A 141,895-nucleotide genomic window follows, 5' to 3' on the forward strand; every position below is an offset into this window, starting at 1 on the left:
TTCATGGGAACAGGGACCTTCTGTACTGCTTTTGCTCCAATTCCTAGAACAGTGCCTGGCACACAGGAAGCCCTCTGAATATATGTTCCGTGAATGATTTGCCAAAGGCAATGGGTGCAAATAAATGCAGATCCAGGAGATTTCCACGGTCATCCGCTTCACGTCCTGGAGCTGAAACCCCCAGAGTGATACTGACACTTCACGGGGCTCCTTTCGTCCTCCCGCCTAGTGGCGAAGTCAAGACTCAGCCCACGCCGAGCCGGGACGAAGGACAGGAGTCCCTCTCTATGGTCTTACTCCCCAGACCCCTCCTCCCTAGCCCCCTGCGTGCCTCTATGGTTCTTCCTGTCATTAGTCGGGAGGGGGCGCTGTGCGCAGGCGCGCGGTGACGCCTCAGCAAGGCCGGAAGGAGGGCAGCGGCGGCGGCGGCGACTAGGCTGTCGCGGCCGCTCCTGCTGACTGGAACCCGCGGCTTCAGAAGCCCCAGAGCCTGCCTCGCGAGCCGGCGAGTCGAGTGGCGAGTAAGTATCGGCCGCGACTCTTCGGCCGGCTCTGTGGGGCGAGTGGCGTCTTCCCCGGGCGCCTCCATTAAGCCGGGGGTGGGGGCGGGGGCTCGACCGTGAAGGGCCCGGGGGGGCGCGAGCCTGGCCGGGCGGCTGCCCCGACGCGAGCGAGCCCAGGGCCGGCTCCGGGCAGCGCCGAGCGGCCGGAGCAGCGGGGCCGGCGGCCAGGCAAGAGCGACAAAGGCACGGGTGGCCGGCGGACCCTCCGCAGGTCCCGTTACTTCGGGAAGTTTCGCGGGCCGGTCGGTGGGTCCGCCGCGCGAGGACTCGAAAGCGCCGAAAGACTCGAGTTTCCTCGGCAGCACCTCCCGGGAAGCGGTGGCCGAGGAGCCGAGCGCGGCCCCGAGCGCGCGCGGGGCGCAGCGCCGTGACTTTGAACTCCGACGCCCGGAGGTGGGGGTGGGGGTGGAGCTGCGGGCTCTCAGACCCTCGCGGCTCACCTCTGGAGGGGGTCTTCTCTAGAAGGCGGCCGCTCGCTGCTGCCCACCCTCGTGAGGACTCCCCGAACCCCGGGCAGCGCAGGGAACGCGAACCCCCCCGCCCCAGTGTGCCCGGAGTGCTGGGCGGCGAACGAAGGCGCTGTTCCCGCGTGGGTTGTGGCTCGAATGCCGCGTGGGGCGATTGTCGAAAACTTTGGGCCGCTCCGGTCTCGTGACCCAGCTCGCTGAGAGCCTTGAGGGGTCTCCGCGACGTCCGCAGGGCAGGGTGCCGACCTCAGCGAGTGGAGCGCTGTGATCAGTCGGGGTGCGTCGTGAGGAGCGCCTGGAGGGGGCTGGTCCTAAGCTTTTTGATACCACGAGAAGATGACTTGCGCTGCTGGGAGTGGGCATGGCCGCATTCAGAACGCTGGCCTCAGGAAGACCGCGGAGAAACAGCCTTGCTCCGTTAGTTTTTTTTTTTTTTTTTTTTGCAGAAGTCGTTTATAGTAGCTGGGAGTAGGAAGTGGCTGGATTTAAGGAAATAGCTTGAGAGCCTGGGGCCAGACTTTCGGAGCTCCCTGTTAACGTAAATAGAGCCTTTATAGTTTCCTCCTGAAGGCAGGCAGCAACTGCAGAAAGAGAAGAAGCCTTGCAGCCCGTTTGGAGAAGTGTAATGAAGGAAGTTGAGCTATGAGTCTGGAAGACTGAAAGTTTATGAAATAGGGTGGATGAGAGAGCCTGTGCTCATGTTAATGAGTATTTAGTGTTCTAGGCTGTGGTAAGAGCTTTACAGACGTCATAATTTTCTTTAGCTAGACACTGTTCTAAGGATTTTCCGTATATTAACTCTGAATCCTCGATAACGTGGCTTTTGTCGTCCCGTATTTTCAAGAGGGAGAAAATGAGGTGCTGAAAAAATAACTTACCTTGTAAGGGTCTAAGCTGGGACTCGAACCCATTTGGCTCCAGAGTTCATACTCCTAATTATCCTGCTATACCTGTGAATATTCAAGAAGTTCTGGCGTATTTACTTTTGCCAGGCTGTGTGCTGTGTCCTGAGGCTTTGGAAACGAATTACACAAGGGTCCTACCTTCTTGAGGCTTTACTGGTGGCTCAGACAGTAAAGAATCTGCCTGCAATGCAGGAGACTGGGTTTCGATCCCTGGGTAAGAAAGATTCCCCTGGAGAAGGAAATGGCAGCCCACTCAAGCGTTCTTGCCTGGAGAATCCCATTAACAGAGGAGCCTGATGGGCTACAGTCCATGGGGTCGCAAAGAGTCGCATATGACTGAGCAACTAACACTTTTTCAGTTCCCTACCCTCTTGGAACTCTTTTTAGCAAAGGAGGTGGATGTTAAGCATAGCTTCCTAAATGTTTTATTGTGGTAGTACTTGGAAGGGGTAAGAGACAGATGAACAGACACTGGGGGTAGTCTGGAAAGGTTTTTCTCTGAGAAGTGAAATTTTAAGATGAGGAACTGAAGAATAAATAGAGTTAATTTGGTCAAAGAGAGGCAGAGAGAAGAGCCTGAAATTTCATGGCACTTTCTAGGACCTGAGCTGTGGTTTGTGCAGAATGGTGAATAGGGAAAGAAGTTTGAGGTGGGGCTGGCTGTGTCAGCAAGGTCATGTGAGGCAGGGTTTCATTGGCCATGGTAAGGGTTTTGGTTCTGCCATGAAGAGATTTGTGGTTTAAAAAACAAAAACAAAACTCCGTGCTATATGAAAATTCATTGGGGGGTACAACTTGTAGACAGTATTGGGATAGAAGGGGCAGGATGTCATGAGTTAACGGAGGATTCAACTGTAAAAATATTGTTGAAAACATTGATTTCTTCCTTGTGGATTGAGGATATGCTTGCTTATCCATCCCAGTTTCCGAACCAATTTTCAGTTGACAATTGGAGGAAAAAACTTAATGTTGTATGTTAAGCTCGTTAGCCTACCCACTGAAAATTTTGAATAATTTCTGGTTTAAAACCTTTCGTGTTGTAAAAAGATACTGAGAACAGAATTTTTAGAGCTCTTTGAAACCACCTGAACTCCAGACTAATTGTTTGCATATCATCTCTGATTATGGATGCTATTTTACCTTAGTTCTTTCATTTTGTATGTATCTTGAAATTAACGTGCATTGCATTTTCTTATTCTGAACTCATCAACTTCATTGTTCTTTCTTTATAGTATCACCATCGTCCAGTCATCTGATCTCAACGTGGAGGTCAACTTTGACTCCTTGCGTCCTCTTGCCCTGATGACCAGTTACATATGAAATCCCATTGTTGCACTTTGCTGGTGGTCCGGTGGTTAAGACTCCCAGTTTCCGTTGCAGGGGGTGCAGGTTCAGTCCCTGGTTGGGGAACTAAAATATGCCATGTGCTGTGTCCTTAAAAAAAAGTCCCATTGAGTCTAACCTTTATAATCAGTATCCTACATCTTTTCCTTCCTCTGCTTGCTGTTACCTTTTACCTTTAGTTCCCACTTCACTGGCTCTTGTTTACTGGGTTTTCCTGCCTCTGGATGTCTTTTGCAGTCAGTGTCTTACACATTGCAGCTTGGTCGTTGTTCCTAAAGCACAGCTCTCTGCATTGCTTCCCATTGAGTTAGAAAATAAAAATTAGAGCTCTGCTTCACTTTTCTGTTAGCAAACCACCTCTGAGCTTAGTGACTTAATACAACAGTTTTTTTTGTTGGCAGTTTTGTGGGTCAGGAAGTTGGGAAGATTTCACCGGGGACTTTTTTTTTTTTTATTCACATGCTGTCAGCCACAGTGGCTGGGACTGGAGGATATACTTCCAGAATGACTTCTTTATTCAAATGCCTTGTCTGCGGCTGCTGGAAGACGGCCCAGCTGCCTTTCCCTCTCCATGTAATGTCAGAGCTTTCCATGTGGTCTCTCCAGTAGGGTAGTCAGACTTCTTACATGGTCACTCTGGGCTTCCAGAGCCCTTGATGGAAGTGCTACTGTCTTAAAACTAAGCATGGAACTGGCAGAGCATTCAGTTTAGCTTAAATACTGCTGTCTCCCCTTAGCCTTCCCTGACTGCCTGACCTCTCTTAACTGTAATAGTCTTTGTATTGCAGTAAAGACCATACTTTGTAGTATACTCAATTGTGTGCATATTTTCTCTCACTGATGGAAGTTCTGTGAGGCAAGATCCATGTTGGATTTTCCTTGTTATTCCCTATGAGGCATAACACAGATTCTTTAAGTGTTAAGTAAATAATACCAGTTTAGTGCAGAAAAATCAAAATTTAAGGAAGCAAAAATATAAACCTACTGCTTAGAAATAACCATTATCAACTTTTTTGTGTTAATTTGATATTGATTACATATTAGTACAGGATTACAAAGAATGGCTATCTAAATATTAAGATGAGAAACTAGTATTTGAATGAAGAGCAGTAATCATTTATAGACATTTAAAAAAAATATGCTTGGAAGTGGTTTGTGGGGGCTGGTATAACCTGGGCATGTTGGCTTCTCCCAGCCTGGCCTGGTTCTCCTTTGCCCTGCTTTCCTTAATTACCCCAAAATCAATGTTGCAAAAGTGATGGGCATATTTTTGGAGATTATTCTGGAAAGCAGCAACACCACAAAACCCCAGGACCATGCAGTATTAGGAGCATCTGAAAGGAAAAGCGGAGAAGTGATGTGAATAGAGGAATAAGAAGGAAATAGTTTGTTTAAGACAGACCTAAGGACTCTGGTCACAAGGAAGCAAAGATGCAGTTTTGACATGAGAGAACCATGGATGATTCCCATCTTTTCCTGACTTCGTTTTCCAGATTTTCTATAATGATGTAATTTTTTATTACACTACATTGTGTAATACTTTATAACTGACAAAGAGAATGAGAAACTGGTTGTTGTCACATAAGCCACGTTACTTGACTACTTAAATATGACTGTGATGAACAGCTCCAGTCTCTGGCAGAGGAAGCTATTTTCAGAGTCACTCGTTCATTCAACAGCTGTGAGACACTGAAAGTACACTTATGAATAAGACAGAGTCAAGGGCATATGGAGAAAACAAAATGTGAACTCTTTCTCATCATGTGTTGATTCATTCATACAAGGAAGAGAAGAGTTTAAAAAAAGATCGTTAGGACACGACAATTGTGGGAAGTGGAAAGGAACATAGAAGGAGTACCATCCAGATTTCTTAAACTCTTTCAATATTACCACATGAGATTCTTAAAAAAAAAAAAAAAGAATTCTCCACTGAGTAATGAATTGATGAATACATGCTAATTTTTGGTTCTAATTTGGAAGCTTTAACTGGTATATTTGACCATAAAGTATAATCATAAATGTATTTTTATAATTAAAGGCAAGAAATAATTGAACTGTTCTTTCATGAAAGGCATTTCCTATTTCTGAACTCCACTTTGGTGTCTGATCAGTAAGTAAAAAGACATGTATAGGTTCTTGTTAACTTCCAGAGGGGAAATAAAATTTCCTAAAGAAGGAAGTAAAAGTTTTATGTGAATAGTTACAGTACTAGTGAAAAGTAGCTTGGAAGAGGAGAATAAACCCCTCCCACCCCCACCCTGGTTGGGCTTTATTATCAACCCTTATTATTAACAAAACTGTACATCTGCTCTTTCCATTTCACAATAATAATAGTCATAATGTGGCCCTTACTGTGTTCCAGGTGCTGTACTAAACACTTTATATATATTTAACTCAATTTCAGAACAGCTGTATTCTCATTTCATGAAGAAAGAAGTTAGGCCTGAAAGATTAAGCAGTTTATGCATAGTCACTGATATGACTGGTTGGTGAAACCTGGGTTCATACTTAGTCTGATCTGAGCCCAGATGAGAGGACTGAATGTCAGGAAGTTAAATGACCTTTACAGAGAAGCTAGTCAGGAGTAGAAATTTCATTATCAGACTTCTCTTCTCACTGCAGCTTGGGACCACTGTACATGCCATTGATGAGGAATCTTGCTTTTAAAGCAGCACTGGTAATCTGCTTAACTACAAACTTGACAGTCTAACCAAATTAGATATAAAATAAATCACATTTTCCTTTGTTTTCCAGTGTAAAATTGAAGGAATCTAGTTGTGATAAAAAAAAGAAATAGGAAATTTGGATATTGGAATTAAGTGTTCAAAGTACTTTTTGAAAGTTGTATTGGAAAGAAAAACACTTGAATAAAGGCAGTTGAAAGTGGACACCAAAGCTCTTTCCTTTATACTGTGCCGTTTGGAAATAACATCATTATTGTTAGTTCAGATGAGATACCTAAGCTTATGCTTGGATTTATAGTTTTTAAACACTGAGATACCTTTGTCCAGTTACAGGTACCAGAAAGTTCTGTTGTAATATTTAAACACAGTCTTGCTATAAAACTGTAGTATCTTATGTTGAAAAATTCTGACATTATTTGATTGTCTCTTTATAGACATCATATTATGAGAAGACATAGTTTAGGGCCTACCTCTTTTGAAGCACGTGGTTTCTCTCAGGAAGACAAAGAACACAGATTTTCTTGAGAAGAAAAACCTTGAGTCGGTAGGTTACAGATAGAATCTTGGAACTAAAAAGGTGCTGTAGCAGTTAAAATTGTCCCCCTTTGGTTCTTACTTGATTTTCATTCTTCTGATGTCCATCAGAGTAAAGCAAGAAAATGGTTCAAAAATCAAACTACAGAAAGACTTAAATAATCCTCTCCTCTTGACCCCCAAATACTGTTTCAGAGGGGCAAGCACTCTTTTTTTCCCCTGATGGTGACTTTTTTCCTCTCTAACCTTGCCATTTACAAGAAAAGAAAAAGAGCTTATCTATGTGGCTGCACCAGGTCTTAGTTGTGGCGTGTGGGCTCTGTCAGTTGCAGCGTGTGAGCTGTAGTTCCCTGAGCAGGCATTGAATCTGGACCCCCGGCATAAGGAGCTCAAAGTCTTAGCCGCTGGACACCACCACTCTTAATAATTTTTTGGTGAATAGAATATTTTTTTAATTTTAGTGTATAATATTTCAGTCTTTGCTTTTGTGGACAACATTTTTTCTATCCTGTTTAAGATATCTTTCCATGGGGAGGGAGGCGGGACTGGGGTTCAGGAGGGGGCCCACATGTACACCCATGGATGATTCATGTCAATGTATGGCGAAAACCACCACAGTGCTGCTGCTGCTGCTAAGTCGTTTCAGTCGTGTCCGACTCTGTGCGACCCCGTAGACAGCAGCCCACCAGGCTCGCCGTCCCTGGGATTCTCCAGGCAAAAACACTGGAGTGGGTTGCCATTTCCTTCTCCAATGCATAAAAGTGAAGTCGCTCAGTCGCGACCCCATGGACTGCAGCCTACCAGGCTCCTCCATCCATTGGATTTTCCAGGCAAGAGTACTGGAGTTGGCCCACCACAATATTGTAAAGTAATTAGCCTCCAATTAAAATAAATAAATTATTATTTTTAAAAAGATATCTTTCCCAGGTCTGATTTTTGAAGGTATTTTATGTTATCTTCCAGAAAGTTTATTATTTTACCTTACCATTTAAATCAACAGTTCACATAAAAATTATTTTGTCTAAGGCATATAGATGAGGTCTAGTTCTTTGATTTTCCCTATCCTCCCAAATTACAGCTTTCCAGTACAGTGTCATACAGTTTAAAAATCGTATTTTTACATTGCTCTGCGAGGCTACTTTTGTCATAAATGTCCACATGTAACCAGATCTGTTCCATTGGTTTTATTTAGCCAATACTGCTGCTGCTGCTGCTAAGTTGCTTCAGTCGTGTCCGACTCTGTGCGACCCCATAGACGGCAGCTCACCAGGCTCCTCTGTCCCTGGGATTCTCCAGGCAAGAATAGTGGAGTGGGTTGCCATTTCCTTCTCTAATGCATGAAAGTGAAAAGTGAAAGTGAAGTCACTTAGTCGTGCCTGACTCTTAGCGACCCCATGGACTGCAGCCCACCAGGCTCCTCTGTCCATGGGATTTTCCAAGCAAGAGTACTGGAGTGGGGTGCCATTGCCTTCTCCGTTGCCAATACTACATTGCATTAATTACTATAGCTTTATAACAAGACTTAATATCTGATAGTATAAATTCTCCGTCTTTTTGTTTATGAATGCTTTGCTTTTTCTGGGGTCTTTGCTTTTTCTTGTAAGTTTTATAATCATCTAGTGCATATCCATTTAAAAAATATGAGTAAGGCTGTATTAAACTTGTACACCAATTTGGGGAGAACTGACATGTTTACATAAGATAATCAAGCATTCCAACCCATGAATGTGTATGTCTCTTCCTTTATTTACTCTTTAATTTTTCTCAGTGATGTTTTACAGTTTCTATGGAGAGACAGAATAGTTCACCATGTCACAGATAGCAGAATATCCTTGTTTTTTGTAGCTGAATATTATTCCATTTTCTTTACCCATTTATCTGTCATTGGACACTTAGGGTCGTTTCCAAGTCTTAACTATTGTAAATCGTGCTGCAGTGATCATGGCAGTGCAGATATCTTCAAAATAGTGATTTCGTTTCCTTCAGTTATACACCCAGAAGTGGGACTGCTGGACCATGTGGTAGTTCTGTTTTTAAAATTTTGAGGAACTTCCATGCTATTTTCCATAGTGTCTATTCCGATTATAATCCCACCAACGGTGTAGAGTTTTCTTTTTCCATATCCTGCTAGCATTGTTATCTCTCATCTTTTTGAATGAATGATAGTCATTCTAACAGGCAGAGGTGTTTTTGATTTGCCTTTCACTGATGTATAGTAATGTTGAGCACTTTTTAATATCTTAATTTGGGATATTGGCTTATTTGTGATTTTTGCCATTGAGATGTACGAGTTCTTTATATATTCTGGATTTTAGCACCTTATTAGGGGTTATGATTTGCAAATATTTGTCTCCCATTCAGTAGGTTGTAGTAATTGAGTTTTTAATTTTACTTTTTAGAAGATCTTTTATTTCCTTTTATTTATTTTTTTGTTGAATTTCACTTTTTAAAAATGTATATCCCATCTAGTCTTTGATCCTTTGTTCATCTTTTGTATGTTCTTTTGCAGGAATTTTTTTTTTTTAATTTTAGTTTTTCCTCTTCTGTTAACTTTAGTTATTCATTTAAAAGACTGAAAAAAATTTTTCTTTTTAGTGGTGTTTTCACTTTATAAAGACTTCCCTGGTGGCTCAGACAGTAAAGAGTCTGCCTGCAATGCGGGAGACCCGGGTTCAATTCCTGGGTTGGGAAGATCCCCTGGAGAAGGAAATGGCAGTCCACTCCAGCACTCTTGCCTGGAGAATTCCATGGATGGAGGAGCCTGATAGGCTACAGTCCATGGGGTCGCAGAGTTGGACAGGACTGAGCGACTTCACTTTCACTTTATAAGCTGAGAATGCTATCTTGACTAGATAGGTGGGAAGATACTCCTTCATTCTTAATAATTCTCTTTTTCTTTTTCACACCCTTTGGAATAGGTGGTCGCCATGTTTAGATATTAGCAAGCACATAGGTGTATGTCTGTGTTGGAAAATGGCAGAGGGAAACAGCAGTGAAGAGGTGATTCACTTAAACAATTTCCACTGCCACCGGGGACAAGGTGAGTGTGCCCGTTTTCTCTCTTTCATCATTGCTTTTTCCCTTAGTCTTGTTATATCATATTTGAAATTAATCTGTTTTGTACCATGTAGAATCCAGAAATGTTTCATTTTCAGACCTCAGAACATCAGATTTAAATGGACTCATCAGACTAGAAGTTTGTGTCAAATGGTGATACCTGCTGGCATGAGTGAAGTTTAAGAGTCTTCCATTACAAGAAGATTGAATCTTAAGAGATAGGAGGGTGGGAACAGTGGTAGTTCTCAGTTTTTGAAGGAATGGTGATCGCAGAGGAGTACAGGTCCTCTAGGGCTGTATGTTCTGATCGTACTTAAGGTGCTGCTAATGCATTTCTGGCCCCCTCATACAAGGCCTAACTTCTTTTTTTCCAGAAGACTGTGGTTTAGCCTTACAGGGAATTTTAGGACATGTATTCCTTGACTGTACAGTGTTTAAAATACGGGGAAATTCATTGATTCATAAAGGGAAGGGACCCTTCATTTCTTTAAGATTTCTAAATGCATGTGAAATTTCCTATCAGATCCTAATTCACAGTTACACCTAGGCTAAAAGGAAAACAGTTACGCTGATGAGTAGAGAAGATTATAAAGTCCATGGAAGAGGTTGTACCTTTTTTTATGTTTTGCTATTGATAGTACTTTGTATTTATGAAGACTTTTTTCCCAGCAAAAGATAAAATTTTATATATATGGCATTCAGAGCATTTAAAAATGAGCAGGGAATTCCCCGGTGGTCTAGTGGTTTAGGACTCCGTGCTTCTGCTGTAGAGGGCGCAAGTTTGGGGAACCAAGGCCCCACATGTCATGAGACACAACCAAAGAATAAATAAATAAAATTTAGAAAATTTTATTAAGCAGATAAATAGAGAAAATAAATTTGCTTAAGCTATGCAAATTATAAAAACAGAAGAAATACCAATTTTTTAAGCTATTATTGATAGCATATTCTAAGTTGGTAGTGATTATAGCCATAATGTGTTGTTGTTTAGGAAGTTTTAAATCCTAGCTATATTTGTATATATGATCAGTTCCGTATTTTCCAAACATGCATATCAAATTAATGTTGTGGGGTGTTTTTTTTCCTAAATCGGATCTTAAATATACTTGAATAGAGTTTCTTTAAGAACAACTAATTCTGGAAAACTACTAACTTTGGAGATGTATTTTTCTGTTCAACAAACTTTGTTTTGCACACATAGTGAGGATTTGTTTAGACAGAGTTGTTTTTATTAGCTGTATTAATAATTTCTATTGTGTCATCCCCTTAAGCGTGTAAGTTTTTAAATCATCTTTATTGAGGTATAATTTACATATAATAAGTGCACACATTTTAACTGTATATTTAGTTCAGTGACTTTTGAAAAATGAATATACCCATATAACCACCACCACAGTCATGATGTAGAACATATCTAGAAAGATTCCTTTATGCCGCTTTGCAGGCAGTTTTCGCCCAACTCCTGACCTGCTTTCTGTCACTATACAATTTCATATAAATGGAACCATACAGTATGTACTCTTCATACTTGAATTCTTCAGCACAGCAGTTTTTTGATTCATCCATGTTCTTGCATGTATCAGTAATTCAGTTCTTTTTAATTGCTGAATATTATTCACCTGGAAATTCTATACCCAGTGAAGGTAGACTTAAAAATGAAGGTGAAATAAAGATTAAAATTACAAGAATGAATAAAAGATACATTATGCAAATAGTAACCCTCAAAACAGAGCCTTCAGTTCAGTTCAGTCGCGTCTCACTCTTTGTGACCCCATAAACCGCAGCACGCCAGGCCTCCCTGTCCATCACCAACTCCTGGAGGCCACCCAAACCCCCCAAACCCATGTCCATTGAGTCGATGATGCCATCCAACCATCTCATCCTCTGCGTCCCCTTCTCCTCCTGCCCTCAATCTTTCCCAGCATCAGGGTCTTTTCAAATGAGTCACCTCTTCGCATCAGGTGGCCAAAGTATTGGAGTTTCAGCCTCAACATCAGTCCTTCTGTGAACACCCAGGACTGATCTCCTTTAGGATGGACTGATTGGATTTCCTTGCAGTCCAAGGGACTCTCAAAAGTCTTCTCCAACACCACAGTTCAAAAGCATCAATTCTTCGGCGCTCAGCTTTCTTTATAGTCCAACTCTCACATCCATACGTGACTGCTGGAAAAACCATAGCTTTGACTAGACGGACCTTTGTTGGCAAAGTAATGTCTCTGCTTTTTAATATGCTGTCTAGGTTGGTCATAACTTTCCTTCCAAGGAGTAAGCGTCTTTTAATTTCATTGCTGTAATCGCCATCTGCAGTGATTTTGGAGCCCAGAAAAATGAAGTCAGCCACTGTGTCCACTGTTTCCCCATCTATTTGCCATGAAGTGATGGGACCAGATGCCATGATCTTCGTTATCTGAATGTTGAGCTTTAAGCCAACTTTTCCACTCTCCTCTTTCACTTTCATCAAGAGGCTCTTTAGTTCGTCTTTACTTTCTGCCATAAGGGTGGTGTCATCTGCATATCTGAGGTTGTTGATATTTCTCCCGGCAATCTTGATTCCAGCTTGTGCTTTCCTCCAGCCCAGTGTTTCTCATGATGTACTCTGCATATAAGTTAAATAAGCAGGATGACAGTACACAGCCTTGACGTACTCTTTTCCCTATTTGGAACCAGTCTGTTGTTCCATGTCCAGTTCTCTGACCTGCATATAGGTTTCTCAAGAGGCCGGTCAGGTGGTCTGGTATGCCCATCTCTTTCAGAATTTTCCACAGTTTATTGTGATCCACACAGTCAAAGGCTTTAAATTATCAGATAACATACACAATTCAGCCAGAAGTGTCAATGAAGATAAAAGTTTTTAAAAAGTTAAAGAGTCGGGGAAGATAAAGCAATTCTAATCTCTTTGTGTGTAGTAATATGATATCAAAATATACAAAGAGAAAATTGACAGAACTGAAAGGATAACTGGACAAATCCACAGTCAAAATGGGAGATTTTTAGCATGTTTCTTTCAGTAACTGAGAGAGAGCAAACATATACAAACATTTGTATGAATATAGGACATTGGAAGAACATGATCAACAAATTTGATACAATAGACAGGAATGTTGCACCTAATATGTTTTCCAAAATTGACCATATTTTGAGGTACAAACAAGTTTCAATTTCCTACACTACTGGTGGTAGTGTAAGTCGGCATAGACAATTTAGGAAACTGTTTGACATTGTCCACTAAAATTGAGCATATGCTTTCCCTCAGCACTTCTGGAATATACCCAGCTGAAATGAGTATACCAAGATAGATATGCAAGAAAATTCAAAACAGTATTATCCAAAATAGCCAAGACTGGAACCAGCCCAAATGTTGAATGTCAACAGAAAAATAAGTAACTTATTCATACATATTCATGTAGTAGATTACATACAGAGGAAACTGCATAATGCAACATCAACATCATGGGTATATCTCAGATGTGTTACTTGCATGGAAGCCAGAAATGAGAGAATATACACTCAGAAACTGATCTGTGGAGTTAGGCTCCTAATGTGCTAGAAATGTGTTTACCAACATTGGTGACGGTCACACAGGTAGGAGCCTTTTGTATGAATCATAAACTTAGTTCTGTATGTTTATATGTGGTGTTTTGGGGAGTATCTTGTCAACCATTGGGATTCACTGTGAGATGATAGGTTTAAAACCAACTTTTTTGCTGGGTGCCCCAGGCTTGTTGTCTGTCTTTTTTTCTGGGCCAGTTCTTCCGGAGAGGAACCTACAATTTCCTGCATGTAGAATCTGAGACTGTCTGCCAGCATTCAAGGGGCCAGTTAACAGAAGGCAGCAGAGTCACTCACTATGACTGTTTCAGGGACGTGCCTTTTCTCTCTTGGCCTGGTGTCTGGTGACTCTCTGTATTGGTGACTCTTCAAAATGGACCTCCACAGGGTGGGTCTTCTGGAATGGCTGAATGAGAAACTTGGCAAATCCTCTCCACAGAATTAACAGTAGAATTAGAATTGTTTAAAATAACCATTTAAAGACTGGAAATGAACAAAGGCATACAATAATTGAGAATATTTTTCAAGGAAATCTGTGATTCTGCAACATGGATTAAGCTGCCTCTGGTGAGCTGCCCTCTGCAGACTGTGGGTTTGATCCTTCTCCACTCCTCTAGATTTCTTGCCTCTGAAAATCTGCTGTTTCCAGAATTTTGTTTAAATCTCTTGCTAGCTATCATTTCCTTTTTTCTTTGTGTCCTAAAAAGAAGGACACTTTTTGCTTTTTCACTTTTTACGAGTTCCTTTACTGTCATTTAAGTGGGGTTTCAAACTCAGTGGTGCTGGTCACTTAGTTTCATTCTGCCAGCCCTCTACAGTGCACTTCTGCAGGCCCTCAGTTCAGTCAGTTGTTAGATACATCAGTCTGCTGTATAGGTAGCATTGGACTTGAAATCAGACAACTTTACTGTGTGTGAAGTACTATAATAAATAGGCATTTTGTGTGGGTTTTCTAAGCTAATACAGCTATTTTCTGTAGGCACTATTGTTAACCTTTCTTCAATGATAAGGAAATGGATGCCTAAAGAAGTAAATAATGGCATCATGTAGCTAGTATGTGGGAGAGCTGAGATTGGGATCCAGGCAGTCTGACCTTAGATCCCATTGACTTACCTATTTTAAACTGCTGTCCTTGGCATCACCACAGCCCTGTTACAGGGATGAAATGAGATTATTGGTTTTATATTGCTATTCAAACTGTTGGGTACCATAAAAGTACATGAGGCATTAACCTTGAGAAAATTAATTGTGCTTTATGAAGAAATTATCAGTTTGTGTTATCCAGTAATTCATATCAAATGTGATCTATCTTCAAGTGAATAAAAGGAGTTAGAGACCTTGAACAGAATTATTACATCTAGATGGCTAGTTGAACTTTGGTTGTGTTTAAAAAGGAAACTAGAAAGCTTAACTTGCTTACTGTCGTAGATGCTAAATGGGTATTTGCATAAATAATACTCAAGATTTATATGTAAGATGAGCAAACTTTAATATAAAATATTAAGTGAAAATTTAACTGTTTCTGAGTGAGTTTTTTCAGACCTATCAGTTTGAATAAAACAGTGTTTTATATTCCCTTGGAGGAGTAGAGATGAGATGGGAGGCCATGATTTCACTGTTCAGTTGCCAGTCAAGAAGATTTTATCAACAGATTCCTCCAATCTAGTATAAGAAAAAGTTGATAATCTTGATCATAGTAATTGTCAGATTTTCTCTGATGATTGCCAAAATGAATTATTGGCAAAGATCAGCACAGAAAGCTCATTTTAATGCTTAGGTGCATGTGCTGCCTGAGGAGATAAGTTAACACTCCAGTAGCCATGAACTTGGCTTTAGGTTTGACCCTTTTCATGCCAAAGTTGAATTAAAGGACTGAATATGATTATGCCCACCTCCTGATAACAGTGTTCTTTCTCTCTGCCTACTTTTAGACTGGATCAATCTCAGAGATGGACCCATCACCATATCCGACTCCTCTGATGAGGAAGGGGTTCCAATGCTGGTCACCCCAGCTCCTCAGCAACATGATGAGGACCTGGATGATGATGTCATCCTGGCGGAAGTGAGTTTTCTGAAATTTACCATGATGAAATATATTTCAAATTAATAATTGATTCTTTGGACACTCAGTTTTAATAGAATAGCTGCGAGTACTCTTAGAGCAGTATTTAAATAATGTTGGAGTCACCTGTTCTCTGAAGTTTTGGTAGGATTTTCCCTGAAGGCATTTGGGCTGTTTGTTTTCATGAAGGACCATTCTTGGAAACTGTTTCAACTTCCTCTGTGGTGATCCACATGTCTGGATTTTCCGTTGCTTTTTATGGTTTTGTTCACTGATACTTTTCAGTGTTTTTTTAATGTATTTAATAGAACTAAACAAAATAGCCTGTTCTTTCTATTTACTCTACTTACTCTGAATCTATGGTTCCTCCAATTTTCCTTTTCTGTTTTAGTATACTTGTGGGATTTTTTGCCCTTTTTCTTGATTTGATGAGTTAACCATTATTTTCCCTCCTGTCTTCTCTTTGACCCAGTCCTATGAACAACTAACCACTTGTCTGTATAGGGCTTCCCCGGTGACTCAGATGGTAAAGAATCTGCAACAGATGCAGGTTTGATCCCTGGATCGGGAAGATCCCCTGGAAAAGGAAATGGCTACCCACTCCAGTATTCTTGCCTAGAGAATTCCATGGACTGTCTCTATACATTTGCCTATTCTAGACATTTTATATGAATGGAATCATATACTGTTTGGTCCTTCTTTCATTTAGCACAAGTTTTAATGGTCATCTATGATGTAGCATGAATTGGTACTTCAGTTCCTTTTTTATTGATAATGTTCCGTTGTGTGGCTGTATCACATGTTGTTTCATTGATTGATGGACATTTGAGTTGCTTCTCCTTTTTCACTATTATGAATGATGCTGCTGTGAACATTCATGTGGAAGTTTTCCTGTGGACATATGCCTATAGTTGATTATATAGGTGGGTTTTGCCTAGTGGTTCTACTTAAATTAAGAGACTAAAATTTAGTGAGTGAATTCATCTAATTTTTGTTTATTAACATGACTATTATGCTTTTTTTAGTTCTCTCATAGTGTTTAATATGCTTTACATTTTTACTGCTTTAAAAAATGATCTTTCACTATGTTCCCTGCATCTTTGAGGTTTAGTTTTTATTTATATTGGGGTCATCTGTTCTTGCTGGTGATTTGAAAGGTTTTTATCCTTAGTTTTTTTTTTTTTTTTCAGTTACTGTACTTAGTTTTATAGTTTCAGATGCTGTTCTTACATATGTCCTTACATGTTGATTTATCAGCTTTAAGTGTATCTTTCAATCCTCAGCTTCACTTATTTCCCCTCCCAACTTTTGATAGTAACTGTATTTCTACAAAACCATGATTTAAAACATGTATATTAAATAGCTAATTATTTAATCACTCCATTGTATTCTTGCATCTCTCTTTTCTTATTTCATTCACTCTGTGGTACAGATTTCATCATATGTGCCACTCGTCTACCACTTCTTTTTTCAGTAGTTAGATATCTTTGTGTAGTTTCTGTGCTGTTTGTTTTTTATTACTACTCAACTTTGAATGCGTTTGAAATTTTCCTGGACCGGCTCTTCGTTGGCATTTATGTTGGGGAAGGGCTCAGGCACTGTTCATGGCGAGCAGGAATTCTTCCTATGACAGAGGGTGTTGGGGCTGCATGGGGCAGGGAAGTGTGCTTACATGCACATGTGCACTTGTTTCTTTCTTACTGCCTAGCCGTGATTGCCACCTCCAGAGCAGCCCAGATCAAAGTTCTCTCTGTCCTGCCTCACTGACAGCCTACCTTCAGCAGGGACGTCTGTCTTCATTCAGTCTAACCTCCTCAGAAAATCCTTGGTGCCAAACAGCGTGCAGATTCCCAGTGTTTCAAACAAGGGACTGTTGCTTTTCCCTCTGCAGGCCACACCACTTGCTTTGAAGAACTCTGCCTTTCTGGAGCTTCCTCTGCCTGCCTGAAATCTGGATGTACTTCTCCCACTGCATTTATCAGCTCCTCCTCACATATATTGTGATTTGGGATCACAAATGTGTGCTGGTTTATTCAGAGATCTTCAGTTCTTTGTCTCATTCTCTGTGGACTGGGGTGACTTCAGAAAAGATCAGGGTCAGAGACATATTTATTCTGCTAAATTAAAATTTGGCATTTTACTTCTTAAATTTACAAGTAACACATAGTTGTCTTCTCTATAGAAATTGATACAATACAGAGAAAACTAGTCTCTCTTCACCAGCCCCTCCTGCCCCAGAGATTTCCCAGAGGAACTGTTGTCACCAGTTTGGCATGTATCCTTCCAAATCTTTTTCTTTGAATTCACACGTCTGTGGGTTCATGCATGTATGTATATATTCACTGTATATATACACATATATGCTTTTAGAAATGGGATGTTTATGTCTATGTTCCATTTTTTTCCAAAGAATAGAAATGTCTGTGTGTGTTTTGTAGCTTTTCTTCACTTAACATTTGTTGGTGAAGTTTCCATGTCATCACATAGAGAACCACCTCTTGGGGTGGGGGTGGGGGAGAGTCGGAGAGTGTTTTGTAAAGCAGATAAATAGTTTACTTAACTGTATGCTTAGGGACAAACTTAAGAATGTCTCTAGTGTTCTCTTTTTATGATGCAATCAGTGTGGCAGTGAATACCCTTATATATGTCCCCTTTGGATACATAAGGGTGTATAGGATTGATATTGAAAAGTGATATTGATAGATTATAAGGATATACATTTTTTTTTTAAGTAAGCAATACCAAATTCCTCTCCTAAATTCACCAGGAATGAGTGATAGGAAGTTTTCCCACATCTGTCCCACATTGAACACATCTGTGTTTAATGTTGTCTAACTAAAAAGTTGTTTGCCAGTCTTGGCAAGAGGGTAGAATCTTGTTTTAATTTGCATTTTGCTGAATTACTAATGAGATTTAGATTGTTTTCTTGTGCTTACTGACCATTTCTCACTCCTCTGCTGTGTTGTCATTCTTTCATCATTTTCTCTACTATGCAGTTAACTTTTGTTTTAGTGGTCGCAAGTGAAATTATAATTCAAACTATAAGTCAGGCTTCAATCTCTGAATGGCTGCTTTGATTCTTACAGTTACTATAGTGTGATCAGATTTCAGTATGAAGATAAATTTGAAGAATAGGTCTTATGGGGGAGGGTGTTTTTGTTTCTTACCTGTCCTACCTCAGAAGCTCAATATAATACATAAGAAAGGTATAGACACAGGAAAAAAATTGAATTGTTATTATTAAAATTTCATTTTTTCTTAGACATACAAACCTCAGACATCACGACCCAATCTCATCAAACCAGCTGCCCAATGGCAAGATCTCAAAAGATTGGGAGAAGAAAGGCCTAAAAAATCTAGAGCAGCCTTTGAATCAGATACGAATGGCTATTTTCCCGTGTATAACAGCTCATTGTTTGGTTCTGGGACACAGGATGATTCTGAGGATGACTACAGTGAATTTCTAGATCTTGGGCCTCCTGGAGTTTCTGGATTCATGAAGCCAAGTGGCCAAACAGAAAGAGAACCTAAGCCTGGACCAAGTCACAACCAAGCAACCAATGACTTCATCAACCCCAGATCAGAGCAGAAAGTCATTATCTTAAAAGAAGGTAATCTTTTTCCAGAAGCTGATCCTTTGGACACTCAGAACCAGTCATCTGAAGAGTCAGAGACAGAGCTTTTATCAAACCTCGGAGAATCATCTGATATCCTCGATGACCAGGCCATCGAAGAAGACTGCTGGTTAGACCACTCTTACTTCCAGTCTCTGAACCAGCAGCCCCGTGAGGTACCAAGCCAGGTTGTACCTCAGGAGCGGCGTCCAGAAGCAGAGCTGGGCCCACTGCTGTATCAGCATGAGCCCCGGGGGTCAGCTTTTCCAAGACCGGCGTTTGCAAGACCGGAGCCCCAGCAGGATTGGATTCCAGACCCTGCTTCTCCTCGGCCTGCCCATCCTCTGGGAGAGCTTGAAGACCAACAACTAGCAATAGATGATGAAGAACCAGGCCCAGCATTTCCGCTAGAAGAAACTCGGCAGCCCAATTTGGGAAACCTGTGGGGGCAAGAAGCTTCTGACGTAGACCAGGAACTCATTGCACTGTTGGTGAAAGAGACAGTAAGTTTTATTTTGATAAGTAAGTAATTATACACACTAAATATATTGTTTCCTTTCATTACTAAAGTGTTGTGTGTGTGGACTCATTTTCCTGATTTCCTAGATTTATAGACTAGAAGAAGAAAAGCTGAAGGTACAAAAATTAAATCAGGATTCCTTAATCTAGCCTGAACCCCCTCAGCATGCCCCTGGGCTTCTCGCCGCAGGTTGTGGGTGCCCTGGTGCTGTCATGAGTGGTCCCTACAGTTTTTAAAAAGGAATTGAGTTAACTCTAAATTCAAACCCTTCAAGCAAGTTTATAAGATGACCTAGAGCTGCACTGTCCAATATGACAGCCTCATTTGGCTGTTTAAATGTCTTAAATGAGACTTCAATTTCATTTCCAGTGGCACCAGTCAGATTTTAAGTGCTCAATAGCCACATGAGTCTGAACAGCCACCATGCTGGGAAACACAGAATAGAGCATTTCTGTCTTTATAACAAGTTGTGTTAGGTACCACTGACCAAGAAAGTGAATGCAGGGCTTTGTGGGCGGCCATCTGCCTTTGAACAGTCTTTTAATCATTCTTCCCTGGGTTTTTTTCATCTGGTCTGCTGGATCGTGTGCTGCTTAAGGGTATATATACACTAGAAAGTGCCATGTTCATCTTTAGGTGCCCTTTGCTTGGGCTGAGATGCTCAGTATTTACTGAAAGAGAGAAAAATGAATACATAGAATGAGGGCAGAGGACCAGGTGGTCTCTAGGGACCTTTTTCCATATTCTGTGTAGACAGATAAATCTGGGCACCTAGTGTGGAATTTTAAGCCAGACACAAACCTGCTTTATAGTCCTTTTCTAGCGTTCAGTCATTTCGTATACTTTTTGCTATCTGATTTTTATTGCGATTTGAAATCATTCTAGGGGTTGACATATAAATAATGTATTTATTCCTTCCTAGGAAGTAAGATTTCCTGATGTAGCAAATGGGTATGTTGAGGAAATAATTCATTTGAAGAATTACTATGATTTGAATGTGTAAGTATATTACCGTGCCTTTTTTTTTATTGCCGTAAAATGTACTTAACGTAAAAATTTGCCATTTTAATCATTTTTAGGGTTTTCTAGATGGCTCAGTGATAAAGAATCTGACTGCCAATGCAGGAGACTCAAGAAACTCGGATTTGATCCCTGGGTTGGGAAGATCCCCTGGAGGAGGGAATGGCAACCCACTCCAGTATTCTTGCCTGGAGACTCCCATGGACAGAGGAGCCTGGTCGGCTGCAATCCATGGGTCCCAGAGAGCTGGACATGACTGAGTGACTTAGCATGCACATGCACAGCCGTTTTTCAGTGTGCAGTGCAGGGGCATTAAGTGTATTTGCATTTTTGCACAGCTGTCACCGCCATCCATTTCCAGAATGTTTTCATCTTCCTAAACTGGAACTCTGTCCCCAGTCCCTCTCCTGAGCCCCTGGCAACCACTGTTTTGCTTTCTGTCTCTGTGAATTTGGCTCCTCTATAGACCTCATGTAGGTGAAATCACACAATATTTGTCCTTTTATGGCTGCCTTGTTTCAGTTAGCATTATGTCTTTTTTAATTATCCTGTTAGAAGAGTTCTAATTTTAATTGTATGCAGACTGTTTTCTGGGTCTTACAATCATGTGTGGTTATAGAATTAAGATGTTTAGTTAATTCTGAGCATTGATACAACATATGTCTTGCTGGGGCTTCCCCAGTGGCTCAGTGCGTAAAGAATCTGCCTGCGGTGCAGGAGATAAAGGAGATGCCGGCTCCATCCCCTGGAGGAGGAAATGGCAACCCACTCCAGTATTCCTGCCTGGGAAATCCTATGGACAGAGGAGCCTGGCGGGCTGTAGTCTGTGGGGTCACAAAGAGTTGGGCAAGTTTCTTTCTGCTTATACTCTTTCACCTCCTTCTAGTCTGCAAAGGTGGAACAGTTGCAAATTTATAAAGAACAATAGATATTTAATTATATTTTTGGCTATTTAATACAGATTATTTTAATTAAACAAGAGTATTCAAAGATTGTATTGTGTACCGTAGAATTCAGCAGGGGTGTGAGTGGGAGCTGGCTGCCCTGACCAAGAGTGAAGGGCCCTCTTTCTGAGATAGCAGCCCAGAGGAGGTGCTTTTTTCTGATTCATACCAAGGCACTGTTGGCGCCATTGGTAGCCCTGTCTGTCCCCTCCACTGAGGGGCAGCCACTGCTTTCAGGTTTTTAAACCAGGTTGGAATCAAGGTTTCATAATGTATTTGTTGACCTTTTTAGCTTCTTGATCTAGTATAGTTCCCTCTTAACTTTTTTTTTTTGTTACAGATTTTCCCCCCTATAATTTTTGAACATAAAAAGTAGAAAAACTGTAAAATGAATACCCAATATCCACCACCCAGTTTATTATCTGATATTCTGCTATAAGGAATATTTTGCTATTTTCCTCCACTTGCTTGTTTTTTAAATTACTGTAGACATAGAGGTTTTGTATAAGTGGTGTTTTATAAGTAGTTTTTTTTTATAATTATATAAATTAAATAATTTATAATTATTTTTCTTTTTGATAGTGGATTATCCTAAATTTGACCAATAGGAGCTCTTAAATTAATAAACTTTATTTTTAGAGCAGTTTTAAAGTCATGACAAAATTGAACAGAAATGACTACAGTTTTACAGTGAAAACTATCTCCTAGACGTCCACTAAACTAAAAAATAACTAATTTTTTTTAATGTACCTTTTTAGTTCTTGGAATGAAAACATACTTTTTTTCAGAGCAAATATAATTTTGGATTTTTAATGAAGTAATGTTAAGTAAAAAATACTTTTCATTGTTGTCTTCATGGTGTTAATGATCACCTTTAATTAAAAATTATTCTATTGAATTTTCCTCTTTGTTAATTTTTCTCCTCTTTGTTATTCTCCTTGTTCATGGTTTCACTAATGTTCTGATAAATGTTATTCTACATTATTCCATATAGTAATTTCCTTTTTTAAAATTATACTCTAGATCCTGAAACCCTAAAGTTAAAGTTTGCAATCAGGGATTATAAATAGATTGATGATGCTTGAAACATATTTCCAAATAGCTTTCCAGTGGTCTGTGCTCACTCGCTCAGTTGTGTCTGACTCTTAGTTTTAAAGTAACCCTTTGGAGAAGGCAATGGCAACCCACTCCAGTACTCTTGCCTGGAAAATCCCATGGGCGGAGGAGCCTGGTAGGCTGCAGTCCACCGGGTCACAAAGAGTCGGGCATGACTGAGCGACTTCACTTTCACTCTTCACCTTCACGCATTGGAGAAGGAAATGGCAACCCACTCCAGTGTTGTTGACTGGAGAATCCCAGGGACGGGAGAGCCTGGTGGGCTGCTGTCTGTGGGGTCTCACAGAGTCGGACACGACTGAAGTGACTTAGCAGCAGCAAAGTAACCCTTTAGAAATTTAGTATGCTTTAATGTTTCCCTCTCATTCTGTAGATGAATATATTGTTTTCTAAATACCTACAAGGTTAGTTGTCTGCAGTATCAGTAAAACGTGATCAGATTGACAGATCGTGTGACAATTCTGTCCTCCTTCCTCCTGAGTCTCACACACATCCTTTTCTCTTGGGACTTATCGACTCTGTCCCTAATGCAAAGTCTTATGAATTCCAGAGGAAAGGGAATGTTCAGTAATTGTATTGAATACTTTGAAACCTACTGTCTGATTTTTTTATATATATAATTTATTAGTTTATTTTTTATTGTACTGGGTCTTTGTTGCTGCATAGGCACTTCCTCTAGTTTGACAAGCGGAGGCTACTCTTCGTTGCAGTGCTTGGGCTTCTCATTGCAGTTACTTCTCGTTGCAGAGCACAGGCTCTCTGGTGCTCAGACTTCAGTAGTTGAGGCGCATGGACTTAGCTGCCCTATGGCACGTGCAGTCTTCCCGGACCAGGGATCACACCCGTATACCCTGCATTGGCAGGCAGATTCTTACCCACTGTACTACCAGGGAAGTCCTACTGTTTGATTTTCCTGACTCAGTTTTCCTTTTGTCCCTGGACTTTTGAGACTGAATTGTTAATTCTCATAACTAACTTAAATGTTAATGTAGGGCTGAAAGGAGGCCCAGAGCAGAGTAGAGCGGGCTGATATTTTGTGGGGCTGACTCTCCAACATTCTGTGTCCAGTCTTTGTCACCTTTAATTGTAACCAGCTGGTCATTTTAGCAGGAGAAGCCTGTTACCCAGAGAGCTTCCTGTGATAGTAACCTGCTCTCTTTAACTAGGACTTTACTCACATATGATGCAACTTAAATTGGATCAAGGCAGCAACAACTACTAAAGAACAAAAGCTAGAAATATTAGCCTGGCTTACTTAGTGGGAGTGCTTTCTCAAAACCCTTTAGCTTGTCAAGTCACATCAAGCATGGAATAATACCAGTAGGTGGGCAGATCTGAGTTCTGACAAGCCTCCCGCTGCCTTTGCCCCAGGCTGTAAATATTAATGTATTTGGTTGTAGCATATATCTGTAGAAAGGAAACTCTGTTCTTAATTATCTGTGCCACTGAATATCATTTAATTCCAGGAAAGTTGTGTTTGTGAGGGTGGAGGAGATTTTAAAATGGAAATCAATTTTGACAGTTCAAAGTGAGAGCCTCTGATACCCGACTGGTGGAATTCCACATCTTGCATCATGTTGATATAAGTTTTTCATAGTGTTGAAAATACAAAATGAATTGAGATGGTTCTCAATTTTCTTTTCTAAGAAAAGAACCTCTAAAATAGGTTTAGAAAATGCATTTAAAAAAATATAAAAATAGAAATTTTTAAAGGATGAGATTTTAAAAACTAGAAACAGGAGTTTTAATGCTTTCTTCCAAGATCATCTTGCATACACCCCATTTGAGCCACCTGGCTTCATTCATGCATGGCTGTTCTATCAAAGAAGATTCTTGTTTATTTGACCTTTTTATCCTTCCCCAAATTCCTAGTTTTTGCCCGTTTGTTGGCCTTTGATAGCCGCACTTATCTGAACATTACAAACAAGTAAGGTTGAAATGGAGGAGCTCTTCCACACCTGGTTTATAATATATCCAGGTGTGCATGAGAAAGGGATTGTTTGGAACTCCATGCCTTTCTCCACAAATACTGAGTTCTTCATGGTGACTGATTCTCAGCTACCCTTCAGAGATTGTATAACCTGTGGTGCTCATCAGTTTGTACTGGAACAAAGAGTCACCACCAGTGGCCATGGTTTTAAAGGGCAATGTGCTCAGAATTCTTGAGGAGGGTGTCTCCCCTTGCTACTGCTGTAATATGAGAAAGGGGTTTTTCCTCTCAAGCCTTCTGGCGTGTGTTCCAGAGAATAGGTGTGGTGATAGGAAGAGAGCTTACCAAGAAGGTGCATGTGGGGTTCCTGCAAGTGATGATGAAGAAAAGGTTGAGGGGTGCTTGACCGGTCCTGGAGCAGGAGAAGGAGGGTGCATTGCCGTTGGGCCAGTGCTGAGGGTCCTGAGGGGGTTTGCGCAAGAGGCACGCCTCCCCAGTTTTCAGTCCCTGAACACTGGTGCCTGGTGAGAAGAGGAGCGGGAGGTGACCACTTTCTCTCTGACTTCTTTCTGCTGGACCTGTCTTAATTAGAGGCTGTATTCCTGACACTGGACGGGAGAAGACCTGGGGAGAGTCATGGTGGGGCGCCTTCAAGGCAGTCTGCAGGAGAAAGGAAGAAAGCCGGAGTGGAGGGAAAGCCCCGCTTGCCCTCTGACTGGCAGCTTTCTTGCTGCTGAAGTGGCTCATGCCGCACACCCCAGCTGTCCTTGTCACTGTGGAATATCCCAAGAGCACAGAGTGTTGCTGCCTTTGGTTTTTATAGGCTGAAGGGCCTTGCTAGTTAAATTTGTAAATCTGGGCAGTGATACATCTTATGGGTTATTTTATTCTCTTTATCCTTGCTTTTGAAAGATTTCATGGTAGTGATTAAAAAGACAAGGCTGTGATTTTGGAATGGAGAGAGTTTTTTCTTAAGCAAACATGGTCTGTTCCTTCAGCCATACAGCAAACTGAGCATCCCTCAAATCGTCATGGGGATTTATTTACTATAGGGTTAAAAAAAAGTATTAATGAATTAGCACAGGTCTTTTATGTTCCGTTTATCAACTCTTAGAAAATTATTTTTAATTGTGAATGTGAATACAGACTTTTCCCCCTCCCTTATTTGTTAATAGTTTTCCTGACAAATGATAGATACTTTCATCTAAATTCTCCAGTTCCATACAGTTCAACCAGTAAGAACTAACAGAAATTTCAGAGGAGTTTACCTTTATCGATGTGTTTATTGCTTTTCACATTAGCAAGTAAAAATAGAAATTCAGTGTAACGTGTTATTTGTTCATTTGTTTTTCTGATCTGCAAATATTTTCATTTCCTGATAGGTCAATTACAGTGTGACTAGAGATTTTATTTTCATACATTATGTTTGAATCAGTGAGCAAGTGTGGCATTTGGAAGCAGAGTGACAGTAACATCATTTATTTTTACAGACTTTGTAATTTTCTTCTGGAAAATCCAGATTATCCAAAGAGAGAAGACAGAGTCCTTATGAATCCCAGTAGCAGCCTGCTCGCCAGCCAGGATGAGATGAAGGCAAGTGGTGCTCTTGCTTTGCAGTGTCTACTTGGAAATTCTCTCCTCTTTTCATCATTTTTAAGGGAATAAAGTGCTGTGTCAAGATGCATTTTTTTAAGACTATCCAGGAAAGTAGGTTTTTCAGAATACATATTTTAGTGGGATTTCCCCCTCTGAGTCACCTTGAGTTCTGTATTTGACTTCTTTTGTTGTAATTCCATCTTCCCTTGAAAGTGGGAAGATGGAATTTAATTCCCTACAAAGAATTAAACAAATCCTCCATATCTTTAATGCTACGAAGCAAGTTCCTAACATGAATCAAGAATTGGCCAGGACTCTTTGTATCATCTTAGGGTTTAACATTTTATTAAGAAATTTTCAAACACACAGTGAAGCCAAAAGAACTTTCTATTGGTTTCCTGTATACATACCAGCCAGTACTATTAAAAGTTAACACTTTACTGTGTCCAGTTTGTCCCATATCCATCCCTCTGTCCATCAGCGCATCCCTCTTATATTTTATCATAACCCACTTCAGAGCAAATTGCGAAAACATCAGTACTCTGCCGCATAAATACTTCAGCATGCAGATTGTTGCCTAGAGTTTAATATCTGTTTTTCTTTGTGAGTAAGATTTATATACAGTGCATACACCTGTGTAACCAAATCCTGTGTCAAGATATAAACAGTTTGGTTTTTAAAAATCTTAATCATTGTCTTCATGTGTGGTCCAGACCAGCATTTAGTATGTTCAGTGGTTGAAGGAAAGTATAGTTCAGAACTGCTTCACTGGTCTCTATTGCACCATCCTTCCACTTCCCACAAATTCTTTTTGACTGTTTCTTTCATGTATGGTTATTACTCATTTTATTGCTCTTCATTTTATTGCACTTTACAGACGTTACAGTTTTTGTTTTCACAGATTGAAGGTTTGTGGCAACCCTGCCTTGAGCAAATCTGTCAGTGCCGTTTTCCCAACAGCTTTTGTTCACTTCATATCTCTGTTACATTTTGGTAATTCTCACGGTATTTCTGACTTTTTTATTATTATTGCATTTGTTATGATAATCTGTGATCAGTGACCTTTGATGTTACTATTGCAAAAAGATTGATTTGCTGAAAGCTCCAATAATGGTTAGCATTTTTCGGCAATAAATTATAGAATTAATTGAGATATGTGCATTTTTTTTTAAGACATACACTTTGCACACTTACTAGACTACAGTATGGTGTAATTTTAACTTTTCTAAAAGTTGGGAAACCAATTTGTGTGACTTGCTTTATTGTGATACTAACTTCATTGCAGTGGCCTGAGACCAAACCTCCAGTATTCCTGAAGTATGTCTGTATTTTGTAGCTGGGGAAAAAAAACCTCAGTTTTTTCTAAACAATTTGTGAAAAGAAAATGGCTAAAAACTTGTGTTCAAACCCCCGACTATACTTTTTCATAGTTCCAACTAGCAAAACTAGTCTCCAGACTCCAGACAGCTTGTTTAACCTCTCTGAATATCATTTCTTCATCTTTGCTCAGGGCTGGTATCCTCCTTTAGAGTAATTAGTACAAGTCAGATTATTCTGTTCTTCAGTAAGTAATTCTTCAAATGATTTCCCTCTAGAAATACACTGTCTGGCCACTAATGTTGTGCCTCTCTCTCGTTTCAGTTGCCTACAGTAGACTTTTTTGACTATTCTAAATTAGCTCCTCTTGACCAGCACTGCTTCATCCAAGCTGCCGACCTCCTGATGGCCGACTTCAAAATGCTTAGCAGTCAGGACATCAAGTGGGCCCTGCACGAGCTCAAAGGACACTATGCAATCACCCGAAAGGTGCTCTCCTTGGTCTTCTGGTGGGGCACACCTCTTGACTGCTTCTTCCCGTGATAACAGGATGAAGAGTTCAGCTTGCAGAAGTTGGGCTGGTTTATGATGGCAAAGAGCTAAGGAGTTTGTCAGGGTGAATATATGTAGACAAAGGGTTTGCTGATCAGAAGGAACTGAATGAAAAGAAACACAGATTCGAAGCAGGAAAGTTCTGGTATGACCATAAGGACATGAATTTCCCCATGGAATGTGGAGTGGAAGCGTGTGTTCCCCTGCTGTTCCTCCCTGGTGTGCTTTCTGTCTTGGGGCTAGTCCCACGACCCTCCTCGAGATGCCTCAGTTACCAGTTAACATGAGGCAGAGTGTAAAGGGCCAGAAGCCCAGTACTGCCCAGGGAGTGGTGGTTTGCTTCAGAAGAGAGTGGGCAACTCCTGAAAGCTCTCAAGGTTTTCTTTCTTTCTTTCTAGACTCTAAATAAAGATTCCACTTAAGGGCCTCTTCCAGATCTTAGAAAGGTGCTGGTCGCTAGTGAGTAGCAGGCATGCTCCATTTAGTGCAGCCCACTGTACAGGCCCTTTGACAACAGCCAGGACGGAAGAGCAGCGCCAGCAGGTCCTTGACCTGTTCCTCTTCTCTCCTGCCTTTAAATCGGTTTCTCTTGCTGAAGTTCTGGTGACTCTTAGCAAACAGTGTGCTTTTCTTTCCAGAAGACAAGCAAATGTGGAGTTACTTTACTTGTTAAAACACCCACTGGGTCTTAACCTGAAAGAAGGTGAACATCAGTGAATGTGCTGAGTCTAGGCCCCTTCCACCTCTACCTTGATAAGATCCAGGCATCTGTCAGCAAACTCCTAATTACAGGTTCATTTTAGTTAAAAATACTCTGAAGGGATTACAGAAATAATGCCTTCTATTTCTGATAGATAATGCCTTCTCATTTCCCCTGCTAAAGAGGGAATGTCTGTACTGTCATTCAAAAATGAATGCGCTTCCCCCCTCCAAATTAATGACCTTGAGAAAGAAGGGACTCTTTCATCTTTAGGGCCCTGTGTGGCATCTTTATTGATCCTGTGGTGCCTTACACATTTTCTGAGCTCCCAGGAAGCCCAGATGAAAAGCAAAAGTGTAGCAGCAGGAGACAGCTCCCGTGGTCTGGAGGTGGGATAGTCCTCATTAGAAATGTCCCTGCCTACATCCTGAGGTCAGTAAAAGTGACTTCGCTAGCAGATGCTTCTCCACATTGAAGGTCTGATCATCCCCCAGCTTGTCGTTACTTGGGTGGAAATGGGAGAGTTTTATGGCTCATTTCTTGTTCATAGCTTCCATATCCTTTTCCTCATTTGTCTGGCCCTTTATATTTTTTGTGGTGTCTGTTTGGGCAGTTAATCTAAGATTTTACAGGATTTTGAAGAGATGGGTTGGGCTACTTGAATGAACATCAGGTATTTAAGGGGAAATAATGTTTGACAAAAGCTAAAATCTGATGTGCCCTTTTAGAACGTCTCCCTGTTGTACACACAGGGTGCACAAGACTTGTGCCTTGTAGGAGGTCATACTCACACGGGCAGGGAGGCAGAAAACACACCCTGAGGGGCTTCCTTGCCACTGCAGTAGCTGTCCTCTCTGCACCACTCCCCAAACATGGTGACAGCTTAGAGAAGGCATGCTGACTAAGGCAGGGTCAGTTCTCCACAGATTGCTGGTTTTTCCCTGTTTACTGTAAACATCAGACGCATACAGAAGTAGAGCTGGTATTGTGACACGCCCCTGCATACTGTCACTCCCCTTCAGCAGTTGCCAGCTCCTGCCCAGACTTGTATTTCCACCCCTACCTGCCTACCCCTACCTGAAGTAAATTCTAGGCTTCATTTCATTTTTTTCATCCATAAAGTATTTCAGTATTAATTTTTAAAAGATAAAGGCAAAGACAAAGTATTTTAAAATCTAATCAAAATACCATTATCACACCTTAAAAATTAACATTATCAGATGTCCAGTCAGCATTCAGATTTCTCTGAATATGTCATAAATCTTTAAGCAGCTTGTTTGGTCACAGAATTCCAAGTAAAATATGTTTATTGCGTGTGGCTGGTGAGTTCTTCAATCTCTGCAAGCTCTCTTTGTCCTTTGTTTTTCCTTACTGCTTATTTGTTTGGGTTGTTTTATCTTACAGGCTTCCACAGTTTGAGTTTTTCTGACTACACCCCTGCATTATAAATAAACAGTTCGTCTGTTTCCTATAAATTGGTTACATCCAGAATCTTGATCAAACTTAGATATGATTTCTCGCTTGTATTTTAATTCTGGTTCTGCCACTTGTTGGTCTTAAACTTGCAGAACTTCATGCCCACTGCTTTCTCCATGCCTGCCTTGTGACTGTCATCTTGGGATTTCCTTCACCTTGCCTTTTGACAAAGATAAATTTTCTTTACTTTGTTGAGTTCACCAAAAAGTTCATTCAGGTATTCGTGTACCATCTTACGGAAAAGCATGAACCAACTCTTTGGCCAGCCCGGAGATCCTGACCACTCTCTGTGTCTTGCTTTACACACTCACACTTGACTGATGGTTCGAGTAGATTGAAAATTTCCCCTCCTGCCACAGGTGTGACTACCTCTTTCTTTTAGGCAGTTTGCTGAGTGCCTGCCATCGTCACACGTTGGGAATGTCACAGTGGACATACAGGTTTCTTCCCTCAGAAACTTAATGCTGGTGTACAGGGCCATCTTGTTTAACCCATCCTTTAACTTCTGTTGTGTGAGGTGGTCATTCTCAGGGTCTTACCCAGGCTTCTTAGGTTTCTCCCTCCGTGTACTTGAATGGTCACCTTTATCTCCATACAGGTAACATATCTCTGTCTCTGGAGTTGACCTTTCCACCAGGCTCCACAGAGGAGTCTCTGTCTACTTCTCAGCTTTTACGTCATCAGATGCCAGTTGTTGTGTTTTTAGGTCATCCCTTAAAAGAAGTTTGGCTGCTGTCACAGATGCCCTGAAAATTGTAACCAGCCTGAATCCTTGATTGTTAAAACTAATACTTTGGGAATTTGATTTGCGAGTTACCTCATTTATAAAATGCAAGTCATAGTAACTTGTCTTGTTCCCTCTCCTGGGTTTTAGAGAATAGCCTTAGTTGAAGGGCGGGGTATTTGCCTGTAGATAAAATGTGGTATCAATTAGTCTTGGAGTTGAGTACAGACATTGGTGCCTAAGAATTTGTGGGGAATACCTTGTATAGTGGGAATTCCAGAAAGAAAGGAAGCCAGGGAGGAGGCACTCCAGCTGTGGCGGACACTGATCAGGGATGTAGAGAGGTGGCAAGATGAAACTCAGTGGAGTTGCACTGAGTCTGACTGAGGACACAGTGACGCCAAAGAGGGGAGCTGTAGTTCCAAAAGTGGCCTGAGTCCTGTCCTCGCTTTAATTAAGGTTTGCCCTTCTCTGTAGCCTTGCTTCCCTCTACTGTGAAATAAATAATAACCTCCCTTAGAGGATTGCAGTGAGAATTAAATGGGCTTAAGTTAAGGACTTGAAAGGGCTGCATGCAGTGCCTAGCTTATAGGAGGTGCATACAGCAAATGTCAATTCCCTTTTGATTCCCACACTGAGGAGCTTTGAAAAGGAAGGGAGATAGGAGTTAGGTTAAGATGCAGGGCTGATCCTCTCTCTTAAAATACTTGTTTTGTTACCATTTTACCACAGGGATGCATAGCTGTTTAAGATAAACAGGTTCAGAATATGATTTATTAGCAACATTCCTATAACACATGCACATCCCTGTAACCTTTTATTTACCAAATAAGTGTTAGATCCAGATTGTGCATGTTGCTGAAGGTACACTATGAGCTGTTGTAACAGTCCCTGTCCTAGAGGCTCAGAGTTCAGGGGAGGAAACAACATGAAACAGATCACAAATAAGTATGTAATTACAACTGTGATAACTATTCTGAAAGAGTATATAACTAGAGGGTGGTCTGAGAGGCTCCAGGAGGGCCTCTCTGAGCAAGTGACATTGAACCACACCCCTAAGTGTTGCATAAGCAGGAGGGCAGTAGGGAGGGAGGGCAGGGCGTGAAAGACAGGGGTGTCATTTCCTGGGATGGGGATTCCCATAGAAGAGCTAATTTGGAGGGAAAGATAGTGAATTCTGTCCGGGAAATGCTGAACTGCCAGCATGCTGCTGGGTGGGCCTCAGATATCTGAATAAAAACAATTCATTGAGTGGCTGAATGGACCAAAAGTGGGGGAAATAACGGACTGGAGAAGGGATTTTGAGATTCTTCAGCATATAGAAAGTGACCTCACCAGCCTGGACGAGGTGCACCTGAAGAGACTGTCAGGTGAGAAGAGAGCCAGGGCTGCCTGGAAGACCCCCCACGTGGAAACACGAGGCAGAGGGGCAGGCCGCAAGGAGGAGGTCAGGAGAGCGGGGCAGGCCGCGTGGCATCACCCCTGGGCTCCAGGGGGGCGAGGGCTGAAGCCGAGGCCCTGGACTGGGCCCTGTGTTAGGGAGGTGAGCAAGTGGAGAGGTGCGGTAGAGGCCAGGGCAGAGGGGGCTGGCGCTCCTGGGAGGCGAGGTGATGTCATGTGCAGGTGGCTTTTTGATAAGCTTGGCTACAAACAAGGGAAGAAAGCAGAGCTGGTAGTTGGAAGAGGAAAGAGGTCTGAGAGGAAAGGTTTTCTTTTAAGATAGCAGAGACTTGATCACCTTTAAATGCCAATTGGAAAGATATAAAAAGAGGGAGAAGCTAAAGCTGTGGAAGAGAAGGGAGTATCTCTGGCATAAGCATTTTGCACTCCAGTACAAAGTGGGGAAGTGAGTGAGAGCAGCAAGAACGTGGGGGGATGGAGGCGGGATTGTTGCCCACAGAAGCACCAGGTGATGTGGTGCCTGTGGAGTGGGACCTGTAGCCGTTGGTTACGTGGTTTAACCTGTGCTTACTCATGGACACCTTCCGTAGTTTGTTTTCTCACGCACCTCTTTATCAGTCAGCATCTTGGTTCTGCCATTACAGCAGTTGTTGAAAGAGAAAATGAAGTCACGAAATGCTACCTGCTTATTTTGCCACTACCTTTTCTGGTAAGCCATATAGGGAAGGTAGCTGAAACTGAGTCAACGATATTTGGGATTGCCTGTGTTTCACCTATTCTTGTGTCCCATTTACAGCAGTAACCTTTCCCTTTCTCAATTTTTAGGCCTTTTCTGACGCCATTAAAAAATGGCAGGAGCTATCGCCAGAAACCAGTGGAAAAAGAAAAAAGAGAAAAGAAATGAATCAGTATTCTTACATAGATTTCAAATTTGAACAAGGTAATGGCCAAATGTGACTGTTAATGATGGTGAGCGGTTCCCTCCCACACAACCCAAAGGGGCCTCGTGGTGTGGCTGCCTGGAGTGCCCTGTCACAGCAGTCTGAGGAGTGTCACTGATGTGACTGCTTTGCTGGCACGGCAGTGTTCTTAGAAAGTGGCTGCATTTGTCGTCTTCCTTCTGCTTAGGATACACCATGAAAGGAAAATTGTGTGCAGTGTTAGAGATTTGTGTGTAGGGACATTTTTAAGCTTGAGGGGAAAATGGGTCTTGAAGGTTTGACAAGAATTAACCTTATGACTACTTGGTAAAAAGTGGACCAGTGTTTGTTAGCTTACTGCAGAGGAGTCCCGTACATACCTAAGAGGGTGGGTTCTGCACAGCAAAAGCTACACAGCTCTTAGGTTGCCACTTAAACTGTTTAAAGTTCTGTTACTCATATTGATGAAATAACTGCTGAAAGCTCTTTCGAAGAGGTTACTTCGGTCTAATTCCCCTCCTCACTGCCACCCTCCCAAAGGTAAACTTGCTGAATTTGGCAACAGACTTAATCTCAGTTGCTTATGTCCAAGAAGAGTACACTTCAACTTTTCCTGTGGATTATTTCATAAATGTTTCCCTTTTCTCCTATTTGTCTTTCTGTTACACCTGTAATTAATTTCATAACTTCAAGTGTATCTAAATGGAAAATCCATGAGATAGCTACAGAGTTGGAAAGTATTTGAATTTCTGAACTCTTTAGGATCTAAAACAAAATGTCCTAAGTTCTGACTTCTGAGGTCACCAAGCTGCTCTGTGAAGCAGTGCTCTCCAGACACGATGTTCTCACAGATCTGTGGCAGAATGAAAGTGAGGACAGTGTAAAGGCAGTTTTTCATTGTGTGTGTGTGTGTGTGTGTGTGTGTGAAGTCGCTCAGTCGTGTCCGACTCTGTGCGACCCCATGGACTGTAGCCCACCAGGCTCCTCTGTCTGTGGGATTCTCCAGGCAAGAATACTGGAGTGGGTTGCCATTTCCTTCTCCAGGGGATCTTCCTGACCCGGGGATTGAACCCAGGTCTCCTGCATTGTAGGCAGGCGCTTTACCTTTTGAGCCACCAGGCAACCCTGTTTAGACTAGGCACGCCTAACTAGGCACACTAACACACAGTCATTCAGTACTTGTTTCTGACGTTCAGTGGTAGAGAAAAGGAAGTATCACGTCACAAGGTGGTCTACTCCCTTCTTGGTTAGCTGTGTCTTGTAGAAAGTTCTTCCTTTATATCACACCAGGAATGTGCCTCCTGAGGTTTTCTGACATGGTTGTAGTTCTTGCCGCTGAAAGGATTTAAAATCTGTTGCCTCTTCATCTTCCCAGTTGCCCTTCTTTCTGTCTTTCTCTAACTTGTCTTTATCTCTTTGAGAGGTTGGGTGTACAAGGCTGGACAGAGTACTCCAAATGAGGTCTGCTGTTTTGAGGCAGCAGCTGGGATTTAGGTTCTATAATTTCAGCCATACAGCCTGAGAACACCTTAACTTCTTAAAATCAAACTATGTCCTGCCACTGACTCACATTAAACCTTCATCTTCTTACCCACCTTGCTGTTTAAGTCACAGACCTCTCAGTTTTGATGCATTTGATATTTTTCACTGAACATCACCTCATTAGTTTCAGCCCATTCTTTCAGGTATACCTCTGAATTTTTTTTTTTTTTTATCACACTGCACAATATGTGAGATCCTAGTTCCTGGAGCAGTGACCAGACCTGTGCCTCTAGCAGTGAAAGTGCAGAGTTAAGCAGGGGACCACCAAGGAAGTCCCAAGATTCTGCCTCTTAACTTGGTCTTACCAAGGTGATCTTTAAGGACACTGAAAGCTTGGAAATAGAAAATACACTTGATTTACATTTATGTCTATGACTTGCAGTCTTTTTTTTAAAGGGGGTTTATAAGTACATAAGCTTAGACTCATTCATTGGTTCCAGGAATCCTATTCTTTACCTTTTCAACTGTTTTCCATCCAAGCAGTACTGTTTGAGCTGTACATCAGCTGGCAAAGAGAGAGACCAGATTCTCCCTCCAGTGTCCTTTTTCATTGTATATGAGCTGACCACCACATAGCCTCTCATGAGGAGTACGGATAGAACTTGGATGTAAACGGAACATCAGTAAAAATGCAGCATGTCCCCTCTAGCAAGGCTGACAGAAAAAAGATGCAAATTGGAGTTACTCTTTATAGGGTAACTTACTCTTCATAGGGGCTTTCACTGTAGACCCTACAAACATCCAAGGAGGAATATGTGGACATCTTTACATACGTAATTTTGACAGCCTAGATGAAATGGACCATTTCCTCAAAAAACAAACTACCAATAAACTTACCTATATAAAATAGATAATTTGAATAACCATATAGCTGTTAAGGAAATTGAATTCGCAGTTTTAAATCTTCAAAAAGATCTCCAGCCCCACTTGGTTTCACTGGAAAATTCTTCCAAAACTGCTCCTAAGCAGATGACATGATTGTAGATACATATAGCTCCAAGGAAGTTCAGTAAGGTTGCAGGGTATAAGATCAGCCTACAAAAACCAGTGTAGCTTTATGCTAGCAGTGAGCATATGGACATCAAGATTTAAGTACAATACCATTTAAAGTCATTTTGAAAAAACTTAATACTTAGGTGTGAATCTGACAAAACATGTATGGGACTTGAGATGAGAACTACAAAACACTGAAGAAAAAAAATCAAAGAAGATATACATACATGAAGACATGTACTATGTTCATGGGTTGAAAGACTCAATGAAGATATAAATCCTCTCCAAATTAATACCCATGCCTAGTGTGATTTCTGTCAAAATCCCAGCAAGATTTTTTTTTGCAGATACAAGCAAGGTATCCTAAAATTATCCTGAAGTTTATATGGAGAGACAGGGTACTAGAATAGCTAAACTAATCTTTTAAAAGAAGAGTAAAGTGGGAGAAATCAGTCTGCTGGATTTCAGAACTTACTCCATAACTACAGTGATTAAGACCAGGTGGTCTTGGCAGAAATATAGTCAGATAGATGGAACAGAACAGAGAACCAAAAACTGGTTTTCTAAATAGTCAATGAAAAAATGTTTTTTAGTTTTTTAAAAGTAGAGTGAACAAGAGGAAAGCAGAAAAATTAAAAAATGTATCAGGGTATAGAGATTACCAAAAAAACAGGCTTTTGTGAGTAAATAGAAAATCTGGATGGAATGGATAGTTTTCTAGAAAAATGTACATTACTAAATCAACCAAAGAAATACAAAACCTAAATAAGACCAGTTGTAAAATCTGACATTCGTCATTTTCTTAGCTTGTGTTCTAAGTGTTATTTATTACAAGTCTGGGTACTGCATTTTCAAAATAAAAAAATTTTAAAACATAAATTTGCACCTACCAGGACGGCTCAGATTAAACACTAATGACATTGCTGGCAGAGGGCGAGTGTAAATTGGAACAAGCACTGCAGAACACTAACTCTGTTTTCTAAAGCTGATCCAGCAGTTCTGCTCCTCCTGTGTGCGCTGCTGAACTGCAGACACAGGTATAGCAGCTCTGGATGATAACCCCAAACCGTCAATCCCCCGTCCTCAGTAGGAAGCACATCATGAATTGCGGTGTATACCACACTGCTGTACGGACAGGATAGGGGAGCTCTTCCAGTTGGATCATAATGAGGGATGGCTATGGAGAGGAAGAATGTCAGAAAGTGCATGGAATGGTGGGAATGGTTAGGAGCCCAGTTTTCCCAAAAAGAACGTTATGGGAAAGTCATGTAACTTAACATCCTGATAGGAATAAGTGGGGGACCAGGCCACATAAGACTGGGATGGCTGTCTGGATTCCTAGCAAAACAGTTGTCTGCATGATTTTGCATTGTCACGTATCTTCTAGGTGACAAAAAAATAGAGAAGAGGATGTTCTTTCTGGAAAATAAGCGGCGACATTGTAGGTCCTATGACCGGCGTGCCCTCCTTCCAGCTGTGCAGCAGGAGCAGGAGTTCTACGAGCAGAAAATCAAAGAGATGGCAGAGGTAGGAAGATGTGTTTGTATGTGTATCTAGGATCTGATTTGCTGGTGGGGCTCAGTGTAAAGCTGTCTTTGAAGATTTGCCTTTTCTTTTAAGTGATTAATGAATAAGCCATGAAGTTTTTAAAAGGAAAACAAAGCTAGGTTTTGTAGTAATACTGACTAAAATTCATAGTTTCACAAATCAGATTTACGTTATTTTAATTGGCACTTAGTAAACACATCTGTTTCACCTTCTTCGCCCTCTACTGGGAGAGGAATAAACAGATTCCATTTAGCTCTTTAATTCTTCCAAAAGTGAAAGTCAAAGTCAGTCAGTCATGTCTGACTCTGCGACCCCATGGACTATATAGTCCATTGAATTCTCCAGGCCAGAAATGTACTGTCAAATGTGCAAGTCAGCTGGAAGATACAAATTTGGTTTTTTAATACAGACAGACCTCAGAGACATTGTGGGTTCAGTTGCAGGCCAGTAAAGTGAATATCGTAGTGAAGCTCATCATAAGAATGCTTTGGCCTCCCAGTGTGTAGGAGAGTCATGTTTACACTACAGTGCAGTCTAGTAAGTGTGCAATAGTGCTGTGTCTAAAAACCAGTGTCCAAGCCTTAATTAAGAAATGCTTTATTGCTAAAAAATGCTAACCATCATCTGTGTTTTCAGCAAGTCATAATCTTTTCGCTGGTGGTGAGGGGATGGTCTTGCCTCAGTTTTGGTGGCTTCTCACTGATAAGAGTGGTGCTTGCTGAGAGTGAAGGTAGCTGTCCACATCTCTTAAGGTGTGGCAAAATGCAGCTTGCCAAATGGGTCGATATTCTTCCTTTCGTGAGTGATTTCTCTGTAATGCGCTGTGCTGTTTGATAACATTCTACCCACAGCTTTCAAACGTGGAGTCAGTCGCCTCAAATCCTGCTGCTGCCTGATCAACTAAGTTTGTGCGATTTTCTAAATCCTTTGTTGTCATTTCAGCAATCTTCATAGTATCTTCACCAGTAATTTCCATCTCAAGAAACTGCTTCTTTCTTTTTTCTTTTGGTTCATCTGTAAAAAGCAGCTCCTTATACTTGAAGGTTTTATTCATGAGATTGCAGCTGTTTGATTCTAATTCTAGGTCTCTTACTGTTTATACCACACATGCAATTAATTTCTTCTTTAAAGTCAGCCATGCGAGTTGGGATCAGCTTCTTCCAAACTCCTGTTAATGTTGGTATTTTCATGTCTTCCCATAGATTACAAATGTCTTTTTTATTGCACGTGGAATGGTGAATCCCTTCCAGAAGTTTTCAGTTGACTTTGCCCCAGATTCATCATAGGAATCACTATGGCTTATAAACCTTACAAAATGCATTTCTTAATAAGTCTCGAAAGTTAAAAACTAACTCCTTGATCCATGAGATGCAGAATGGATTTTGTGTTAGCAGGCATGGAAACATTAATCTCGTTCCTCTCCATTAGATCTCTTAGGTGACCAGGAGCATTTCAGCGAGCAGTAATATTTTGAAAGGACTCTTTTTCTCAGCAGTAGTTCTTAGCGAGCTTAAATTATTCAGTAAACCATCTTGTAAACAGATGTGCTGTCATCCAGGCTTTGTTGTTCCATTTATAGAACACAAGCGGAATAGAGAAAGCCTAATTCTTAAGGGCCCTAGGATTTTTGGAACAGTAAAAGGAGCACTGGCTTCAGCTTCAGGTCATCAGGTGCACTAACCCCTAATGAGAGTCAGCCTGTCCTTTGAAGCCAGACACTGACTTCTCTCTATCAGTGAAGGTCCTTGATGGCATCTTCTTCCAATAGAAAGCTGTTTTATCTGCATTTGAAAATCTATTGTTTAGTGTGGCCACCTTCATTCATGATCTCAGCTACATCTTCTGGATAACTTGTTGCAACTTCTACAACATCATGCACCCACTGCTTCATCTTGCACTTTCATGTTATAGAAATGGTGTCTTTCCTTAAACTTCATGAACCAGCCTCTGCCGACATCGGACTTTTCTTCTACAACTTCCTCATGTCTTTCATCCGGACTTTGGTTTATGAGAATATTGTGGCTGAGAGATGGGCCACTCTTCCTTTCATTTGAATGCTTAGAGAGCATTGTAGGGTTGTTGATTAGCCTGTTTTCAGTGTTGTTGTATCTGGGGGACTAGGGAGAGGAGTGGGGAATGCCCATCAGTGGAGCGGTCAGAACACACATGACATACGTCAAGCAAGTTCACTGTCTTAGGGCGCAGTGCGTGGCACCCCAAAACAGTTGCAGGGGCAGCATCAAAGGTCACTGACCACCATAACAAAGACAGTAATGATAACGAAAAAGTCTAAAATATTATGAGACTTGCTAAAAAGTGACACTGACGCATGAAGTAAACAAATTGCTGTTGGAGAAACAGCACCAGTAGGCTTGCTTTGATGCAAGTCACGAAACTTCAGTTTTTGTGGGGTTCTTTTTTTTCTTTTCTTTTCTTTTTTTTTTTTTTGGAGAGCACTGTCTGCAAAGTGCAATAGAATGAAGTGTGCCTGTATGTATTTTCTAGACCAGAAACTCAGATTTGGCCCATGGACCCCTGAGTTCCCCAAGACTCTTTAGGATATCTGCGAGGTCAGATCTCTTATAACCATTTTATAGTTTTTTGTTTATCTTTCCTTCTTTTATGTAAAAGCATGTGTGTGTGTATATATATATTTCGGACATTTCTTTCTTACCTAAAAGGTACACACTGTTCTGCCCTTGCCCTTTTCACTTAACAGTGCGTCCTGATGATGACTCCACAGCAGTCCATGGAGATTCTTCTCCTTCCTTTAAAAACTGCCTAGTGTGCCATTGTCTGCAGTACCAGAGTTGACTCAGTTGTTGCCCTTTTGCTGGACATTCAGGCTTCTTTCCAGATTTCTGCTGTTACAGATAGTACCATTATAAATAACTGTATGCATATATCATTTCGTATTTCTGCCCCAGGGTAACTTTGGAATAGATTTCCTATAAGTGTGATTGATGAGTTAGAGTATAAATAGTTACGTCACTGTTAACATCATGCCAAATCCCCCTCCATGGTGGTTGTACTTTTTTGCATTCTCACCAGAAATGTAGAAGAGTACCTGTTTCTCACTAGCCTTACCAGCAAAGTATGTTGTCAGACTTGGTTTTTACCCATTCAGTTGTTTTGTTTACTTACATGCTATTCTACACTCGTAAGTGTTTTATGTCAGTCTTTTATTCCTTCTATATTTTGAGTCAGATTTAAGAATGTTTTCTCCATATATTCTAGTACTTGTAAAGTTTCCTTTTTTACATACAGCACTCTGATGCATTTTAAATTTATTATCAGTTAATTTTTTAAACTAGTAAACTATATAACTGAAGAGATGACTATTAATCATCATTTTATGTTTATGAAAGTAAATGCTAAGTGGTTTATGACATCTTGACTAAAGTTGCATCTATGTGTCTGGTTTTTTGTTCCTCAGCATGAAGACTTTTTGCTTGCCCTGCAGATGAATGAAGAACAGTATCAAAAGGTAATTGATATTTCATCTAATTAACTTATTCTGGGTATTTTCATTAGCTGTTTTTCTCATCTCACATTTCCTACGCATTTTGATGACAAATTGGTTCCCTTAACCTCTGCTGTTGACCTGCCGAGTTTGTGGTTCAACTAAGTTAAAATCAGGTATTGAACCATTGAATCCAAACTGGATTAGACTTGGAGGGAAGATAATATTGTTAGAGTTGTTTGTCTTAAACATTTCCTGGAATCTGTTAGATAGACTCTTAGAGCAAAATTTAGAATTCACATGTCACTTCAGAGTTAGAAAGAAGAGATATATTTAACCTTAGGATCAGATGGATTTTGTGTGGTATCAGCCATCCTCACATTTGGCCTTTTCTAACATGGTAGAAATGAACTAATGACTGATCAGTCACTGCCCTTAATAAAAAGGAGAAGTTTCCTGGTACTCACAGTACTTGAAATGCTGCTGTATATGGCTTCAGTAGTCCCTTAAGGTAAAGCTTGGACTGAGACACAACCCCATCGCACTCTTGTCTTATAACAAGATGCAATATGCAACTTTTGAAACGTTTTAAGATAATACCCCACGTGCCACTTGTTCCTGACTGTTAGCATTTGATTATAGATGTTATAATCCTGCCAGTACAATGAAATTCGTGAATATGGTAACTTTATACAAAGGATAATGCCAAAGAATACCCCCCAAAAAACATGAAAATTGTACTGTCTTTAGCTGTTAATATGTACTCATATTTGTACTGGCATCTTAAGCTAGATTTCTACAGCAGAAAACAGCTCATCATTGTTTTATGGCTTTTAGGGATTGCTTTTCACCTCGGAATGTGTTTGGGGTGGGGGAATATGAAACATGGCTGCCTCCTCTACTCGAGTGTAGGGAATTTCACATGTTTCTGCCCACCTCCAGGATGGCCAGCTGATTGAGTGCCGCTGCTGCTATGGGGAGTTCCCATTCGAGGAGCTGACGCAGTGTGCTGATGCTCACTTATTCTGCAAAGAGTGTCTCATCAGATACGCCCAAGAGGCAGTCTTTGGATCTGGAAAGGTAAGAATGGTGCAGTGTGTGCATACAGCATCTGTGGAGACCGCATTTATAGACAAGTGTAAATGCCTCATGGAAATGCCTTTTCTGGGGTGAGGTGGAACTCTGCTAAGACATGCTGATGCGTGTGATTCCTCTGCAGCCTCTGATTTGTGTGATTATGTTAGTCCTAAGCACACTAGATTTCTTTTCAGGGAATGGTTTAATTCTTCATGCTCTCGTGCCTGGCTCATAGGAGCACCAACTTTTCCTCTTCCTGTTCACAAATAAAATGAAGGATAAACACCCAAAGAGAGTCCTGCAGCCTGTATTGAATATATGAGGCTGCAAATTAGTATTTTTTTAACAAAAATTTTAAAAGATTTTATACAGTTGTATTAAAATGAATAATATTTTATGCAAAATTATATTTCTCCGTGCAAAGTCAATTTCTCTTTACACCAACATAACACAACATAGAATTCAGAGTTTTGTCTTAACGAACACTCGAAAACCACAATTGCTTTTCATAAGTGCCCCACCAATAATCAAACCACTTGACATCAGTTATTCTAAAATCAGTTGTAGTTTAATCAGGGGCTGAGTGGATGTGATTAGCAGAATATAGGCATACTTAAAGATATTGCAAGTTGGGTTCCAGGGCGCTGCAGTATAATATATATCACAATAAAATGAGTCACACGACTGTTTAATTTCCCGGTGCACTTCAGAAGAGTCGTGTATACACTGTGCTGTCCTCTCTGGAGTGTGCAGTAGCATTGTGTCAGTCCCTGCCCCTCCTCCCACTCACCTCTGCCGTGTGAGAGGTTTGGACCTCCACCTTTTCCAGGAACTAGAGAGAGAGTCAGCTTGCTTATCTTGAGTACCTTCTTTTCAGACCTGAGCTGTAACTTTCCTCTCTTAATCTGCTAAGCCATTTACCCATCCTCATCTACTTCCCATCTTGATATATTCTGGTTTAGGCTCGTAGAGGTCCTCAGGTGGAATTAAAGATGGACTTTGTGTTTTTATTTCATGGTTTTCTTATTTTGAGAGTGCTTTCTCAAAGAGGGGACCTTTACCGTCTCGGAGTCTGGTTCTGAACCACTGTTTATTTTCTTTCCATTGCAAGATGCATTTAACCACTGAAATTTGTGTGTGTGCTTCTAAAAACTTGGGTTAAATTTTTTCCCCCTTCTTCTCCTGGCGGTGTCATTCTAGTCAGAGCTCAGCTGTATGGAGGGCAGCTGCACATGCTCATTCCCAGCCAGTGAACTGGAGAAGGTGCTTCCCCAGACCATCCTGTATAAATACTATGAGCGAAAAGCAGAGGAAGAAGTTGCAGCAGCCTACGCTGATGAGCTTGTCAGGTGAGTTCTGAGAGTCAGAGAATGTCATCTGTCAACTCGTTCCCCATTAGGAAGACTTACACTGCCCTGGGCCCTTTTATTTTGACAGTGAAATTCTGTGGCAGAGTCCTAGCTGCAGGTTTTCTGGCATTTCTTGCTTTGAAATAAGAGGATAATTTTATTAATGGAAAAATCTGCAATTCAGATTTTTACCTCCATTCCATGGCACCTCTTAATCATCTGGCTTCTAGCTGTAGTCCTTGTGCATTGAGCCAAAAGAGGTGACATGTGTAGAGTTCTCAGAAGGGTATGTTTACTGAGTGGTTTGCACTGAGGCGGGACTCAGAATGGCACCTGCTTTCCTGGTGAGAGCCAGCACAGAGAGCCTCCGTCTGTGTTTTAATGAAAAGTAAGGAGTAAAGGGAGGTGTGACTCTCCAGCTGAATACTCCATCTTAGAATGAACAGTCAGACTTCAGTGTTCTGAATAACCTCCTTCTGCTGCTCTGATTCTAGGTGCCCCTCCTGCAGCTTTCCTGCTCTCCTGGACAGTGACGTGAAGAGGTTCAGTTGTCCCAATCCTCGCTGTCGAAAGGTAGGGTGGCAAATGCCTTTTCTAGACTCACATTTGAATTTGGTATTATAGACTGCCTTAGTGGCACAGTCCCTGCTGGTCCTCTGCATGCTGACCCCTGAGGAGGATCGGAGTGCTCTCCTTTGCATGAAAGCAGATTAATTTGGTACCTTGTGAGGTGGTTGACTTTGTCTCAGAGGTAGGGGCCACCTACAGAATTTAATCACATAGCTCTGGATCCCTGGTTTATGCCATCTTCCTCAAGGGCAGATACTGTAGTGTAGAACGTGAAGGATTTTGTGTTTCCACTGTGCTAGTATTTTTCTTGCTTGCTCTCTCACCATCCTGTTGTGCTCAAACGCTTCTTTTCACATGTGCATTCACACAGCCTGCCACCTTCGAAGTCCACATGGTATTTCTTTGATTAACAGAACTGGGCACCATGGTGGCATCTCTGTCACATTTGGTAGATGACTTCCTCAGCTGTTCTCATATGGACTGGTCGTGTAGGGTGAGACCAAAGCTGTCCAATCACCTTGCTGCTGAAAGTCTTTCTTCTTTGACTCCTACTTCGTGAGCTGAGAGTGTCTTGAAATTTGTCAACCGTTTATATAAGCCACTTAAAAGTTTTTAAGGAATATTGTATTGGCATCTACCTAGGCAAGTATATTTTCAGCCATTTTTCTGAAATAGAATGAGGAGAGTTGAATGTTAAAATCTCCCCCACCCTCTGCCCTTTTGGAAAGTGAAGAAATGAAAGTGGATATTGGAAAAGGAAGAAGAAGCTAGACTGACAGACTAATTACCCATTTTGTTTTCAACATTAATATTTCTGTGTAAAATCTGGATATTTTCTTACAGTTGATGTATCCATTTAGTAATTTGTTCCCATCCCAGGCTGTAGTCTCTGGCATCTTGGAACTAAGAAAGCAGAGTGGTTGACTGTCCTGCGTGGTCCCCGTGTGTCCACCACTAGAACGCTTGGGAAGGCGGGGCCTGAGCTAGGGCACAGAGAGCAAGGAGGCGGCAGCCGCAGGAAGGGCAGGGTGGGAGTGACGTGAAAGTGAAGGTGTGGAATGTTCTGGGTCCAGGAGGCAGTCCCCTCCTGGAGGCGACTGGTACTGCGAGTGTGACAAGATGGGCTCAGGCTCATGAGCTGGGAGGGGCCGGGGCCGTGCATGCAGGCCTTCGGCACCATCCTGAGGTGGGGGCTGGGGCTGAAACAGCAGAAGTTGGTCTGGCTGTTGAGTGATCTAGGTGAGAGCTGCACATCGCTGTCACCTGCTCACCTCGGGAGTCTCCATGAATTGCTAAGCTTGAGCTAGAAATTACATTTCCTGGTATGATGCCAGATTAGATTCTGCCAGTGAAAGTGCTTGTGTACGATTTGGAAGGCCAAAGACAGTTACAGGAAGGTGTCAGGGTACGTGGGAGTCTGAAATAGTGCCCCGTGAGTATCTGAGATCATCCAACCTGGGATGTCAGCAGAAGCCTCCTTCAGGCTGGCTCTTAAGACCCTAGGCAGAAAAAACGAGTATTTTGCTTCCTCTCTGTGGGAGGAACGTACACCCCCTGCTGAACTTGGAGAGTTTCTGTGGGCCAATGCAGTGTGAGTGTGGATGAGAGGTCACTTGCAGGAAGCATGGTAAAACATGCGCTTAGAAGTGATGTCAGCAAGGGGATGGAATAGGTAGCCCCAAACTCTCCTCCTCCCCAGAAACACTTGATTTAGCAATACATGGACCAGACCCTTGTGAGAAATCTTGAAACCAGTTACATGGCTCCTGTACTCCAGACAGCGCAGTCAGCTGGTAGGGAAATTAATGGAACTCACCCCCAGAGTCCTTCCCCTAGCACATGCAGCACACATGGAGGAAACGCCCAACTCCTCACATCCCCTTGGGGAGGTGACGAGCAGACTGGGACATACATCTGATACTCAGACTTCTCAGAGAACTTCCCCAAGGGGCTGGCTTGTACCTTTCCTGAGTCTAAGCACGGCCAGGAGGGAGCACCAGGTTTCAAATCACCGAGGACAAAGGCAGTGGTTTGGGCTAGCAAACGTTCGCTCACCTTTGCCACTTTCCTTGGCTTAGTGTAGAGAGAGCAGGAGAAAACCCCAGTTCCCAGCCTCTGCTTGGAGAGGGGAAGAGTTGGAACGTGCATCCAGTGTTCCAGTTTTTTGGGTTACTGCCCAGGGGACTGGTTTCTGTCTGACTTGATTCAGCCCTGACAGGGCCCTGCATACTCTAGATGCCTGGAGGCCTCTGGGAACAAAAGAGAGCTGAGAGGCTTGCTGCTGTTCCCAAAGCTCGTAGTGTCGCAGACAGAGGCCGTTACATCTCTGTGGCTTTTGCCTCGAGGGGAAACGAAAAGTGGGACATACATATCCAACGTTCCAGGTTTTGGGGAGTGGAGAGCTCTTTACAGGGCTCGTTTCTCTCTTGCCCAACTCAGAGCACTAATGAGACCCACCATACTCTGGATGCCCAAGGGCTGCTTGCTCAGTTGCTTCAGTCATGTCTGACTCTTTGTGACCCCATGGACCATAGCCCTCCAGGCTCCTCTGTCCATGGGATTCTACAGGCAAGAATGCTGGAGAGGGTTGCCATGCCCTCTTCCAGGGGATGTTCCTGACCTAGGGATTGAACCCTAACCCTAACCCTAATTGCATATAGATTGTTCACCCACCGCGCCATCTGGGAAGCTCACATAAAGGCTGCTAAGAAGAAAAAGCTGGGCGTCTCACAGCAGCTCCAGAGAACCTGCAGTACTGCAGACAGACACCAGAGGGAGCAAGAGATGGCAGACTCCCCAAAACAGAAAACCTCTCTAAACTGGAAATGTACACGCATAAGTCTAGAGAAGGGGCATCCAGAGAAGGTTGAGAGTCTTCCATAATCTATTGCCTGATAGATTGGTGAAGGTTTTTCCCCATGAAAGGCCAGTCTAGGACAACCCTGGCAGTCCAGTGATTAGGAATCTGCAGGCCAGTGCAGGAGACACGAGTTACCTGAACTTCAGTCGCACAAAATGCGGAAGTTTTAGAGATGTGCCACACAGCAGTGTCCGTGTAGTTAACGTACTGAACTGTATGCTTAAAATGTGTTGATGAGGTAGTTGTCCAGTCACTTAGTTGTGGCTTCCTTTTTGCAATCCCAAGGACTGCAGCACACCAGGCTTCCCTGTCCTTCACCGTCTCCTGGAGTTTGCTCAAACTCATATTCATTGAGTTAGTGATACCATCCAACCATCTCATCCTCTGTCGTCCCCTGCTCCTGCCTTCAGTCTTTCAATCTGCCCTTAATAAGGTAGAATCCATGTTATGTTGTTGTTACCCCAATTTCAAAAGGAGAGAGAGCATATCTTTCACTGTCTTTTCCTTCTGCCAAGATAGACATGTAGAAATAAGTTTGTTTTGAGCTATTGAATTTTGAGTTTGTTCCAGCAGCAAACCTAGCACATTCTGACTGGTACAGATCATGAGAACCAGAGCTAACAGTGGGAGTGGAGAAGAGGAGAGACGGTAGGGAGATAGGATTAGAAAGAGGTGGTTTGACTGTGGGGGTGGGGAGAAACCTGGATGACTCATTTTTCTGGTTTGAACCTCTGAGTGGATGATGAACTATTCACACAGAATTGGAAATAGATTAGAAAAAGGTTCCAGGAGAGGTGATCAACTCTGTTTTGGACGTGTTGAGTTTTGAGAGTGGAAGTATTCAGTAAGTGTCCTTTTCCCAGGGCCTGGCACACATCAGGTGCTCAGTATTTATTTGGAACGTGACTACGGTCAGGAGCACAGGGGAGATCTAGGCTGTAGGAGGGTTTTGGAGTCAGGAATAAGAAACATTGAAAGGAGGGAGTCCTGGGGAAAAACAGAATGGAATGTGGAAACTCGAGGGGGCTGGAGTGAGGCCCTGTAGGAGTTAGGTCACCGGAGGCAATTCATGGGTGAGTTTAGGGAAAGTATGACCTTAAGAGTCTTGCTATCTAAGTTGAAAATAATCTCTCCAGTGGTTCACAACTCTTGACGTCCCTCAGTGGTGCTCTACAGTGAAGAGGCTGCATCACACAGTCTGTCCACTGCAGTGTGCTCCAGGACTCGACCCTCACCTGAGCACAGGCGCATTCACGTTCTAGACTCGCGTCTGGCCCAGTGTGAAAGATGAAGGGAAAGCTCTCTCAAGGGACAGTGACAGCCAGTTAGCAGTTAATACTTACCAAGAACTTGCCACCTGTCCTTTGAAAAGAAGGGAGAACTTAAAAGTGAATTGTTACTGTGTGCATGTGCGTGCTCAGTCGCGTTCCACTCTTCGTGACCCCGTGGCGTGCAGCCCTCCAGGCCCCTCTGTCCATGGATTTCCCAGGCAAGAATACTGCGGTGGGGTGCCATTTCCTCCTCCAGGAGCCATGGAGAGATTGGCCACAAGGTGGCACTAACACTCCACGAGGAAAGGTTTTCTCTTGGGCATTTCAAAAGTGTGTGTGTCAGCGAAACAGTCTTGGAAGAACTTACAGAATTCTTTTAGGTTTAGTACCAAAGCGGACCACTCTCTGCTCATTCAGGATTTAATATCAGAGATGTCATTGTTGTTAGGGCAGATGCTGTTACCTTTTTCACTTGTACCTGTTCTCCTGATGACGTACTTTCTCTTCAGCTAGATGGCTGAACCAGCCATTGGTCCTTGAGGATTCCTCCTCTTCAATAAATGAGCCACAAGCCAGTTTGGCCCTTTTGAGACTAAGGGCATCTGCTCCCCTATTGCACTGTCACTGCCAGTAATCTGAACTCCAGTTAAATTTCCAGGAGCTTGTCACTCTGAGATGAGGCGTTTATATGAATGCATTATCTGGAGGAGGGCTTGAATGCCTGGAATCATTCCCCTGAGATCCTGAAAGAATAAGACACTGTATCTTTGATGAAATGTGGAGAGAGTCTTTGTTTCATTGATGTGATGGAATGCCATTGTCAAGGCCCTCAGCGTCCTGTGTATTCTCAGATAAAGAATTCATCAGTTTGTTTTTAACATGCTGCTTTTAGGAGTGGATTGGATGTGTTTGAGTTGGGACTGTGGGGTATTAAATTAAGAGATTTGAAAGTGATGCTTCTGGAATATTTTTTAGGGTCAGAAATTTCCCTGTGGGGCCTCTTTCTACCGGTCTAGAATCATGACTTTGCTCTCTAAATTCAGAGGTGTAAGTAGAGCTTTCTGGAAAGGTAGGTTTAGGAATACTTATGAAGCTGGTGCTGTTGAGGAGATGGCTGGTGGTGGGACTTTAATCAGAATAACCATTGAGACCCCTTTGCTTGATGTCTTTTAGTGGAGCCCAAGAATGTAAACGTGATTGTGTAAGCTCTCATCTTTTCCCAGTGTCACTTACCCTTGTTTTTATGTAGCTTTCTCACCTGCCAGCTTCTTCTCTGCTCATCTTTTTTCATGCTTTCCAGGCCCCATCCTGTCCTTGGTAGCATTCAGCGTTAACTGACTCGACAGCAGTAGAATATCACCAAAATTCACATCTGCAGTGAACCAGTTTGTTGCTAAAAAACAGACATCTGCAGCCGCCTGCAGTAGCTCAGTGGCTGCATGGAGAGAATGTAAATGAACCCGGACCAGCTGTCAGTGCCAGGGCAGTTCCAGCTGTGACAGTGGACGGTTGGCACTTACTGGCCACACTGTAATTTGAGGTCCAGCCAGTCAGCTGACCCCTGTGCTGAGCACAGGCCTTTACATTTATCTAGATGTGAATGAAGCCTGATCCTCTTGTTCAGGAGGATTCTCAGGGAGGACCTTTATTCAGGGAGTAATGTTGAGAAGAACCAAATGTCTGGATAACAAAAGGATTTTTAAATCACGAGATGAGGGCTCATCTACTGGCGTGGAAGTCCACGCTGCATGATGCAAGTGCACAGGAGTGAGGTGGGGTGGGAACTCCTCCTCAGCGTTCAGCTGCCCCTGCTTCTCCCGAGGTGTCACTTCCTTCAGACCCCGGGGGCTCCGGCTGAACCACTTAAGAGCTCAGGCTGCAGCGGTGTGCAGGTGTGACAGGAAGGGTGCTTTGTGAGGCCCTGGTCTCCCATTGGTCCCAGAGGCATCCAAGGCAGTGTCCATCGAGGGAAAGTGGTGGTGCTGAGAACCCAAAGTGGGGCCTCCCTGCCACCACACACAGCCCAGAGTGGATCCCAAAGGCCATCCCTGTGAGCCATCCCCCGCTGAGCGCTGAGCAGAGCTGGCATTAAAACAGCGAGGTTTCAGGATTTAACTCTCTTTGTCTTAATATTTTTGTCAGCTTCCAGTTTTTAAAATTCCCCATAGTGAATAGCATAGTGAGTCTGTTCATCATAGTGTCTCAAATCCACACACTTCTTTACTTGACATCTTAGCACATTAAACACTGTGTTTGAGAAGCCACATCTTCCAGTTAGGGATGTGTGTTTGTGTGTTTCCAGGAAGAATAAAGGCAAATATTGCTTACCTCTTCCTACTCTGCCTTCCCTAATAAAACTTGAATAAATACCATCTCTGCTGTTGTTTGCAGTAGTTATTTTAAAAGGAGATAGATATATACCCAAAATAGGGAAAGGTAAAAATATGCTTGCATTACACTAAAATGCCAATATGAATAAAACATTTATTTTTGCTTCCCCTCAACTGTACAGAAATAGTTTTTATTCTTATACAGTCATACCTCATTTTATTACACTTCACAGATACTGCAGTTTTTTATTTTTTTATTTTTTACAAATGGAAGGCTTCTGTCAGCCCTGCATTGAGCAAGTCTGTTGCTGTTTTTCCAACAGCATTTGCTCACTTTGTGTCTCTGTGGCATATTTTAATAATTCTTGCCTTATTTCAGACTTTTATTATTATATTTGTTATGGTGATCTGTGGTCAGTGATCTTTGATATTACTATCACACAAGGATTATGACCCGCTGAAGGCTCAGGTGATGGTTAAACATTCTTTGGCAATAAAGTATTTTTTAATTAAGTCTGTATGTAACTTTTTTAGATACAATGCCATTGTACACGTAATAGTACATTGTATAGTGTCAGCATAACTTTTACATCCACTGAGAAAACGTTCACGAGACTCCCTTTGCTGCGTATTTGCTTCTGCGGCGGGCTGGGACAGCACCCGTGAGGTGTCCAAAGTTACAGGCCTGGTGAGCGGGCACCAGCAGCGCTGCCGTCTCAGCTTTCTCAGCGGGGGCTGGCACAGCCCCTCGGATCTCTCCCCTCGACACTCGGAAGTCAGCTGCTGACTTTCCAACAGGTGGTGACATGCATTTCAGAGCCAAGGTGGTCCAGACACTGAGCTCTCATGGTAGACTTCGGGGCCTGAACAGCAGCCTGGGCCTTGGGTATTTGCTGACCTTCCTTGCACCCAGGAAATGGGCATTGCTCTGTCCTGCCCTCGGAGAACATTCAGCGCTTCTTAATGAAGCCATTTTAAATGGTTAAGATGTTGGCCACCTTCTAGGGGACAGATCACAGAACTTCCTGTTCAGTTCAGGATGAAGAGCCTTTCCTTTCTCCTGTGTCAGCATTGTGTGGGATGAGTACTTTTTTTGCTGAGCTGTATTGGTAAATTCTCTGTTTTGAGAGTTCTTTTTGAAACAGTTGGCATGAGAAGTGTTCTTCCACGCCCTGCTCCAGGGCCAGTCCTTTGCTGGGTGCCCTAGCCTTTGTTCATGAGGCAGCTAAGCAGACAGTCTGGAGGAGTGGTTAACACGAGGCTTTTGCTCTTAAACCTCTCTTGGTTAATCCGGGCTCTTCCTCTTTTCGGCATCATGACCTAGGTAGATATGTCATCTCCCTGAGCCACATTTCCTTTATCTGTAAAATGAGAACAGTTGCACCTGTTTGATGGAGCTTTTGTAAATGGCTGTCAGTTGTATCTCTATATAAATCTGTACCTGGGGCCTGGTGGGGGTGGGGGCGGTTGGTTTGCATTAAACGACACAATGTAACTGAGGTGCTTGCCCCGCTGGCCGTCAGTTGTCTCAGTAAAGCAGCCGCTGCCCTTCAGGGAAGGCGGAGACTGATGCCGAGTGTGTGCAGGTGACGGGCAGACTCAGGTGAGCAAAGGAACTCCTAGACAGGAGGCGCTTCCTCCCCCAGGTTTGTAGAACCTGCTACCGCAGAATCACAGAGTTCTCCTAATGGGGACAGTTGTAAAGTCCCGTCAGAGGGCCAAAAGAGGACTCCTCACTTACCTCCGATAGCATCACTGACTCCATGGACATGAATTTGAGCAAACTCTGGGAGATAGTGGAGGACAGAGAAGCCTGGTGGGCTGCAGGCCATGGGGTCGCTAAGAGTCAGACACGACGTAGCGACTGAACACCACCACTTAATTTTTCAAATCATGTACTCATAAAATTTCATTTCTTACTAGCATGCCACAGTGGAGAGGGGATAGGTTTTTGAAGCTAAATTTTTTGCTGACCAGTCTGTTCTGTCAAATGACTGCTGTCGCTTGAGCCCACAGCATTGAGGTTGAGAGGAGAGCCCCGTTCCGCCCTGGGGAGAGCTGTGCCTTGAAGCAGGCTGCTCGTGGGTTTGCCCTCCGTGTCTCAGCCGCTCCACTGCCGGGTCCCCTCCCTTCAGGTTTCTTGTTGATTTTTTGTTTATCCCTGTTCAGAAGGATTGGCCTCCCAGGGAACGATATTCAAAGAGTTGAGTGTGGGAAAGGCCTGGAGACAAAACAGATAGTACGTTTTGCTGGAGAACTCAGTTAGTCACAGAGGGAAGATTTTTAACAATCGTGGTTCGCCTCCATGGCCCAGTCGTCGGTCATGGTCTTCGTAGGAGTGCGCTGCCCTTTGTGTCTTGGCCGTCACCCCCACGTGCAATGCGGCCGGCAGGCCTGGAGGTGGGGGCTGCTTGCCTGTCCTCTTACTGTCCTTTAGCAGAAGACACAGCTCCTTGTCTGTCTATGGTTGTTTTGGTCTCTACTAAAATACACTGTGGTACTTAAAAAGATGCTGTGGATTAACAGGTTTGTTTGCGCACTTCATTAAATAGAAACTCTGACCCTTTTTCGTGGATTTTCTGGCCGCCTTTGGCCATTGCTTATCAGACTGCTAACAGCCTCCCTCTGTTCAGGCACCGTTCGGGCATCAGAAGCTCTCAAGTGCCTCTCTTGCTGGAAACCACAGTACTTGTTTAGTGCTTTCAGACATTTTGCTAATATCACTTAATGCATTTTTCTGTGCCTGTGGCCTCATCAAAGGAAAGATGCATTTCAAGTCAGAGCCTTTAGAAATCTCATGTTTTTTTTTTTAAAAAAAGGCCTCCTGTTAAAAATTCTTCAAGAATTGATAATCTACAAAATACCCTTTTATAGAGTCCCTTGCCTCCTTTTTGTCTTTACACTCATTGTGTGTTACTGGCTGTCAGCATCTTAATTTTAGTGATCCTCGTCGTGATGTCCTTGAGAAGGGAGGGGGTTGCATATGTGTTGGAGTGCAGAGCGGTAGTGTCCCCCCTTTGCATTCTCAGCACAGAGCGCTGCAGGGCTTCCAGCCTTCCAGGTAGAAGAGAAATTGTTGCTATGGTAATAACACAAGCACGAAAACACCCTGTATCCTCCTGGGTGTCTGTGTCAGGGAGAAGGAATGTAGGCAAGGGACGAGGCAGCAGAGAGGAATGTTCAGGCAAAATCAGAATGGAGCCTCTGCTGAAGCTGCCTCTGGGTGGAATTTCTTGTGTTTACTGTTGAATTCAAGGTCATTTTCTGATTGCTCTGTGGTCGCAGAGAATGTAAATGGTCTTTTACTCTTCAGTGTCCTCCCTGACTTTGAGACAAACATACCGAGAATGAGAAGGACCTCTCTTGTCCCCAGAGGCCAGGTGGGATCGACCACCCAGACCCACGTCACCCACTGCCCTTCGTCTCCAGTGTAACAGGCTAAGGAGCCAGCTCTGCCGTCTCTGGAAGCCGCATGGCAGCTGTGTGCTCTGCGTCTGTATTACATGCTAGTGTCCCTTGAGAAGATGGACTGGGAACCACGTTGATAACTCAGAGCAGCGGCTAGGAAACCAAGGGCAGTCCGCCGAGGTCAGTGGGAGGAGCCCAGGCGAAAGCTGGTGCACTGCCCTGCTGAGGGTCAGAGCCCGTCCTGCCAGGGCTCCTTGAGGTGACGGCGGACTGTACTGTCCATGGACTTCTCCAGGCCAGGATACTGGAGTGGGTAGCCTTTCCCTTCTCCAGGGGATCTTCCCAACCCAGGGATTGAACCCAGGTCTCCCGCATTGCAGGCGGATTCTTTACCACCTGAGCCACCAGGGAAGCCCCAGAAGCATCAGTGTTGAGACCGCAGAAGTCCTGGTGCCTGCCAGTAGAGCTCCTGCTGGGTTTGAGGGGCTTTCTGCCCCTGGTCCCCTCAAAGTCATGTAGCCAGCAGGTGTCGACATCAGGAATCAAATCTGGGGTTTTCTTACCATTATTTGTGTGTTTTTAGGTGTGCTTTTGGTATGATAGGTTGGTTTTTTTAAGAGTCCTTGTCTTTTAGAGATACAAACTGAAATATTTATAAATGAAGTGATGTATAGTCTGTGATTTGCTTGGAAATTGTACTGGAAGAGGGAGAATGGCAGAGCAGACAGAGTTTAGGGGAGCCAAGATAGGTCACGAGCTAGTAGTTTATAAACACGAGTGATGGATACATGCGGTTCATTATATTATTTATGGTTGTGTGTATTTCTGTTTTTTCATAACAAGGCGATTTGAAAAACAATAGAAATCTAGATGGGTTTGAATTCTGTGTCTGTGCTCTGACCTACTTTGCTTTGCTGCTTTGAGGGTACCTCACTCTTGGAAACGGGTGAGACCCTTCACTGAAGTGTTCTATTTCATGGCGTAGTCACTTCCTTAAGAGATGAGGACAATTCGTGACATAACAGGACAATGTCAGCAGCTGTTTGTGGGAAGATTAAAGGGCTCATCATCCCCGAGGAGTGAGGGTTGCGTGTGTGGGGTTTCTCTGTAGGTGTGAGATTCTTCTGTACACCTGGTGGAACCCTGATGTTTTCCAGCCTCCCTGGGAAAACAGACTTGAGCTGCCTGTCAGGAATCCTGAATCGGTTACTGGGCCATCCCGTAACCAGTGAAATAGGGTCCTGGGGCCTGGTGCAGAGCCCTGCCAGAGGCTCAGGCACAGCCCTCAACAGATTCTCTTCCTTTGGGATGCCTTGCAACCTGCAGTCCACTCTTGAGGCCAGGAGGGAGACCAGATGACCTTTTGAGTGTCCTTCCAGTCCAGAGGCTCTGATTTCTAGAATACTGAGGACTTTCAAACTGGCATTGACATTTGGTTTTCAAAGAGAAGTAGGCTAAGAGAATTTCTCAGACCAGATCCCTGTAGCCCCATAAAAGCACTTTTCAGTTTTATTTCCCATCAGAAGCATGAATATGCAAAGCATTTTAAGTTTCAGAAGCTCCCTATGTCTGATAAGCTGATCCACATTTTAGCCCAAAGAGAGTGAAACAGATCACGGTTTTTTTCCTCTTGTCTTTGACAACAGCTTGTCCTTTTGCCTTTCTCTCCCCTCTTCTGTCACATTTTGCTGCTAAAAACATCTGTTGCTCCCTGTGTTGTTACCACAGCCCTCTGGCCTTTTAATTCTCTCCGAGGCCAGCACCCGCTCTGACCTGACCTTATCTCTGCCAGCTTGGGTCTTTTTTTTCCAGGTGGCACCCTTGTGGGTCCTTCCCTCTCTTTCTCTGGATTCAGTCCTTCTTAAAAACTTTTGTCTGGTCACCATGTAGAAGCCCCCACAGGGTCTTGCCCCTAATCGTCTCTGGCATTTTTTCCCTCTTCTCTTAACACGTTTGTGAGCCACCCCCTCAGCCTAGACTTGTGGCAGGGCAGGTGGGACTCTGCCCTGTGGGGCTCTGGTCAGATCTGGTCATTCAGATACTGACTGAGCGCTGCCAGGCCTGAAGAAACGCAACAGGGGCAGCCACAGCCCTCCTGAGCTCTGAGCAGGGGAGGCCAGCCCCGCGAGGATGGGAGCTGTGACGGCAGCTGCTCCCAGAGTTGGGTGAGCACACCATCAGGAAACGCTTGTGCAGGAGCAGGGTCTCGGCCTGACTGCGGCCTAGTGGGTGGAGCAGGGGACCGGGCCTCTGACGTGAGCGAAGCAACGTGAGTGGCCAGCCAGCAGGCGGTGTGACGGAACAGGAGGACGTGGACTGGGAAGAGATGCAGACCCCAGATTGCGAGGGCTTCGCAGGGCAGAGTGGGGACAGTGGGTCTGGTTCTGGGCACTCCAGGGAGCTGTTGACAGCCCGGATGTTAGTGATCACAGTGCCAGAAGGGTGGACCTTGAGCGCCATGAGGGAGGGAGTGGGAGGTGGGGAGGGCTGAAGTACAGATCGTTAGGGGATCTGGGCAGTCTTGTCAATGGTGTTATCGTAAAGTGGCGTTTCTGGTGACATGGTGACCCAAGGCCTGGGTCACACGGTGCTCCCACGGCCCTAAGTTAACAGGCCCTTCAGTCCCGAGGCTGCTTTGTTTACGTAGTGCCTCGAGTGCTTGTGCTTCCTTCTCCAGGAGGTCTCAGTGGGGTTGGATGGCCTGAAGAAACACGGTCTTCTGAGGGCTGATCGGGGGCTGCCGGGGAGGGGCAGCAGCGGGCAGGAGGGACGGTGGAGGTGCCTGCTCGGGGCCAGCAGTGGACGCGATCAGCCCAGTTGTCCCGGAGGCTCCTCCCTGCGGTGGGGCTTCCCCAGTGCACAGCCCCCCATGAGTCGAAGGGGTGTTGGGAAGGGGGCCCAACGAGAGGCCAGGCGCGTCCTTCAGCAGCTGCTGCTGCTCTGCGGTGTCTCCACACTGGCGTGTTTGCTGTTTTTAGTCCTGGGTGCTTTTTAAACGTGGAAGAAACCACGTAACCATCAGAGTTTTTTCCCCACACATTTAAAAAGACTTGTTTTCCAGCCGAAAGCATGTTGGATTAAGCTTAATTTCTCACTCAGATGGGCCTGATTTCCCTAACTCTGATGTGCATACAGAGATTTGCCAAATTTTCCTCTTACAGCGTGTTTTCCCAGCTGTTGGGAGGCCTGCTTTTTTCCTGTGGGCCTCCTGACAGAAATGCAAACTATTTACGGCCCTGTGGTACCAACTGCTGTTATTACCACAGGGACTTGGATATCGGTGTGTTTTCCCAGGAGCTGCGTTTATCTGGGGCTGATGGTACCTCCCCTGTCCCCCTGAGCCATCCAGGAGACAGGGCCCAGGTTGGCTGGGCTGCAGGGAGAGCCACAGCTCCTCCTCCAGAATGAGGTCACTTCGCTGCCCAGCTCCAGGCCCACATCCTCGTTGAACAAGGAAGTGAGGTCTGTTCCTCAGATGTGATCTGATTGGAACCATGTTTCCTGGGACTCAAAAACACAAACCTTTTGATGCCTTGTTTTGTAAAAGGTGCATTTTCATAAAAATGAGGCTTGATGCCATTCCTCAGTAAGTGTGTCGCTGTGCAGGCTAGGCTCTCGCTGGGGAGCTGTGTGGCTGGGGCTGTGCTTTTCCCTTGCCGAATGCCAGGCGTGCACTATCCATCCAGGGGTGGCTGAGAGGAGAACACTTGCTTGCTGCCAAAACCACAACAAATGACAACTTTCCGTTCTGTCATCTCTCAGCTCCACTGCTGGGCAGGCAATTCATTTTTCTACCATAAAAGGGCAATGAAGCTCGCGTAGAGCCATGTGCCTTCTGCAGTGAGAAAGCAGAAGACGTGCTGGGGGAGGACCGCGCCACGGGAGGCGCAGCGGCTCGGTGGCCCGGCCCACGTCCCTGCGTAGGCCAGGCTGCTGAGCAGCAGCTTCCATCGCAGGGAGCAGGGCGTGGAGGGCCTGCCAGCCCCCTGGGTGCCATCACACTCACACTCGTCTGGAACAAGGGTGTGGTTCCAGCCCTGTCGAGGGGACAGCACTGGGCCTGCCCAGGTGACTCTCCTACTGGCATTTGCTTCTCTCCATCTGTAACTGTAGACGCGGGATTTATGAGGGGTAGAGGGGAGTCGTACAGCCCAGGCATCTTCACTGTGCATGTGAAGCAGGCGGTTCACACAGCCTGAGAAAGCGATCAAATCGTCGTCTTGGAGTTACATGGGAACTCCTTGTCAGGGACCGCTCTAATCCCTCTGTGTCCTCAGCGGTCCACTGGTGCACGATTTGACTCAGGTGAGTCACAGAAATCTTGACTAACAGAAACACAGTTCCTGGTTGATGGGTTTGTATGTCAGTCAACCAGGGTTTCAGACAAATACCTGTGTAGTGTCAACTCATGTATCCTTTAAATTCATAAGTAAAATTCATGGATCCTTTAGGTGATTGTAATTAAATGTGCAGAGTTGGTAAAGGGTAGATAGAAAGCAAACGCTTAGCAGTTTTGACAACATACGGAGCGCTCCAGAGATAGTGATTGCGAATTTCCTGCCCCGTACAACCTGGCAAAGGAACCCAGATGCCAGCTTGACACAAACTGAGCGGCAGCACAGAAAGCAGTGTTTCAACAGGAGCCCTGCGCCAGTGCACGGCCACCTGCGCGGACGGCTGTTCAGGGCCTCTGCCTTCTCCGAGGGGAGCAGCCGCCGCCCCAGAGAGGGCATTGTTCTCCGGCTGAGTCAGGAGCAGTGTCCGCATCTTTCAGCCTGGCTCCCTTAAAGATTTTCTTGTAGAGGAGAACTGAGGTTTGTTTCATCATTTAAACTTACCTTAACTCTTAACTGCACATCTGATTTCATAGCGAGTGCTGGGACTGAGCTGAGCACATTCCTAAGGGAATAAAAATCATGTCCAAAAATTTTGCTGGTCTGAAAATTTGGGAGGAAAGCAAGGATTTTCAAGGTTAAATTTTATTGCCCAGATAGTGCTGGTGGTCAGAGTAGATTCTGAGCTCATTGGCTCAGAACCAGAGGTTAACTCAAAAGTCATTCCTGAAGGAGAATATCACTGAATGGAGGTGGCAGAAACAAGCTCAGTGTGAACGGTTCAGCATCGCATCCCTCAACCTCGTTGGGAAGCGTAGGACTAGTTTAAAACCTTGTCCTTCCAGGAGGTAATGGTCTTCAAATGGAAATTTACACAAGTCTTTCTTCGTATGACCTTCCTAAGTTCTTTTTTTCTCCGTAGTGTAAAATTGAGTATCCTATTAATCTATCAGAGAGCTAATTGGTATTTTTCCTTGATGCCTCTCAAGACCTTCACTGCCCTTGGAGTAAACAGGACAATTCTGCACAGAATTCCTCTCTACTGTGCATCTCACACTGTCTTTCCTTGTAGAAACCTTGGAAGCCCTTGTTTTTTTATGAGAAGCAGGAAGTGGATTTCATCTTCAAGAACAATTACTAATTCTTATTAAGTGTAATTTTGATAGGCTGATGTCTCAAGCAAGCAGCACTTCTCTCTTGGACTGAGTCTCCCCTTCCCCACCCATCACTGTCTACGCATGCCTGGGCGTCCTGGCCATGTGGTGACCGGCTCAGAGACATCAGCCTGCTTGCTTCCTAATTTGGTCAGAGTATGCTTCAGGCGGCCTTGCCTAACTAAGAAAAACACAGACACAGGGAGTAGCTTTGACACAGCAAAGGGGGATTTCCTTTTATCAAGAGACCTGCAGTTTGCCCCTTACTTCCTCTAAAAAGAAGAAGTCACACTTTGGGAGGCTAGGCTTGCCCTGCAGGTGCCTCTTTGAGCCTGCTTCTTCACGCCGGCCCCCTAGCCAGGTCCCGCTCTGCCCTCCTGCTCCGCCTTAGTGCCTCCCAGCACTGACAGGTCAGTTTCATTCTTAAGGACACCCATTTTCCACTTGCGTGTTCATCGGCAGGAAACAGAACAGACCACGTGTGCGTGTTCATACAAGGACATACACCAGAGGTGGGCAGGCTTTTTTTTTTTAATATAAAGGGCAAGATAGTAAATATTAAACATTTTAGGAATTTTGGACCAGTCACAGATGCTCAGCTTTGCCTTTGTAGCTTCACATAGCCATAGACAGTACGTGAACAAACGAACAGGACTGTGATCTAGTTAAGATCATATTTACAACAAGAGGCAACAGACCAGATTTGACTTGTGAGCCAGGACACCATAGCATTAAGGAGAATGACATGGGTCTAGTTGTGCAAATCTGAAGCTATCAGCAAGATGTATTAAGTTTAAAAAAGAAAGAACAAACTGTATAACAGTGGATATTGTACGCTTATATTTGGATCTCAAATGGGAGGAGGAGGAAGAGGAGTTGTATGTGGTCATGTGCAGATGGTCTGTGTGAAAGGAGAGATAAGAAATTGGTTGCAGGGAATTGCTTTGGGGAAGGCTTTCTCTGAAGGGAAGAGGGAGTACTGTGCATGTGTTACTTTTCCAATTAAAGAAATAATTGTTTTTTCATCAACCTAGTCATCTCTGAACTTCTAAAACAAAAGGTTTTTTTTTTTCTTTTTTTTTGCTTTTAGGGAACTTGAGGGGGAACAAAATGATAAACATGAATTTGAAAATATACTTGCCCACTTTCAAACCTTTCGACCTTCCTCCTGGATCCCTGGGAGGGCTGACTTCACCACCCTCAGAAGGGGAGCTTTTTGCCTCAGGTTGTAGGTGACTGATGCAATTTTGTAGCCAGTGGAAAGAGCTAGAACTCTGACAGCTCTGCCTTTCTTCTCACTGGCCTTTCTGCAGGAGCCCTGTCTCTAGCACAGTGAGAAAACCTTGGCACAGAAGTTAGAGCCCCATGGGTATAAATACAGCTTTCAGTAATTATGATTCAAGACTGCTTCCAACTGCTTCCTTTTCCCACAGAGACTATTTCTGACTAACAAGTAAGGATGGGATCTGATTCACCCAAGCATCACTGGGACCAGCTTTTAAAATGTCTGGTTTTGGTTGTGAAACCAGCAGATGAAGTTGTTACTTTCCTAGTAAGTAAAGCAGTTCAGTTTTGGTTGGTGAGCAAGAAGTGAAGGGCTGTCTCAACTTAGAAGGTCAAGTAGATACGAACAGCGCAGGAGTCACAGCTGACTGTCTACCTGGCCTCAGGGCTGACTGTCTACCTGGCCTCAGGGCCCTGCCCCCATCTCCCAGGCAGATATTTTTCAAATAGCCAGGCTCATCCTTGCCCAGGCATGATATGCAGGCGTATTTGCTGTTATTCAGTTCTGATACAAAGCTCTGGATAGGAATGCTGGATGTGGTATTGGTGAGTAGAGATGTGCAGAGAAGGGGATGCAGCTATAGCATCATCTTGTCTCGGGCACTGAAGGAGGGCCCAGCGTCACTGGTCTTGACTTTCCTGTGTAGGCTTCATTGCGAAGGTACTAGTTCGGCTGAACAAGCAAGCACTGCCTTTTGTGAGAGAAGTCGTTTAAAACACCAAACATACATTTGAAAGATACTGGTACCGTTTCCTCTGACCTGTTTCATACACTAGTAGCTCTTCAGTGCCTGAGACCTAACAAGACTGACTCCCTCCCCACCAGGCGGTCAGGCTGTGTCCACTCGAGGAGAGGAGAGGCGGCGCTCGGCTTGATGAAGGGCCCTGGGAAGTTGTGCTTCACTGTACACACTGCCCCTGGAGGGGAGCTGGGCGTTTTAAAAAACAGATTTAAGACTGACTCCCCACCCCTCCCTCCTCCTTTCTCTTCCTCCCTCCCTGCCTCCCTCCTTCCCTCTCTTTCCCTCTCTCTCTGTCTCTCTCTCTCACACACACGAGCGCGCGCGTGCCTTCCTCTTCTACCAATACCACCTGCCTCCTGCCAGCTCTCTCCATTACTGCTTTTAACCTTGAAACCTCTGTTGTACACTTACGCATTCATCCTGTTCCTGCTTGTGCATTATTAATGGGCCTGGAGCAATCTAGCCAGAGCACTGACATTACTGATTACTGCTTATAACCGAGAAGTAAGGAGCAGGGAGTGAAGTGGGTCACGAGACGGTGTCATAACAATAAAATACTGCTGTCAGGCAGAATTGCTTGGTGTCTGTGCTTGTTTGTTCAGGGTGGAGATGGGTCTTCACCAGAAGCCGACCCAGCAGAGACCCTGTCGGTGGGTGGGGAGGTGCTCTTCACATCTCATCAATGGGTCACCCCAGTCTCACTGTCTGTGTGCAGGGTCAGAGAACAGGGTTCATTTCTCTCAGAACTTAGGAGCATCCAGAACTCATTATGGCAGAACCCCTTTGAAGGCAGGTTCTTTGCGCGCTGCGTTGTGAGCCAGATGGGACTGCGTTCAGGTGGCAGAAGAGGCATTGCAGGGGGTGCCGAGACGTGTGCTGGCATCAGGCCTTCCCCTCCGGGCCCGAGTTTACTTACCTGAGTCAAGTCTCTGCCAGCCCCCAGATCCACACTCCATGGTGAGTGAGACACATCTGTGTTGTTGGAAGACGTGAGCTTGGCAGTGAGCACTTGCACTCACCTAACGTTCAAACTGTTGGGCGGCAGAGCATCAGCAGCCAGAGAAGGCAGCGGCAGGGCGCTTCTCCCCAGTCCCCACACACCCCCACCCTTTCCGAGTGCGAGTCCTTCCTCCCTGTGGAGCAGGGGACAGTAACAGCAGCCCTGCCCACGTGGAGGATGTGTTTGTTGGACAGGCCCATGTGAGCTGGTGTAGTGGCTTCTGAGAGGCAAGGGCGGCATGTCCTCCCGTGGTTGCTTCCCGGAGAGAACTTCATGCTGCTGGAGCCACCTTTGTGTTGCCTGGGGAACCTTATCAACCTGGTCTCTGATCAGAAGCCTGTCCATCTTCTGGAAAGCACTGCCCATGTCCTCTTGGAGCAGGAAGTAGAAAGGGACTTTAAAGATATGAGTAAACTGATGCGATTGAACTCTGCAAGCATGGGCCTCATTTTCTTGAACTCTTTACATCTAAATTATTTTACTGAAGAGTGCTATCAACAGCCCTGAGTTGAGTCCAGGGGAAAAGAAAAACTGATTTGAAATAATATTTTTTAATTGTTGAATTTTTTTTTTCTTCTTTTTTCTTTTTTTTCTGGAGAGTGGGGGAGGGGGAAAACCATTTTGAGAGGACACAAAGCTTATACTTTTCCTGAAAAGAAAACTGCTTCATAAAGGGGAGGAATTGTTAATCGTTTGATGGTAGAACTGAAAGGATGTGGGCTTCTATGTTCCCTGCCTCGTGGGCTGCCTCTCTTTTCTTTTATATTACTGTAAATATGGCCAGAATCGAGAGGATGTAGGGAGAGTGAGTCATGATTCTCAAAACTGAAAGTGAGTCCTGTCGTTTTTCCCATATCACACACACCAGCAAAATGCTGAAGCAGGGCTGAATGGGAGGGCAGGCACTCTTTCCTCTCCCCGGCCCTGGCACCCCCAGTGGGTCCTCGGGCTCCTGGTGGTGGTGTTTTGTCCTAAGGTCTTGACTTTTGTTTTGTGGAGCCATGGCAGACCCACTTGAGGAAGAAGGGTTGTTTCTTTAATCCAGTTCTTAAAATGTTTTCACTTGTTTTTCTCTTCTCTCAGTCAACTCTTGATTTTGGAGTTCCTTCAAATTTTACTTTAAGAAGCAGTAATCTGGGAGTTCCCTGGCGGTCCAGTGATTAGGACTTAGCACTTTTACTGCCCGGGCCTGAGTTCAGTCCCTGGTCAGGGAACTAAGATCCTGCCAGCCTTGCAGAGCAGGGGGAAAAAAAAAAGATTAAAAGGCAGTGATTTGCATAGTAATGTTGGCTGTTATCTTCATTTAGGAGCCTGAGTCATACTTTATCAAAAGCAACCCTTTTGTTGATAATAAAGTAAGATAGATAAATTGAGACTTGGCCCACCCCTAGAAAGAGTGAGCAACAAAATTTTGCAACCCATTCCAAAAAATTAAAATAAGGAAAAACCTATTAGTACAGATCAGGAAATCTCTCCAAGAATTACGCTATCGAGTACAAAAAGCAAGGTACTTTTTGGGTGCAATTTAAGCTTTTTCCCTGTGCTAAAACTCAGGCGTGCACTCATTATGCCTTTTTGTGTTTCTTAGCATGTACGTGTTTTTTTTTTCTTTAACCATTGTCCACAGAGATTTAAAAAACAAAAACTACTCCAGGATGGAATTCTGAGTTTTAGCTGAACACTTTTCCCCTTGATCTTCAGTCTGTTTGGAATGACCCAGTCGGCTAGCTCCTGCTTCTCTCTCTTTTCTATTCTGAATGTCTGAACGTGTTGTATGACACACAATTTTTACCCTACTTGTTTACTGTCTGTTTGTACTTTTCATACATTCTTATTCTGCTTGTTCTCTCTAATAGATGATAAAAATAATTGAAAGAAGACAATCTTTGTTGAATTAATTTTGGTTTTACACAGTTCTGTACTTTAACAGCAGAATAGAAAGCCTGATGTCCTCACAGGTCAGCTGAAGGAATCCAGGACTCGGAGCGGAAGTGCCTTCTGTTTACTCTCGTGGCTCTTCCAGGAAAACCTGGCAGGGCTTTGTGCCGTTTAGGTAGTAAAATGCCATCTTCTTCATCTGAACTGAAGTGCTCCCTCCATCTGCTAGACCTAGAGTTGTATCTGGTCTTCGCTGGTAGAAGTAAGTGAAATTCATTAGGCAAAAACTTCTGACATTAAATGTTTTAAGTTGTCTCGGGAACAGAATCAATACACAGAATACAAAGACTTTGTTACTGAACAGACCCGTTTTTCTGATGTTTATTTACTGCTCCAATCATCTCTTTGGTTTCCTTTCCAAAAGCTAGTACCTTTCATCAGACATAAGTAAAATGGTCAGAACAGCTGTTTTTTTTTTTTTGTTTTTTTTTCTTGCTAGAAAACAGGGGAAAGAGTATGATAGTAAGTTAAATGTAATATTAAATATCGTGAGAGTTCTGGGCATAACCTAGGTGGTCTAGACAGGCCCTTCATTCTCTTAGTGACTTGGTTTCCTCACGTGTGAGTGGATATGATGACACTCTGGGCTATCTGAGGATCAAAGGAAGGGATGTTAGTAAAATTCCGAGACAGCACCCTTAATCTTGACAATGTAGGTAGGTTCGATTATCTTCTCCCTCCCCTCATTAGGAAATAAACAAAAGACGAGGTTTTTACTGTTATGAATTCTCCCTCATTTGGGGCATCTGATTTCTTTACTTCATTTTTCTCTGAAATGATATTACTGAATCATTTGGATTTCTCCTGGAATGAGATCTACTTACCTCAGGATCTTTCAAGTGGGAGAGGAGCTTCACACAGACTTTTGGACCTAGAAGAAGCTTTAAAATGTCAGTTAGATCCACTGGTGTCAGTATAACAGTCTCTCCACATTATCTTTGTCCAAAACTTAGATATGAGTATATCCTTTCCTTCGTGTTTGAAAGCTCTGCCTCTTCCTTTAATTTCTGGTTTTGATTTGGAACCTGATAGTTGGAGAAGGCAATGGCACCCCACTCCAGTGCTCTTGCCTGGAAAATCCCACGGACGGAGGAGCCTGAAGGGCTGCAGTCCATGGGGTCGCTGAGGGTTGGACACGACTGAGCGACTTCACTTTCACTTTTCACTGTCATGCATTGGAGAAGGAAATGGCAACCCACTCCAGTGTTCTTGCCTGGAGAATCCCAGGGACGGGGGAGCCTGGTGGGCTGCCGTCTCTGGGGTCGCACAGAGTCGGAGACAACTGAAGTGACTTAGCAGCAGTCCTGACAAATACATTCAGTTGACCATGGTCATGGATCCAGTTAGAATAATCAGGGCTTCTGCTTTTATCTTTTAAGATCTTCTGTAGGTAAAATTCCTTTAGCACAAACATCCCTGTCTTTGAAAACTTTGTCGATAAATTTTCCAAACTCAGCCGTCTTCGCTCAGGCTGCTCTAACACATTAGCACAGACTGGGTGGCTTAAACAATAGATGTTTACTTCACATAGTAATGGAGGCTGGAAAGTCTTAAGATCAAGGCCTTGGCAGGTTCAGTTCAAATGAGGGCCCTCTTGTCAATATATCATGACATGAGGAAGAGCAGAGGGGGCAAGTTCTCCTGCCTCTCCTTGGAATGAATCCCATCCATGAGTGCTCCACCCTCAAGGCCTTCCGAAGGTCCTACCTCCTAATGCCGTCACGTTGGAATTAGGATTGCAATGTGTGAATTATATGGGGACACACAAACATTCAGTCCACAACACCAACTCACATTGCTTTAAAAAAAAATAATTGATAACTCCAATACTAACAGAACCAAGCAGTGTAGACAAATCACGGGAGCAGTTTTTTGTGGGTGTTATGGTCTACCTTGTGACAGCCTTAACTGGAGGCACTGGCAGTCCTGACCAGTAGCACATAATAAGAAAACTGATAACATTCAGACTCTAAACTGCTTACTGTCTGTCAGCAGATCATTTACTCTGACTCTTCTCATCAAAAAAATTGACGAGTAATCCCTTTCCCACCTCCTTTGAAGTAGTGAGGTTGTGAGAAGCACTCAAAGTTCTGTGAGGCAAGAGCACTTTGACAAAGGAGTGTCAAGAGCTGTTGAGAGACCATGTGGCAGCAGTAGTGTTCTTGAGAGTTTTAGAAATGCAGGATTTGATACCTTCCCTTCAAGACACACAGCATGTCAGGGTGACCCAGCTCTTTCATGGTTGATGATCTAAGAGAAGGTTAACCCTGAGAGATTGACACGAACAAGGAAATAAAGCAGATCCCAGTGCAGCAGAAGCCGAGGGCTTTTCCAAGATGCGTTTGAGGGCCGCGCCTCAGGAGCAGAGGGGGCAAGGATCAGGGAGAGTTAAAAAGCCAAGTGGAGATTATCATTGAGTAACTTGAGTGGAGCCTTAAAAGTGAAGGTGTTTATCAAGACACATTTTCGAAAGCTCAGTATGGACTGAGATTGTCCGCGATCTCTGTGCCATGTTTACAGTGTGCGCTTCACTAAGCTTTTTACATGGTTTCTGCAAGATCAGTGATCAGAATGCATTATAATGCTATCTGTGAACATAAAGAATTCACATTTGAAAATGTTTTGCTTTTGTCCAAGCCTTCTTAACATACATATTTAATTACAAGGCATGAGAATTAATGGGGCTTTGAACATTTAAAGCTCTTTTCCTAAGATTAATTTGGTTTAATTACTCCTGAGATAGACGTTTGCAGCCTTGGTGACTTGCCATTTGGATATGACTGTGAGGGGAGAGTGGCTCAACCATGATTTCTGTCAGGTTCAGCGTTTGGCTTTTTATTTCCCTCCCACTATACACCCTCCCCTCTCGTTTTCAGCTCATCGCTTTGTCCTTTTCATTCAGGGTGGAAAGAGGAAAAGTGATAGAATCTGCCTGTATGAGATTCATCTTGTATCTCGCTGCATTTTCCAAGTAATAATGTTTAATGTGCCTCCCTTGTGTCCGGGAAAATGCAGTAACAGAACAGTTTCTGCAGCCCTGCTCTCCCAGACTTAAAAATCCTCTCTTGCACCCTGGTTCCTTCAACCTTGGTGGCCTGCCTCAAGGAGAAGAGTAGGCCCAGGCCCACAGAAGAGACAGGGATCAGTGGGAGGGAGTTGCCCTCTCCTAACTTCAGTCACATTTATCCATCTAGTCCTGGAGGCGGAGGAGGTCCAGGACCCAGCGGGGCACAGAGTGGGGGCAGCTGTTCAAGGGCACTGTATCCTGTTCCCTATCGGGCCACCTCCACCAGTGGGCCCCCTTCCCACCCTTCCCACCTAGTCTGCACATCTGCAGTGGAGGACAATCGGGGGAGCATCCCTGGTGCCTGAACCCAGAGCCCAGCCCCCAAAGCCGCGCCTCTCTTTCTGTTCTGTCTGGCTCCTCCTGGAAGCAGCAGAGTGTGGCGTGAGCAACTGAGGGCCCGGTGGAGGGCTGGCAGAGGCCTGGCTGGCACAGGCCTGGCCGGCAGAGGCTAACTTCACCCAGGGCGGGCTCATCTCAGCAGCCTGGCCGCCTGGTGCGCAGGCAGTGGGGTAAGGGCCCGCCCCAGGCAGCCTGAGTCTGTGGATGGAAAGCAGCGCCCACTTTTCCTTCTTTAACCACCTCAAAAAGTAATAATAATGAGGCAGATCATTCGATTTGTTAAAGGAGGGACCCTACAAAAGTAAAGTCTGTTTCTCCTTCCTGTTTGTGAGGTACCGTTTGCTCACAGGCTGCTTGGGAGCCCGTTGGAATAGCTGTTAAGATACCACTAGTGCCCCTCCCTCCCCTTGCGCTCTGCAGCCAAGGCACAGGCCCCGGGTTTGAGTGGGGGGGTTCACTTGAAATCCGGAGGATTTTGAAACAGAACAGGCATTTTGGGAGTCCAGATTTGAGCAGAAGCAAGTGTGGGCCAGCACATAGGTACAGAATCTCCCAGCTTCACAGTTTAGGAAAGCAGGGCGCGCTCGCACGCTTCTGGCAGCCTGGTGCCCACTCCGGTCGCAGTGTCCTTCTCTGAGTGGGCAGTTGTGCCCCACTGTAGTGCAGGCATTTCTTGATTGTCCTGCCATGAGGAGAGCAGCTGTGGGGTAAAGAAGCAGTGGGAGAGGAGCCACTACAGAGGGGTGTGCCCCCGCAGGCTTCGTGAGGGTGGGCGAACATGTGCCCTCGTGGCTGCTGTTACCTCAGGAAGTTTGTCTCCCTTGGTCTCCTCAGTAGCACCCTTTAGAAGAGTCCTGAGCCACCACCCTTTGAGGCCACACATATTCTGTCTCAGCTCTGAACTCGCTTTTGAGGTTGGTGTTTTCCCCTCCTGTCCAATTGTAAAATCAGGATGGGGTGGTAACATCGGATTGGGTGCCAGGGCCGGGGGCTGAGGGCCAGAGCTGGGCAGTGCTGTCTGTGGCAGATGTCACTTGTGACCAGTGAGGCCTGGACCCATGCGCCAGACAGAAGACTGCCCCAGGTCGACACGCAGGGTTTGTTCCTGATGCTTTCTGAGTGAAAGGACAGAACGGCTCTGGACGCGGTCAGCTGGTGGGCTTGAGGAGGGAAGAGGACACCTGCCCTTGGTGCTGAGGATGCTTCCTGGCCATTAGAGAGACGTGTGCACTGGAGCAGGGCTAGCGGTTTTCCTATCAGAAGCTTAAAAGCCATTGTGAAATTGAAAGTGTCAGTCACTCAGTCGTGTCCAACTCTTTGCAACCCCATGGACTGTAACCTGCCGGCTCCTCTGTCCATGGGATTCTCCAAACAAGAATACTGGAGTGGGTAGCCATTTCCTTTTCCAGGGGATCTTCCTGACCTAGGGATTGAACCCAGTCTCCCACTTTCGGGCAGATTCTTCACTGTCTGAGCCACCAGGGAAGCCATTGGACATGGTGATCTGATCTATGAAATGTGACACTTGTTTGAAGCCTTTCTGTTTCAGAATTAAGCTAACAATAGTTTGTGTTTTTTCCTAAAATACTCTAGATAAAGAGTGGGAGATAAAACAGGATTAGAATTCAGATAATAGTAGATCTGCTAAACAGCAAAGATAGGGTCTGCTTTAGCCGTGGTAACAGGAAACATCTAGAGCTCCGGTCATGGCTGAGCTGGCTCTCCATGCCCCAGAGTGGCCGCACACGCTTTGGTTACAGTCCCCATGTTCTAGCAGGAGAGTGCCAACCTGGGGAGCAGAGGGCTGGGGAGAACTGGCCGAACTGAGGGGTGGGGAGAGGCAGAGCAGTGAAGCTTCTGTATGTTGTGGGCGGGCAGGCTGGGACCCTCAGGGCTTGTGGGGGTGCGAATGCAAGCTCCTTCCATGGGCCAGGCTGGCAGTGACTCTGGACACACAGAGAGGACTGGCTGGTGGCGTGAGTGTGGGGGGTGAAGAAAAAGGATCCAGGGTGTTTTCCTTGGGCACCTCATGGGTGGTGGTGTCCCTCAGTGATACAGAAGGGATTAAGCACGACTCTGGGGAGACAAGGGGATCAAAATTCGTGTTTCAGGCATGTCTGTAGTGCCTTTTAGACCTCCAGGTGGAAATGGTGAATGTGTCGTCCTGTTGCCTAGAGAAGCCATCAGAGCCCCAGGAGAGCCAGGCCCCGCGGAGCCTGCCTGCAGGTCCTGCCCAGCTCTGTCTGCTGCGGGGGGTGGGGGGTGGAGAGCAGACGTTCTAGAAGGGACTTGAGGATTGCACCTGGAAGGCTGCTGGGGAGCAAGGGCAGAGGGGTGGGGAGAGGCCTCCCAGCAGAGGACGCGGTGTATTTGAGGTGTGTTTCTGAGGGAGGGGTGGGGCGGTGGCAGGTGAGGAGCCAGCTGAGGAGGGGACAGTCCCTGTGGAGAGTGGGGGCCTCTTCCTGGTGACAGTAGGAGGCCCATCCAGGGTGGGAAATGGGGGTGACGTGGTCAAATCACGCTTTCCAGAAGATGATTCCGGCAGCAGTTTGAGAAGAGGCGTGCAGGTGAGAAGCACGGGGCGGGGGCCGGCGCGGTGCAGTCCCAGCAGCTGCTGGCATCCTCGGGCGACGGCGGAGCCGCCGCGCTGCCTGCCGGGGCTGCAGGCTGTGAGTGGGCCAGCCCGCCGTGTGGGCGTTGGTTCTGGCTCTGCGGACCCCAGTGTCATGGGAGGGCTGGCTCTTCGTGAGGTGGTCTAGCTGCTCAGATTCTGTCTTTCCACGGGCTGTTCTAAATACGCTCCTGTTCCTAGTCCCATGAGACGGGTTGTTTAAAATGCACTCACTCACACAGATAGTCTGGTTCTCTCAGTGGCTTTTCTCCTTTCTTTTTTTCTTAAAATTGTATCCTGCAGCAGCACATTCCACTGCAGATTCCAGGACAGGAATGTTCTTTCACTTGCTTGACTTCAGTGATTTGATTCTGTGGTCTGTTGCCCCAGCGCCTGGAGCGAAACCTTATCAGATAACTCTGCATCTGGTGAAGATGTCGGCTCCTGGGAACGGGAGGCACTTTGGTCTGTCCAGGGGCTCTCTGGTACTGGGAGGCCTCACCCAGGTTCTGACTTTCCGACGGTCTGTTCCAAGGTCTGTTCCAACAAATACGTCTCTTCAGTGTATTGATAAACTTAGACCATTTGTTGATATAGCATATTCTCCGTGCTGCCCCAATCTGGGCCTGAAGAATTTGCCCACAGCCGCCAGGCTGTTCGTTTAGCACTCTTCATCAGGGCAACTGGAATAGCAGTGTCTGTGTTCACATCCCAGCCCCTCCACTAACTAGTCTGTGGCCTTACACAGCCCGCCTCATCCCTGGCCTCAGTTTCCCCTACTGTGAAGAATGGGGAGGAGAATAGCCCCCTGCTAGGAGACTGGCTCTGAGGACTGAGTGGCTTGATTTGAGTAAGGTGTTCAGTTAGCCCATAGGCACTCAATGCATGTTAGCTGTTACTGTTGTTCACGGCACTGTTTCCCAGCTCTCCTACTCTTAGATTTGGCAGCTTTACTCACTGATCTTTTCAATGTGCTGTACTTGTGGCTCCCGTAAATTTCCCTTTTGCTTTTCCAAGGGCCATTCCAATTCTGGTCATGGTTACTGGAAAGTAACTGGAAGCCAGCAACACCACCCCTGTCATCTCCGGGGGTCACCCTCTGCTCACCTGCGTCATCGTCTGTGTGCTCAACAGTGGCTGCAGACCTCCGTTTCAGTTCTTTTATGTACTCGTTACTCTGTTATCCCAGTTTCCCTTCACCTTTCAAGGGAGAGAAGCCAGCTCTCGCCTATAACCTGGTGACCAGCAGTAGGCTCTGCACCGTCTCTATGAGGGGCCTCTCCAGCTCCTGCTAGGAGCCAGGGTTTTCCTCAAGCTGTGCTGGGAGGGCAGGAGGCCTGGAGGCCAGGCTGTGACAGTTGTGACGTTAGTGATGGCCAAGCAGCAGCTGAAACATCAATCAGTCGACTGTTGGGTGCTGCAGGGGCAGCATCTCATTCAGGCCTGTAACTCTGCTCTGGCCCCTTCATAGACAGGAGACTGAAGCTGGCAGGTGAGCCTCTAGCCTCCCATCACCACTGAGTGAATGGCCTGGGCAAACCACCCAGATCTGCCCAGAGCCAGTCTCTTGACCAGCAGGCTGTGTGGGGAGCCTGTGTGCTTCTCCCGCCGCTCAGCTGCAGAAGGGGATGAACTGGATGCCTCGGTGAGGGCTGCAGTGCTGCTCGGGCGGCTCCTCGGCCACGTATGCGTTCCCTTCCTGAGCTCAAGCCTTAATGTTCTGTAGATTTTGCTTATGAAATGTGGATAACAATATTTACGCTGCACAAGCTCAGATGACAGAAAGTTGTATTGCCTATTTTTTGTGTCTGTGGATGTTTTCAGTAAATCTAAAGCCTTGTAGATGGCAGAGACATGAGAATGTTTTTGAGGGCCGTTTTCTCACTGGTTGGGTGAGGAACCAACAATTAACAGCATGCAGCCAGCAGAGGGCTACCGAGCCTCACAGATAAAGCCTAGATTCGGGCCTCCCGGAGGCCAGCCCAGACTGGCAGGCCCATCTCTGAACTTGGGAGTAAACTCCAGCAGTTTTGGAATCAGGTTAGAGCCAGTAATTTCAGAAGTACCGGTACAGAATCCGGTGACCTGATAGTCGGGAACACGTGTAGTCTTGCTCTGATGGTGGGGCAGAGGCTTGTGTGGTGTGCCATTGTGTGTAAAAGAGGAACCCACTGGCTCCTGCGGGAACCTGGAAGGGAATGGGAAGCAGTTTATCTAACCCCTTCACAGTGTGGCTTCCCCCGCTCTGATTTGTATTGGTTTCTGACTGAAGCGACTTAGCAGCAGCAGCTGTTGCAGGAACCTGCATGGCCTCTGCATGTGTGGCCCTCGCTCTGGGCTGACCCTTTCCTGGGAAGCCTTGAACGGCTCTCTGGGACAGTGGACGCAGAGTGAAGTGACCAGACACACCCGGCAGAGGGTGAAGCTGTTTGGCTCTAAGAAGCCCTCAGTGGGAGCAATTGAGTGGCCAGATTCCAGACTGGTTATTGGATCCTGGCTGTAGGTGTAGTAAAAAATGCTTAGAACAGTGTCTTTATAAGTGCTTGTTGTTGTTACAATCTACCAAAAATTGTATATGGACCTTTTTTTTTTTCCAGACATGCCACGCAGCATGTGGGATCTTAGTTCCCTGACTGGGGATCGAACCTGAGCCCTTGGCAGTGAGAGCAGGGCATTCCACTGGACCGCCAGGGAGTTCCCTGTATGTGGACCTTTGAATTGTGGCCTGGATGTTACGTTTCATTCTTTCCCTCACCCCCGAGCCAGATTAATAGTATGTCTCTAAATAAAATATGTTTGCCCTGAAATGAACACCTTGACAGTTAGGAAATAATACCAATACAAAATACGATCGTTTTTAGCTTCTTACACCATCTAGGTAACATCAGAGTGCCCTGAAACTTGGGCGGCGGGCTCCACGCATGTGTGTGTATGAGAGAGAGAGAGAGGTGTCAGTGTTTTATTTAGACTAGGCTGCTAGTTAGGTTTTCTTAGGAAGATCTTTGCACAGGATCTGGTTTGTTTTGGCTTGCTTTTGTCTGGCTTTGTCTTTAAGAAACAATAACCCCTACCCCCTGGAAACATGGGCCTCAAATGAGAGTATATCCGGCATTCACTGGTCCACTTTGGAGCTTCCCAGCTGGGTGCACACCTGCCGTAGACCCAAGGTCAGCCTTGGAATAATAGCACAGGACAATAGCGGGAGGGGAAGGACTTTGAACCAGAGCGCGAGGAAGGCTAGAGGCTTTTCTGCACATCCTGGCTGTCACAGTACTCTGTGTGCGTCTTTTATTTCTTCCCTAGTTGTTAGGCCTGAAGTGCCCTTCTTCCATAAGAATAAGGACTTAGATTAGACCAGCTTTTTCCGGCGCAAGCCTGCTCATGCCTACTGTGCACCTGTTCCCCTTTTGTGGCTTCTCAGGGTGTCCGGGGCTCTCTTTGGGTCCCCAGAGCACTGTTGGTGCTGTGGTGGCCGTGCAGACAGGCAGATGGGACTGGGCCGAGGTCTGGAGCAGACCGAGGTTCGCTCCACACACACGAAGGCTGCTGGGAAGCGGCCACTGGCCCTGCTGCAGGCGCTGCGGCAAGGTCCTGACAGGGCTCGTCTTGACTCGGAGTCGTACTCATTTTTTTGCACCTGCTATCAACACTTTTCCTGTCCGCTTTGTTTTGTGTTTAAGTTTGCATAAATTTTTAAGGTATGAAACTGGGGGAAAGGAATTTCTTTGAGATAGAGGTGGTGCTGTGTGCTTTATGATCTGTGCGGGCCTGCTTCTCTCCTCCAATCCACGAAGGTAGAGCCCAGAAAAGCCACTCCCCTTGCAGGAGCCTCGGCTCCTGTCTGTGACTCCCTCACGTCTGTGCAGGGCCCAGGATTGACAAGCTGCTGGGTGGGAAGCACCCAGTGTGGTGACCAGCCCATAACAGCTGCTTCATAAGCGTGCTGTAGCCAAGTGTTCGAGAGGCGCTGTTATTTTAAAATGCTCACCTTTCAGTTAAATTGTGGGAGTTTTGCTATTACACATGAAGCTACCATGTTCAGACGTGAGCCGTCTTACATCCACACTGCATTCAAGGCTCCCTTCTTTGTGCTCCTGCAAGTGGGTGTCAGCCTTTTTTGAACAGTCTTCCCAAGGATTCCTTGTCTGGCAGATTTTTCTCGTAGCCTGTGATGACTTAGGGTTATTTGGGGTTTTTTTTTTTTTTCTCTAAACCTAGCCATATGGAAGAATTTCTTCAGAATCTGCTCTCTCCCCGTTTCGCTTGGTCTGGACTTGGTCTCTGGTCTGTAGCCTTGGCCTCCTGCACTCAGCCCCTGGCTTGTCCTCCCATCTGCCTCACAGTGCTGTCAGTCTTGCTTTTCCTCAGGTCACCCAGGCAGAACGTGCAGCGCTTCTAGAGCCCGGGCTTTTGACGCTCTTTCAGAAGAAAGAAGTCGAGCCTCTTCCTCCTGATTTCTCACAAGCCAGACCAGGTCCCCCACCTACCTGCCTCTGTTCATACATATGCTTTTACCTGAACCTCCCCCTGGACCATTCTCTTCCCTTCTTGTCCTGCTGTCTCCATAAAGCCCTCTCCAGTCCACCCTGCTCTGTGGATCCTTTCCACGTGAATTACCATATATAGTCAGTCAGGTAGGCAGGTAAGCATGCAGAGGCCTTTATATACTCTGGGGCTCCACAGGAGAATCTCAGTAACCTCTCTAACTTCAGCCTGCTTCCCCCACTCAGGTAGGTCAGTAAGTAAATGTTAGTCGCTCAGTCATGCCCGATTCTTTGTGACCGCAGCCCACCAGGCTCCTCTGTCCATGAGATTTTCCAGGCAAGGATACTGGAGTGGGTTGCCATTTCCTTCTCCAGGGGATCTTCCCAACCCAGGAATCGAACCCGAGTCTCCTGCACTGCAGGCAGATTCTTTACTGACTGAGCTACAAGGGAAGCCCACTCAGGTAAGGCTGGCCCCAAATGCAGTGCTGCCCACAGGTGGAGTTTGGTGGTGGCGAGAAGGCATCTCTCTCAGTGCAGAGTGTTCAGGAGACTGGTCTCAGGGAGCCCACGCAGAGCAGAGCAGACGGCCACACTGTGCGTGCATGTCCCTGTCCCATTGCAAGCGGGTAGAGGCTGATAGGTACCCCCATACACCGTGCCTTTCAAGACAGAACAGACCTATAAATGCAGCTTCTTGGGCTGAGACCCAGGAAGTCTCAGCTGTCCTGTAGATTTTCTGACCAAGAGATCCCCAGAGGTCAGATAGAATCCAGAGAGAGAACTTCACTCACGAAGGTCCTCTCACCTCCCGTCTGGACCACCTTCCCAGCTCTCCTGGCAGCCTGTCACCAAGTTCTCTCCACTGCTCTCCTCCACCCTGCACTGTTGCCTGGATCAGCACAGTAGCCTCCTCAGAAGTCTCTGCTTCTGGTCTCTGCTCCGTACCTGCACCAGAGTGGTTGTCATACCAAACAAACTTGGCCATGTTGTCTCCCTGTGTAAAACCTCCACAGTCCCCGTGACTCTTCAGATGTACCTTAGGAGGCCTTCCGTGAATGGCCCTGGCTCAGGGTGGCCTCACCCGGTTCCTTTCCTGCATGTCTTTCTTCTGTTGAAATTGGTCAGTAGCATAAGCTCTCTCCTCATGCTTTGCCTTGGGAGGTAGTATATTTTGAGGCTGGTTGCTTTGCTCCTTTCTAAGTGCAGCAAACAACTCTTCAACCTGACCATTTTGCGAAGTGAGATCATTAGTAAAGACAGAAGTAACTGATACAACTACGAGATTGGTGGGGCTTCCCTGGTGGTGCAGTGGTCGGGACTCGGTGCTTTCACTGCGGGGCCCTTTACTGTTTTGAGTGGTGAGTGGTTACTAGAAGGAATTAAGAATGAAAAAGATACTGACAGCACCAGAGCAGGCTGCCGCTCAGGTTCAGTCCCTCGTTGGGGAACCGAGGTCATTCAAGCCACGCAGCATGGCCCAAAAGAAAGGATTGTTACCCCCCCAAAGCCAACTGTACTTAGAGGCCTGACTTCTGGGAAGTCACATGTTCATCCGAATGGAAAATAAATTGGTGGCACTCTCCGTCTTTTGGGACTTAGTCACAGTCTCCACAGCCTGTTCCCTTCTGTTCCCCCAAAAGCATGACTTAGAGTCTCCACGTGTACAAAGAAGGTCGAAGGGCAGCAGTGTGTGCACAAAGGTCTGAACCTCTCTGGATCCACCGCAACCTAATGTTTGATCACCATTGAAAGCCACTCTGTTAATTTGCAGGGGTTGCCATAACAAAAGATCAAGATGGAGGTGTTGGCACGTTTGGTCTCGGCCTCTCCCTGTGGCTTGCAGACACCGCCTCCGCCCTGTGTCCACACAGCCTTCTGCCGTGAGCACTCCAGTCAGGCTGGCTCAGGGTCGGCCGTGAGGGCCTCGGTTCAGCCACTCTGAAGGCCTGCTCTAGATAGATTCTGAACTACTGGGAGTCAGGACTTCAACATCTAAATGTAGGAGGAAACAGAATTCAGTCAGTAATAGCTGCCCCCAAAAATGTGTCCTTTTTAGCCTGTGTGATTCAGTTGAGCAAGCCATATAAAACTGGAGTGGTTATAACTGGGCTCCCAGTAAGTCACAGACAGGTCTCAGAGCTTCAGCAGGCACGCCCGCAGTGTTTCCAGGTTGTCCGGCGTTTATCCAGGCACACAGGGCAGTTACTGCTGAGCCCCAGTGGAGCGGAGCTTGGAAGCCTGACAAAAGGCAAACGGCTTCTGCTGAAGTTTTATCCTGCTGTCCATCTGTTGTTGTTTTGAGTAGTTGCTGTACGGAAGGAATTAAGAATGAAAAACAAAGATGCTGGTAACACCAGTGCACCACTCTGGCAGCTCTCTGCAGGGCCAGGTGTTCACACAATCACTGTAGCCTTTCTAGGGAAGGGGCATAAAGGAGGGTAAGGGACATGCTTCCTACTGGGTGACCTTCCACTCTCCCTTCCTGGGCTGGGCTCGTCTTGCCTTCAGGGAAGTCTGGACGGGCTCCTTATATGGCCAGCAGTACAGGTTCCCCTTCGGTATGCCACGTAACTGGAACTGAGAGTTGCGGCCATGGATAAAATCTAAAGACAGCTTGAAAAAGTTGCGAGGGAAGTCACATTTGCAACATACTGTGTTACGAGACCCATTTCAAGACCTTAGTTGCACTTTTGCCCACAGAGGTCACCTTTGGGTTTTTGAACATGAAGAAAACGAATGAACAGCGGGGGTGGTGGTTCAGCATGCTTCGGGGGCAGACGGTGAGGATACACCATCGATTAAGTCCCTCCGATCACACAGATAGCGGCGTCCTAAGGTCTGCTTATACTGGAGTGACGAACTGCGCTGAACGTTTTAGTCCAAGAATAAGCAAGAAAAGAAAGGGCCGTTTGTCTTCATCGGCAGTCAGCTCCGCACTCTCCCCTGGTTCTGAATGTCTCTTCTGGGCGGCTCCCTCGACATGGCGTCAGGTGCGCCTGCCTGCCCGCTGGCTGGGTCCTTCTCTGCACCAGCACCCAGCCTCTGTGGTCAGGCGAGTGTGTGCTCGGTGCGGGTGGCTTACATGTGGCCCTGGGGAGCCTGCACCAGCAGCGTGTGTTTGCACGGTGCTTCCCAAAATGCACTGCTCACCATCTCGTTTTCAGCAGAATATTTAGCAAATGTGATACTTTCAGACCCTGATTTACAGACATAAAGGCCTGCAGACCTCACTGCTGGCCCCGCCCTCATCTCACTCTCTCACGCGGTTTGGTCCCCTGCTGTTACATGTATTGATGGCCTTTCACTCGACAAGACAAAGTGATAATTTCATGAGCATGGAGTATACTGTGCTACTCTCCATAGCCACGTTGAAAAGAATGGATAATGTATATAGTCAGCTTCCCTAAAAGTTGCCAGTGGTGAAAACTGATCTCCTAAAGAACTCAGATTACCTGATACTTTCTTGTCTGAGCAGAAGTATCAAAAGAATCAGCAAAACCAAGACCTGTGTAACGAGAGGTCCGGCCTTCTCAGACTTTACTGTGTATTCGCATCACTTAGTAACCCTGTCAAAACGCAGATCTGCTTGGTAAGTCTTGAGTGGAGCCTGACGTTCTGCCTTTCTGACACGCTCCCAGGAAAGACGGTGCTGCTGCTCCTCTGGGGAGCAAGTAACTGGGTAACCATCCCCTGAGGAAGCCATCTAGCCACTCGTCTGCATTAAAGTGTTCTCTGATGTCCTTTATAGTATTCTGTCCCACAGAACTAAAAATCATTGATTAAACTGCTCTTGTTCCTAAGGGAGAGGACTAGTTTTCAGTTTGAATAAAGAGCCATGTGGGCATGTCAGTAGGGGTCTAAGGATAACAGTGCCTGGAGACATTAGATGGTTGGCGTGCTAACCAAACACATAGTGTTCTACTGTTTGCTGTAACAGAAATATTTGAAAGAATTCACACCACAACTGGAGTGGCCAAAGCATGTGAAGTGGGAGGGTGGAGGGTGTGCAGCATTGGGAGGGAGACCGAGCTGGTTGTTTCTGCATCGAGACAGGTCTCGTTTTCCTGTTCCCGTGCTTCGTGAGTTGGAACTCTTCCACTTGCATTTTTCACCACGACCTTGTGTCGAGTGACCTTGTGTCGAGTGACGTTTCTTCCTCCTGTTTCTGATGCTTGTATTCAGTCATGTTGCTTGGGCCCAAGAGAGGCCTTCCTTTCTGTCGCACTTAGGAGCAAGGAGGGAAAGGTTGAAAGCCCACTCGAGCTGTTTCCTCTGAGGGGGGGGATTTGTTTGGTTGTTTTTAATGAGAGTGTGAGAAGCGCTTAGCCCAGCAGCAGACCCTCCGTGCAGGCCTGCTGTGTGAACCAGTAAAGAAGGGCGGGGTGACTGCCTCCAGCTGAGTCTGAGGAGAGAGCCTTCCTTCCAGCACCAGCAGCACGTCAGCACGCCATGTCCCTCTGGGCTTTCTTAACCTACTTCCTCCGAATCAAGCAGCCCTGATCGCACCCCTGGTTGATAGCAGAACCGGAAGAGGGAATGCGAAAATGCCCATGGAGATCAGAGGTGACAGCGCCCTTTCATCTGTTTACCACTGTTTGCTCCTTCCTTTTCAGGAAAACAGTGAGCCTTCTGTCTCTTTAGGATGTACAGAATTTGGGAAAACTCTGGGTTCTTTGGAAGAAAATCATTCCAAAAACCTTTGCGAGTATGTGGTGCCATTGATGCCTATCCCTTTTCAAGGAGCTGACCGTATGGCTGTGGGCACATGAGATGTTTATAAATGTCCATCCTCTCCCTGGGCAGTGAAGAAGGAAGACCCCGAGCTCTAAAGAGAAGAGTTTTGTGGTCAGGTGTAGCGCAGGCAGAGTACTGCAGGGTCCACAGAGGAGGGTTTAGGCAGACTGTGATGCCTAAAGAGAACACAGTTTGATAACTTCAAGCAAGCACTGCTGATGCTACTTTGCCTTCTGCTTGGCCCCCAGTGGGTACTTAGTAAATTTTTTAAGTGGATGATGTCAGCATAGAATCTGCCCTGCAAACCTTAGGAACAAAAAAAGAGACATACCCACAGGTATGTGCTGTGACTTTGGGCTCCACAATCACTGCCAATGGTGACTGCAGCCATGAAATTAGAAGGTGCTTGTTCTGTGGAAGAAAAGCTATGACCAACCTAGACAGCATATTAAAAAGCAGAGACATTACTTTGCCTACAAAGGTCCGTCTAGTCAAAGCTATGGTTTTTCCAGTAGTCACATATGGATGTGAAAGTTGGACTCTAAAGAAAGCTGAGCGCCGAAGAATTGATGCTTTTGAACTGTGGTGCTGGAGAAGACTCTTGAGAGTCCCTTGGACTGCAAGGAGACCCAACCAGTCCATCCTACAGGAGATCAGTACTGGGTGTTCTCTGGAAGCAATGATGCTAAAGCTGAAACTCCAGTACTTTGGCCACCTCATGCAAAGAGTTGACTCATTGGAAAAGACCCTGATGCTGGGAGGGATTGGGGGCAGAAGGAGAAGGGGACGACAGAGGATGAGATGGTTGGACAGCATCACCGACTCAATGGACATGAGTTTGAATAAGCTCCAGGAGTTGGTGATAGACCAGAGAGACCTGGCGTGCTGCAGTTCATGGGGTCACAAAGAGTCGGACACGACTGAGCGACTGAATTGTGCTGACTGACTACGTGCTGATGGAGAAAACAAGCCCCGAGGAGCATCCGGATGCGCTGGCGCTCTCTAATAACCAGAGACTTAGAAACACACATGGCAAAGGGGAGAGGAGCCAGGGAGAAGTGGAGCCCCACTGGGGGTCAGCCGTAGGAGAGCCTGTGCAGGCCAGGCACCCACCGGAGGTGCTGCATTTGCTTGTGAATCCTTGTGCTCCTCCAGGGAGATCTGAAGAGTGGTCATATTTGAGAAGAGACTGCCCATCGCAGTAAATAGCAACAGACGCTTCCTTTTATTCTCCAGACGTTCTGCTACACTGTTGTCTTTATTCCTTTCACCTGGGGCGACAGGTGGGGCTGGCCTTGAGCTTTAAAAGTGGAGGAAAATCCAATGGGACTTTACAGTTACCAGCCTGGAAGTATACCTGAAACCACATCATTTTCTTTTTTACTGGAGTTTCTGAAATAACTTCCTGTATGTCATTTTTTTCCTCCAGTCTGTCTACCCAGCATGGCAAGCCATAAAATCTCCAATAGAGCAAGTCTGTGTGTCTGTCTCAGGGAAAAGGAAGAAAAAGGAAACTAGAGAGACTTCATTGTCCCAAGGGGTCCAAAAAGGAGTGAGTGGGGGCCACATTCAAGGGGACAGCAGCCTCCACAGGGGAACGCTCATGCGTGACCTCTGCTTCCTTATAAAAGTCCACCTCTGCGAGGGGAAGTGAGCGCCACTGGAGAAAGAGTGGGATTGAGGGGTCAGCAGAGAGGTGAGCAAGAAAATGGAGCGATGCCGATGTGCAGAGGGTGTGCGGGGAGGTGGCGGCCCCGGAAGGAGTCGGCCCAGGAGTTGTCGCTCCCTGTCCTCTCCGATGCGCTCTGGCTGTCCCCACCCTACCCCCGCCGCCCCTCCAGGAACCTGTTCTCCTCCCAGCTTTTCCAGAAATCATTACCAATCTCGTTACCAGCAATGGTCAGAGGAGCTATAACTGCCAGTTGGAACAGCTGTGTGGAGGCTGTTCCTCCTTCCTCATACACTCTGAGGCCTGACTGCCGGCCTTCAACCCAGCTGTGCTGGACAGTAGTGCTGGTACCGCTGTGGGTATCCACGAGGAGTCCTTTGCTGTAAATTGGAGCTAAAGTTTGTAGCAGCCAGGACGCTGCTACCAATGTGGGGTCTTACGTTATGTAAATGATGCAGTGCTAAGGCATCAATAATGAACAGAATGTGAGCCAGGAGTTATCTGAGTGTTATCTAGTGGTGAATGGGGCTCAGAGTTGAGCCAGTTCTTGGTTCCAGGAAGCCTGACACTACAGGGCTTTGGATTCCTATCCCTGTAGGACTACAGAAGGCCAGAAATTCTGTCAGGAATTGTGCAAGACTTCACCAGAGAGAAACGCAAGTAGGATGTGTGTCGATACTCCGGTAGAGAGAGCTGGCTGTGATGCTGTCAACTAGCCCGAAAGAGCAACTGCCAGCCCCCCAAGCATAGCAGTCTTACCCACTCTTTCATCCGTCATCTTTCCATTTAAGAAACCCAGTCTACTCACCTTAAAGGCCCCACCACTCAGAAGCTTCCTGTTTCCCCCTCTCTGCCCAGGACTCCACCCCTGGAGCACCCCGGGACTCTGACCTCTGCCCCTTCGTGTTTGTCCCCACTTGCCCGGGGTGACCTCATCCAGGCTGTCTTAAATTCCTTCTGCATGCCAGAGCCTTCCACATCTGGACTCCAGCCCCAACTCTCCCCAAGCTCCTAGCCTAACAAGTTCAAACCACACCACCAAGAACTCCCCAAATCCACCACATAAAATCTAAATCTCTTCTGTTCTCTTCAGGAATAACTCCATTCTTCTTGAGTCCTGGGGGAAAAACAGCATGATTACAATAATGTCCCCATTTGCTAGTTCATCAAATATGGGAATATAGATAAATCCAGACTCCACTTGATTAATCCCATCAGGAAACATCATTTGTCGTTAGAGTTGCAGATACTACATCTCTCTAATGTCTTTCTTTTTAGGTCTTGTTTTCTTGACAAGGGTTTCATAAGAGTACACTGACAACTTCTCATAAACCATGGATCGTAAAATATTCAGATGACTATGATGAGACCTGCATGCTAGATCTAAAAAGATTGTAACATACCTGTTTTCCAACTGCACTAATCTCATGGGTTGGGTTTTGTGAGAAAGCCTGTTAATGAGAACTGACTAAAGATGTCCTGGTCAGAGAAGCTTGTCTGGTAAAACGAGAAGACGTGGGAACTTTTCTTCTTCACCCTGGTATCTAAAGACCAGTGTTGGTCTGTATGGTCTGGAAGCTCCACCCTCAGGGAAACTGAACACGGAGTCAGGGGGGTTGACCTGGTATCCCTGCAGCCCCTCGCACCTGTCTCTGGGGACTGAGGGTACCACTCGCCATACAGTGTTGGCCCAGTAGGCAAGGATTATCTGGCTGGTAAAGGACCGTAAGGTCAAGCCAGGGCAAATTTCATAATCATTACCATTTTTGAGAAGAATTTCCCACTGCTGCCTTTTTTCATCTTCCATACTGAAATAGTGGCAGGAGCTGATCAGAATAGCCTTTGAAGCCTCCAAGATAGTTAACATCCCAGCCTGCATGCTCTGTCCTCCAGGGCTCATCCCGGAGATTGACCTTCAGATTAATCTATTTTTACATGAGACTCAGTTCTGCAGTGCTTCGTTATCTAGTCTTCAGCTCCTTAACCATAGAAGGGGAGAAAGGAGGAGTACGTGGGGCAGTCATAGAAACAGCAGTAAGGAAAAAAACCATCTGGCCAAAAGAAACGTGAGGACTCCAAGGGCCCAGCAGCCCTTGGGTAGGGTAGGGATGGCTGTGGTAGACGCCTGTGGCTTTGCTGGTAACAGCTCAGAGCGACTGGCATACACTGAGACCATAATGCGAGTTACCAACAAAAGGGTGAATTGTGTCCTCTTCAGTCTTAAGAGGTTCATCCCAAATGGTTAAAAAGTGAAAATGGCACTTCTCATTCATGTTGCTGCAGATGGCATTACTTCATTCTTTTTATGGCTGAGTAGTATTCCATCGTATATATGTGTGCGCACCACTTCTTTATCAGCCCATCTGCCGGCGGACACTTAGGTCGCGTCCATGCCTTGGCTTTTGTGAGTAGTGCTGCTGTGAACCTTGGGGGTGCGTGTATCTTTTCAAAGTAAAAGTTCCTGTCTTTTCTGGATGTATGCCCAAGAGTGAGATTGCTGGATCATGTGATAGCTATTTTTTTAGTTTTTTGAGAAACCCCCATCCTGTTCCCCATAGAGACTGTATCAATTTACCTTCCCTCCAACAGTGTAGGAAGGTTCCCTTTTGTCCACACCCTCTCCACCGTTAATTATTTGTAGACTTGTTGATGATGGTCATTGTGACCGGTGTGAGGTGATACCTCGTTGTAATTTTGATCTGCATTTCTCTAATAGTGATGTTGAGCATCTTTTCATGTGCCTGTTGGTCATCTGTCTTTGGTAACTTTTAAATTTGCACTTCTCCGTTCTCATATCTTTAACCCATTTTTATATCAGATTTATTTTTTTACTTCCCAATTTTTGCCAGTTCTCTGTACGCTCTAGATATTAATCTGCTTTCAGTTTTAAGTGTTCCGGATATCTTCTCCTAGTCAGTCACGCATCTGTTACCCTGTCTGTGGTGTCTTCCCTAGGATGAAACTACTCAGTTCACTAAGTGCGCCTTTGTAGTGTACGCTTTGGGGGATGTGTTTAAGAAATCCTCTCCTCACGAAAGAGCAGGTATTTGTCTGCATTCTCTTCTGTTAGGTTTAACATCTGAGAAGGTGTGGCTTCCAGTCAACGCCTTCCCTGTCTTAGAGAGCCTGACTGACCTGTGCAGCACAGCTGTCAGTCCAGGCCTCTTTGGGGATGACTGTTCATTTTATTACAATTATATTCAGCTCATGGGCTCCTCTGCTAGCATGTGAACCTCTGTGGGGTGGGAAGGAGGGGGCGGTACAGGCTCAAGGAGCAGCCAAGCTGCCTTCAGGAGACACAGGCCACAGCGAGGGTCCTGCAGGGCCTCACTGTTTGGAAACTTCTGCTCCTCAGGCAGAAGGCCGGGATCAGAGACCTTTGTGAGCCATCCTGTCCAGTGTCCACCAAAGGTGTTGTGAACCCTGAGTCCTGCCCCTGGTGCTGGGACCGCTGCCAGCTGTACACAGTGCCCCCTGGAACCGCACCCACCTCAGACTCGGCCCTTCCGCTGAGCGGCCTGGGCCTGAGGCCCCTCCTTCCTCCTGTGCTCAGACCTTCCGGTGCCGCCTCTGCCTGGTCCTGAAGCCCAGCTGCGTACACCTCCCCGCCTGCAGCTGGACCAGACTCGGGGGGAGAGGTGCCCAGGTGGCCTTCATTCCTGCTCAGGCTTGCGTGGCGGGGCCTGGTTTCTCTGCTTTTCTGGTTTACAGTGCATCTATAAGTCATCCTCTAAAGAAGCTTTTTGGTGTTTGAATGGATAAATGACTGACTGAATCCTAAGTTGATGGCTTTCAGATTGTTTTGACTGTGATTTATAGTAGGAATGTATTTTACCATAAAATCAATGCATACATAAACATGAATATGTATAACTAAAGCAATAGTTTTACGAAATAAATACCTGGTATATGGAATGCACTCTTGTATCTTTTCTGTTCTAGTTTTTGTTTTTTAAAATCCACTTACTGTATTTTACTAAAATAATTTCATAACCCACCAATGGGTTCTAGTCCATTGTTGTATGAATCATAGCTGTGAGTAGCTGGTTCCCCAGACTTGCCTTTCACAGCCTCTGCCCGCCCGCCCTTTCAAAGCTGTGAGCACAGCATGAGGCCTGAGAGACCTGGGGCCCAGGTGGAGGTGTGGCTCCAAGACCTGTGAGCTTGCCAAGGGAGGGGGCCAGTGGAGGGGGTTTGAGGACTCCACTCACTTAAGTCCTTTTTCAGAGAACACTCTTTAACCTTTTTACTCTGGGTGCGTGCCAGAGTCCTTATCACTATCTGACGGGCCGCAGACACCCCGCCCTTCTTTCAGCTCACTGGCCTTTCCACCTCCCTCCTTGCTGTTCCCGTGGCCTGGAATTCCTTCCCCTAGACATCACAAAGCCTACTTTCTCTTCTCTCTTAGGTCTTTGCTTAAATACACCTTCTCAGAGAAGCCTTCCCCCGCCACCCACTTTCAAATTATGAATAGCAGCCCTTTCTGCAACCCAGCACCGTATTTTCCTCCTGAGCACCTATAATCTTGTCTCACTGTGTGTTTTACTTATATGACATATGTTGACCTTTCCCTCAGTAACTTCTGGAAAGGTGGGCGACTGGTATTTGTCCATTTTATTCCCCATTACTGAGAGTAGTCATCAGAGTATATTAGTATGCACCTGCTGGCAACGGCAACCCACTCCAGTACCCTTGCCTGGAAAATCCCATGGACGGAGGAGCCTGGTAGGCTGTAGTCCATGGGGTTACGAAGAGTCAGACATGACTGAACGACTTCACTTTCACTTTTCACTTTCATGCATTGGAGAAGGGAACGGCAACCCACTGCAGAGAATTCCAGGGACGGGGGAGCCTGGTGGGCTGCCGTCTATGGGGTCGCACAGAGTCGGACACGACTGAAGTGACTTAGCGGCTGGCATTGCCATGGGTGTTGCTTATATTGTCCCCAGGGTTCTGTTAAGTGGACATTCTAGAGGAAGTCATACTTGAGTAACTATTAATGATATGAGGAAATTGATATTTTTGTGGTTATTTCAATAAAGGTAAAATTGGACTTCTATTATTCCTGGACACCCGGGAGTAATTTACATTTACATTACATCCCACCATTTCTTAGAAGTCCTGGCTGCGTAGTACAGTAAAAAGCAGACAGCCATGGCCTTGGCATAATGGCCTTTCCCAGTCAGGGTTTATGTTACCCTCTCCTAGGGAAGATCCCCTGGAGAAGGAATTGGCAACCCCACTCTGGTATTCTTGCCTGGAAAATTCCACAAACAGGAGCTTGGTGGATTACCGTCCATGGGGTTGCAGAGTCGGACCCAACTGAGCACACCCGGCGCTCTCCAGACAGCCCAGCTATCTCCACAAGTCTCCGCGCCTTTACAGCTTCCTGTCCCTAGGGGTCAGCAGCAGCACAGAAACCAGATATGAACCGCCTGGTCTGATTGTCACCTGATCTTGGAGAATCCGAAGAAAAGGGGTGTTTGGCTTCCTTCTAAGCTGCAGGAATGAGATTGGGAAATTTCTTTTTTCAGAATCTCATTCTCTGCATAGAAGTGGTAGGGTGTGCATCCAGTGCACACATTTTTTAAAATTCCCATAGTTTTGTGTGTGTGTGTGTGTGTCCATCAAAAAAAAGGAACACTATGGAATCTTCCCCAGAGAAGCCCATTCTGCAGTAATGTTGCCCAGAGCTGTAGCCTGGCCACACCCAGATTTTAATTTCTACATTCAAAAATCAAAAGGTTCTTCTGTCTCAGATTATTTAATTTGAAGGATAGAGAGACATCTTCTAGGAGAGCTTGGCTTCTTGTAGAGGCATGATGTAATCCAGTAATTACAAGACATCACCAAAAGAATTAATGTTTGAATTTTGTTCATCGTTAAGAAAATTAGGCCCAGGCAGACTGGACTTGTCTTGTTGGGGTGAGGGGTGGGCAGGAGGAACCTGTGGTCTGACCTCAGGTGGTCACTGACCTTCCAGACGCCCTGGGAAGAGCCTGACTGACTGTGATTTGAGTCCTAATCCCTCTGAACTAGAGGCTCTCACAGGCAGTGTGAAGACCCTTTCATTGGAAATGAAGAGAGATCTGTTTCCACATATTGAAGCTATAGGAGAAAATTGACCAAGAATATCTTGCTTTAAATACATGCAGTACTTTCTCAAGCACCTTCTGCAGGCATTTGCCCATTAACTTCTTGGTAATAACCTATCTGTAAGTTTTGTGCATTAGGTTGGGGAAGGGTTTTAAGGAGCAAAGAAAAGAATGCAGTGGGAAAGGATAACCCATATCCTTAAGGCATAAACTTTGATGGACTAACTTGAAGTTGTCCCACATGTAACTTGACTTTGTCGTAAAACTATCACCACATTTTGTGTAATTTTAAAGAAAAAGATGTGATAGAGTTCTTTGGAGAAGAGATCAGTTTACCTGGAGGTTTCATGTGCCTTTTCCCACGTAAAATGCAGAAGCCCCCAAACAGGGTAGGCTAGCTACATTTGTAACTCTTTATGGAGAGGAATGTGCTTTGTCTGCCCACCATCATCTCTGTAATTTTTCATCCATTCAGCCCCTTGTGTATGTCAGACCTAGTGCAAGGCCCTAGAAATCTGAAGATAATCGAGACATAGTATGAAAGAAGATAGGCTCCTTTCAATCAGGAATTTCTGCTGGCCTAGTCACCAGTGGATCCCCGTGTGGCACATAGCAGGCACTCAGGGGATGACCTTTTTTGAATAGATGGACCCTCCACTCCAAGCCTGTCTGTAGTGATTAGCAGGGCATAGACTATGCCTTCAAGGAGTGCCTGACCTCTTGGAGATGTGATGTAATCAGATAATCACGAGGCACTATTAAAGGCGTTGTAATAGCGTTGGAGCCAAGGGGTCTGGGAGTACAGAGAAAAAGTACCAGCTTCTGACTGAGTCAGTTAGGTTTCCCAGAACCCCTAGTATTTGAAATGAGAGCTGATGAGTAGGTGTTGCCAGCAGAGAAAGGACACCTCGGCAGAGCTTTGCAAGGCTGAAGTGTCAGGCGTGGAGCCCTGGCAGGAGGCCAGCGTGCTAGCCTGAGTGCTGGCTCAGAACAGGCGTGCTCTGGACAGCTGCTTGTCTAAGCATCTCTCCTGCCCCGTCCTGCTTCCCCTCCTCCAGCAGATGCCCTTCGGCTGTGAGCTGCAGCGCCGCCTCTGCACACCTCCCCGCACTCCTGACCCTCACCTGGCTTTAGTTCCCCAGATGTTCCTTGTCTTCTGAAGGAGTGGACATTTTATCTGTTTGGTGGTCCGCCCACTCCCACCACCCCCCCCCACCCCCAGAATGTAGACTCTAGGAGGGCAGGGACTTCGTTTGTTCACCGATGGCTTGCTGAGAACAGTGCTGATCCACGTGGCAGATCTCAGGCGAAGGAGGGAAAGGGGAGGTGTCCTTACCCCTCTCAGTGCAGAGTGCTCCAGAACAGCGTTGTGATGGTCATGGTCTCAGCCACAGTCAGCAGCAGGTCTTCACCTGTCCTGGTCCTGGCCACCTTTGGGGAAGTGAGTGGCAGGTATTTGTAAGGAAAGGCCCTGGGGCTGGTTGAGGGAAGGACCAGGTCGTTGGTAGTTGGTTCTGGTGTGGAAGGCTCATGTGTGTACATCTAATGGGAATCTCAAGACACACTTTGAGACGTGAAGCTGGCAGAAAGCGGCAGGAGCAGCTGCTTCCTCACGTGTCCAGCCAGGGACTGCCCTGTGGTTCGCAGATTCCTGTCATTATTATTAAGAAACCATGTCCTCAGGTTTATTCCTAGTCCATCCTGCCTCTTCATGGGTCCTTCCCAGCTCTCCAGGAAACGGGGGAAGCAGGCATCCTGTGCAGCTGCAGCTGGGTGTCCACACCTCGGTGCCCTGATGCCCAGGGTTCTACATGACCTCGCTGACCCTTCCTCTGCGGTTTCCCCTACCTAAGATGCCCATTGTAACCTCAGAGCTGGTCTCATACCCTCGTGCCCTTGGGTTTCCAGTGAGCAATGACCTGTTCTTGCTCGCAACACCATGCCAGGAGGCAGTGAGAGTAGAGGGGAAGCACAAATGGATTTGAGCAGACTTGAGTCCATAGCTCGATAACCTTATGAGCAAGTTAATTTGCCTCTCTTCTGTTTTCTCTTCCTTTTCTCATTTACTTAACCAAAAGAAAAAGGCGGGGGCGGATAATGGCCAAGTAGTATTGCTGTGAAGACTGAATAAAACGTGTATGTGAACAGCCTGTACTGGAAGATAAGTCTGAAACCTTGAGCCAGGGAAACTGAGTGGGATATCTGAGTTCGAGATGCTTTTTAAAGATGGTCCCTACCATACAGATGACATTTCAACAAGAAATGCATCTAAAGCGCCAAAGCTGAAAAAACAATCTCCTTTGTAAAGTCAAGTCCCTTTCTGAAATCATGTAGGGAAACTGGCCCTCTTATTCCTGATCAGAAATGACAGACATGTAGCCATTTGCCAGTCACAGATCAGCCTCACTGCTGCAGGCTGATTGCTGGCCCCACTGGGCTAAGGAACAAAGTTGCAGAGGGCTGTGGAAGAAGTTCAGAGAAGGCGATGGCACCCCACTCCAGTACTCTTGCCTGGAGAATCCCATGGACGGAGGAGCCTGGTGGGCTGCAGTCCATGGGGTCGCTAAGAGTCGGACACGACTGAGCGACTTCACTTTTCACTTTTCACTTTCCTGCATTGGAGAAGGAAATGGCAACCCACTCCAGTGTTCTTGCCTGGAGAATCCCAGGGACTGCGGAGCCTGGTGGGCTGGTGTCTGTGGGGTCGCACAGAGTCGGACACAATTGAAGTGACTTACCAGCAGCAGCAGCAGTGGAAGAAGTTAGGCCCAGAACTGAATCCAGACTCTAGGGCTTGTTCTCCAAGTTGTTTATAGGGCCCTTGTCCTGTATGTGCTGGGCGGGGGTGGGGGGTGGAGTATGGGTGGGGGGGTGTCCCTGCAGGGTCCTGCTGCCTAGCAAGGCATCCCTCCTGCCGCCATGAGCAGCCAGAATGGTCTTTTAAAAATGTAAATTAGATCATTGCGCTTCCCACCCATCAGCCTGGCTTTTCAAATGCCTCCCTCCTGCTTCAGCAGCTGCACCAGGGTTGACCACTGTCCACTCTCAGCTCTCCCCCTTGGGCTCCAGCTAATGCCAGCTCCCTCTGCCCCACAGATGAGACAGGCCGTCCCCCGCCCCCACGCCAGAGCCCTCACCCCTGCTCCTCCCTCTGCCTAGAGCACCCTTCCCCCAAATCCGCTCACTCTGTTCATCCCTGAGGGCTCGGCTTCAACACCATATCCTCAGAGAGGCTTCCCTCGTCCCTGGGCTGATTCTTAACTCTCCTGCTTTACAGCACCCAGTGCTTTTCCTCTAAAATGTTCCTACCACAGTTGTAGCTATATATCCTGTTCGTTTAATGTTTTCTTCACCAGAACATAAACCCCAAGAAGTCTGACTTGCTTATTGCTATATGCCCAGCATCTGATATAGCCCTTGACAAATGATAAAAATTCAGCAAATATTGAGAGTGAATAAATAAGCTAGTCTAAAATTAAACTTGTATTCTCACCTCTACCACCCACCCTCACTCAGATCTGCTTCTCCTTCTGCAACACTTGATCCAAGTCCATGTTTCCAGCAACCCAGTCCTGCAGACTCTTCCAGTTTCTGCTTAACTGTCTTCCTGCCTCTTGTCTCAGGCTCTTCAGTCTGTCAGAGCTTTTGGAAATGCAAGCCCAGGCAGATTGCTGCCCTGTCTAGTTCCCTTCTTCCATGACTGTCCGAGCTCTAGAGCAGTAGATGTATGACTTTGTGATTGCTCTCTCTGTCGGGGGAAAAGAAATGTATACAGCAGAATTCCCCCCAGAGTGTGTGTTTATTTATTTATAAGTTGTGTGTTTGTACTACTGTTGTAACATACATTGCAAAATATAAATATAGAAAGTTTTAAAGGGTAGGATGAAATAAATACTTTTAAATAATTTTAGTTTAAAATTTGTTTTAATTTAATGATAAAAGCTTTCATGCTTATTAAAATATTAGCACATTGAATATGTTTGATAGTTGAAATGCTTGAGAGTCTGGTTCTACTTTTTTTTTTTTTTTTAGCCGTGCAGTGCAGCTTATGGGATCTTAGTTCCCTGACCAGAGATTGAACCCATGGCCTCAAAAGTGAAAGCATGGGGTCCTAACCACTGGACTACCAGGGAAGTCCCTGGTTCACACATTTTACATACTTTAGGCTGTTGTAGCTGGGAAGGGCGACTCACTAAAAGATGTCAATCCAAAGGGATATTAGTTGCCTGTGTGTTCTCATCACTCATAATACTGGTTTTATTCAGTCCCATGAAGATGCCAGCTCCTCAGAGAATCCTTGTCTGACTTCGCCCCTCCCCCTACTCTGCCGTCTCTCACGTGCTTGTGTGTGTGCACACGCACACGTGTGTACACTATTGTACTTAGCTCCACTGTGCTGTACTTGGTTTGCTCATGTATCTAACTTCCTCGGCATCCTTACCATAGAGAAAATAGAACTTCGCAAATCCCCTTAGTGACAGGAAGGAAAGCCCACTGGTTGTGCCCGAGCTTTGACCTTGCCAAGCTTGATTGATTCCCAGGGTTCTAGCATCCATCTCGTTGTCTGCTTTTCTGTCTTACTATGAAACTCTGACTGGATTTGGCTAGTATTATCCGTGTGTCACTTGGGTCTTGAGGTGGGGAGAACCAGTGACTTTGACAACTGGAAGACACATGTGGCCTGAATGCCCACAGCCCAGTGGCTTCTAGAGTATGCCGAGCATCTGTGAATGGCCACATGCCTGGGCCTCAGCTTTTGTTTAAGAGTTCTGAGGATTTACAGCCCCATCATTTTTTGAGTACCTGAGATGGCAGAGCAGAGACCTGGAATTCAGAGATTCTATTTGAATTGGCCACAGCCCCATGCCCCATGCCCCATATCTTATGCTTGCGACATCTCTCCCCAGGAGAGTAAGTCTGGAAGTTTCCCTGAAGGAACAATTCAGAAGTAAGGGAGCAGCTTATACTCTGTTCCGCTTCTGAGACAGAGCTGGAGTCAGGCAGGTAAGATGCAGAGTGACAAGGAACGCAGCAACTTGAGAGCAGGCCTGGGGCCAGGGCGAGCACAGAGCGCTGAGTGGTGACTTGGACCCTTGTCACCCTTGGTCTCCTCTCTCAGGTTCTTTGCCAGCAGCAGGAGGCCCTGCTACATGTAGATGATGACCTGGGACACCGTCTGCTACCTTTGAGAAAGCTGTTTCTATGAAGAAATGTCAGCTCCCTGACAGGGTCATCTGAAACTAAACGTGATCTTCTGCCTTACCCGTTAAACATTTAAGCAGCAGAAAATGGATGAACAGGAGCCATTGAGTGCTTTCTTTATAGTGCAGAGTTAAGACCTTAATGAATAGGCACATCACCTTGAGGCATCTTAAGCGCTAAAGGGCAGCATAAAAGCTTAACCAGAAATCTCCCTGATACCATTAGGAACACGGACTGGTAGCTGCTCCTTAACGAGGTAACCAGTATGTGCATGCCTTCCTCATCAAAAAGGAAGGAGCTGACTTTTCTGTGTGTTTGCGATGGTGATGAATTCAGCTGCTTCCTCCTGATCGGAAATGCACAAGGGTGATGGAGAGTCTCCCTGATTAGATTTGAGAGCCAGGATGTGCACGTCCTGCGTGTTTTGAAGTTCCTTGTCGGCTGTGTACTCTGCCTTACAAATGGTCCTTGGGACTTTCATTAACCTTACTTTGAAGAATTGACTATCTTCACATTAGAAGTGTTCCAGAACATTCCTTCTAATACTGTTTAAGCATTTGTTGCATTTAGGAACAAAGCCTATCTGTACTTCAGAGGATTACCTCTTAGTAAAACGCACACTGTGCTTAGAAGAGAGGGTACGTTGTGAAGAAACATCAGAGAAAGCTCCAAATGTAAAATCCACCCAGCCTGCTGTTTGCTTGCCATATTTTAACTGTGGGTTTCTAGTCTCTTCAAAAGACATTTCGTTTTATTCGTTGAGACCCCTGATCCCTTCAGTGAGAAGAACATGCCTGAAAATCCACGCATGGACCCACAGAAGAGCCACTGTGATGTTGGAAGTGAGCAGTGGCTTCTCGGTGACCCCTCACTCACAGCTGACTCAGCTTGGCCGAGTCACCTTACTGTTGTGGACCTGTGCCTCACCTAGAAGGTGGGTTCTTCCCTGTGAAGAAGGTCCCATGAACTAATAACTGGGTCACCAGGAGTGCTGGAAAGCACACTCTGGATGCTATGCATTGTTTTCAAGCTGTTGTTCCTGGTGGGTGGCTAGGTTGGTATTGTTTGAAGGTTAGGGTCTAGATACCAGCTCATCTGTTCTCCAGCAGTTGTTTATCCTCCAGTTTCCTAGAATAGTCAGACACAAGGTCTTTTAAAAATGGGTTTTGTGCTGCTTTATGTTTGGGTGTATAATAATGAAGTCACTACCGACTTAGTTTCTGTTTGCTGACAGATGTAGGTAGTAGACCAGACAGCATCAGGACCCTTTGGAAGCAACAACATTTAACAGACAATCTCTGACCAGCTCCTCTCAACCCCACCCCCACCCCATCCCGTTGATTGAAGCCTTTTTATGAGAAAGAGCTATTCAGGTTCTCAGTTCTTCATGCAGTCCATTCTGTTTCTTTTTAAAATTTTTTATGTTTCAATTAGGTAGTGCATTTATGTAATATATGATTCAAGGAGCCCACAGCCCACTTTCCAGCCACTCAGGATAATCAGTACTACCAGTTCTTGGGTATCCTTTCAGGTTGATTTTTGTATATCACTATATTCTCCCACCACCACCTTTTTTGATATAGAAATGCTATTACACAGAATTATCTTTTAAAATCAGCAACCTGCTTATGTTACTTCCATGCTTGACACCTTTGACTCCTCCTAGCACTCTTAGGATAAAAATCAGACCAATAATCATGTCCTACAAAGTCTCACTTGACTTCACATTCCAGGATGTCTGGCTCTAGGTGAGTGACCACACCATGGTGATTATCTGGGTCGTGAAGCTCTTTTTTGTACAGTTCTTCTGTGTATTCTTGCCATCTCTTCTTAATATCTTCTGCTTCTGTTAGGTCCCTACCATTTCTGTCCCTTATCAAGCCCATCTTTGCATGAAATGTTCCCTTGGTATCTCTAATTTTCTTGAAGAGATCTCTAGTCTTTCCCATTTAGTTGTCCTCTGTTTCTTTGCATTGATCGCTGAGGAAGGCTTTCTTATCTTTATCTCTCCTTGCTATTCTTTGGAACTCTGCATTCAGATGTTTATATCTTTCCTTTTCTCCTTTGCTTTTCGCTTCTCTTCTTTTCACAGCTATTTGTAAGGCCTCCTCAGACAGCCATTTTGCTTTTTTGCATTTCTTTTCCATGGGAATGGTCTTGATCCCTGTCTCCTGTACAATGTCACAAACCTCCATCCATAGTTCATCAGGTACCCTGTCTATCAGATCTAGTCCCTTAAATCTATTTCTCACTTCCACTGTATAATCATAAGGGATTTGATTTAGGTCATACCTGAATGGTCTAGTGGTTTTCCTACTTTATTCAATTTAAGTCTGAATTTGGCAATAATGAGTTCATGATCTGAGCCACAGTCAGCTCCTGGTCTTGTTTTTGCTGACTGTATAGAGCTTCTCCATCTTTGGCTGCAAAGAATATAATCAGTCTGATTCAGTGTTGACCATCTGGTGATGTCCATGGGTAGAGTCTTCTCTTGTGTTGTTGGAAGAGGGTGTTTGCTATGACCAATGCGTTCTCTTGGCAGAACTCTATTAGCCTTTGCCCTGCTTCATTCCGTACTCCGAGGCCAAATTTGCCCGTTACTACAAGTGTTTCTTGACTTCCTACTTTTGCATTCCAGTCCCCTATAATGAAAAGGACATCTTTTTTGGGTGTTAGTTCTAAAAGGTCTTGTAGGTCTTCATAGAACCGTTCAACTTCAGCTTCTTCAGCATTTCTGGTTGGGGCATAGGCTTAGATTACCGTGATATTGAATGGTTTGCCTTGGAAATGAATAGAGATCATTCTATCATTTTTGAGATTGCATCCAATCTCTGACTCTTTTGTTAACCATGATGGCTACTCCATTTCTTCTACGGGATTCCTGCCCATAGTAGTAGATATAATGGTCATCTGAGTTAAATTCACCCATTCCAGTCCATTTTAGTTTGCTGATTCCTAAGAATGTTGACGTTCATGCTTGCCATCTCCTGTTTGACCACTTCCAATTTGCCTTGATTCATGGACCTAACATTCCAAATTCCTATGCAATATTGCTCTTTACAGCATCTGACCTTGCTAGAACTATCACCAGTCACATCCACAGCTGGGTATTGTTTTTGTTTGGCTCCATCCCTTCATTCTTCCTGGAGTTATTTCTCCACTGATCTCCAGTAGCATATTGGGCACCTACCAACCTGGGGAGTTCCTCTTTCAGTATCCTATTGTTTTGCCTTGTCATACTGTTCAGTATGACAAGGCAGAAGCATCACTACGAACAAAGCTACTGGAGGTGATGGAATTCCAGTTGAGCTCTTTCAAATCCTGAAAGATGATGCTGTGAAAGTACTGCACTCAGTATGCCACCAAATTTGGAAAACTCAGCAGTGGCCACAGGACTGGAAAAGGTCAGTTTTCATTTCAATCCCAAAGAAAGGCAATGGCAAAGAATGCTCAAACTACTGCACAATTGAACTCATCTCACACGCTAGTAAAGTAATGCTCAAAATTCTCCAAGCCAGGCTTCAGCAATAATGTGAACCGTGCACTTCCTGATGTTCAAGCTGGTTTTAGAAAAGGCAGAGGAACCAGAGATCAAATTGCCAACATCTGCTGGATCATCAAAAAAGCAAGAGAGTTCCAGAAAAACATCTATTTCTGCTTCATTGACTATGCCAAAGCCTTTGACTGTGTGGATCACAATAAACTGTGGACAATTCTGAAAGATATGGGAATACCAGACCACCTGACCTGCCTCTTGAGAAGCCTATATGCAGGTCAGGAAGCAACAGTTAGAACTGGACATGGACCAACAGACTGGTTCCAAATAGGATAAGGAGTACATCAAGGCTGTATATTGTCACCCTGTTTACTTAACTTATATGCAGAGTACATCATGAGAAACACTAGGCTTGAAGAAGCACAAGCGGGAATCAAGATTGCCGGGAGAAATATCAGTAACCTCAGATATGCAGATAACACCACCCGTATGGCAGAAGGTGAAGAGGAACTCAAAAGCCTCTTGATGAAAGTGAAAGAGGAGAGTGAAAAAGTTGGCTTAAAGCTCAACATTCAGAAAACTAAGATCATGGCATCCGGCCCCATCACTTCATGGGAAATAGATGGGGAAACAGTGGGAACAGTGTCAGACTTTATTTTGGGGGGTTCCAAAATCACTGCAGATGGTGACTGCAGCCATGAAATTAAAAGACGCTTACTCCTTGGAAGGAAAGTTATGACCAACCTAGATAGCATATTGAAAAGCAGAGACATTACTTTGCCAACAAAGGTCCATCTAGTCAAGGCTGTGGTTTTTCCTGTGGTCATGTATGGATGTGAGAGTTGGACTGTGAAGAAAGCTGAGCACTGAAGAATTGATGCTTTTAAACTGTGGTGTTGAGAGTCCCTTGGACTCCAAGGAGGTCCAACCAGTCCATCCTAAAGGAGATCAGTCCTGGGTGTTCATTGGAAGGAATGATGCTAAAGCTGAAACCAATACTTTGGCCACCTCATGCGAAGAGTTGACTCATTGGAAAAGACTCTGATGCTGGGAGGGATTGGGGGCAGGAGGAGAACGGGACGACAGAGGATGAGATGGCTGGATGGCATCACCGACTTGACGGACGTGACTTAAGAGTAAACTCCGGGAGTTGGTGATGGACAGGGAGGCCTGGCGTGCTGCAATTCATGGGGTTGCAAAGAGTTGGACGCGACTGAGCAACTGAACTGAACTGGCAAAGCCTCACACAGACAGGCTTCAGTGGGCCTCGCCAGGCCTATTTTCAGTATCTGCAGTCCAGCTTCAGGGACCAAACTTACCCAACTTCCTCTGCCAGCATCTTTCTCTCACTGTTCCTCTGTCTGGAATGCTATTCTCCTTTTGCTTTCTTTGACTCATCTTCCTAATCTCAGGCTCCACTTCCTCAAGCCTTCACTGGCCCCCAGGCCAAACAAAGCTGATAACACCATCTTTTCCTTCATTGTACTTATTACGGTGGTGATTTCCATTTATGGAAATTACATTTGATTCATGTTTCTTTAAATTCTTGTTGTTGATGTAAGATAGTTTCCAGCGTATATGAGAATATTTTGTAAACTGTGATGGGTCCTCAAATAAAAAGTAATACTTTTTAAAATTTTTATTTATAAATGAAGTTATGCTATGGAGGATGATAGCCATGTTTTTTGAGTGAGGGGTGGCTGAGGGGATGTTTCCCTTAACGACCCCTAGTGATCCTAATCTAGGTTGTCCTTCGGTTCAGTTTTAACACAAGTAGTGTCTGCCAGACCAATGCTGGAATAGTGGGTGGAACCAGCCCTCAAACAGCTCACAGCATTTTAATTTTAAAAGCCCAAGACCACATAAATCTATCCTTTTAGATTTATGTTTTTTTCAAGCGACTCTTGGAATTTTTAGAAAGCCTTATACAAATTGGGTGATGGGAGCAGTGCTGTATTTTGATCTAAAGAGAGAGAAATTTCCTCATGGTTCCTTCTAATGATTCTTCTTCTGTTGAGAGATGTCTTAAGAAATATCCCTGCTGAAAGGGAGAGCGATCCTCCAAAAGAATTCAAGACAAGTGAAGCTTGTTTCACATTCCCTGTTGTTGAATGGAAACTTATATGGTATCTCTTCACCAAGAGCTGTCTTTGTGTCTCTCCTTTATCCCCAGGAAACCTGTAGGAAGTGTCAAGGACTCTGGAAAGAGCACAACGGCCTCACTTGTGAGGAGCTGGCTGAAAAAGATGACATCAAGTACCGAACATCTATGTGAGTAACATGGTTTGGGGAGCCTACTGACTGATTCTCAACTCCCCCATTAACCTGTCTTTGTGGGGGGAGCGGGGCATGGCGGGCAGTAAATGCTGTGTGAAAAAACAGGCTCTCAAGCTACTTCAGTCTAGAATAAGCTCAAGGGGGCAACCTAACCCCATCACAACCTCTAGAATGCAACGTGACGCCGTCAGTCAGAGCCGTTGCTGTATAGTGCTCCTTATGTATCTGGGCACTTTACAGATACTAACTTTATAAATGCATTGACTTACGTAATACAGATGTCTGTTTCTCTCTCATAATAGTCCAGCCCTGCCAGGCCGATAGAGCGCATCTGTCCCATGAGGTCATTCAAAAACCTCGTTCTCTTTATCTCATCACTTCGTCATTCCCTAGAGGAGTGTTCTCACCTCCATGGTTGTGACTAAGTTGCAACCATATTTGCACTCCAGCCCATAGGAGAGGAGAGAGACAGAAACATTATTTCTGCTCATACCCTGTTGCTCTAGACTGAGCCGCATGCTCACAGTCGGGCCCCAAGGCAGACTCCATATGTAGTCTCTAGCTGGCTGGTTTTTTGGTCCAGCTTAAATTTGAAGGGTAAGGAGTGGGTTTTGTAACCAAGAAAATGAAGGGGGAAATGGCTGTTTAGGGCAGTTAACAATCTCCAAGTCTCCACCAGAGATGGGTACTGTTATGGCTTAAAGCTCAACATTCAAAAAATGAAGATCATGGCATCTAGTCCCATCACTTCATGGGAAATAGATGGGGAAACAGTGGAAACAGTGTCAGACTTTATTTTGGGGGGTTCCAAAATCACTGCAGATGGTGATTGCAGCCATGAAACTAAAAGACGCTTACTCCTTGGAAGGAAAGTTACGACCAACCTAGATAGCATATTGAAAAGCAGAGACGTTACTTTGCCAACAAAGGTCCGTCTAGTCAAGGCTATGGTTTTTCCAGTGGTCATGTATGGATGTGAGAGTTGGACTGTGAAGAAGGCTGAGCACCGAAGAATTGATGCTTTTGAACTGTGGTGTTGGAGAAGACTCTTGAGAGTCCCTTGGACTGCAAGGAGATCCAACCAGTCCATTCTGAAGGAGATCAGCCCTGGGATTTCTTTGGAAGGAATGACGCTAAAGCTGAAACTCCAGTACTTTGGCCACCTCATGTGAAGAGTTGACTCATTGGAAAAGACTCTGATGCTGGGAGGGATTGGGGGCAGGAGGAGAAGGGGACGACAGAGGATGAGATGGCTGGATGGCATCACTGACTCGATGGACATAAGTATGAGTGAACTCCGGGAGTTGGTGATGGACAGGGAGGCCTGGCGTGCTGTGATTCATGGGGCGCAGAGAGTCGGACACGACTGAGCAACTTATCTGATTTGATCTGATCCTCATTTTACGAATGACAACAGCTGAGGCACAGAGAGCCCAAGTAAACACGCTTACGCAGCAGTGACTGGCAGAGCAGGAACTGGAATCCAGGCAAGGAGCTCCCTGGCTTTGCTGTTTGCCACAAGTTTAGTGGGTGGAATAATGTTCCTCAGAAGTGTCCCATGTCTCCCTAATTTGTGAAATCTGTAAACCTGTGGATATGTTACCTTACATGGCAAAAGGGACTTTCCAAATGTAAGGTTATTGAACTTGAAATTGAGAAGAATATCCTGAAGTATCCAGGTGACTGGATACAGTTCTTTGAGGGTATAGGACTGAGGTTCTCATTTTCTCAGCAGCAGTGAATAGAAGGTTATTCTCTGCTTCTGGAAGCTCTCACATTCCTTGGCTCATGGCCTTCTTCCTCTGTCTTCAAAGCCAGCCAAGGGCGGTGGAATTCTTCTCATGTCTCTCTGATTCTTTTGTCCATCTTTCCATCTTTGTCTGACCAGTGATAAACTTACTCTGCTCTTAAGGAGTCATGTGATCAGATTGGGGTTACCTGTAGTTAAGAGCCTGGAGCAAAGTTTTAAATTTTTCTGTGCCTAAAAATTTCCTTATCTGTTGACCAGTGCAAATTCAGTGCATGAAGCAAGCACCCAAAGCCAGTGCTCTGGGACAACCCAGAGGGATGGGACGGGGTGGGGAGTTCAGGATGCGGGACACATGTATACCTGTGGCCGATGCATGTTGATGTGTGGCTAAAACCACCACAGTATGGTAAAGTAATTATCCTCCAATTAAATTAAGTTTAAAAATTTTCTTACCTGTAAGGTATAGAGCATAATCATACCTACTTGTAGAGTTGTACAGATTAAAGCGTCCATGATGGATCGTGCCACATGATGCTTTCCATAAGTATTAGCTCTTTGTTGTTGTTTTTTAAGTAGAAGGCCCTGATTTATAAATTTGACAAAGCACATAAACAGACAGCTTCTTGCATTCAAGGCCTGCTCAGGCCTGGTTGTATGTATTCTGCTTGCACTTGGTGATGGAGTTTTGCCCAGCTCAATAAATTGGTTCTTGATGGCCCCCTGATCGGGCATTTGAACTACTCCAAGACTCAGTCACAGACCCAGAGATGTTTCTTAGAGTTGGTTACTTTTTGTTTGGTCCCACTGTGTGGCTTTTGGGATCTTAGTTCCCCAACCAGTGATCACCCAGGCTCCCACAGTAAAAGTACCAAGTCCTAACCTCTGGACCACCAGAGAATTCCCAGAGTTGGTTACTTTTTGAAAGCATAGCCCCTATTCTGACTTTCCTTTCAATTCCTGCTACCAGCTCCATTCAGCATGTTAGTCTGCTATAGACACTTGGAATGTAGCTTGGAAGGCTTCTCTTGGTTTAGGCACTGCTTAAACCTGGCCTTTTGTCTCAGGAGTAAGTGGATCAGAACCACATATCCAGATGTGATACATGTTAATTCCAAAATGCAGAAAGGCCTCCCAGATGTCTGACTTCTTTCTTCATGGTGGGAATACAAAATACAGCAATGTGTGGTTAGCTTTGGGAGGAATAATAGCCTGATAGATACACACATGACCTCCAGACCACCAGAGATTCATAGAAATTAGAGATATCTGTATTTTTAAGGGGTTTATCTCCCATTTTCTGGCATGCATATACCATATTAAAGTAAACTAGAGTGCCTGCTGCTTCCTGTTCCCTGGGTTCTAGTTGTATGTCATTAGAATGGTGGTCTAGTGTGTTACCTGTTGGGTGACAGATGATCAAGGTTCTTACCAACTGCTTCTGGTGTTCTCGGCTTATTGGACAGAAAATAAAAGCATTTTCCGGATCAATAGCTGCATACCAGTTGCCAGAGGTTCTGTTTGTTTGCTCTGGTGACATCTGGAACAGCAGCTGCAGTGAGAGCTATTACCCGGTCAGGCCTGTGCAGTGTTCTCCAGGACCTGTTCCTCGGTACAGGCCAGTCAGAGGAGTAAAGGAGATATGTTGGGAATCAACAGCCCTATGTCTTTGAAGCTTTTGATGGTGGCGCCAGTCTCAAAGATGGTCACAGGAATCTGGTGTCGCCTTTTGTGGGGAAAGGGTGCTCCAGGGGCTTCTACTTCTCTGCCACCCGCCCCCCATAGCCGTTACGCCAGGGACCAGAGACCCAAGGGACCCCAGTCGCCTACTGTCAGAAGTAAGAAACAGCAGGGTGCACACAGGGCGTAATGAGCGGTTTATTGCTGAGTCATAAGATACAGCATAGTAAGTGGCATGAGGTGAGGCAGGTGCTCCAGCAAAACTTGTACAAAAGTGTTGGTAGCAGCACTCTTGGTGTTAGCCAAATGAAGGAAGCAGCCCAGATGTCCAACTGATGAATGGCCAACCAAGTGTATTATAGCCATAGAGTAGAGTATTATTCCGGAGAAGGCAATGGCACCCCACTCCAGTACTCTTGCCTGGAAAATCCCATGGACGGAGGAGCCTGGCAGGCTGCAGTCCATGGGGTCGAGAAGAGTCAGACAGGACTGAGCGACTTCACTTTCACTTTTCACGTTCATGCATTGGAGAAGGAAACGGCAACCCACTGCAGAGAATCCCAGGGACGGGGGAGCCTGGTGGGCTGCCGTCTATGGGGTCGCACAGAGTCCGACACAACTGAAGTGACTTAGCAGCAGCAGCAGCAGAATATTATTCAGCCATAGAAAGGGAGAGAAGATACTTGGCTACACCATGGATGAGCTTTCAAAACAGGCTAAGTGGAAGAAGCCAGTCTCAGAACGCCACATCTTAACGTGATTCCATGTATATAAAGTACTCATAGGCATCCGAATATTTGCCTCTGTGCAGAATAGGCAAACCCACTGGAGACAGAAAGCACATTAATGGTTGCAGTGGAAAGGGGGTTGGGAAGAGTGACTGCTCCATAGGTCCCGAGCTTCCTTGGGGGATAATGAAAGTGTTCTGGAACCAGAGAAGGGTGATGGGTGTGCAACACTGGGAGTATACTGGATGTCCTTGAATTGTATACCTTAAACTGGATAAAATGGTTAATTTTTTGTCACGTCATCACCAAAAAAATACATACACATGCTCATGAAGCAAAGCCATTTAAGATTTCAAATAGCATGTGCCACAAGGAATAGACAGTGCCCAGAAGGCGCTCCCAGTGTTTTTCGGTAGTGGTGAGAACAGATAAGCAAGGGATCGTGGACTCTTGATTGGCTGTATAGAGCGGGGCAGTGGGCCTTCCTGTTTGGACACAAGGTCAGCACACACAGCTGCAGCTCAGGCCTCACTTCCTTTCCTGCAAACGATCACATCCTGTGGGCCTGTTTGCTTCCTGCCTAGTTTAGAATTGACTTGCCAAATCACCCTCCTCCCAAAAAAGCCAACTGTGATTTCTCCCCAGTGCCATTTTGCACTTTCACATTACTGGATAGGTGGTCACTACATCCCTTAAGAGCAGTCCTTTTTTGGGACAAGGTCATTCCGGTCGCATCTAGTACTATTGTTCCGCAGAAACGGATTTGAATAAATACTCCTGCAGTGTGAACAGCTGTTTGAACATCACAACAATGTTGAGTTGTATGTGTTCTTTATATTCCTCCATCCATTTAGAACTGCCTTGACTTCCCCCCACCACCACACCCAGTATTATTTCACATTGATGACTCACAGCTTGGTGACAGACCAGGCCTGTGCTTTCTTCCTAGAAAGGATAGTGTACTCTTGAGCCACTGCTCTCCCACACTACAGCCTGAGGGGCTGCCCAGGTAAGAAGTGAGCCAGTCCCAGGCCGCTAGAGCGCAGCGGCTTAAGGCCAGCCCGCAGTCTCCAGGGTGTGCTTACACAGAAAGCTCCTGCTTTGTAGAAAATTGCAGTTGTGTTGTGGTCACAGCTTTTCAGATGGCAGACCTTTTCATCAGAACCTTGTGAGTCTTACCATGGAGGATTGAGAAATGTGTTCACAGTTGCTGAGCTCACTGAAATCGTGAACATGTATACAATGTTGACAGTAATAAATTCATTTTTTAAAAACCTTGTCTCCTTGACCTTGTTTCCTGTTCAGCAAAACTGAGAACTCATTTGTTCTTCTGTAACTTGAACTGGATTTAAATTCTTTCAAGCCAGAGTTCTGCCTTCATTTTGGACCATTCAGAAATTAGACCTCAGTGAATAGCAGCCAGTTTCCTAATGCATTTTTTTCTTTGTTTAAACACATGATCTGGCTTTTGAGGAGCATACCACAATAGTCTTCTGAACATCGGTGTTTAAAAACGCTTGGCTGCCCCATGCTCACCTGGCTGCTGCTCCTTATTAGCAGAAAAACGGGGAGTGATGGAAGGGAGAAGGTTGCATTGTCTTAGCTCTGGGAGGGAGAGAGTGGATCAGAACTCATCCCCAGACAGTTATGGTCCTTACACTGAGGCAGTTCCCTGGTTACCACTCTGGGTTCGTACTTGGAGAGGAGAGGTGTGCTCGAGCAGCGGGATGAATCCTTCAGGGCTGTGCACCCTTGGGCTCCTTCGTGCCCTTCTTGGTCTCAGCAGGGACACCTTTGGCTCCTTCCCATCAGGACTGTAATTCTTCATGCCAGCTGGGTACAGGCAGCACAGCCTCTGCCCTCTACCTTCAGGAATTCAGTGCAGCAGAGGAAGACAGACACATGAGCATTACAGGCAAAGTTGGCACGTGTTATTTTAGAGTTAGGAACAGCACCGTAAGAAATAACTAATTCAGCAGTGCCAGCTATTGAAAAAGAGCCAAGACCTGTCATTTTGACTGTAGATAACAGTTAAAGTGCCTCTGAAAGCAAGTAGCCTCCCCACAAGCTTCGCATTGGCCAGGATTGAGTCATATGCATGCCCATCACCTAGCTGCAAGGGACCTGGGAATATAGGATTCCAACATGCCAGTTTGTCAGAGAAGGCGGGCTCTGCCAACAGGAGGAAGTCATAAAGTGGCTATTGGCTGGCCCCCAGGTATGTCTACCCTGGCCCAATGTCAGGTATTTAAAAATACAAGGTGTGTATAACTAAGGTTTACTGGCTCTCCATTATCCAGCTTTGTGTATATAAAAAACATTCTTTAGGAAGACCCCGAGTTTTTTTCTATTTTAAGCCTGTTAGGGACGCCTGTAACAAACAGAATAATCATCCTCCAAACACCCAGTACCAGGCACTGTGCCCCGGGTGCTTTGTTCTTATCTGTGATCCTCTTTCAGAACACTATAAAAACAAGGAAACTGAGTCTCCAAGCAGTTAAATAATTTACTCAGGGTCATCCAACTGAAAAAGCGAAGCCAGTTCTGAGACTCCAAAACATAGATTCTTTTCACCCTTTGCATGTCACCAGAAGAGCCAAGCAGTCATTATCTATGAAAAGAAATACTTTAACAGCCATATTTTTCTTTCATCTTTGCTGCTCTCTCCAATCATGTTTCTTCCTTTTTTTTTTTTTAAGTGAAGAAAAAATGACTGCTGCCCGCATTAGGAAATGCCACAAGTGTGGGACCAGCCTCATCAAATCTGAAGGCTGCAACCGCATGTCCTGCCGCTGCGGTGCCCAGATGTGCTACCTCTGCCGCGTGTCCATCAATGGCTACGACCACTTCTGCCAGCACCCTCGCTCCCCAGGAGCCCCCTGCCAGGAGTGTTCCCGATGCTCTCTCTGGACCGACCCCACTGTAAGTGAACAAACGGCTGCCTGTCACTTTGTAGGGGGCAAGTATCAATACTGTGATACAACAAAAAGAGGTCTTACACATACCTAGTGCATTTTGACCCCTGAAAAGATAGGGAACTGCACAGACTGATAACAATACCTGAAAACTGAAAAAGTAGCTAAAAGCTACTCTGCAGAGAGCAGCACTCCCCTATAGTTCATAAGCAAGTTCTTTTGATCCTTTACAGAATAGACTTTCATATGCCATTCAAAATATTTTTGAGCATAGAAAAATAAGGAATGTTTTACATGTATTTGTATAAAGCCAGCCAAATGCTGATACCAAAACCTCTCAGAGGTAACCCTGAAAAAGAAAGCTACAGGTTTATCTCACTTATGAATATAAATAAAATGTCACCAAATAGAAACCATGACCAGGAAAGATTGTTCCAGATGTTCAGAAATGGTTCAGTATTAATAGCTATTGATAATAGTTTACTATATGATACCTTTGGATGATAAAAAGACAAATGCAGTCGGCCTTCATATCTACAGGTTCTACATCTGTGGATTCAACAACCATGTATCGAAAATATTCAAGGAAAAAAAAATTCCAGAAAGTTCCAAAAAGCAAAATTTGAATTTGCCACGTGCCAGCAACTATTTATATAGCATTTACCTTGTATAAAGTGCTTCCCTAATAGCTCAGTTGGTAAAGAATCCACCTGTAATGCAGGAGACCCTGGTTCAATTGCTGGGTTTGAAAGATCTGCTGGAGAAGGGATAGAATACCCACTCCATTATACTTGGGCTTCCCTTCTGGCTCAGCTGGTAAAGAATCCACCTGCAGTGTAGGAGACCTGGGTTGGGAAGGTCCCTTGGAGAAGGGAAAGGCAATTACCTATAATTTTGAAAATGAGACTTAATTTTTACTATGAAGCTGCACTAATCAAAGTCATGTAGACTAATGCAGGAATAGGCAGATAGATCAAAGGGAGACAGCAGAGACAGGAATAGCCCCAGGAGAATTTGAAGTGATAAAAGTTTCATTCAGATCCTTACAGAAATGATAGATTCATCCATTCTTTCATTTGTAACTACTCAGTATTGCTAGGACTAGTCTTCATGGAGTTTACAGTCTTATTAAGTTTAAAACGAAACCCCTTCCCGTGGTTGGTGCAGTGCAGGAAGAGTCATAGAGTGATGTGGCAGAGAGTGTCAGGAGCAGGAGCAGGAAGTCATCTCGGCAGACCTCTCTGAGAGGCAGCGTCTGCAGTGAGACCTGCACGCAAGCCAAAGAAGTCAAACAAAGCCAGCCTGTTGTGGAACAGAGAAGGCCAGTGTGGCTTGCAGGTGGTGAACGAGGGGAGGAAGGTGAGAGAGGTGGGCTCTGAAGCAGCCCGCGGGTCTCACCGAGTGGCTGGCGGGAGCTGTCACAGGCCCGAAGGACACAAGTGACTCGGCCTAGTTTAAGTGGTAAAGGTCGTGCTGGCTGCTCTGTGGAGAGGGAAACATCCAGTAGCTGTTTGGAGGGCACTGGGCAAGCCATCTGAAGATGCTCCAAGGACACAGGGGAGATGACTTACAGTCTCGGAGAAGGCAAGGTCCTTCTTAGCACTGTCTCAAGGCCAGGCTGAGAAACACAAATCCTCTTTGGCAAAAGACACCATAAACAAAGGTAAAGATAAATGAAAAACTGGAGGAAGTAGTTGTCACACATAAATTATGTAGATACATATATTGTTAATATGTAAAGAGTAATATGACTGAGTTAGAAATCAGTAAATATCCCTATAGTAATAAGGATCAGTTTGGATGTGGGTAAGAGAAAGCCAAGAAATAACAGTGGCTTAGACATGACAGATGTTTCTCTCTCCCTCCTGTCTAAGTACAGTGGTGAATAGCCCAATACGGTATATAGCTGTAGAAAGTGATGCCATGTATCTATATATAACATGGAGAGAGGGAGAGAGAAAAACGTGGAAAGACTTACATGAACACACATAGCGAGTAGATGGGGTCACAGACCCAAGTTAGCCCCGGGGCCAGTACATAACTGACGGTGAATGTTGAGCAGGCCAGGACTACGGGACAGCAGGATGTGGGGAATGGGGCGTGCGGAGAGATGGGCACCAAAGATTGACCATCAGTCCAAATCTAAAACACTGTTCAAGCTAGGACTGTATAAGTCAGAGATAAAAGACTTGTTAGCCCCTGGTGTAGAACATCTCCACCAGCTCTAGTAAGAAAAGGTGCTGGGGTGTTGGGCCAGCCCCTGCTGGAAGCCACAGGCAGGCCAGGCAGGCGGCCTCGTCCTCAGAGCTCCCCACAGGCTCAGAAAAGCACTGAGTTCTCTTGAAAATCCCGTGTCCGCACAGCAGGAATAGTCTCCTTCCCGGGTGGAAAGCCAGGCTGAGGAACCCAGGAGCCACTCTCACTCCACAGCCCCGTGACCCAGCAAGACCCTTAGCAAGCCTACCCTCCTGTCGCTGAGAAAGTAATCGACCTAAGGGGTGACTTTGGAGCTAGACAGTCACCCTCCTGTTGCTGGTTGAGTGGGGGGAGGTGCAGGCACAGTGGGATGCTCTGTGCAGTGCTCTCCAGGGGGCCCCACGCTGCCTTGTAGCAAAACTCCCCGCCCCAGACCTGGCCGTTGGCTGACTTGCTTCCTGGGTCCCAGCCAGCCAGCAGCTGGGTGCCTGCTCATCTCTAGGAACTTGGTGAAGAAATCGGGTCTTTTTCTTCAGCTGGAGCTCCTAGGAAGCATTTCCTAGGCTGCTCTCCTCTCCGGAAACAAAGAGCAGTGTGGGAGTGGCCATGTGCAGGAGGGTGAGCGGCAGGCGGTCTGGCCTCCTCTCAGCCCTGCTTTCCTTTCTGCTCCTTCTCATTCTTCCTTCTCCCGCCACATCTTTTCTTCCCACACGTGGAGTTGATTATAAAGGTTTCCTTCTGTTGCCTTGTTCGGCCCACAGATGCAACTTCCCTGTGTTTTCTTGTTGAACTGTCGTCTTCTACCCTGAGAAAGGTTCTGTATTTGCTCAAAGTATAAAGTTCGAAAGGAAGGTCAGGCCAACATAAATCCCTGCGATTTCCTCGGGCAGCCACAGCCAGAGATTTTGTTCCACTTGTCCTGTTCCCATCAAAACTGGGATCAGCCCCGTCTCCTTGATTCTCACCAGGAGACCGATTGAATTCCAACCGAGCATCTGTTGGGGCTTCTGGGAACACAAAGCCATTCAGAAGTCCAGGGAAACAAAGCATGCCCTGTCATCCACCCTTCTCTCTGGCTTAATTAACCAGCAAGGCCAGGAAGAATCTCTCGTTTGTCCGTGAGGGAGTTATCCCTTCGTGGTTTGGAGGGAAGTTGAGTTTCTGTCCTTAATGACTGCGGATTGCTTGGGAACTGAACTAACTCCATATTAGAGAGCTGTCAGTTATCTGTTAGTTGTTGAAAATAAGCTCAAAACATTCAACCAAGAGTCTTGTAAAACAAGATGTTTTTTTAGGAAGGAAAAAAGTAACAGAAGCAAGCCAGTCACGACAAACTACAGTTTTCTAGTTTAGGGGTCAGAATGCACAGACAGATCACAACCTGTAAATGAACAGACATTATTTTGCAGTGGGGGATGGGTTGCCCTGGGACTTTACTGGACCCAGATGAGCTTTTTTCTTGTCCGTGAGTGGTAACCTAGTGGGGTTAACGAGTTACACCTTACTGTTACTAGAAGCTGTGTTCAGAGCAGTCACCTAGCAGGCTGGATTCTAGAAGTGGGACAAAATTCATAAGAGCATTTTCTCTTTAAATACAAAAACAAAGTTGGTTTTATCTTGGGTTTTGGCTACCAGAAACTGCACAGAATTGTTCTCTACAACTTCTTTGTTTTTTAAATATAAGAATTTGAGGCATGTTCAGTTCAAATAAAACCCTAGGGCTTTTACAACCAGTTTACAATTTGGCACCATTATCGCCTAGCCATTTGGTCAGGAGACTTATTTATTTTTCCTAAACCTGCAGTGGATTGAACCTGACGTTAATATGTGTTAATATATTTAATTCTGTGACTATGCTCTAAGGCAGCTGTATCATCCCAGTTGTATAAATGTAGAAACTTGCAGAAGATTATGTCAGTAAAATGTGGCATGGGGAAACCCGGTGGTTAGCGCTCCACACTCCCACTGCCAAGGGCCCAGCTTCACTCCATGGTTGGGGAATGAAGATCTTGGAAGCTGCGTGGTGCAGCCAGACTTAAAAAACAAACAAAAAAAAAGTGGCCCGTGTTGATCTCAGGTCTTCTATTCTCTCCACATCTTAAACAAAGCTACCCACCGGCCCTCTGCCCTCAGTTGGCTCCAGTACCGTCCAGCCTGGACCAGCATCTGCCTTCCTGATGGGTCAGGGGCACTGAGGGCACTGGGCTTCTTTGAGACTCTTGTTTGAGTGGCCTGGGGAAAGAAGAGGAGGGGAAAGTATTTCAGAGGATCAGGGAGCGAAAGGTGGAGACCCTTTTAGAGAATATCTTCAGAAAGATACTCCAGACTTCAAGTCGGTAACTAATTGTTAGTTTCAGTGTTTTTTCCCTGAACTTTTAAAATGTACCTTCTGTAGAAGAAACAAGATGGTAAGGTGAACCTCATGTCTAAATACAATGGCTTCTATCACAGCATGGGGGCGGGACCACTTTCTTATCCTACAAATGAGGAACAGGATTCGAGTCACTTGGTAAAACCAGGATGCAAGCCCAGGTCTTCAGGCAGATGTTAGCTCCTTCCAGTCCTAAAGTCTCCGCAGTCCCGCGCGAGGTCACAAGTATAGGAGCTGGCCAGGAGCGGCCCACGGGTCCCTGAGCCCAGTGAAGAGGCAGGCCTGCATAGAGGGGCAGGCCCTCACCGAGCAAGTTGCAGATGCAGAAAGGGGCCTCGACAGTGTGCCCAGTCAGTTCATATGTGACTCAAGGACGGCACCAAGGAGGCAAGCAGTGTGGCTCAGTCCATTCGACATGGCCTGTGGGCCTGTGTGACGTTCAGCACACACCAGCGGGCCCCAGGCTGCGTCCTGGAGCCTGACAGGAGTCACAGCGTGGCCACTTTCCATGCGCCTCCAGGTTCCAGCCAGGGAGCGTCGACAGAAAGGTTTGGGTTCCAGGCCCCTGTGCCCCAAGGAGTCTTCACAGAACCAGCCAAGAGCCGTCCAGCCTGCGCTCCTCCCCGGCGCCCCTTCGTTGCCTCTCCAGACCCCAGCTGCACAGCACGTGCTGCCCCGGCCGCAGTGCACCCTCCTCCCCCAGTTTCCTGTTGTGGGGGGACAGCTGGCGCTGGGGGGTTAGGGTCTGGTGTTGCTTGGCGAGCTGCAGCCGATCTGGGAATAATTTGAAACTAAATCCTCAGCTCTTTGGAAGCCTTTTATGAAATCATTGCAAGTTTATTAACAACAGCTGTGGCCACACATGACCTAGATCCCAGCCCCAACCCCACTCCCAAAATGGTAGCAGTTGACTTGCAATTCTCAGTCCCCTCTTTAAGGGGAAAAAAGTGAAGAAGAAAAGTCACCACCCTCCCTTCGTGGTCACAGGAGGCTTGCAGCAGGCAAGTGGGTGGCCAGCCCTGGTGCCCAGACATGTTGAAGGAAACAGGCTCAAAAGAACGTTTAAAAGCTTCACAAGAACAGCTACACACTAAGTGCTCAGACATCTGTTTCACGAACCTTCAGCCTGTGGTGGCGATTGTTGTCAATATCATGGGTGGAAACTTTCTCTTCTTCCCTTTAACCAGTTGCAATTTCTCTTCATCTTCTCCCATCCAGGCCCTGCTCCATGGGCAGAGCTGTGGGGCTTCATTGTTGGGGGACACATTTTAAGGAATTGGGCTTTGGGGTGGTTTTTCTTCATGAAAGCCTGTCTGCTTTTCTCCCTCACTTGTGCCGGCTGCCAGCATGCTGAGTTGGTACTGGGAGAGGCCGCCCACTGCCAGCCCCCGAATGCTCTGGCTCGCCTCACTCCCCAGCCACCATGTGAAGCAGGCGTGTCAGAGTCTTCCGGGTTAGGCCAGCGTTTCTGTATCTTGCTGAGCTCAGACGAATTCAGCGGAAGGAAACAAAACTCTCCCCCTGTTAAGATGCAGCCGCTCGTGTCTTTACATAAAGTGTTCTTCCAGATCTGCTGGGTGGTGAGATGCTGTATCCCTCTCTGCTTTGACCCTTTGTCCTCGGCATTGTGTTGGGGTGCGCCGGCCCATCGTGAGCACCAGACGTGTTCTCCTCCCTGTCCTCATTGCTCTTGGGCCGGGGGGTGGGGAGGCGTGTGGGCTCCCCCAGTGTGGCCATGAGTAGTGATGGAAGTGCTGTGGACTCACTTCTACTCAAGCCTGCTGTTTCGTTACACTCAGTCTGAGACTTGGTTACGTGCCCATTCTGTGGATCTGTTTGAAAGGTTTCACCAAGGTTAGGAGGGGGCAGAAAGAAGGCAGAGAAGGCCTACAGGGTCCATCTTAGGCCGTGAGCCAAAGGCCATGGAGAGGAATGCTGGGGTGAGCATGTTGCCTTGGATTGCCACTCACTGGGACCTGTTGAGGTGTCCAGTGTGGTGATGTGGGCAGTGCAGTCTGTTCCTCCCGCAGTTCCCCAGTGACCGAGGCAGTCAGGGTGTGGAGGGGCACTTAGGCCTCGAGGGGGCGTGATTCAGCCTCCACCTCCACTAGGGGCGGAGCAGTCGGAGCAGCACTGACCGCTCGCTCAGAAGGCTTCAGCCCCTGCCTGCTTGCAGAGTCCGGATCTGCCTGGGCCCCCTGGGGACAGGAAGCCCAGGAGGAGCAGCCAGGCCCTGCCCCGGTCCCAGTCTCACTCCTCACCGCTTAACACGGTGACCTTCAGCCTGTAACTGCATTGCAGAGCCTGTTTCCTCGTGGCCGGGAGAGACACATGGCGTGCAGGCGCGTGTGAGCGAGAGCAGCACACACACAGGCAAGTGGGACCCGAGCGTGCAGCATGAGGCCTTCTAGAAGGGAACCTCAGGTTTTGCATGTGAGATATGGATACAGAAACAGCGGTAATTAGGCCAAAATCTTCCAAGGAGTTATCTCTGCTGAGATAACTTGGTGAGTTTACTTGTGTTTTTTTAAACTCTTGTTCCTAAGATTGCTTTAATGTGTAAGAATCAAAACTTGGCTTTTTGTGGCATAAGGAGAAAATCCCATGGGACCCCAAGGTATACAGGTAACTTGGTGGCCTCATGAGGAACTGTGTCAGCAAGGCAAGGACATGCAGAGATGGCCTGGAATAGCACCCCGGTCAGGAGCAGTGAGCGACTCCATTACCTCGAGCCAGTGAGTCCTGTGGCCTTGGTGGTGGAGCCTGGCCTGCATGTTCGGTTCCTGGCTTGTGGGCTCCCTGAGCTCCTGGCTCCTGCTGTGGGTGAGAGGGTCTCAGAGGCCAGTCAGAGACCTGATGTTTCAAGTGGTGTCACATGCACTCCTGGGTAAGCAGACCTCAAGAAAAATCAGAATTTTCAGGGAAGAGTCTCCTCTCTGCTGTCCTGGTTGTTCACCTCCTTGAATAGAGGTATTTTATTTTGCCCTGTTCCCTTCTTTTATTTAGTAGAGAAAGAAGATTTCAGAGTTATGTCCATCCCAAAGAGAAGGAACTCTCTTATATTTCAAAGAGGGCAAGAGACAAGACACTCTTTGTAGAACAAAGCAGGGCCTAAAAATAATCACCTCTGATAGTTCTTAGGGCAGGCAGTCACACTGCCTCCAGTCCCAGTGTTCCAGAAGCTTTTGTTCAAACATGGATGGTTTAAGTGCTTGAGAGCTCAGGCTTTGAGATTGCAAGGCCTGGATTCAAAAGTGACTGTGTGTGCCTCAGTTTCCTTATTTGTAGTATAGGCATTACTCAGTAGTACCAAACTTCTGGCATTGTTAAGAAATGTTCATGAAGTGCTTAGAATAGGAGCTGACACATAGTAAGCACTCAGTAAGTATTAATGCCCTTATGTCACTGTCCTTCAGATCAGATCAGATCAGATCAGTCGCTCAGTCTTGTCCGACTCTTTGCGACCCCATGAATCGCAGCATGCCAGGCCTCCCTGTCCATCCACTTACTTCTCACAGTAAACCTGCTATGGAAATGATTAGACCCCCGCCTGGGTCCTGCTGGGTCTTCTAGAGGGGTCCCCAGGCCAAGGTGTGTGGAACCTCGAAGCTGGAGTTCTTCCATCACGCCAGCTGCTTTTCTGTTAGGAAGCCAATGCTATTGTAAGATAAAATTCCCTAGCTGCGGGGCACGGGGTGAGTGAGCGAGCCCTCCATCCCACCTGGATTTCCTGTAAGTGACTCAGCCCCTGTGGGGGGCTGGAGGGCAGTGCATGCTGTGATCCAGCCCACACACGCACCCCCAGCCCTCTCAGCATCTTTTTTCCTCCCATTGTTCCAGTTTCCAGCAGCCTAGGTGTGTACTAGCTTTGCAGAATGCCAAGCCTTCTTCACCAGTGTCCTTGATCACTGTGAATGATGACACTTAGGGCGCCTGAGTGTTTCCCAAGGGAGCTCATGTCTAGAAAAGCCTCAGTAGCCTCACATGCTGCTTACCCAAACCCAGGAGTGTTCTGATGAGGGCCATTCTTCACCTGTTAAGAATCAGAATCAACCCCAAACTGCCTTCTCTCTCCTTTAACATTATTAATTTTTTAAGTTGTGGTAAAATATGTATAAAAGTGCATTTTTAAAGTGTAGAATTCAGCCTGCCTTCACTCTTGAGGAATTTTAAGGGCTCAAAGGAAACTGTTTGTGGAAGGGAATTCCACCCCAGATGAAGTAAAAAATCTTCCCCCTTAGAGTCTAACATACTTGGCTGAAAACGTAATTTTTTTCTTTAAAAAAAAAAAAAGTGTTTGAGTTCTTAGTTTCTAGACATAGTGCCCTGTGACTCCAACCAGTTGGAGAAAGTTGAAATCTGAAACGCCTAACCCATATTCTAGGTATAACTGACAATTTACTTATTATTTATGGTAACAATCACTGCTCAAAATAGTTGAGTGCTGACATTTTCTGGTGAAATGCAGACTGTATTTAGACTCTGAAGAGCACTGCCTAACCAGGGAATGAATGCCAGAACTTGAGGACAAACGGTCCTAAGTCCACTGACCAATCGGGAGAGTTACCGGCGCAAAGGTAGGAAGGGAGGAGGCCCAGGTCCTCCTGGAGGGTGCCGAGCTTAGCCTGGCGGGCTCTGTCCCCACCCTCTGGAGGGGCTCGGTGCCGGCCCAGCAGTCTGGGCCAGCGCGGGGCCTAGGCCGCTCCGTCGTCTGGAGCTGGCAGACCTGACTTAGGAAGCTTGGCTCGCACTTCCTGTGCAAGTGCCTCCCACCCACCTATTTATTCAGGGGCGAACTTTTACCAGGAGCATTTGGATTTATCACAGGAAACTTGGTGTTGATAAAAATGCGGCAGGTGCCCTGCTCATCCATCCCATTTACAGTGCTGTAAGAGGCATGGAGTCCACTCACAAAGCACCCCTCACCCTTCATTCCTCATCCTGACAAATGAGACTCTGAGGAGGAAGAGGGGGCAGGGCTCAGGGGTCGGTCCTCAGTGCTGTGAAAGTCCTCTTTAAGCCCATGGAGAAGACCACAGTGGAATGCCAGCTGGAACTGTTTGCAGCACAACCATATATGCTCCCTGGGGAAGGGGCCAGGTCTCCCTGATTATGAGCTGTGCATCCAGCATGCTCAGTACACACTCCCGACTGAAAGAATTCCTACACCCGCCACGTTTTCAAGTCAGACGTCAGGATCAGGGAACCATCAAAGTAGCTCTTTGGGGGGTTTCTGAGACTTCCCGTCTTTCTGAAATCTCACCCCTGGCGTTTCGGGCAGCTTTCGTCCCCTCAGTGAGGCGTGCCTGTGCAGTGCTGGGTCTTACACGCTAAGCCCGTGCAGTCCCTAGAGCAGCCCACTTCACAGAAGAGATGCAGGGACTCGGGCGTTCAGGAATGTGCGGGCCCAGCTCTCTCAGGGCAGGGCAGGGCAGAGCAACAGCTCTCCCACGTTCCATTCTTCTAGATCACTCTTTTCTTAACCTTTCTTCCTAGGCTGGCCACTGGCAACAAAATGCAGGTGTTGGCCAGCTTCTAGCCTAGATAAGTAGGATTAATCTTGACCTTCACATGGAGACCTTCAGTCTGCGTCCACCAACACCTGCTGCGTTGGTGGAGCTCTTTGTGTTGATTGGCTGAGCAGTTACTCCAAGGCAGTAAGTTTCCTCACCTGGGGTGTTCGCAAAGAGGCTGCGTGACCTCTTAGGATTTTTTGTGGAGTAGGTGTCCGATGCACACTGAGTGAGTGACCCTCATGACTCCAGGATCATGGCAGGGCCGTCACTGTCTGAAGTCAGTGTGACCATCTTTGCTGTGACCTTAGTAACTGCCCACGGCCCGGCTCCATGCTGAGACTGCCAAGCTCTCCTGTGGTCCAGGGGTTCCACGTGTTCTTCACATCCCCCCATTCACATCTGCAGAGTTCCACAGGTGATGTCAGGCAGTGTCTAGTCGGAGTGGAAAATCCAGCTATCACTGACAGTTTTCCAGCCCAGACTTCACCAGGCAGCACTTGAGTCCAGCAGACTTCCCCACCCCCATATTGGGCACCCCTGCCCTTCTTACTTCTGCCCAGCCCACCTGCCCTGGACTCTTGGAGAGGCTGCTGCTGGACCCTAGGAGACGGAGCACGCCTGCCTGCCACTCGGTTTTGTCAGCTTCTGACTGCAGCATCTGCTCTGCTCCTTGTCCAGCCCCAGTTCCCGGGGTGGGCTTGAGTCCTGCACCCTCCGTGGCCGTGCCAGTGCAGCAGCAGCCCTGTGGCTGGCAGCAAAGACATGCGCCATATTGATGGGTCTTGTGAGTGTCCTCTCAGCCCCTAGCCTTTCTGCAGGGCCGCTGAGGAGCGGGTCGAACCCCAGCACGTTGCACAGGACAGGCCTGGGCCAGGTGGAGGTGAGGGAACCATACGTGGCAGGGACCCCGAAGTGTCCCTGGTGAAGCCCACATGTCTGCCTGTGCCCAGGCTGGGACCATCCACATCTGAGTCACCCATTAGCAAAGCAGGCCTCCCGAGCATGAGTCTGTCTGGGACTTCCTAAACTGCTGTGCCTTCCTCGTGGCCCAGCCAGTGCTCTGTGGGCAGGATGTTGCTCCGTCTGTCACCCACCACTGACTAGGAGCTGACCGCCAGCTTCAGGGTCAGCAGGCCAGTGAACTGTCCAGCCCAGTTCAGGGAGTCTGCAAGACTGGCAGGCTCTACTCAGAAGGGTGTCTGTGCCCAGAGCTTGTAGACTCAAGATCTAAAGCTCCTCAGGCCCTGCCTACTCCAGACTCAGCCCATCCCAAGCCTTTGGGTAGCCCTCTGCCTGGAAGTTCTTAACCCTGAGCTGAGTGAACGGAGCAGGCTCTCAACCCGGCCTCTAGACGGCCACCCGCCCTGCACAGGCCCGCTCTCTGTCCCAGCCTCACGGGAACACCATCTGGTGCTGAAGGAAGAAGGTTCTTGGAGACCTGGGAACGAGGGGTGTGCAGACCCATGGCCTCCTGCATGTCCCAGTAGGGCCTGAGCCCTGCATGGAGCTGGCTGAGGGCAAACTTGTCATCAGTTGCTTTTCTTCTAGGAAGATGATGAGAAGCTAATTGAGGAAATCCAGAAGGAGGCCGAAGAGGAACAGAAAAGAAAGAATGGAGGCAAGTTCTCCCCAGGACAGGCCCTGCGCCCAGGCAGTTCGTATCCACGGGGAGGGAAGGACGCCCACTGCTTGCCTCTGTGGGAATCCCGGCCCCCTACCCGCCAGGGAACGCCCAGGGAGGGCTGTCCTTCAGGCAGGCCCCAGTCTACCCCACCCACAAGTCCAGCTCCCTCTGGGAAAGGTCCCGAGAGTTTAGAGGCAGTGTTAGCAGCTCCGTGAAGGCTGGGAGGTAGGTCCTAGCTGGTGAGATTGAACTTTAGGAAGCAAACAGGAGCCACAGCCAACTGAAAAAGACAGGAGACCCCTCTGAGGCTGGAGGAACACGATGGAGCTCCTGTCAGTGGCCACCTAGGCCCTGGCTCAGAGAGAGGCTCCCACCCGCTCCACCCTTTGAGCTGATCTGAGCCACCTTCCCCTAGGAAGACTCCTGTGGGCTGTGAGGCTCGCAGGAACATGTGCTTTTGTCCTTGGTGACTGCTGAGAAGGGTGGGGGCTGCACCCGTGCGTGCATGCTGCCTTGGGGACTTCAGTCGGCCTTAGTCTGGCCTGGCCATCACTCCTATGTCCACCAGGAAGAAGGCAGGTCGGCGGTGCGTGGCCTGACCTCTAGCAGTTCTGCTGGGTCCCCAGCAGGTCTGCACGCAGTGAGGTTAACCCTTCTGTCGACTAAATCTCACCTCCTTTTCAGAGAACACCTTCAAACGCATCGGCCCCCCCTTGGAGAAGCCCCCTGAGAAAGTGCAGAGGACCGAGGCCCTGCCGAGGCCCGTGCCCCAGAACCTGCACCAGCCGCAGATACCCGCCTACGCCTTCGTGCACCCACCCTTCCCCCTGCCGCCCGTCCGGCCCGTGTTCAACAACTTCCCCCTCAACATGGGCCCCATCCCGGCACCCTACGTGCCGCCCCTGCCCAATATGCGCGTCAACTACGAATTTGCCCCCATCCACCTGCCCCTGGAGCACAACCTGCCCATGCACTTTGGCCCCCAGCCTCGGCATCGCTTCTGATGCCTGGGCCCCGCCCCTCCAGGGAGCCCCGTCGAGTGCCTGGCAGTGGAGGCTGGATGTAGATGCTCCCTCCCACCCCGGCCCAGGCCCATGGCTGTGCCAGGCCTGCCCAGTAGGGGTGGTGGACTTGGCTTTCAGAAGGGTGGGCAGTTTCTTCCTGGGAAGGGCCACAGCTCCTTCAAGAGCGACCAGCTGGTGGTGGTACCCTGTGGGTGCCCATGAGGATTGGTCTGGCACTCCCTGGGCAGAGATCAGGGGCAGCAAAACCATCTTCCTGAAGAGTCCTGCCATTCTAGCTTCCAGGTGGGGGCCCTGGCCACAGGGCACCCGTCTGTCACTCATATCCCTGCGGGAATAGATGCAGGGAAATATTTGCCTCCATCCCCAGCCCCTGGCAGACAACAGAAGTCTCTCAGTTAAAACCATGTAAGCCTTCCTCACCACAGCAGTGTGACCCATAATAAAGTGACGTAACAGCGCAGTTTGGAGAGCCACGAGATTGGACCTGGGTCCAGCAAGCCTGGTTCTCCCATCCCCCGCTCCGAGGCCTGCCCAGCGTGAGGTGTGCCCCACCGCCCTGACCAGCTGCTCCCAGTGAGGGGGTGACTGAGTGATGTTCACAAGCCTGGGAACACCACTCGGAGGGGGGAGCTGTGGACTGTGTCCCTCAGGCCCCCACTGCCACAGGGGTTCCAGGGTCTCCCCTCTTGGCCATCGGATGAGACCACAGTGAGCCACTTCATGCAATGGGATGTTTGTGTTTTATCTGAAGAAACATTTGCTGTCCACTCAGTTTTCACTTTTCCAGTTTTCCGTGGCCTACTCAAGTTTCCCTCAATCCCTATTACCTACCGAATGCCTGGCAGCTGACGGTGGGGTTCCCGGAATCTTCGCCAAACACAGGGCCTTTCTGAGCTAGCTGTGACAGCCAGGTGGCTCTCCTTGGAGCTGTGTTTGCCACCCCAGGTTCTCCCCGAAGGTGTGGCGGGGGCGCTGGCTGTCCCCAGGGCCAGGGGACCTGTCCTGAAGTCAGGACTCGTTTGGGAGCCCCTGCCATGCCGCGCGTGGACTTTGGCTGTCCAGCCCCAGCCAGGTGTCAGCTGCGCCCCAGCACACGCTTTGCAGCATGTCACCACACTCCATCCCGCCTGCAGAGCCGTACCCCCCTGGGGATGAACCTGCCTGGCCCCAGTGTTAGCCTCCGTTCTCTGGGTGACACTCCGATGGCTGTGGGCTCCCAGAGCTCACACACACAGACCTCAGTGCAGTGGACATGCTCCATGTCTGGGCACCCTCTGCCACCAGCCTCAGCTGTTTTTCAGAGATTAAGCTGGAGAGGAGATGAGGCTGAGTTGTGCGTCCTTGCTCTTTTCTCCAGATCTGGGCTTGAGGGGTGCGGGTGCCTGAGGAGAGGCCACACCAGCTATCTGCTGCCAGGGGGCCCTCCCTGCCCAACCCTGCCCCTGCCCCCGCCCCTCAGGTGCAGCTGCAGGGTTTCTTCCTGTGCCTGGAAGACACGTTCTGCCCCCCTGCTCCCCACAGGAGGGCTCTGAGAGCCAGGAGCTGCCAACAGGTGTCCCCAGGTGCTGTCTGCCTGCTCAGCTGGTGACAGTCTCAGCCCAGCCCAGCAGAACCTGCTAGGTCTCTGACCCAATTCACCATCCAGCGAGGGAGCCAGCCTCCACCGTGGCCCTGTGGCCCGGGGTTCATGGCTCCACGGAGGGCCTGGGGCAGCGGCAAGGACCGACAGACCTCAGGCAGGTGTGTGCCCAGCGCCGGCCCGGTGACTGCCCTAGGACCTGCGCGTAGAGGCACCTGGCATACGGAGACCAGAATGATGGTCCCCTCAAGGCCAATCCCAAGGCTCGTCTTCTGAGATGAGTTCTGGCAGTTCTTAGCCACACAGGGCAGCTAGGGAACCACTCCTTCCTCTCTGAGCCCAGGGCACCCAATTTCCAGTGTTCCTCCTCCAGCCAGCGTGTGGAGTGGCTGGCAGGTCAGCGGCCACAGCGCCGTCACCAAGCGTAAGTCCCTGCGTGTCTGTGAAATGAGCCTGTGTGTCCACATGTCCTGGAGACAGCACCTGGGTCTCGGTCTCCTGGAGAAGTGGTCTGTCCTAGTGATGGGGTGGGGGGAGAGACGGGACATCCTCATCTGACAAGACAGTCAGTGGCCTCAAGACACTAACGCCGGGACACCCGCAGAGATGAGCCCCTGTCTGGGGACAGCAGTCCTGGAGGCAGCCAGCACCTTCCCCTCTGGGCTGCTGGGCTTGCTCCCCGGAGCGAAAGACTGCCCAGTGGCAGTCCTGTTCTTGCCTTAAAACTGGAGAGAGGAATCTAGTATTTGCACTTAGCAAAAAGTTTTAAAACAAGTGTGCATGACCAGTCACATTGTATAAAAACAGCAAAAATGATTAGTTTATTACATTTTTTTTTTCTTTCTGGTAGTAAAAATACATAATTGTTTAAACTACTGTGTGTAAAAAGCTTGTATTATATGTAACTTGTTTTTTTTTGTAAATAGATGTTTGTGCAGACTGCTCTCTGGTTTCTTTTCTCCGCACACGGCACAATCAGGCCCTACCACCCCCCGCAAAGTTACCAGGGCTGCTGGGACAGAAAGCCCATGGATTCCTGGGACAGATAACGCCTCACCTAACTGTTCTCCCAGAGCAGAGGTCGGGAGGCTGCACAAGAGCTGCAGGATCTGATTCCAGAGCTTCCCCCGAGGGGCCTGGCCTGCCCAGGAGGGAGGTCTGGCGATCCATCACACTCACCCTGCCTGGGGAGCTGCCCAGGTCAGGTGGGGCACAGGGGGTACTTTTGTCCGGTTTTACTGTTTATCTGGCTGCCCCGGGCTCAGTTGTGGCATACAAACTCTTGGTTGCGGCATGTGGGGTCTAGTTCCCTGACCAGGGATCAGATCCAGGCCTGCTGCACTGGGAGCGAGCATGGAGCCTTCGGCACTGGGCCACCAGGGGAGTCGCTGTGTGCTTTTCAGCACAGAATCACCTTTGACAAAGCATGGTCAGTCCGTCTTCCAGGTCTCTGCAAGCAGGCCACTGAGTCGGCCTGGGAAGTGGATGCAGAGGGGAGAAACCTCACTCAGAGAGAAGGCCAGTCTTGAGAAGGCAAGAGCCGCTGTTATGGCCCCTTAACGCTTGCCATGTTTGCCAGGCCTGGAGGCCACTGAGTCACGGGCGGGCACTGCACGCTCGGGCTCAAATCCAGTTCAGAACGTCAATAGACCACGCTATCCTTGTCCCCATTCACAACTTTTTACTGAATGGTGTTTTGTTTTTTTGTTTTTTGTTTTTTTTTGCACATCTGAAAAAGGCGTACTGAAGTAAATCCTAGACAAAACTTAATCTGCATTCCCAGCTTCTAAATTGGTATTTTTTTTTTTAAGTTTACTTATGCCATCTAGGTCTCGTTCCTGTACACGTTCCATATTTACATATTTGCAGCACCATCTAGTACTCTTGCCTGGAAAATCCCATGGACGGAGGAGCCTGGTGGGCTGCAGTCCATGGGGTCGCTAAGAGTTGGACACGACTGAGCGACTTCACTTTGACTTTTCACTTTCATGCATTGGAGAAGGAAATGGCAACCCACTCCAGTGTTCTTGCCTGGAGAATCCCAGGGACAGGGGAGCCTGGTGGGCTGCCATCTATGGGGTCACACAGAGTTGGACACGACTGAAGCGACTTAGCAGCAGCAGCAGCAGCACTATCCTAGACTGCTCTACGGCTCCCATCGGTAGATACGTCCTGTTTTCTCTCCCAGTCCGCAGTTGTCTCTTTTCCATCCTCCCTTCAGGCCACCAGAGTCACATTCCCCCTCTTCACCCTGCTCACCCTCCATGTCTCTGCAGGCACCTGCTTATCAGCGCTCCGGGCCTTTGTCATCGCAAAAGTGGTTCCATACCTCTGGCTGCAGTTCACTTTCTTCACCATCATGGCGTGCCCTCCAGGTGTGTGGGTCCAGATAGCTCTAACCTGTGCCTTTTATGCCTTCTGTGGTATTTCTGTGTATGGATTTGCCACAAGTGATCCAGCAATTCCCCCATTAAGGAAAATCTGGGTGCTTCCCATTTCCTGCACACATCACCTCAGTGGACACTCCCTTTGATGTCGCAGTAGACACATTTCTAGCAGTGGAGCTGTGAATCAAGGTTGGGACGGGTTGGGCGATGGGGTTAGGTATTGAAGTCTAGTTGATTTGCAGTATTGTGTTGGTTTTGATACGTTTCCTCCCAGTGTGTTTTTTCCTATGATATACCTAGTGTATTTCACAAAACTAGTAAACCAGATGTGCAGATTTTCTGTCTACCAGGAGCAGGAACAGGTATGAGCAAAGACTTCGTGAAGGTGGCTTTTAATTAGCTCACTCTTTTATAACCTCCTGCCGCAGGCTCTGTTCGGGTTCTCTTTGGACTTTTAAAGTCTGTCTCCCGGAGGCTGGTTGTGCCCAGCTGGCTGGCCCACTGTTCCCATGACCCCTGGTGGGTAATGATCATGTTTAAACCCCATCTGTGTCATCCCTCTTGGTTGGGATCAGCACATTTGGGCTGGGCTGGGGTTGGCCTTAGAAGGTGACAGTCAAAACCATTGTGGCATGGAGGCCATGCCCTGGGCCCTACACCTAGTGGGCACCTGTGTGTACACCACTAACGGGGGACAGGCCTGGGCCGGGCTTCAGGAAGGTGCCACCCAACTGGGTCTTGGGCTGTCAGGCTCCCCCAGCACGGGTGACAGAAGACATGCCACTAAAATAGCAGACCGTGGGAAAGAGGGGCACAGCAGGAGCCGCCAGGGGCTGGGGAGGTGACGAGGAGGAGCCTCCAGGCAAGAGGCCACAGAAGGGCCCCCTGGGCTGGCCCCTCCTCCGCATCACGGGAGAGGCGGGCTGGCCCCCAGGGGCTCTGTATTTTCAGTCCGTTCATCAGCGCGGGGCCTAGTGGAGGCAGTAGCACGTGTAGGACCTGGCGCGGGGCGGGGGCTGTGCGTGCAGGGTGGGCAACTGGCTGAGACGGGGCTGGGGCGGGGGCGGTGCCGCCCAGCACCCAGCGTTGCTCGCTTGCAAGGCGGCGGAGGGCAGCCTGGAAGCCGGAGGAAATGAAGGGGAGCGGTGACGGGGGAGGAGAGGGAAAGGGAGGAGCTCCGGGCCGAGCCCCCTCTCTGGCCTCTGGTTCCTGGGAGCTGTCCCTCCCCCTTCCCTCCAAGCCCTGAACAGGGCCCAGTGGAGCTCCTCCCAGCCCAGGACCAGCTGCCCCCGCCGCAGCAGCCACAGGAAACCGCCCGGAGCAGCGAACGAAGCGACGAGCACCGCGCAGGGCTCCCGCCCCGTCCGCGCTGCCGGCCCAGGGGCAGCTCTGAGCCCGCCTGCGGTTTGGCTGAGCCGGCAGCCCCGAGGCGGCCCCCGCTTCCCCCCAGCACGGCCGGCGGGGGCTGTCAAAGGCTCTCCAGGGCCCAGTGCACATCAACCACCTCGTCCCAGGCACCCCAAAACAAGCCTCGTCCCCGCCCCACCTCAGCTGCAAGAGGCGCCTCTCGGGGTACAGTGGCCGCAGCCTTCTCTGCCCTCCCTGTGTCAGCCCCAAGTCTGGTCCCCCCTGTTACCCTCTTTGTCTCTCTGTCTCTGTCTCTCCCTCTTTCCTCCTTTCTACCAAGTTTAAGGCCACTTACCCAAAAGAAGGGCTTCCTTCTGGCTCAGCTGGTAAAGAATCCACCTGCAATGCAAGAGACCTGGGTTCAATCCCTGGGTTGGGAAGATCCCCTGGAGACGGGAAAGGCTACCCACTCCAGTATTCTGGCCCAGGGACTGTATAGTCCATGGGGTCGCAGAGTCGGACACAACTGAGCGATCTCAAATTACCCAAAACACACATGATATAAAAACAAATAGAAAATACAAATTGGAACGCAAGCAAAGTGATCACTAGCACAGCCAAGAGTTAGGGCTCTGAAACACGTCTCCACCAGGTGTCCGCGCCCTTATCTTCAAAGGCAGCTTGACCTCACGGGTGGACAGGCAAGAGTTAGGAGGGTCAGTGTGTCTGGAAGGTGGAGACGTGCCCGCAGCTCAAGGGAAGGACGCTCTACAGGCAGAGGCAGTTCTCTGCGACCTGCTGGAGGCCCGGCTGCCCTGTCCCAGGCATGCTGGGGGCCTAGCCCGTTCCCAGCCTCAGCCCTCTGGGGCACACAGCCTCAGCCCTCCGGGGCACCCACACCGCCCCCACAGACATCTCCTTCCTCTCCCTCCTGATGGGGAGGAAGGCCAAAAAGGAAGCCCAGGGCGACCTCGAAGCTGGATGTTCCTACCCAGCTCCGCCGTTTCCTGCCTCTGGAACATAGACCTCTCTTCTGCTGAGGTGCTGGCTGTCTGGGATTCATTCACAGTCTGGAGTGTTCAGGAAATAACTGCTGGAAGAAGAAATCTGTGAAACAAGGATAAAAAGACCCACCTCAGAAGGGGGAGGTAGGGCATCCAATGAGACAGCGTGTGTGAAGATGCACTCTGACCCACAGGAGCCTCACAGAGCTTACCTGCATTGTTCTCTGTGGTGGTTCAGCCTCCAAGTCATGTCCGACTCTGCAACCCCATGGATTGCAGCACGCCGGGCTTCCCTGTCCTTCACCATGTCCCTGCCTTCACTCAAACTCTACTGAATCGGTGATGCCATCCAACCATGTCCTCCTCTGTCACTCCCTTCTGCCCTCAGTTTTTCCCAGCATCAGGATCTTTCCCAATGAATTAGTTCTTCGCATCAGATGGTCAAAGTATAGGAGCTTCAGCTTCAGCATTAGTCTCTCCAGTGAATATTCAGGGCCGATTTCCTTTAGGACTGACTGGTTTGTGAGTGAGTGTTCTTTGAACTGGAACGGTGGGCAGATCATCTGCCAGCTGGAGTGTCAGTTTCCCCATCTGTAAACTCTGGGGTGGGCTCAGGGGGTGCGAGAGGTTGGCTGGGTAGCCTGAAAAGCCCTCCCCACTCTAAAGGGCTGGGGTTTTACAGGTGTCCTAACAGCCCAGGTATCAAGAGCTGGAGTTTTAAGTTTACAGATATGTTTGCCTAGAATGTGTTTCACACAACAATAATTTAGCATTATTCATAAATAGCCCAAAAGTGGAAACCATCCAAATCCAATGTCCACTGTCTGATGAACAGACAAACAAAATGGGGCCTGTGCAGACAGGATAGTATTTGGTCATAAAGGGAAGAAGGGCTTCCCAGGTGGCGCTCGTGGTAAAGCAGCACACCTGCCTGCCAGTACAGGAGATCCAAGAGACACGGGTTCAATCCCTGGTCCGGGAAGATCCCACAGGCCGTGGGGCAGTCAAGCCCGTGAGCCACAGCTGCTGAGCCCATGCCCTGGAGCCTGGGCCCCACAAAAGAGAAGCCACTGCAACGCAAAGCGTGAGTACCACGGCAAGGAATAGCCCCCTCCCGCCGCAACTAGAGAAAAGCCCGCAGAGCAACGAAGACCCAGCACGGCCCCCAAAACGGATTAATTTAAAAACTTAATAAAGGTGAAACTAGGCAATGTTTTATCTTTTTAAAAATACCTCGGGTGAAATTCATAACAGATTAGATGCTGCAGGGGGTCAAAACAAACTGTTACTGAACTTGAAGACAGCAATAGAAACTATTCCGAACAAAGAAACACAGAGAAAAGAGGAAGACGGCCAGCCAGGGCCCACCCTACACCCTCAGGGACGACGGCCTTTGTGAGGAGGGCCTCGGGCCGGGTGAGTCGGGGGAACTGGCCGTACCCCAGCCGCTTCTGAGCCCCCACGGGCACCTCGGGAGCCACAGGAACCCAGGGACTCCCTGGTTACCAGTGCTTTGATGAGACGTCATCTGGAGCCCTGGAGGGGTGGGAGGCTTTTACATACAGCCCTCATATCGGCCAGTGGCGTTTCAGGGAACAAGGAAACCCAGCAGGCAGGAGCCCCCTGGGCAGACCCCTGCACTCCCGGTGAGCACAGACTCCCCAGGGCACACTGCACCCTGCTCCTCACCTCTCCGCTTGGCCAGAAGCTTCAAGAGCGATTCCGTCCAGGTTGGGGAGGGTGTAAAGAAACACTCACCCTCTGCCGGGCAGGGGCTGTGGGGAGGGTCTCAGGGGGAGGCCATCAGACCGCATCGATCAGAATGTCAAGTGACCCAGGAATTATCCTTCCAGGAATCTAGCCCGGGCACTTGTAAACAGGCTCCTGCCACTGTTCCGTTCAGCAGTGTCTGTGCCAGTCATGATACACGAGATACGATGTGAAGGTCGGTGAGCAGGGGCCGAGGTAGATAAGACGGGACGTGACGAGGCTACGCGACAGGACAGAGGGAGGTCTGTCTGCGCAGATAAGGAACACTGGCATCTGTTCGGGGACAGCGAGGGGAGGGGCAGTGGACATGTCCGATGCTCTGCGTTGGAAAATGAAACACAACCCTCGTACACCGTTGCTGGGGATGAAAATGGTGCAGCTGCTGTGCGAGACGTTATGGCAGTTTTTCAAAACCTTAAAATTGGAATGGCCACATGACCCAGCAGGTCCACTTCTGGGTCTGTACCCAAAAGAATGGAAAGCAGGGCCTTGTACGCTTGCGTTCACAGCAGCATTATTCACAAGAGCTAATAAATGGAAGCCGCCAAAACGCCCGTGGACGGATGTGGCGTATCAATACAACTGAACAGGATTCAGTCTTTTTATTTTTTTGGCTGTGCTAAGTCGTCGTTGCTGCTCGGGCTGGGCTTTTCTTTAGGTGCAGCAAGCAGGGGCTACTCTTTAGTTAAGGTACACGGGCTTAGTTGCTCTGCCGCAGCATGTGGGATCTTCCCGGACCAGGGATTGAAACCGTGTCCCTTTCATTACAAGGCAAATTCTTAACCACTGGACCACCAGGGAAGCCCCAGTATTCAGCCTTTAAAAAGAAATTCTGGCACTTGCTACCGCGTGGGTGACCCTTGGGACCATTATGCGAAGTGAAATCAGCTCACCACAGAAGCACAAGCACTGTAGGCCTCCACTTGGGTGAGGTCCTGAGTGTCACGTTCATGGAGACAGACTGGGCAGGGGTGGGGGCCAGGGGCTGGGAGACCGGGAGCCAGTGTTCAGTGGGGACAGAGCGTCCGTTTCACAAGGTGGAGAGAGTTCTGGAGATGATGGTGGCGATTTGATGATGGTCCGACAGTGCGGATAAAGACGGCTCTACTGAACCATTAGGAACGGTTAAGACGGTACATTTTATGCTAGTGTCGTTTAGCTGCTAACTCGTGTCTGACCCTTTGGTGACCCCATGGACTGTAGCCCGCCGGGCTCCTCTGCCCATGGGATTCTCCAGGCAAGGATACTGGAGTGGGTTGCCGTTTGCTCCTCCAGGGGATCTTCCCAACTCAGGCGTCGAACCTACGTCTCCTGCATTGGCAGGCAGATTCTTTACCCCTGAGCCACGGGGGAAGCTCCCTTTATGCTAATGTATCTTACCACAGTTAAAAGTTATTTGGTTAATTAATTGGAATAAAATAAATACAGTGGGGGGTCATGATAATAAGGACATAACATATCCCTCGGCTCCCCCGTCACAGGGGTGCTGCCTGTGAACCTCAGCTCTGGAAAGCAGCCCACCAGGATGGGGAGGCGCGGGGCTGACAGGCCCGCGCCCTGCTCGTCGGGGACGGCTCTGCCTGCGGTGCGCTGCCCTGCTCTCCTGAACCGCCCAGTGGGGCTCGGAGCCCGGCGCCCGCGGTGCAGCATTGCTCTCCTTCTCATCCCCGTCTCTCCTCATCCTGGGGTCACCTCCCAAAGAAGCCACTTGGCCTGGACGCTCGTGTTCCTTTGTTTCTGGGGGAACCGATCCCATGAGTTTCAGTATCTGGACATACCTGTTCCATTTGTTGGTTCTTTACTGAAGCATCACTGACTTACACTGTTATGTTGGTTTCAGGGGCACGGCATAGTGTAGGCTACACATATTCATAGTGAGTGTTACACAGAGATGTACTAAATGCTACAGTCACTACCAGGATAAGTCGTCACCATGTGTCACCCACCACACCGGGGTGTTACAGTATTAACTACACCCCCTATGTTGTGCATTGCGTCCTTGTGAACTACTGATTTTGTACCCGGATATCTGTACCTCTAAGTCCCCTTCCCCGATTTCACTCACTCATCCCCCGCCCCAAGTCCTCCATTCTGGCAACCACCTGTTTGCTCTTTGTGTCTGTGAGTCTGTTTTTGTCTTGTTACTACAATATTTGTCTTTGTTTGACTTATTTCACTTAGCAGCATACCCTCTAGATCCAGCCATGTTGTCACAAAAGGCAAGATTTCATTCCCTTTTATGACTGAGCAGTATTCCATTGCATGTATGTGTGTATATATATATACATAGATACCATACCTTTTTTTTTTTTTTTAGTATTTATTTCTTTGGCTGCACGGGGTCTTAGTTCAGCATGTGGGAAATTTGATCTTCATTTCGGCCTTCAGGATCTATTAGCACCGCATGCAAACTCTTAATTCGCAGCGTGCGGAATCCAGTTCTCTGACCAAGGATTGAAACCCGGCCCCCTGTACTGGGAGCACAGAGTCTTGGCCACTGGACCACCAGGGAAGCCCCCTATTCTCTTAATTCTTTTTTCAGGCAAGGCTTTCTTACTGGGGCACTGCTGCGGCAAGGGGAAGTGAGAACAAGCAAACCAGATCCCCTTGCCGGCTCCTCTTAATTCTTAAAGCAACAACTGTGATAGGGATGTAGCTCTTTCTGACCAGCCTGCCCAGCCCCAGGTTCCTGGCAGGTGTGTCTCCCTCCCCTTCTGGGGGTCGTCCCTGTCTGGTGGGGGTGGGGGCAGGGAGAGGGGTGCAGGGTCCCCTCCCCCATCTCCTGCAGTTTTGGTCTTAATTATTCACACCTCAGGGAGGCTCGGCCTCCTCTTGGCTAAGCTCAGGGGCCCACACAAACCGGCTGGGGCTTCAGGCCAATTGCTCAGCTCCGCCCCACCCCTGCTGGGCAGGCCTGGGCCCCTTCTCTGGGCCTCCTTCTGCCCGGAGCCCCCATCTGTCCCCTTCTCCTCTTGCTGCCCCAGGGGTCTCGGAGCCCCTCCCCCATCAGTCTTGCTGTCCCTGGAAGGAGGGAAACTGAGGCCAGAGGGTCCCCAGGGAGTCCAGAGGGGTGGGTCTCTTTGTAGCATCACCCACTCTACACTTCAGTGTGTTTTGGAGCCCTCCCCAATTCTGGCAGAAGCCGCTGTGTCCCTGGAGGAAGAGGGGCCCAGATAGGTCTGGGTGTCCTCCAACGAGGTCTCCCCGGAGAAGAACAGGGAAAGAGCCTGAGCTGGGGAGCACAGGGGGCTGGGCTTGAAGTGTCCTGTGAGATGCCCCTGGGAAACTCTGAGGGACCCACCTGGGTCCTCCCGGGGCTGGAGCCCCCAGCGGGACTGGGAGACCCAGCCCAAAAGGATGTGAATGGCTGTCTGTGAAAAAAAAATCCCACTTTTTTCTGGCCAGGCTGCATCTTGGGAACCACAGCTGCCCCCAGCTGCCCCGCCTGGCCTCCAGCAGTCCTGCCCCTGCCAGGGAAGGACTCACGGAAGGGAAGAAAGCTTGTCTCTCTTTGCTTCTTCCTTCCTTACAAGTTCAACTGCATGTTCTTCATTTGGGCTCACAATCAACCCCAGTGGAGTAGCTTGGAGCACCGGCTGCACCTGCCCAGACTCGCTGGGCACTCTCTAGGCCTGTTTCCCTATCTGAGCAATGGGAGGCTGGACTCCTGCTCGTCCTCCACGGCAGGCTTGGGGGGAACCCACCCTCAGAACTCTGGGGACCTGCTGGCCCCCTACCCAACTGGAGGTGGGAGGAGCTGCCAGTCAGGGTCTAGGAGAAGTGGGGCAAGGAGTCCCCAGGGACAGAGGGTGGCAGCCTGTGGGCTGAGTGGGGGCGGGTCTGTGTGCCTGTGTGTGTGCATGTCTGTGTCTGTGTGCGTCTGTGTTGTGTGCACTGGGCTCTTGTACGTGCCTGCATGTATTCCTGTGTGCACACACCCACTCGCGTACACAGGTCCGTGTGCCTGTGTGTGCAGGGTCCTGCGGTCCGGGACCTGTGAAACGGAAATCGCTGAGGAGGCAAACATGCTTCTGGCTGGAGGAAGAACTGCACCCCGGAATCTGACGTGGGGCCCCAGAGCCAGTTCTGATGGGGGCGGAGGTGGGGTGGGGGTGGGGGGGTGGGCGCACTTTCCGGTCAGCACAGGTGCTCCTGTGCGCCACGGGAGTGTCTGCCTCCTTCCCATAGCATCCTATTGCCTCCACGGGGCCTGGAGACAACGGCCTCACTCGAGCAGATCCACTCCTCCTCGAGACCCAGCCAGGTCTCAGCCACAACTCCTGACCTTTGCGTGCGCTGTGGTTCCCTGGCCTGGCCGCTCTTCCGTCCCAGGTACTAGGTTAGGCCCCGCTCCTCCCTAGGTGTGATCGCCTCTGCCACCAGACTTTGCACCTCGTTTGCAGAGATGGGGGGGAGGGGAACAGCCCCTGGAACGCGCGCAGCCGGTGCTCATTTTTGCAGAATGCGCAGCCGGTGCTCATTTTTGCAGAATGCGTGGAATTTAGAACCAGCCCCTAGGCCTGGCTCAGAGGATGCGGGCAGGGGTCCGTGGAATCTCTCCAGGACAGGTCATTCCGCTCCTGAGCAGCCCTCTCCTCGGGCACCGCGGGGAACACCTCCACCTCGCTCCACTGCCCAACTGGGGACCCCCACCCCCAACGGTCTGTAAGAGCTTGGCTCTGGAATCCTCATCTGTTCCTTCCACGTCACCGAGACTTTTCTGGCTTCCAGCCTGGCTTGAACAGCGGTGGGGGTTGGTCGCCAGGACCCCGCTGGGAGCTCACCATCCCTTTGTGGCCGCCATCTGTCCTTGTCAATCTCGAGACTCCCGCCCCCAGGGGCCACCAATCACAGCGCAGGCATCCCAGTTTCGTCATCGGCAGCCAATCAGCGCTTCCGCTGACCGCTCAGGCCCCACCCCCCGCCCCCGCGAGACGGCCGCAGGCCCAAGTCCATCTTCAGCCGCCGCCTGCCAGTTGGACCCGTGGGGTACCCATTCCACTCCTAAGGCTGCGCCTTGCTGCTCTGAGCCTCAGTCTGCCCCTCTGTAAGATGGGAACAGGCAGGCTCTGGGTAACAGGAGGGACTGTACAGGAGGGCCCGCCCAGCACCTGTCTCTCTGGAGGTCCCCGCAGGGCTGGCCACGTGGTCGGCCAGGGACCAAGAAGGGCAGGGTGGACTTGGGACCCAGGTGACCCCTCGAGGCCGGAAACTTCCTGGGCTTCTTATCTGCCAGACAGAGAAGTGGCTCTGTCCCTCCGCAAACTGGGCACAGGCGATATCTGATCCAGGCACCCACCCTGGACCGCAAGCCTAGTCCACCCAACTGACTCCTCTCAGGGCCGCTCCCCACCTCCGTGGGAGCCTGCGGTCTGGGGCTGTGGATGGACGCACTGGAGGCCTCTTCAGTATGGAAAGGGGCAGCCCAGGCCTCCACGCTCTAATCAAGGCACACCTGCCCAGGTGTGCTGGTTTGTGTGGGCTTGACCTCTAACCCCTAAACGTGCAGGAGTCGGGTTCCCGGGCCCACACCTCCCGTCTGCCTTCATCCCAACGCGCACGCGCGAGCACACACACACACAGCCTCCGGGTTGCAGACTTGCGTTATTTTATTTTGCTCTTTCCAGTCTGAAGCTACTATCATGGGCGTTTAGAGTTATACAAATGACACTTACAAAAAATAAAAGACCAAGACACCCAGAGTGAGATGCATGGTGGACACTAACCGGAAGGGAGGGGAGCCGGCAGGGGAGGGGCTGGGAGCCATGGGCGGGGGTTGGGGGCAGTGGGGGCTTCCAGGGGGCTCCCAGCTGAGGGCGACGCCCAGCTTCATCCCGCTGAGACCCGGGAGTCTGGTCAGACAAGGAGCACCGACCACACGGGGCCCTGGGTGAGGCGGTGAGGGGCCTAGCACCACCAGGTGAGACCCGGCCCTGGGGTGGGCACTCAGGAGGGTGGAGCTGGAGAAACCCTCTGGGAAGGTGGGGGAGTTTGGATTTGGGGAGGCACCCCGCCTGCCCCACCACTAGTGGGAGGAGAGGGCGCAGAGGCCAGAAGAGGCCTCTGTCTCAAGACCCCCTCAAGCCCACTCATGGCTACAACCAGGCTTGCCTGGGGCTCCTCCAGCAATAACATTTCATTAAAAAAAAAATACTGATTTGGTCATTTTCTGCTTCCAGTCAGGCCAGAGGGAAAGCAAAGAGAGACAGGGGCAGGGACCCAGGATCACAGCAGGGTGTGCAGGGGCAGGAGCCAGCCCTGACCTGTCCGGTCGCAAGGGGAGGCCACCGACAGGCCTGGGGCAAGAGCGTGGCTCCTGGGGGTGTGGGGGAGGATCAGGAGGGGACAGGAGATTCCAGTTACGCACCCTGCCATTCCAGGGGGGCGGGGGCTCGGGAAGGCCTCCCAGCTCCCCCACTCCTCCATGGCCTCTTTGGGGAAATAAGGCTCAGAGTTGTCTGAGGTCAGGAGAGAGAAGTTCCAGCCTCGCCCAGGGCGCAGAAAAGAGGGCAGAGGGCCGGGACAGCCCGCCCAGGGCCAGGTCAGAGCGCCGACCTGCCCGGGGGATGACCAGTGAGGGCACCGTTTGCTCTGGGTTTCCAGTTTGAAAGGCAAGGGGCTCGCCACCCGCAGCAGAGCCCCCAGGAGAAGAGAGTTAGTGTGGGGCGGGGGCGGGGCAGGGAGGGGGCCGGGGGCGCAGGCCTAGTACTCCCACAGCGTGGTGGGGTCGATGGTGTCGGCGCAGGCCTTCAGGACCCCCGCGTGGTCCCCCTTCAGGTAGTGCCCGCCCACCTTGATGGCCACCTTGTTGTAGTCGCAGAACTCCAGGAAGAAGTCCACCGGGCTGTCGCTGCTGCTGGTCACCGACGAGTCATTGCCCACCATCCAGTACTTGCCCGTGGAGTCTGCAGGGGCACAGGGGGGACCCTGTCAGGCCCTGCCTCGCGCTCTGCCCCCCACCCTCCAATCACGGCTCCCAGAGCGTGGCTGGGGTCTGCCCTGTCCACCCACGTGGATGGACGGAGCCCCTCCCAGAGCCCTCTGTCTAGTGTGGTCTCCCTCCTATACCCACGAGAGCGGAAGGAAGGGGCTCCCCACCAGCTCGAGCTCCCACATGGGGCCTGGAATGGCCCAAGCCATGTCAGAGGGTCAAGTGGGGCACAGAGGCGGGGGGCGGGGGGGGGGGGGAGGTGCCCCACCCAGTCCCGCCCACAGGGGCACCTGCCTTTGATGTTGTAGGCACCGTCTCGGAACTCCAGCTGGAAGACGTCATAGTTGGAGCGGTTGGCATCCAGGGTGCCCGTGACCTTGCGGCAGCCAATGAAGCCGTGCTCCCCGCGGAACACAATGATGGGCCGGTTGATCAGCTTCATGAGGAAGAGCTCCGAGTCCCCTGTCCCAAGAGGTGGGAAAGGCAGTGAGCCTCAAGGGGATCCAGGCGGGGGCGGGGGGGGGTGCGACGCCCAGGGTGTGTGTGGCTCAGAGAGGGACAGCAAGAGCCTGGGGTCACACAGCACGCCAGCCCTAGGGGAGGCGGGGTGAGGGCGGTCTGGGAGGACACTTGGCACAGGGCGGGCTTCCAGTGGGGTTGGTAAGTGACCATGGCACAGCGAGACCCTGCCCCAGGGAACTGCGGCTTGAGGTGTGCCCAAGGTGGCTACCTGCCGTCTCCACGGAGGCCGCCAGCTGGCCGTTCTTCTTGGCCGTCACGAATTTGCCATTGGATGCACGCAGAATAATCCTCCGATCACGCCACTCGATGTCAAAGTAGCATCTGGCGTCCCTGGGGTAGGGGGGTGGGGGACAGGATCAGGAGAGGTGCCCCCTGGGAAGGGCCGGTCTGGGCGAGCACGGGCAGCGGGCACTCACTTGGTGGACGCGGTGGACTGCACACCCCCGGTGGTTGTCAGCGTCCAGTACTTGCCCGAGTGGGTGCGGAAGGCGCATTTTTTGGTGTCGCGGTCGATCTCCAGTTGGAAGGTCTCTTGGTCAGTCTCTTCGTCCTGATTGGCCGACAGGTCCATACCTGCGGGGAGAGCCTCCAGCTAGGACCAGGGACCCCCGCACCCCCCAGTTCTGGCTGACCCTCAGCCCTGCCCTCACACACCAGTACAGTGGGGGGCGGGGGGGCTACTGAGAACCCACTGCACGGCTCAGACCCCTCGGCCTCCACATCAGAGGGAGAACCCAGGACCCCGGGCCGGACCAGTTAAGGACCAGAGCCTGCTAGGTCCACTTACACATCACTCTCTCTGATTACAGACATAGAACTCTGCAACAAACCAGATGCAAGAAGATACTGTAGAGCCAACAGGGAGAATCTGACCGTGGCCTGGGGTTAGAGGGGAAGGGTTAATTACTGCTAATCACGGTGTCAATATGTAAGAGGATGCCTTGCTGTTTATAGAGACGCAGGCAAACGCCCGGATGTCTGAGTTCTACCGGAAGTACAAGCAAAACAATGAATGGAGGCCCAGGGAGCTGGGAAGGCAGCTGGGGGGTTGCTACTCGGCGGTTCATTGTTCCCTCCTGCTTCTGTGTACGTGTAAAAGTTCAAAGAGCAATTGCACACGCTCCTTTCAGGAAATCTAGAAAACTCCTCTGAAAGTGCAGTCACACACCCGCAACGCGCACCGCACCCCCGGAGAGCCCCTGTGAACGCTGGGCAACCACAGCCTCCTAACGCTTCCCCTGCGTTCACACATGCGTTTTCTTGACCTTAAAGTGCACGCAGGTGGCAGATCGCGATTTGCACACGACCTGCCTAACACCTTCACGTGTGTCCACATCCTGAAATCATCTGTGAAAGGGGTGGCTTCCGAGGTTTTGTTCCCACAAGCTGCAGCCCCATTGCTTTTGCACACCCGTGCGGACTCCTCCAGCTAAAACCTGCAATGCGACCTTTGGTCACAACCACAAGTTCAGGTCCCCAAGCACCATGGGCCTAAGAGCCTCACTGTCGGGTGAGGGGGCCTCCAGGCCTTTATGAAGCCGGGGCTGGTGGCAGGCACCCCTTCAGATGAGAGGAGGCTGGCGGGTGGCAAAGGCTGGGGGCTGGCGCCGCGCCCCTGGCCCAGGACCCCTTCTTGGTTCTCCAGGCTCCACCCAGAGGGCCTGACAGGTGTCAGCCCTGTGCTGACCAGGTCTCGTGTCCCATGTCAGCACCACCTTGCCTCACAATAGAGAGGGAGACAGAGAAATAGTGCCCTTGCCCAAGGTCACCCAGAGAAAAAGCTAGGGGTCCCCGGGCTCTCGGGAGAAGGGGGCAAACTCCGGCCTCGTACCAAGCCCTGTCCCCCAACCTTCCCTCCCCTCTCTGGACTGGTGGCCGCGGCCTCCATGGGTCACCCTGAATAGACCCTCACCACCGCTGGGCTCAACCCCCCAGCCCCCCAGGGTCCCCTGAGCCCCAGTGTCAGGGATCAGCTGTCTACTCAGGCCCCGGGGTTGGGCTGACTCCATCCACCACAACACCCCCCACGGAGCACCAGGCGAGGAGCAGCGAGGGCTGCGCCTGCTGGGGCTCCCAGGCCCCAAGAGGTGGGCCGTCCTGGGGCCACTGGCTCAGACCCGTCCAGCCAGCCTGCCCCACCCCACCTGACGGGCCACAGGGCACCATGTACCCCACGCATAGGAGGCTGGCTGATGGCAAGGAAAGAACAGGGGAGACGCCCCGCCGGGCACACCTCGGCAGCAGAAAAGGCAGAGGGGGCTCCCCAGGGAGAAGGGCAAGGCGGGCAGGGGAAGGCCGTAAATGGCAGTCAGCCCGCCCGCGCTTGCCAGCCTACCTGCTGGTATGCGGCCCTGCAGGTACACAAGGCTTGCACCAGGCTCAGGCCAGACACACCCGGGGGCCCTTCTCCAGGAGACTTCAGGTCCCGAGCGCTCAGCCAGCCCTGAACCCCTGCTCCTCCCAGCAACTCCCCTCCCAACCCTGGGGTGCATAAAGCAAGACTGGAGCGGTGGGTCCCTGCCCTGGGCCGCACGACGACCACTGCCGTCTACTCAGCCACTCAGACCCCGTCCAGCCTGGCTGTGTCCAGTCCTGGAACTGGTGTGGATCAACAGGCCTAGGCCAGCGAGCAAGGTACTCAAAGTGGGGCCCAGGCGCCTTGCGTGAGCAGCACACCCCTCCAGCCTCAGTTTCCCTCTGTCAACCTGGCTCGGTGTCTCTCCGTCCTGCCAGGAGATTGAGAGCATGGAGGGGCCCGATGCCAAGTAGACACGGGGTATTCTGCCCCCACAGGAGGGGCTGGGGGTAGTGTCCACTCCATCCAGGGGGGCCCCTCTTGGCTCCAAGGCCATGCCCTGATGGGAAAGGCCCCACTCAGCCTTGGAGTCTCTAATTAGAGCTGGGTTACTATGGGAACAGGGTTTTCTTTGGGATTTTTCTTTTCATCAACAGCAGCACAGAAAGCGTGAGTCACAGGCCCACTGGAGCCCCGGGAAGTAAGGAGAGGGATGCAGGGGCTCACCAGAGCCCACAGGCACATCCTCCCACCCCGGAGACGCCGGGCCCCGCCCCCGTCCATCATGGCTTTCCCAGTCTCCAGCCCCGGGGCCATCCTGCACAGACCAGCCTGCAGCACACCCCATGGTCTCATCCCCCCGCAGCCTTAGCAGTCCCCAAGTCCCCTGGATGGTCAAAAATCAGGCGCTCTCCACCACCCCCATTCAGTTGAAGGGAGGGAGCCCAGAAGCTTCTGTGGCTTCACCTCACTTCTCCTCCTTGCTGTCAACTCTTGCCACTACCTAACCACCTTAAATCCCTACTCCATCCTTACACGAGCTGTTCCCTGGGGCCAACGTGACCTGCCTTATCAAGAGAACTCTTACACATCCTACAAAGCCTGGCTTGTCCAGCCCTTCCTCAGCCAGCCAGCCAGCCTCACCTTCGAGCGCTGGGGCTGGGCACTTCCTGAGCACGGAGACCCCAGGGCCCAGCTGGTCAGAGGCAAAGGGGCTATGAGATCAGGGTCTGGCTGGAGCCCAGGGCAGTGTGTGTAGATGTTAGTCGCTCAATCATGTCCGACTCTTTGCAACCCACCGTGGACTGTAGCCCGCCAGGCTCCTCTGTCCATGGGATTCTCCAGGGAAGAATATTGGAGTGGGTTGCCATGCCCTTCTCCAGGGGATCTTCCTGACCCAGGGATCAAACCCAAGTCTCCCTCACTAAAGGCAGATAGATACCTTACCATCTGAGCCACCAGGGAAGCAAAGCCCAGGGCAGGTAGGCACCAAAGAAGCTTGAATACAGCTCACTCAGCGGCCCTGCCTGTGTGGTCACAGTGACCCCACTTCCCAGGACCTGGGGTGGATGTATGCCATCTGCTTTGTCACAGCAGCTCTCAGGACCCCCAAGCCCTGGTGGCCGACCTTGCCTCTAACAGTGGCTGCGATGACCCCGTCCCAGAAATACGGTCTGGCCACAAAGAACGTGCCCAGGTGGAGCCCTTTACAGATGGGGAGACTGAGGCTGGAGAGCAGCTTGCCGTTTCAGCAGGAAGCACCCCACCCGCACCGGGCCCTGGCTGCTGGGATGACTCACATCCCCCACCGGCAAAACCCAGGAGGCTCCTCCTTCCTGGCCCGCGTTTCCCAACATGTGTCTGGAGGAGCCTCCCCCGCCTCCCTGCCACGCAGGCCTGTCTAAAATGGCCTCTGCAGGCACGCCCCCCAACCCCGCGCGGCCCCGAGCCCCCCATCACCCTCCATCCCGCCAGGTAGACCCGACGTCAGAACGGACCCCAGAACCTGAAGCCAAGGCAGCCCCAATCTTGGCCTCCAGAGCTCCCTCCCCTTTAAACACACAGATGAGCCCTTGGCTCTCCTGCTGCAATTTCCAGCAGCTCCTCTTGCCCCATCGGCCTGAATCACAGCATGACACCCCCAGCGAGCCTCACTCAAAGGAGAGGGTGTCTGTCCAGGCTCGCCACCTGGTACCTGCCAAAAATACCCCAGGCTCTCTCTGCCCCTTCCAGGCCCAGGGGCCTTCTGGCACGTTTTTCCCAGGGAATGGGTGGGATGCAGCTGGCAAGCACAGAGCATCCTTCACTGATAAGCACCCACTCCGGGTCCTGCAGCCCTGCTAGCTGATCCAGTCCCGTGGACCAACCTCACAAGCTGCTTCTCGGCCAGCACTGGGCTTTCTGCTCCTCTCTGCCTCGGGGCCTGTGCACAAGCTGTGCTCTGTGTCCTCAACACTGTCCCACACACCTGATACAGCCCCCCTTCTGTTCATCCTCAGGTCAGGTCAAATGTCCTCCCCGGAAAGGGACCTCTCCCATCTAACCCAGGGCCCTCATGGACCACCTGGAGTCCCAGACACCTCTGTTGCCCAAGATGGGGCTCATGTCCCAACGAGGACACGGCGCCCAGCAAGGAAGGCGCCGGGACGTGCTCACTTACTCACCACTCAGGCCTCAGCATGCCTCACTCGCTAGGGGCTCAGTGTTTGCAGAGTAGGTGAGGAGTCCTGCCCCACCTAGTGCTGTGTGAGACTGGAGAGGGGAGACCCTGTGGTCCCCAGAGGCTGGGAGGCATCAGGGGGTCCAGATGAGGGCCCTTTCTGGACTCAAACCCAGTTCTGCCTGCTGCATACTTATGTGTGACCTTGGGCACAGGGCTTCTCCTCTTTGGGCCTAAACCCGCCCATCTGCAGGATGGAAGAAGCTTGGCCCACTTCAGTCCGCAGCCGGCAACTTCGGGTGAAGCTGCCACGGGGCTGCAACCACCTGGGCAGAGTGCGGACCTCAGGAGGGTGGTCATCAGGAGAAAGTGGGGCCATTGCCTGGGGTTCCCACCCAGCTATCTCCAGAGGCCAGGGTCCAACTTCCTGTCTGGGGGGAGCAAGACACCCAGAGGTTCCCCTGGGAGGAAGAAACAGACTGCCTTCTGGACCAAAGAAGGGGCGAGGGCGCCAGAAGGAAGAGAAGCCGCCTGGGGTAGAATCTGAGCCGGGAAAGAGGGGGCTCATTCTGGCGCGCAGGCCGGTAGGAAATGGCCAGGACAACGGGAGGCCCCGGGAAAGGACGCGTCGAGTTGCAGCCAGCTGTTCCAGGCTGGAGTCTTAGGCGGTGGGTTTACTTGAGGGGGGGGCGCTTTCCGAGGGTGCCGGGCTGGGGTCTCCCGGTTCAAGCTGGGACCGCTCTCGGGCACCCACGGAGGAAAGCGCACCGGCCGGGAGCCGCAGGGCGGGGTGCCTGGCGGGCAGCCACCCCCACCACGCCGCCCTGGACCTGGGCGCGAGCAGGGAGGCCGCCTCCTGGGGCGGCTTCGGACGGAGCACCCGGCCCGGGGGGCGGCGCGGGGGATTCCCAGCAGGGGGACCCGCAGAAAGCCGACTCCCTCCCCGCCCAGCCTCATCTGGTTTTCTCATCCGCAGAGACCGAGCAGGACAAAGGGGGCGAGGGAGGGCCCTGTCGAGGAGCCCGCCCCCTGCTCACAAAGGCCGCGGCCTCAAGCGCGGGGCGGACGCGGGAGGAGGGGCTGGGGGGGAAGGGCAGACACTCGGGGCGCCCCCCTCCAGCAGAGGCCAACCCCTCCCAGCAGCCAGAGTGGGTGGAGAGAGGCCTAGCCCCGGGGGAGGTGAACGCGCACCCTGCGGAGACCAAAGGACCCCCATCCCACCCGCCAAAGGCGGCCCTTAGGGAGTGCGGGCGCGCCCTGCGCGGGGGGCGACCCCTCGCTCCGCCCTGGAACTGAAGACCCACTAACGGGGGGAAGGGCACGAGGCACCGGGCGAGGGGCGTCGCCTCCCCCAGGGCTGGGCCCACGGAGCCGAGGGATCCGCACGAGTCGGGAAGACACAGACTGAGCAAGGGGCGCGAGGGTGGCACCCGGGGCGGGGCCTAAGAGCGGCCTAGGGAGCCCCAAGCCCAAGGCGGAGTGGGGGCCGCGCCACGGCCCCCAAGGATGGGCAAAGCCCCACCCCTCGCCCCTTCCTCGGGGTCGGAGCGCAAGCCCTGCGGCCGGGTAGGGTGGCCTGCACGCCTAGCGGGGGCGGACCGGGCGTCGCTCGGGATCGCCGCGGGCGAGGAAGGGCGGGAGGCGGTGGGGACGGGGGTGGGGTGGGGTGCGCTTTGTGCAAGGCCCGGAAGAAGCGAGGGACGGCATCCCCACTCACCCTGGCGCGTGGACACGTTCCTCTCGTTGGCCGCCTGCAGCACGACCTGGGCGCAGCTCTGCTCCAGGGCGAAGAGCTCGTCCTTGCCCACCTTGGTGGCCTTGCCCGCCTTGAGCGTGCCGCTGGGCCCCGACGGCGCCAGGTAGCGGCCCTCGCAGTCGCGGAAGGCCACCTTGCCGGAGCGGAACTCCAGCGTGTAGCCGGTGGCGGGCTCAGGGTGCGCCACTAGGCGCCCGTCGTGGCGCAGGAAGCGGTGGTCGGCCGTTTGCAAGCTGTAGCGCTGATCCTGGAAGGCCAGCGTGATGAGCGAGTCGACGCCCCAGGGCACGTCGCGGTCCACCGAGATTTCGTCGGCCGGCCGCGCGCCCAGGTGCGCGTAGCGCTTGCGGGCCAGGCTGTAGATGTTGACCTGCGGGTGCATAGCGATGTGCACGCTCCACTTCTCGGCCGGCGACACGGTCTGAGCGAAGCACGACAGGCGGTCCTCGGTGCCGCCGAAATAGCGCCGGTGCACCTCGGACTGCAGCGACCAGCGGCCGTCGTCGTGCGCCACGATGAGAAAACGGCAGTCGGCGCCCGGCGCCTCGTGCTCACAGGTCACGTTGCCGTCCTTGTCGGCCGCCAGGTAGCGGCCCAGGTGGCTGCGGAGGCACACGGCGGCGCTGCCCGCCTCGTCGGGCGGCTGCTCCAGCGTCCAGATCTGCTTCTTCTTCAGGCTGCTGGCCGAGGCGTTCACCTTGAACCCGAACGTCTCGGCTGTCAGGTACTTGTTGCTGCAGTTGATGAGACCGAACTGGATCTGCAGGGCCTCGGCCGTGCCGTTGGCGGTCATGGTGGCGGCTGGCGGCGGGCCGGCGCGGCCCGGGCGGTCGGTGGCGGGTCCCGGCGGCGGTGCCCTGCTCCTTTGTTCGGCGGCGGCAGAGGCCGTGCGCGCACCCTCAGCAGCGGCTTTACAAAGCCGGCTCGCGGCGCCCGAGCCCCTTTATAGGCGGGGTGACGTCAGCGCCGCCAGGCCCCGCCCCCGTCCCGCCCCTTCCCGGGGGCTAGCAGAGCCGGGGACGCGCCGGCGTAGCCAGTGAGTGGCGCGCGGGGCCTGGAGGGGCGCTGGCGGCAGCTGCGCTCGCAGCGGCCCCTCCGCTCGCAGCGGCCCCTCCTTCTGCACCGCCGGCCTCTGCAGTACCCCCCACTTGGGGCCACCGCCCCCTTTCCCCCAATACCAAAGCCCCACCCTCGCGGCGCCGCAGCCTGAGGGCTCCCACAGAGCAGGGGACCCCTCGGAGGCCCCCCAACCCCAAGCCCAGTCGGGAGGAAGGCCCGAGTCAGATTAGAGGTTGTGCATTAGAGACGTCGGAAACCACGGAGCTCATCAGTACTAGCGGAGCGCTCCGGAGGCTCCTGGAGGAGGTGGACTTAGCGCAGAGCCTTGAAGGAGCAGAGAGGGGACCCTCTAAGTGCCTGTGGGCGGAAGGGTGGGCGCAGGCCAAGAGCTGGGAAGGGGTCTGCCGACCCCAACTCACCCAACCCAGGCTCTGCAGCCTCCAAAGCGGGGTCTGTGGTTCCCCGAAGCGTCCCTCCCAGAACACTGACCAGAAAGGCACCCTCCTTCCTGGGGGTCCAGGCACCCAGCCCCACTGGCCCAAATCAGTCTCCGGAGTAGTGACAGCGTTCCCATCCCGAGGCTGCAGAGGTCACAGGGTTCTGGTGAGGTTCACAGGCATAGAGCAAGTTGCTGTTCCATCACTGAGTCGTGTCCAACTCTTTGCCACCCCATAGGCTGCGGGACGCCAGACATCCCTGTTCTTCGCTATAGAGTGAGTAGTGAGCCCTTTTATGGAGCAGGTAAGAGATGTGCTAGGACTCAGGAAGCACAGCCCTAAGGGGGGCAACCCGCATCTGGAACCCCAGGGGCCAGCACGCCTCCCACTCTGTACCCACCCCCAGGTCCCACTGCACTGGACTCTGAGCCTGGTACCCAGGAGGGGATAATTCCTACAGATGCCCATCCCCACCCCCACCCTGGAGAGGAGCACTTCCCTTTTCTGAGC

General features: G+C 48.4%; 2 protein-coding genes across 8 annotated transcripts; one reads left to right on the plus strand and one right to left on the minus strand.

Annotated features, from left to right (window-relative positions):
- Positions 1 to 375: 375 nt before the first annotated feature.
- Positions 376 to 120,159, plus strand: RNF216 (ring finger protein 216). 7 transcript variants are annotated; one of them, XM_061402251.1, is made up of 18 exons: positions 392 to 521; positions 7,690 to 7,807; positions 9,416 to 9,537; positions 15,035 to 15,165; positions 18,428 to 19,282; positions 20,222 to 20,298; positions 25,800 to 25,902; positions 27,547 to 27,711; positions 32,901 to 33,015; positions 36,918 to 37,057; positions 40,515 to 40,565; positions 41,484 to 41,621; positions 42,819 to 42,967; positions 43,462 to 43,540; positions 97,733 to 97,830; positions 104,691 to 104,913; positions 116,538 to 116,607; positions 117,298 to 120,159. In XM_061402251.1, the coding sequence occupies exons 3-18, from the start codon at positions 9,471 to 9,473 to the stop codon at positions 117,615 to 117,617; spliced, it is 2,781 nt and encodes a 926-aa protein (XP_061258235.1). In that variant the 5' UTR covers positions 392 to 521; positions 7,690 to 7,807; positions 9,416 to 9,470; the 3' UTR covers positions 117,618 to 120,159. The 7 variants fall into 7 exon arrangements, with proteins under 7 accessions (XP_061258233.1, XP_061258240.1, XP_061258238.1 ...); XM_061402255.1 differs by having other exon boundaries at positions 18,599 to 19,282; XM_061402250.1 differs by having other exon boundaries at positions 7,690 to 7,793.
- An 11,157-nt stretch (positions 120,160 to 131,316) lies between these two features.
- Positions 131,317 to 140,809, minus strand: FSCN1 (fascin actin-bundling protein 1). Its single transcript, XM_061402257.1, has 5 exons — positions 139,851 to 140,809; positions 133,595 to 133,751; positions 133,387 to 133,508; positions 132,951 to 133,118; positions 131,317 to 132,630 (listed from the first exon to the last, which is right to left on the minus strand). The coding sequence occupies exons 1-5, from the start codon at positions 140,680 to 140,682 to the stop codon at positions 132,428 to 132,430; spliced, it is 1,482 nt and encodes a 493-aa protein (XP_061258241.1). The 5' UTR covers positions 140,683 to 140,809; the 3' UTR covers positions 131,317 to 132,427.
- Between the last annotated feature and the right edge of the window lie 1,086 nt (positions 140,810 to 141,895).

The sequence above is a fragment of the Bos javanicus genome, chromosome 25 (genome assembly GCF_032452875.1).
Source record: "Bos javanicus breed banteng chromosome 25, ARS-OSU_banteng_1.0, whole genome shotgun sequence".
Taxonomy (NCBI): Eukaryota; Metazoa; Chordata; class Mammalia; order Artiodactyla; family Bovidae; genus Bos; species Bos javanicus.

Bases quoted from the DNA above. Each gene is read 5' to 3' on its own strand.
- RNF216 (XM_061402249.1), top strand. From the start codon at position 9,471: ATGGCAGAGGGAAACAGCAGTGAAGAGGTGATTCACTTAAACAATTTC. The intron at 25,903-27,546 runs GCAAGTGGTGCT...CTCTCGTTTCAG, and splicing joins CCAGCCAGGATGAGATGAAG to TTGCCTACAGTAGACTTTTT. The intron at 43,541-97,732 runs GTAGGGTGGCAA...CTTTATCCCCAG, and splicing joins CCAATCCTCGCTGTCGAAAG to GAAACCTGTAGGAAGTGTCA.
- FSCN1 (XM_061402257.1), bottom strand. From the start codon at position 140,682: ATGACCGCCAACGGCACGGCCGAGGCCCTGCAGATCCAGTTCGGTCTC. The intron at 133,752-139,850 runs GTGAGTGGGGAT...CTCTCCCCGCAG, and splicing joins GAACGTGTCCACGCGCCAGG to GTATGGACCTGTCGGCCAAT. The intron at 132,631-132,950 runs GCAGGTGCCCCT...GTGCCCCTGCAG, and splicing joins CGGTGCCTACAACATCAAAG to ACTCCACGGGCAAGTACTGG.